Raw genomic sequence first — 140,503 nt, forward strand, 5'->3', positions numbered from 1 at the left:
AACTAATTAGAAAAAAATTAATATAATTTTTAAAATAATTATTATAAAGATAATAAAATCATTATATATATAATTTATGATTAGATTTTCTATATTATGAGTAATTTTCTAATTAATTCAATTAGTAAATAGTTAGAATATACTAATACGAGTTTAGTCAATATTATAATTGAATAAACAAATAGGCAATTAATTGATAAGAATGATTGACCTGTATTTAATTAACTATCATGTCCGGCTAACTAATCATATTTTTTTCGGTGCAGTTAGCTAATCATAATTTAAATGTACAAAACCCTTTTATTGTTATAAATTAAAATACTTGTTATAATATTCATTACATCATAACTTCAAATTGTTATTATAATAGCAATCATTAAACTAATTCATATAGTCTATAAAAAAAATTAATTCATGGAGAAATTATTTCTATACAATAAATTAATAAATTAATTATACAATTTATTATTTTATAATAAAGAGAGAGGGAGGTGTATGATTAGATAATTAATGGGATGAATGAAGATAAAAACATTAGTACGGTAGAAATTATAAAATATTCTAAAAGTTATATCAATAATATATCTCATTATGGATCGGTGGTTCAGTTCCAATAATTTTGGCTGCCGATATGTTTTTATAATTGTTTCGCAGAGAGAAACTAAAACGATAAAAAAATATAAAATTAGAGCATATAAAACGAAGTTAAAAAAGTACTTACAAAACAACGAACATAATCGAAATATCAAAAACTATAAATGTTTTGTTTTCTTGTTTATACTATCTACTCTTAGAGAAAAGGACAATCGCGACCAGATATTAAAAAGACATAGACGCCGATTGCGACCTTTTCAAACATATAAACTTACAAAAATGCCCTAAAGAAAGTTGAAAAATAACGAGTTTTTATTTAAGGTGGTAAGTTTTAACTTATTAAAAATTGACATTCTAAGGGGTGTATTGGATTAAGATTTCAAAGGATTTTAAAAGACTTTTTTATGATTAAAAAGTCTTGTGGTATTCAATCAAGACTTTTATAAAATATAAACAAATCTTGTGGTATTCAATTAAGACAATAAAATTTTTTTTTCCAGGACAACAAAATCTGTTGGTATTCAATTGAGATTTCTTATCACTTTTAAAATGTCTTTTGGTATTCAAAAGTAAATAGATTTTGATGGATTCTTTTGTGGAATGGATTTTGAGAAACTTTTTAGTTAGAAATACACATAAAATACTCCTCCAACAATCTCACCCAAACCCTTGAGACTTTTCATAATCTTCCAAAGACTTTTTCTTCTCCTGCCGAACAAGACACAAACCACTATCAGGTTCATTCTCTTACAACTTTTCAATCAATTTTATCTATTTTTTTAATGGCAATCGATAGTCAATATTGTTCATACTATATGTATATTACGCAAATCAAAAGAAAAGGGTGTTGTATATGCTTCAAGATTTCGTATTCATATTGTTTTCAACGTCCAGGCAATGAATATGCATCAAAAGAATGGCAATTGATATGCATCAAGATTTCATATTGTTTTTTTTTAGTACTGTATATGCAAATCAAAATAAAAAACTCTTTTTTTTTTTTCTGTTTCTTCAACTTGTTTTTTTACAACATCCATTATTATTATTATTATTTTCTTGTGTTATTATTAAAATGTTAATTATTAATGTGTTATTATTATTTTTTTGACAGCGTGTTATTATTATTATTATTGTGTTAATAATTAGGCGAACATGAAGTGAGAATCACTTTGTTATTATTTTTTTAGGCAATAATGACTTTGTTATTAAAAGGTTTAAAATTTCTATCGTTTTTATTTTCTTTATTCAAACATTATAATTTATTTATCATCTTTTTCATTCACTTTTGTAACTTCCGTTATTTTTTTGTTTAAAATGTATTAATCTTTCGAAATCTTAAAAATCCATAAAGTACTTTGAAATCTTAAAAATTTGTATTAGAAATCCATTAAAATCTTGGGTTAAGAATCCTGATTGTAAAAAGTCTTTTAAAAAAAATCTTTTAAAATCCCACAAAATCAATACAATCCCACATAATCTTTTAAAATCTTCAAGATTGTTTTTGTCAAAATATTCTCTCAAAATCCCAATCCAATTTCATGGTTATGATGCTGAAGTTAAAAATTGAATTATTTGATATTATTTGAGTTTGATTGTTAATAAAAATAATTTTTGGTTGTATTTTATTTATCTTTTCAGTAAACTTCCAACAAATCAGAATTCTTTTTTTTCAGTAAACTTCCAACAAATCAGAATTCTTTTTTTTTTATGAACGAAAATGTTAACAAAATAAAATCTTTTAGGTAAACATAAAAAATACGTGACATCATTTTTTTTATTAATGGGAAAGAAAAGGTATATGACATGATTAAACATATAAATAACATTGTTAGTTTCTCATATTAATTTTGCCAAACGGAAATGTTCTTAATTAAGAATGTGGTTTCTAACACACTTTTTATTATTTGTTAAAGTTTATTAAAATTTATAACTTTATCTTTAATATACTATTTTTTTTTTAAAATTAACTCACTATTTATAATTAAGTAAAATTTATTAAATAAAATATAATTTTATGATCTTATTTTTTATTTAATGAGTTTGGCTCATAATTTTATAATTTTTTTATAAATTTAATTATTAATAAAGTAATAACTCTATTTTCTCTCTATCTATTTTTTTTTATCACATTACATCATCAATCAAATATTACTTACCTCTCCTCTCTTCTTTTCTCTCTAAGATTGTTCAAGAAACATTTTTTTATTAAACTATCGATGTTGGTATAGTGAAGTTAAATATTTCTTTTTCTTTTGGATAAAATATATTTTTCACCTTCTAAATTTTTCAAAGTTCATTTTTAATTCCTTTAAAATTGAAGATAAATATTTATCTTTAGTTTCTCTAATTTTAAAATGTATGTTTTTCATTCTCTAAATTTCAAATACACAATTTTTTTTCCTAAAAGTAATTTAGAAACAAATGGAAAAAAGTATAATTTACTGAAATATTTTTCCTTAGTTTTTTTTTTTTTTGCGTTTTGTTTGATTTTTACCTTAAATATTTTTTTTTACTAGTTTTTTTAACCAATATCTTAAAGTTACTGTAACAATAGTTAGTAAGGTCCAAAATATAATTATGAACATGAAAAAAAAAATTCAAAATGGGAAATAACAAAAGGCCGGGATGACAAAAATGTAAATAGATGTGTATAAATGGGGAAAGAGGTAGGGAGGGGAATGGGGATGCGTAGCCATCGGTGGTGCGTAGAGGGAAAGCTATCAAAGCCTAAAAATAAGGTAAAGTGGATAAGAATTAGTTAGTATTAATTTAATTGTTTAATTAGTTAATTTATAACATATAGTATTTGCGGTAGCTGCGCCACGTGTCCTACCGAAAGATTTTGGTGATGGCTTTGAAGAAGTGTGCGTGATATGCCTATAGTTCAGTTGAGAGAGAGAAAGCATGAAAGTTTGTAGTTGGTTTTGGTTTTGGAGTTGGGTTTAGAATCTTCAATCTTGTTTGGGAGAGAGATGTACATAGCTTCCATGGGAAGGTCTTTCAAGGACTCCTTGAAACTGCTTGAAGCTGATATTCACCATGCCAATACCCTGTTAGTTTCTCTCTTCTTTCTTTCTTTCTTTCATCACTCCTTTCATTTCAGTTTTTTTTTTTCCATACCCGTTGTAGAAAAATCAGTTCTTTTGATCAAGTTTGTATTTTTGTTTTTAAGTGTTAGACTCAGACACCCTTTGTTTATTTCTTCTGGAAAAAATGGTTTTTGTTTTATTTTTTGTAATTGGATCATGATCATGAGTGAAGTTTTTTTTGGTCTAGGGAATGATTCTCTGGAGTTTAGCCTCTGATTTTTGCTTTCCTTCTCAGTCAACCGTCAATTTTTCTTCATAAATATGGTGCATTTAATTTTGCTGCAAATTCATGGTTCAAGTAATTTTCATTTTTTTTATTATCCCCACTTGTGGAAAATTTAGTACTTCTTCAGAAACCCGGACTCAACAAACGGTGAAAGGTTTTGGTGGAATTCTTCTTCTGGCTTCCACCTCATGTTTTGTTTGCTTACTAGTTACTACTAGTGACATTATACATATGTCTAACTTTTGGTTTTTAATTTTGTAAATGACTGTATTTTTCTGTTTCATCGTGTATCTTATGCCGAAAACTTTAAGAATTTGGACTTTCATGGATTCATTCGGTTATGATGAGAAGATTTTGTTATTGTTTTCATAATTTTATTTATTTGGATTGTTTTGTGTGTATAGGGACAATTTTTTCTCCTCTCATGATATGTGTGACATTGCCACTTGTTGGCAGGGGTTGAGTGGTCCCCTGAGTGATTTGGCTGACTGCAAATAGTGCATGATGATTTTTATACCAATTTGTTGCGTCCTGATCTCTGATATGCACATTATCTTTCTGAACTACATTGTCATGCTGCCTATTGTTTGTGTGTGTCTATTCTTTTTCTTTTTTGGTTTAGTATTTTGAAGTTTGTTGTGTTTATGACGAGCCTTTAGTGAAATTTTTCTAGAGAAGCTACAGATAACAGATTTGAGTTCTGAATGGTGTGCTTTGGAAGGTTGCCTTTTCTTCCTTGTCTCATGCTAATCTTCTTGCTTATATTTATCGCTTCATATTACAATTGGATGTTTAGGGCGTCAGATTTTCCAAGGGAATATGATGGTGCGTGCCTTCAGATGAGAATGTCATATAGTCCAGCAGCACACCTGTTTCTCTTTTTGGTGCAATGGACAGACTGCAATCTTGCCGGAGCCCTTGGACTGTTAAGAATCCTAATATACAAGGTAAGGTCTAAGGTGTTTTGGTTTTTGAATGTTCATATTAAACTGGGAAATTTGGTCAAAGTCACAAATGACAAATTTTCCTCATGCTGCAGGTGTATGCGGATGGGACAACTACCATGTCTACCCATGAAAGAAAAGCAAGTATCAGGGAATTCTATGGTATAACATCCTGTATTGTTTTAATCTAATAATTAGCACATTTGCTTGCATTTTAGTCTATATGAATTGCTGATGTAATGAATTTCTGCATTGATCAGCGGTCATATATCCCTCTTTATTGCAACTGCAAAAAGGTGTAACAGATACAGAGGATACAAAACAGAAGGCTGTATGCATGGAGAGGTATCGCAAGAGAGATGATGAGGAGCACAGACAACCTTCAGACATAGACATTGAAAGAGAAGAAGAATGTGGAATATGCATGGAGATGAATAGTAAGATTGTGTTGCCCGACTGCAACCATGTCATGTGCCTGAAATGTTATCACGAATGGTACGTTCTCTCACTGATGCTGACATTTCCTTATTTATTTATGACCATGAATTGTTCATGTTAAGAAGTATGAAGTTGTTGGGTTGTTTCTTCTACTTCTTGATTCTTTCTGTTTCTCTGGGAAAATGCTTTTTATTTGGTTCTTTTAATTTCATGGCTTGTAGTTAGAACTGAATAGCATAAACTGTAATCTGTTGAATCTGCTTGTGTTTTAATTTCAAAGAAGCAAGACAATTATCTAGCTACTTTAATGGCCTTTTGTTATCGTTTTGCATTGGTGGCATATTAAGCCTTTTCAATGTGTGGATTCAATACCATCAAGGATGGGACTGGGGCTTTGGGTTCTCCACCATTGAATGAAATTGAACAGAAAATAGGAGAAAGAATTCTCCTTCTCCCCCAAGGATTTGTCCTTTCACAACTCATTTCTCTATTAACAAACTAACTAACTACTATCCTATCTGTCTTAACTAACTCTCCCTTCCTTCTCTCCTAACTCCTAACATAAAAACTCTTCTTAACTTGGTGAGATGAAATAACTTTTTATCATGTACTGTCATGATATTGTAGTGATTAGAAAAGAAAACTGTGTTGCTATTTTGTTGATCTGATTATATTTATTAGAGATCTCAGCTGAACAGAGTGGAAAGAAACAATTTATAATATAATTTTTTACTTCTGAGAATTAGGCTTAAAGTAATTATGGATAAACTAACACACTGGTTTCTGTGAGCTTGTCAAGCATACACATTTCCCTTGGGGCTTATTTAAAGGTTAATGCTTATATTGGAATTTAATGGTTTAATTAGAATTGGATGAGAAGTATACTGTATAGATTTGATTATGAAGCCAACTATTGTTCTTTGGACTTTGATTATTAGTTTACATAATTATTGAAGTGGTTTGAAGTGAACTGTCTGTTTAGGATGACTAAGCATGCACTTCAATCTTCTATTTATTCCCTGCCCCATATCTCAGCATATGAAATTTTAGTTGTTACGTCATTATACCTACCAGTGCATGCTTGAGTGTTCTCTACTTGTTTAATTGAAAGCTTCATGTAATTTGCTATGTTTTGCAGGAGGACAAGATCACAATCATGCCCTTTTTGCCGTGACAATCTTAAGAGAGTAAACTCGGGTGATCTCTGGGTGTTCACTGACAATAGGGATGTAGTAGACATGGCAACAGTGACAAGGGAGAATCTTAGAAGGCTTTTCATGTACATAGATAAGTTGCCTTTGGTCATTCCAGACTTTCTCTTTGACACATATGACTCTCACCTAAGATGAGTGGTTGCAACAGACAGATTTTACTGTCTGGTGTGTGGTCTTGGAGGGGTGGTTCCTTTCTATTTAGTAACGTAAACTCCGAATGCAATTTGGTAAATTTAGTTTATATAGAGTTGTATTGTTGCTTCCCACGTCTTCCAGAAGTATCCAGCCCTGTGTTTACTGTGGGTTGGTGGTGAAGTTGAGATGGTAAATTGTATGTAGGTCATTTGTATATCCTGTACAGATTGAATTACTTATTAAGAAGAGTTTTGCATATTCTGTGCCTCTATTGTTAAAAAATGCGAATCTCTTGAGTTTAGAAATACCCTCTCTAAACTAATAGAAGAGTATTACATTATGGAATGCATTTGATGGGATATCAATTGCCAACTTCACGCCCGTACCAATGTGGAAAAAGATCATAACTGCATCTGTACGGTGATGTAATTATTCATTCACCCAGGGGCCCACATTAGTTTTGCAACTTTTGTTTTACAAGAAAATGAGATATATGTATAGGACTGTAGATGATCCAAATAAGGACTAACGTTGACATGGAACTGCCTAATGTGATTAATGTTACATGAAGTGCTTGCATGTTTTTATTTTAGAGAGAAGCATTTTTATATGACTATAAGTCTAAATTCAGTGCTCATTCGGTTGGATCAGTTTTTGCAAATTTCTTCAGCGTGCACGTAACTTTTTTTTTTTTACTTTATTCAACCCAAAACTTGAATTTACCTCACTGAAAAACTTATTTTCATAGTAGTTTCTCCGAGTAAGTCAGATAGTGTTTTTCTTTATCACTCCTAGTCTCAAGTAAGAATTTTTTTTCTTAAGAAAGACATTGAAATTAAAAGTCTTAATAATCATTGTATTAAGAAAAAAATTATTGACAATTATTCAGTACATTGAAATGTATTAAAATTAAAAATCATGGTGAGTTGTATTAATAATATTAATAAAAAAAGAGTTTCAGCAAACATAGATGTGATAAAATGATATCTGAAGTAAGCAAATGTATGTATTTTATTTTAGATGCGTTGTACATTTACGATTTAATTACCAAGGTATGTATAATTGTGACTTTTTTTTCTTCTTCTTTTTAGGTTCTATAGTTGAAAATTTTATTTTGATCTTTATAATTGTAATATTTTTTACTGGTTTAGTCTTCGTTGTTAGTCCATGATTTGAAATGGATGCAATTATTCTTCATCACCAAAGCTTCTACAGATGCAAACTGCCACCACAAATCACACCTCCAATGTTGTTTGTGAGTTGCTGAGAAAGATCCATTCTAGGTTTTTTTTTTAAAAAATTTTTTAAACTAAATGCAAGCTTTTCTCACCTTGAAAATGTCATCTTCGAAACAGGTGTGTCACTTCTACAATGATGAGCTACACAACGTTTATCTCAAATGGTAGACGATATTAAATGTGAGGACTAAAAGAATAAAAAAAATGATAATCATAAATATCAAATTGAGATGTTTTAAACTAGCAAGACAGAGAAACAAATGACAACTATATTGACCAAAGGCGTAATTAAATCAAAATATTTTATGATAAATGTAGCCGTTGTGGAAGGGTGATGAAGAGGGGCTTAAAAAAGATATATATCTGGCATAAATAAACTACTAAAAATAACAATATTTAAAAAAGGAAAGCATCTAATAGCCCACAAGATTACAAAAGGTTAATAAGAAAACAAAAAAACAGATTTGTTTAGTCCGCTAGATCCATCCAGGGTAGTCCTGTAAATTTCCAGCCTGTAATGTCGGGGCAAACAAATTGTGACCAAATAGATTGAGTGGGGCTGTAATTATGTCCTCTCTCTATTCTTAGGCACTTTCCAATCTCGTTCTCATTCCTCTGTATAAATAAAATACATTGTTCTTCCATCAAGTTTGTGATGTGAGAGAAGAAGAGATGGGTAGAGGAGAAGATCGAGAAGGGGTCGCAGTAGCCGGGGGCTTCTTCTGGTCCTACACAGACGAACCCCATGCCACACGACGTCGTCAGATCCTCTCCAAATACCCTCAAATCAAACAACTCTTTGGCCCCGACCACTCTGCTTTCTTCAAGGTTTCACCTTTCCCCCGTTTTCCTTTTAAATCACTCTCTTTTTTTCTTTTCTTTTCTGGGTTCCTTCCCATTTCTTCTATGTTGATGTTGCCTGTGGTTTTGGGTTTTTGGTTGTTGTCATTCTTATTCTGAAATATTCTCATTATCAAGTGTTTGCTTTATTTTTCCCAATTTCATCTTCTGCTTGTCTTTTTTATTCTTTGCATTGTCTGTGTGGCTGGCAATTTGCACACCTCTTTGTTATTTCACTTTTTTTTCTAGTGGATGCTAACTTTTCTTCAATTGGTTTGACAATGTGTGTATTTGAAACTGAGCCGCTGCTGAAGATGAATCTACATTGATGCAGTAATTACATGAATATATATACCCTTAGATCTCTTGAGAAAATTCAAGTTGCACAAATCTTTCAAGTTTCAAAAAAAAAAAAAAAAAGCAATGATGAAGTTGATATCTATGCAGTGTAAATTTAGACTGTCGATTAATCTGAAATCATGATAGGCTTAAGTGTATGACTTGTAAGATAGTTAATGTAAGAGTCAACAAACCTATCATATACAACCATTTATGATTGGATCACAATGTAAAAACCTTTTAAACTGCTAGTGCATAAACTATTTATTAAAAACTGGTTATGTGTTCGTTATTGTTTTATTATTAAGTGGTATTTCTTCAAAGATATGTACATTATATTAGATATTAGATTATGATATGCATTTGAAATGGATTTTAGTTGGATGGATAAGTTTCTACTACTCTGGGCAGGGTGTGTTAATTTAGTGTTTGAAATTTGTGTTGTTGCAGATTAGTGGAGTTGTTCTGCTTCAGCTTGGTACGGGTGCTTTACTTAATGATGCTGGCTGGCTGAAGATATTTTTAGTAGCATACTTTTTTGGTTCTTTTCTCAACCACAATCTCTTTTTGGCTATCCACGAGTTGAGTCACAACCTGGCCTTCTCAACCCCTGTCTACAACCGTTGGTTGGGGATTTTTGCTAACCTCCCTATAGGTGTGCCCATGTCTGTTACCTTCCAAAAGTATCACTTGGAGCACCACCGCTTCCAAGGTGTAGATGGCATTGATATGGATGTCCCTAGCCTCACTGAAGTCCGTCTTGTGAAAAATATTATTGCAAAAACCATTTGGGTCTTTTTACAGCTCTTTTTTTATGCACTTAGACCTCTCTTTCTTAAGCCAAAGCCTCCTGGCATTTGGGAATTCATCAACTTCTCTGTTCAGATAGCACTTGATGTGTCAATGGTTTACTTTTTTGGCTGGAAAGCCCTTGCCTATTTGATACTTTCCACTTTTGTTGGTGGTGGGATGCATCCAATGGCTGGTCACTTCATTTCCGAGCATTATGTGTTCAATCCTGACCAGGAGACTTATTCTTACTATGGACCTCTGAATTATCTCACTTGGCATGTGGGATACCATAATGAACACCATGATTTCCCAAGAATTCCTGGAAACAAGCTTCACAAGGTGAAGGAGATTGCTCCAGAGTTTTATGATAATTTAGCGTCCTACAGATCTTGGAGCCAGATCATTTACATGTACATTATGGATCGAACAGTTGGACCTTTTAGCCGAATGAAGAGAAAATCCAGTAAAGCCGAATAGATGTTCCCATACACATCATTCATCCCCACCTTTCCCTCTTGTGATGTCTCCTACTTTGACAATTTTTGTGCAAGTGAAGAATGGAATGTAGTTTTTGACCCAAATAGCAAGTCATTTGTTCATTAGCCAACATTTTGTATAAAATATATTGGTTTTGGGGCTTCCTCCTTCAATTCAAATGCATACATGTTCTCCCTCCCCCCTATCTCTCTCGGACACACATGCTAAAAAATGTTCATGGTTCATAAAATACCTACAAAATGCAACGGCTTGTTGAGTGGCTGAGCATGTTACTTAAGGAATGGGAGACTAAACGGAATATAATCATCACTATTTTAGTCTATATACTTGAGCGGTTGGGCCTATGAACTAGTCACATTAGGACAACGTTATAGCAATTTTGTAAGTGTTTCTTTTACGATTTAAGATTAATGAGCTAAGGTTTTTTGGGTCAACAGAGCTAAGTTGCAAGAAATAAATTGACTGCTATCCTTATCCATTTACAGATATAAAGATATTGAAGTTTGACTTAATAAAGTCCTTCATGCAATTAATTTTCATGTTGGATTCTTAGGCAAGTCCAGAAAGCCGAGTATTATTGGCAACCCAAGATAATATCAAAAACCAAATTGTAAACTCGTCATACAAACAAAAGAAATATACTACAAACTAGATTTGTAAACATAAGACGTAGACCTGTTATTCTGTCAAAAAAGCAACCTAAGATTTTGAGCAACGACCTTAGTCAAGCTGTTGTAGTTGCCATCATAGACACCAAAGCGCAGAGGAATTATTGTTCAATAATCTTTAGCTTCCAAAAACGATGATTGATGAAGTAGGTAAGATACTTAAACGAAATTATTTAGCTTGATAGAGGTTCAGTTCTATTTTGTAGATATATTTAAGTTATGTTATTCGACCCATTAATAAATAAGTTGCTGTGGTGTAGTGGTTATCACGTTAGTCTTACACACTAAAGGTCCCCAGTTCGATCCTGGGCAGCAACACTAATATTTATTACCCTTTTTTTTCTTACAATTTTGGAAAAAGAATTTTCAAGGTGAATAACCGTGATAATGTTTCTACACTGCTGTTGGGCAATTTTGCCAAATCACCGATAAAGTTTCTGTTGTTCATTACTGTAATTTATTTAGTGCCACATTTACTTGAGTCTTTAAGCTTCTGTAATTTCCGTATTCATTTTTTACATTTTACATAAACAATCAATCGCTCTCTTAGCATTTGTCTATATAAATCTACTTCTACATGAATCAATCTACATCTACTTCTATGAATTTGTCTTGCTTTTTACGTGATTTTAAATTAATACGCGATTCTTGAACGTTGTTCCAAACACTCCCTAATCGAAAGCATCCATATTTAATTCCTATCATCAATGAATTTTTATCAATAATTAATAACGTGATTAATGAAGCAGTTCAAAAAGAAAATAACGTGATTAATGAAAAGTTAATGTCATATGATACCACTCCCATAGCCTTAAGGTAATTTATCAGTCACTAGTAGTACTAATTTATAACGGCACCTTCCTCTCTCTTCCATCTCCGACTTCATGAAGGATGGGAACTAGAAAGTACCTAAATTTCATTTCATTGCTCATATTCCAATTTGTGGATCGATAAAATTTCATTAGATTAATTTAAATAATTAAATAGTTCTTACTAAAATATTTCTATATTTTGTTTTTTCAAACTTAATAACCTATCTAATCATTATGAAAAAAATTCAAACGTGTTTGCAACAATAGAAATTCTTAAACAAAAAGCCCTTGATTGAGGGGAAAATGCGGTAAACAAAATACGTTAAAACATTATATGAATAATGAGTAACAACGACTGTATACAAATCTATTCTTACAAGATTATCATAGCTTTTTTAATTTTTTTTTATTCCTCATTGAATTTATTTTTCACGTAATTTTTATCATGTTTATTTCTTTTTTTAATTTATCTCTGGATTAGTTAAAAAATGATTTCTTACACTTTTAAAGAGAAGTTAGTCGTACCAACGTTTTTGCTTACAGCAAAGTATGTACGGACTTCGTTTTGACAATAAATCTTTAGACTGTAGGGTGAGATGCAAAAGAAAGCACCTGAAACATGTGTGAGGCATACAATGGATCATTGCCATCCATTAACTTACTTTGTTTTTTGGTAACACAATGAAATATCCATTAATTTTCTATATATGCTGCTTTGTCTAGATTTGCAGGGGAAATATGAAAAAAGGAAATGAAAAGATTTTATTTTTTTTGTCACAATTATAATAAATATAAGTTTATTTTTAAATATATAAATTACTAACTTTATTTTAGATCCTTAATTTATCAATGAGATAACATCTACTCAGTTTTTTTTTTACAAAGGTGGATGAATTTGTTGAAAAACTATTAATAATATAAATCATATTCATTATTTTTTTTTAAAATATCCCTTAATAAGACAACTATACGAATAGTATCATTGAATATGACAAATACTTAAACCATTTAATTCTATATATATATATATATATATATATATATATATTAGAATGAAATATAAATTTTTAATATTATTAATTAAAATTAATCAATTGAATTTTTTTATTAGTATTAATAATTATGTATTTACATTTTATATATAAAGTCATGGGTAGTAAAAAAATATGAAAAATGTTAAGTGCTAACCAGTGTCAGGAACTCTATAAGGTACTCATTCCATTCTGTTTTATATAAGTTTTAATACACATATCAATAAATATAATTAATATTTTAAATTTCATAAAATATATTGTTACTAATTAATTATATTTTTTATTTATTATACAATAACAACTACTCTTGCTAAGAGTATTCCATTAAATAAAATATTTAATGACTTAATAGTTTTGTAAAATATAATTAATTTAGAATACTTTTTTTCTTCCAGAAATGTCTTATAAAAAGGCATGGAGGAAGTATATTGATTAAGAAATCAAAAGTGGTGTTTTTTTATCAGCAAAAAGAATAACAACACACTTTCTCATAATTTTCAATACAAAATATTTAATAAGAAAATTTAATTACTAATCTAATGAATGACATTGATTAGCAGGACCATCAAAATCAAATATAAGTTTAATTTTATTTTACAATCAATGCAGGGCATGCAGACTGCAGGAATTCTGGTCTCTATCAACAGTATGTGGGCAAAGGTCAAGTCCAAGTATTTAAGGTACGCATATAGATATTCACTAAGGAGATATTATTCCTTTATTAATGCTTATTTTTCTGGTAAATTTATTAACCGTTGTTTTATTCTGCCAATTTAATTATTGGATGTCTCCAATGTGAGAGTTTAATTCTGTTTTGGCTTTGTATATAAGAGAGAGTAACAGAATTTTAAAATTCTGTTATAAGTGCTAGCCTAAGAGTGAAGGGTTGTTATTTTGTTTTGCTTGTATAAAAGGGCAATCATACATCTTAATAAAGTGTTGTTTTTCATTCTATCATTTTCAGTCTCTAGTGCTATTCCTAGTAGGTGTGCAATTCTGTGCTTAGAAAACAGTGAGTGATACAAGAGTGAATGTGTGAGGGAGTGAATTGCATCTCTTGCAATTGAGTGAGGAACAGTGTGTGTTCCAACAATTGGTATCTAGAGCATTGGTTTCGATAGAAGGGACAAGAATCGCTAAAGAAAGGTTCTTGGAGGTGTTCTTGAAGGAGTTCTTTGATGGCGGCAGTATCTGGCTCAATTCCTGCAAATCTACCAGTTCTCACAGGAAAGAACTATGAAAATTGGAAGATTCAGATCAGGGTGGTGATGCGATTCCAAGGGGTTTGGGAGTTCGTAGAAGAAGGTTATATACCTGTGGGAGAGAGAGCAACAGAGGAACAAAAGGCTGCTGATAGAGAAAAAGAAAAGAAAGATTGCAAGACACTTTTCATTTTGCACCAAAGTGTAGATGCTGCTAACTTTGAAAAGATAGCAATGGCTCAAACCTCCAAAGAAGCATGGGACATTCTGCAGAAATCTCATGATGGAGCCACAAAAACCAAGAAGATCAAGCTGCAAACTCTGAGGAGACAATATGAACTACTACAAATGGAAAAGAATGAATCAGTTGCTGAGTACATCACAAAAGTGCAGACAGTGGTGAATTCAATGAAGGGCTATGGAGAAAAGATAATTGTGCAATCAGTTGTAGAGAAAGTGCTTAGAACCATGCCACCCAAGTTTGACCATATTGTGGTAGCCATCGAGGAATCCAAAAATCTTGAAGAGCTTAGCCTAGAGGAATTGCAGGGATCTTTGGAATCTCATGAACAGAGAATGAATGAAAGGATAAATGAGAAGAAAAGTGAACAAGCCTTGCAAGCACGGTCTAATCCAAAGAAGCATGGTGATAGATGGAAGAAAGACAAAACTGAAGGGAAGAGCAATAAATGGAGGGGAAATCAGAACAGTGATAAAGACCACAAGAAAGGAGGGGGATCCAATTCCCAAAACTCTTCAAATAGAAAGAAGTTTGACAAAAGAAGTATTCAATGCTTTAACTGTCAAAAGTTTGGGCATTTTGCTGATGAGTGTTACAGCAAACCCAATAACAAAAGAGAACCTAAAGGTGATGATGCAAAATTGGCTCAGGAAGAAGATGATGACACTGAACAAATACTGCTAATGGTAACTACTCAAATTGAAGGGGCAAGTGATAATTGTTGGTACCTAGACACAAGTTGCTCCACTCATATGACAGGAAGAAGAGAGTGGTTTCTCAACCTTGATCAATCTGTGAAGAGCCAAGTCAAATTTGCTGATGATAGAATCTTGACTGCTGAAGGAATTGGGAAGGTCCTTATCAAAACAAAGGATGGAGGTCAGTCTTGCATCACTGATGTACTATTTGTACCAGGTATGAAAAGTAATCTACTCAGCTTAGGTCAATTATTAGAAAAGGGCTTTATGACTAAGCTAAAACAAGATGTTGAGAGTGTTTGACAGAAATCACAAGCTCATTTTGAAGTCCCCTCTTTCAAAAAATAGAACATTCAAAATTGAGATTGATGTGATAGAACAAAAGTGTTTTACTACTACAGTAAACAGTGAAGAGTGGTTATGGCATTACAGATTTGGCCATTTAAATTTTAGAGATCTGATTAAGCTAAACTCAAGAGAAATGGTGCTGGGTTTGCCTCAGATCAAGCCTCCTAGTGAAGTATGTGATGATTGTTTACAGTGTAAGCAATCAAGAAGCACTTTCAAACAAAATGTACCAATCAGGGCAAAAGAGAAACTTGAGGTGATTTACTCTGATGTGTGTGGCCCTATGCAAACTGAATCTCTGGGTGGAAACAAATACTTCATATCCTTTATTGATGAATTGACTAGGAAAGTATGGGTTTACCTAATAAGAAGGAAGAGTGATGTCTTTGAAGTCTTTGAGAAGTTCAAAAATATGGCAGAAAAGCAAAGTGGCTCATTGATCAAGATATTGAGAACATATGGTGGTGGTGAATATGTTTCTACAGAATTTCAAGAATTTTGTGACCAAGAAGGCATAATTCATGAAGTGACTCCTCCCTATACACCTCAACATAATGGAGCTGCAGAAAGGAAAAATAGAACCATAATGAATATGGTAAGGAGCATGTTGAAAGGCAAGAGTCTGCCCAAGTACTTGTGGGGAGAGGCAGTGTCTACAACTGTCTTCATTTTGAATAGGAGCCCTTCAAAGAGATTGGAAGGAATAACACCTGAAGAAGCTTGGAGTGGTGCTAAACCAAATGTGAGCCATTTCAGAATCTTTGGATCACTTTGTTTTAGGCATATCCCAGATCAGTTAAGAAGGAAGCTAGATGATAAAGGTGAACAAATGATCTTACTCGGATATCACTCAACTGGAGGCTATAAGTTGTTTGATCCGAAGAGTAAGCATATAATAATCAGTAGGGATGTGGTATTTGATGAATCTAGAAGCTGGAACTGGGAGCAGAATACTGAAATGAAGGGACCTTCAATAATGATAAGGTCAGAAGAGGAAGAAACAAGTGAAGGGAATGGTAATACCACTCAAAGAGAAGTGAGACCCCAGAGAAATGCACCCAAACCAGCTAGATTTCAAGGTTTTGAGATGTTGTCTGATGCTGATGTAAGTGCAGATGGGAATCTTGTACATTTTGCTCTGTTTTCTGAAGCAGAACCAATAAAATTTGAAGATGCTATGACTGATCAAAGGTGGGTTGAAGCTATGACAGAAGAGCTTAAATCTATTGAGAAAAATCAAGTGTGGGAGCTGGTATCTCAACCAAAATCGAAGAAGCCCATTGATGTGAAGTGGATCTATAAGATTAAGACAAATCCAGAAGGCAAGGTGGTCAAGTATAAAGCTAGACTTGTGGCTAGAGGATTTTTACAGAAAGCTGGGATTGACTACAGAGAAGTGTTTGCACCAGTTGCTAGAATTGAGACTATTAGAACAGTAGTGGCAATTGCTAGCCTAAAGAATTGGACAATGCACCAACTAGATGTGAAGTGTGCTTTCTTAAATGGTCATCTTGATGAGGAGGTCTATGTGACTCAGCCACCTGGATTCTCTATAGCTGGCCAAGAGTCAAAGGTTCTCAGGTTGAGAAAAGCTCTTTATGGACTTAAGCAAGCCCCAAGAGCTTGGAACAAGAAAATTGACAGTTTTATGATGAAAATTGGCTTTGATAAGTGTAGCTGTGAGTTTGGAGTCTATGTAAGATCCAAATCAGTAGGTAATATCATTATTATATGCCTCTATGTGGATGATTTGTTGATCACTGGTGGTAATGAAAGTGAGATAGCAGAACTGAAAAGGGAATTGATGAGTGAGTTTGAAATGACTGATATGGGGTTCTATCCTATTTCCTTGGATTTGAATTCAAGAAGACTGAGAGAGGTATTTTGATGCACCAGAGCAAGTATGCAACAGAAATATTGAAGAGATTCAACATGGTTGAATGTAATTCAGCAGCAACACCAACAGAGGCAGGTCTTGTACTTGAAAAGGAGGGCAAGGAAGACAAAGTCGATGCAACTGAGTTCAAACAGATTGTTGGTTCTCTCAGGTACTTGTGTCATTCAAGACCTGATTTGGAATTTGCTGTTGGACTGGTAAGTAGATATATGAAAGGACCCAGAATTCCTCATCTCCTAGCTGCCAAGAGGATTCTAAGGTTCATAAAAGGGACCATCAATGTTGGAATTTTATTTCCAAATAAAGACAATAGCAACTCAGAGGAATTGATGGGATATACTGATGCAGATTGGGGAGGAGACAGAGATGACAGAAAGAGTACTACAAGTTACATATTCATGTATGGTGCAGCACCAATATCGTGGTGTTCTAAGAAGCAATCCATAGTGGCTCTATCAACATGTGAAGCTGAGTATGTTGCAGCTGCAATGAGTGCTTGTCAAGCTGTCTGGTTGGACACATTACTACAGGAATTAAAAATCAAAGAGAGTGATGGAGTGAAGCTTTTTGTGGATAATAAGTCAGCTATAAGCCTGTCAAAGAATCCAACCTCTCATGGTAGAAGCAAACACATAGAAACAAGGTTTCACTATCTTAGGGATCAAGTGAACAAAGAGAAATTGAAAGTGGAGTACTGCTGCACATTTGATCAACTTGCTGATATTTTAACCAAACCCCTCAAAGGGGAGAGGTTTAAAATGTTAAGGGACAGAATTGGCTTGATGGACTTAGGAGATCAGAATTAAGGGAGGGTGTGAGAGTTTAATTCTGTTTTGGCTTTGTATATAAGAGAGAGTAACAGAATTTTAAAATTCTGTTATAAGTGCTAGCCTAAGAGTGAAGGGTTGTTATTTTGTTTTGCTTGTATAAAAGGGCAATCATACATCTTAATAAAGTGTTGTTTTTCATTCTATCATTTTCAGTCTCTAGTGCTATTCCTAGTAGGTGTGCAATTCTGTGCTTGAGTGAGGAACAGTGTGTGTTCCAACATCCAAACGGTAGCAGTGAATGTGAAAAAAAAACTGAAAATTAAACTGCGTGCAAAAAAAAAATAAAATAAAAGAGAATGCTAATCAAGACAATGATTAAGATATAAATACAGAAAAAATAGTAGCATTTAACAATTTTAATATATTTTTATTATAATTTTTAATAAGATTTTTATGTATTAATTCATGGAATAACATTTTTGAAATACTATAGTTAATAATTATGAATTTAGAGATAAAAATAAGTCGAATTGTTGACATAAATCTATGATTGATTTATTTAAAGTCTTATCAGACTTTAAATAAGTTAAAAAACCTATTCATTAAATAAGTTAAGCTTGGACTTATAAAAAAAGCCTATTAAATTTGATAAATGGATCTATTTATTTATTTATATGCAATAAAAAATTAATCTTAATAAGATATTAATCATATATCATAAATAAAATAAATATATTTGAAAAAAAATGTTTAAGTAGACTAATAAGTTAAATAAAACTTAGAAAAAAGTGAAATCAAACATTAAAACAATGTCTTTGAATTTTTATGTTTATTGTATAAGATATATGTATCAATTATTTTTTTACTATGTTTTATGATTTATTTTAATGTTACTAACTAATTCTCTTATTTTTTTTAATTAACGAACATAACAAAAAAATATCAACAGTACATAAATTTAACTACAAAAGTACATACAAAATAACTACAAAATTGTACTCTAATTTTATCTAATTTTATTTCTTTTTATCTGTATATTTTTTCTTTAAAAAAAGAAACAAAATTATAAAATTTAATTTAATAAATAAGTAATTTTGAAACTAATTAAAAATTATATAATATAATATTTTTATTTTATAATATTTTAAATTAAAAAAAAATAAAAAAGAGAAAAAGTTAAAGTAGTATATATTAAAAATTAAATTACAAAAGAGTATAGATTAAGAAAAAATTAGGAAAAAGAAGGTGTATTTATAGAAAAAAACTCAAAAAAATATCATTAAAACATGATTGTTTTTTTATTATTAAAGTATTGATTTAACTCAGATAATTCATCATCTGCTAGCAAATCTGAAGTTGATATGATATACAGTACCTTTTTCTTGAGGAAGATATGATATACCATAGAAGTTAAAATCATGTATGTGAGTAACCCCTTAGTTTTCAGTGTCATCTAACAGAGAGGAGAAGAGAGTGCCTTGTAATAATCATAGCATAAATTCATAAAGAAGAGAGAGCATAATAGTGAGAGTGGGAGATGGATCAGCTGTTGTGGAGGGTGTTGCCTTTGCTAACAATCCTTGTCTCCTTTGGAGTGTTCTTCTACTTGCAGGATTCTTACACAGCACAGTTTTATGCTCTCATAAAGGTTCACTTTCTATTCACTTTGGTTCTTTCTCGTGCTTTTTGATTCATGATTATGCCTGCATCACCGGCAAAAGTTAAAAATCAGTAACCTTTTAGCTCAACTTTGATTTCAAAGTTGTGCTCAAGAATTTCTTGCTTTTTGCCACAATAGTCACTGGATTTTTTACTTGAAAAATTGGAATTTTTGTTATGACAATTTCAACTGCCATGGTCTGAGAATTGAAGAGTGTGTGTGGGTTTGGGGCGTTATGTAATGAGGGTTAAATATTGTTGACTTTTCGTGCTACAGTTACCACGGGATAAGTGCAGCCTTCTTCCCCATCGCCACTTCTGGATATCCAGCAAACGCATTGTGACCCCACAAGGGATCATTTCTGGTTCAGGTTTTACTTTTTTAACCCTTGATTATTATATTTTTGTTTTCCTCTATTCATTTTGTTCCGTGAGGTTGTGAAGGTTTTGGTGTAAAGTAAGGTCTTAGGAGTTAGGACTCACCAGGCTATCACAATGTACACAAGTTAATTGTTTTTATTTGTGGACCGTTAACAGTGGAGATAAATGATGGGAAAATAATATCTGTTGTCGAGGGACATGCTAACCAGGGGAAGCCTAAGCAAGAAGAAGTAATTGATTATGGAGATGCTGTTATCATGCCTGGCTTGATTGATGTGTAAGATGTGAAAATCATCTTTTTATTGTTTATTTTTGACACTGTTGTGTAGATGCATATTCTAAATACATCAATATTGAATAGTGTAATAATAGCTTTGGGTATGCAAGAATTTATTGGACTTTAGGCATGGTAGACTAGAAGAAGAGTTGATTATCAACTCCAGCTGGTTCATTTTATGTCTAAACGTGATTTTTGTGTTTCATCGTGCCTCTAATTATTTGAACTACTTACTTTGGTAGGCACGTACATCTTGATGAGCCAGGAAGAACTGAGTGGGAAGGATTTGATACTGGTACCAGAGCTGCTGCTGCTGGTATGCAGATGTTCTTCTATTAATCTATATATTTTCTTCATTAGTAGTACACCTTGGAACTTTATTGGATATTTCAAGGAAAATCCTGATAATTTTTCCCATGCTTCTTAAGTGCATCTAGATTTCAAGCTTAGATCAAAGAAAACAATAACTTGTTATGACATCAGATGATGCATAGTGGATAACTTCTATCATTTTTCTCTCTCTTTTATTGATAGCTTTCCTGTCTATGTCAACTGCTGTCAATATCATAACTTATTTAGTTTGGTTTATATGCACATTAAATAGATCTGTTCCAACACTTTCAACAGGTGGCGTAACCACAGTGGTTGACATGCCTCTGAACAATTATCCTACAACCGTGTCAAAGGAAAAACTAAAACTTAAGGTATTAGTGATTGATTCTGTATGTGCGTTTAAATAATATCCATTCTCTTGTGATGAATCTTTTCATTTCAAAGAGATATTAGGAGTTCCTTCTGACATCCATCATTTAAGTTTTTCCATGCAATTTTTGACATAATTTTTCACTTGTTTCCAGCTTGATGCTGCAGAGGATAAAATCTATGTTGATGTTGGTATGACCAACAAACTCTTCCTTAGCATACAATTAATTGAGTTACTGAGATATTTTTTGTAATCTTATACAGGATTTTGGGGAGGCCTAATCCCTGAAAATGCACTTAATACAAGTATTCTTGAGGGGCTCTTAAGTGCTGGTGTTCTTGGTATGAAGGTAAACATTTGAAAACTTTGCTTAGAGGTCAAGGACATATTAAGTGGGGTCAACTTCATGATTCAACTTTTTTAAAGAAGTTAATTATTACATTAGATTCTTCATCTAGCATTAATTTTATTTGCTTTAGTTTTGAGAATATATGTATATGGATACTGGACATTTCAAGGCTCTGTCTCTTGTTAGTATATATCTTTTAAGTGGTTTGACCCTATCTTCCTGAATTTCTGTGTTCATTTATCATCTCATCATCTTGGAATTAGACATGATTTCTTCAAAATATGTCTTGACTTGAGTTGTCTCTTCACAATGCAAGCCATCATATATCTGTAAGATAATATCTGTTGCCTTATGGTTTGACTCTTTTTTTTTCCCTTTGCATTTGTAGTCTTTTATGTGTCCTTCAGGAATAAATGACTTCCCTATGACTACTATTGACCATATCAAGGTACATTCCTTCCAAACTATGTGAAGTTATAGCTGAGAAGTTTTTTTTATCAGTTCATTGTACTTCTTTATATTTCTTTGCATACCCAATTCTGATTACATTACAACATGGCATGAGATTGTAGCTTTGCTTTATGTACTTTGGTTTGCTAGCATTACTTTTCACTCAAAAGATTTGCCAGGGTAATGTTTTACACTAAGGAGTAGCTTTCCTTTCTGGCCTTGTTCAATTGTTTTACAATTTGTCAGGCGGGATTGCCTGTGTTAGCAAAATATAAAAGGCCGATAGTTGTGCATGCTGAGGTTCAACAAGATTTTGAAAACCATTTGGAGCTTAATGAGGATAACCTTGATCCACGTGCTTACTTGACCTATCTCAATGCCAGGCCACCTTCATGGTAAGACATTTTAAGTCTAAAATTTCTGAATAAATAAACATGCCATTAAGCCATAAATTTATTCCAGATAAATAATTTGTTATGCTTGTTCCTTCTGGCTTGTCAAGACATAAAATTGGTTAGACTATTGCTTAAACATATCGTAAGTTTTTACAGATGAATTAACTCACCAAAGGCTTTGGTTCGAATTGGTAATTAGTTCTCTTCTTTGAGGCAAAGGTGTGGGGCTCCTAATTGAGTTGAAAGTTGATCCTCAATAAGGTGAAGGCTGTGAGTCTGTGACTGAGGGTGTTGAGAAGATGAAAGTACCCATGTTCTAGAGCATTGTACTTTTTGTATAATAAGAAGTGGTTAGGAAGACATGACTGTAAAGATGTTATTGAATATTTTAAGAGAACCTAGCAATATGAAATATCAGTCCAGTATGTTTATCTATGATTGCAATCTATTTGAAATCTTAGATGAGCACAATATCATGTATCTTAATTGGCAGAATGCTCATTAAATTTCCAGAAAAAATTATTGAAGCTCGTCTTTACTTTTCCAGGGAGGAGGCAGCCATTAAACAACTTGTAGGTGTTACGAAGGACACAAGAAAAGGTGGTCCTTTAGAAGGAGCTCATGTTCACATTGTTCACTTGTCTGATTCAAGTGCTTCCTTGGATCTGATTAAGGTGTTTTGTGCATTGAGTTGCCTGGTTAAAATTAAATATGGAATTCACCAATTGATATGAGTGCTAATGCTATAAATTTATACTGTTCAGGAAGCAAAAAGTCGTGGTGACAGCATAAGTGTTGAGACTTGTCCCCATTACTTAGCTTTCTCATCTGAAGAGATACCAAATGGAGATACTCGTTTTAAGTGTTCCCCGCCCATTCGTGATGCTTATAACAGAGAAAAATTATGGGGGGCTGTATTAGTACGCTTACTCTCCCAAATACTCATTTTAAGCGTTCCCTGCCCACTAGTGATGTCCCCATTATTGTCTTCAATTATTTATGAGCTCATCAGTTTTTACTTATTTTATTCTTCATTTCAGGAGGGACACATTGACCTATTAAGTTCTGATCATTCACCAACTGTTCCTGAACTCAAGCTTATGGAGGAAGGTGACTTCTTAAAGGCTTGGGGGGGCATATCTTCTTTGCAGGTTAGTGATTTTTCATGCAGTGAAATTAAACAATTTTTCTTACTGCAATAATATAAACCTATTTGAAATCAATTATCAATCTATAAGTTGATTGTTGAATGAATACTTCATCACGACCATATTGAGAATACAAATATCTGGTGAGTATATCCATTGTAGTTTTCTTATTTGTAATTATTGTTGTAGTTTTCGTTCTAGTGATTTAAAATATTGTTGGGATTCCACTAAATGACAATTAGGGAGCATTTGGAAGAGCTTATGGGAAGCTTGTTTGAGCTTATGAACACTTCCTTTTGGAAGACTTCTTGAAGTTCTTCTCAGCTCATTTCAATACCCTTCTGGGTGTAGCTTATCAAAATAAGCTCTTTTTAGCTTATTTGATTTAGTTTTATGATAAGTTTATGATATAAATAAACCTTCACGTGATAAGAGATTAATTTGTTTACCCAAATGCACCCTAAAACCATAGCTTTCAAAGGCAATTATATACCCAAATGCAGTCATCCTTAAGGACCATGATGATTGATTTATGCAATATTTTAATCAGAAAGCCATGAGCTAGTTTCCTTGTTTCAGACTTTCAGTTGAATTGGATATGTTTAATATTGCAACTGTGGATGCTATAATTAGTCTGAGGACTAACTGATGTTCTATTGGGAGTTTGTAGTTTAATCTTCCAGTGACGTGGTCATATGGTAAGAAATATGGACTAACTCTGGAACAATTGTCGTTATTGTGGAGCAAGAAACCTGCAACATTGGCGGGGTTAGAATCAAAGGTGTTTCCTTCTTTGCCTCTGACTTAGTATTGTATAATTAATAATTTAGGTATTATTCCCTTGATTCTGTATATACTATTAAAAAATATTGCAATCTGATTAGCATTATTCTTTTGAAGCAAGTAACTGAAAAATAAAAATAAAAGAAATATTATCTATATGATTTGGTTGCGTAAATGTTTTTTTTCCTTGAGAAGACTGTGATAAGACACTTGAATATCTAGTCGTCAGATTGTCAATGTGTATGCTTCTTAGAAAATAATTTCAGTCAAGTCTAACTAAATATCCATTTATGCTTTAGGGGGCCATTGCAGTTGGAAACCATGCAGATATTGTAGTTTGGCAACCAGAGCTGGAGTTTGACCTGGATGATGATTATCCTGTTTTCATCAAACATTCTGTATGTTTACCCTGTTATTAAACTCATTATGTCAATGACTTTCTTTGTTCTTAATTATAAGTTAAACTTAAAACCATTTCAAACTGTTATATGGTGGCTTCTTGCTAAAGTTTTCTTGTTTGACAAATTGCATGCAGTTGAGAAAAATAGATTCTAGAGGAACCAAATTGTTCCTCTCACTACTCCTATACAAAAAATAGAAAAAAAGTTCCTCTCATTCTAAACCATATCATTTATTTGTATTTATTTTGCCGATTCCTTTTCTCTTAGGAGAAACCATTAAAAAAATAAAAAATAAGATTTTTCCCCGTTTCATAAAGATCCATTGTTTTCCACTTTGCTAATAAATGCTGTTAGTATCACATAATTTTTCATGTTATGAAGAAAATATATTTGGCTGTTTTTTTGAATTCCATATGTAAAAGAATGACCTTTTTGTAATTTAGGAGCTCTCTGCTTACATGGGAAGAAGGTTATCTGGAAAAGTTTTGGAGACTTTTGTTAGAGGAAACCTTGTGTTTAAGGATGGGAAGCATGCTCCTGCACCGTGTGGTGTTCAAATACTAGCCAAATGAGTTAGTTAAATACTGGTGATCCCCATAACTTTCCAAGCTCATCTCAATTTCATTTGGTTCTCTATGAATTCATGATATGCTTATCATGAACCTTATTCATGTTGTAGACAGGTTTCTTTCAGATGCTAGTTACGTTGGGACCTAAATAAGAGATGGAAGTAGATGCTGGCATCGACCACTGACCTAGCATTCTCCTTCTCATAGACTAGTGCATTACCAAATGTATTATTATCGTTTGAATGTTTGGACAATGACATAATGTTGTTCTTTTCTTGAATGCGTATGTAGGTTACAATTGTACAAATTCTCAAGTCCCCCTCTTCGCATACCATTTCATGAAAAGAATATGCATGTTTCCTAACTAAGAAACATCATGTTGACATAATCCTGATCAATTTGTAAGGGAATATAAATAGAAGAAAAAAAAGAAACCGAAACCTCTCGTCCATTCGAATTCTTGCAAGTAGATTCTTCTTCTTTCCAGTACATGGGAGACAGAAAAACAGAAATAAAATTAAACTAGCCACCAGATTAGATAAAAGATGACAAGCAACATCAAACAATCTTATCGTGTTGTGTAGGTTTGGTTTTTATTTTTTATTTTTTTATGGCTGATATGAAATCAATTTTATTTTGAACCTTTTTGTTTCGAAATAGTGTTTCCTACTGAAACATATATTACTGAAAAATATTCATTTTGAAAGCAAAATATATCGCTAAAAATTTCATTGTAAATTCAATTTATAGATTATTTTGGACATGTAAAATAAATAATGTGATAGATTATTGTTGTAATTAATATTTTAAATATTTGTATAAAATTTGATAAGTATATATTTATTAAATGAATTAATTTTTCATACTTGACCTCTCATTTCATGACTCTGTCCCTGCACATGACAAGATAGTGCAGAAGAGAAAATAGCAAAGTTTAATTTATTGTAATAAATAGGAAAATATTTTATTCACACTCAATGTGTTATTCAATATTTAGAGAGAATATATATATATATAAGATTTATAATGTGATAAAAGGAAAAAAATAAAAAATGTTAATAAAATATTTAAAATAAAAAATAATTTGTATCATTACTCTAAAATATAAAATACGTAAAAAGAATTACTAGTTTATCAAATTTATTTACCAAATTATGAAAAAATTCAACAAAAGATAAACAAATCTACTATCTATCTTACGTCAAACAACAACATGTGAAGTAACTCTCGGTGTAGCAAAAAAAAACAAGACACGTAAGAGGATTTACTCGTCAAGTTCCAATTGAAATATTTGTTTTTGTACAAGTAGCTGTTGAATTGAAATATGCTACACACAAAGAAAAACACTGACCAAGGGCATCTCGAAAAGTTAAAGATCAATAATTCTTTTAAATATTCTAAATTAGAAGAAAAAAAAAAACTCAATCATGTACAGTGAAAAAATAGTAAGAAAAAAGAATAGATCATCCTTTTTCTTTTACTTTTGGAAGGGTGGTATTTACGAGCACTCCTCTGTGAAAATGAAACACGAAAGCCAGCCATGCATGTGGTCCACGTGCACCACATCGTACTGTTGCTGACATTGATTAAGAACGTGGAATTCACTGATAAAGAATGGAATGTATGTGGATTTCTTTTCTCTTTTATTATTCTTCACAAGGCTTTGTTCTTTTGTTTAGACCAATAGTATAAAGTGATAGGCTTAAAAAAATTATACATTTGATTTTAACTAAAATAAATTAATAAAATTTGATTATTTTTTATTTGAGTATTGATTCAACTTAGATAAAACATATCAAACTAACAGATCCCAAATTGATATGATGTCCCCTAATATCATGTAATCCTGTTTTTGATTTGATGTCATCTAACAGAGAATAAATTGTTTTAATTTTTGTATGAGTAATTTCATCTATCATCAAAATATTTTTGTAAATTTAACTATAAATAATATAATAAAAATGGTACCCTCACATATTTTGAGGATTTTGGTATGCAATTCTTTTAACCAATAGTTATTACATTATCATGTCATTATTTTGATATTTAGTAATAAATTTATTATATATTTCAATCTGTTTAATTGACATATTAGATTTGTTAAATGAAGGAACCTTTTAACATCACAACTCTAATCTGAATATACATTTGTGCCATTTCATTCGAAGTCTTCCACTAAGATTGGAATTTTTACAACAAATATACCAAATTGTCTTTTTTCTCTTTCTCTCCAAACCCCAAAATGTTGTCCTGACTGTGCAAACACCTGTAGGATCAAGGACGGATCTTAGTTATGACTAAGGGGGTTATGGCCTCCCAAACTTTGTACAAAAATATCATATGTATATATACAATTATTAGAAATATTTGTTTTTCAGTTTATACTATTAAGATTTTTTATAATGTTTCCAAATACTTTTTAATTTTTTTATTTCTCAATTATTAATAATTTTAAATAATTGAAAGAACATAAATAATTTTGCAAACAAAGTTATTTATTAATTAATTATAAATATATTATATTAGGTTTAATTATATTTTTGGTTCCTCAAATTAAGAGATTTGTTTTTTTAATCCTACACATGAAAATTTACATTTTTTAGTCCCTTAAATTCAAAAAGTTATCTTTTTAGTCTCTTTAATTAAAACAACATAATTTGTGATTTATTGAAAGTAAAAAACTGTTTAACATTATCATTACATATACATTAAATTCTTATATTTTTTTCATACCATAACTAATTTGAAAATTTCTTTGAATTACAGTAAATATTTTATACCAACTATCAAAATAATAATATGGAAATTTAACTCAATAACTATTGATTAAAAATCAACATTACCAAAACTCCAAAAATTTATGGAGTATCATAGAAATTCTCAAAATAAAATTTATCACATAATAATTTATACTATTTTTTAAATATGTAAAAAGAATTAATCAGAGTCTAAGGTGGCTGCCTTTAGGTCTTGTGGTTGCCACGGTCTTGATTTAGTTTAAAATCAATTCTTATTAAAAGGTTAAATCGTTTAATTTTGATTGTTTTTATACATATCAAATTAAATTATTTTCTTTTATTCATAGCTTATTTGAATAAATTTTAAAACTTGAAATTACTTTAGTTTTTTTTATTTGAATCTAATAGTTGAAAATTTAAAAAGAGAATGAATTAAAAAATATTGTATTAATTTTGAAATAATTTAACTTCTAATAAACATCAATTTGATATTAGTGATCTTTACTTTCTTTTCCTAAATTGAAGGTTAGCAAAGAAATACTAACAAAATATATTAATGTCGTGTTAGAAATATTAAACTATGTTAAAATTAATCTTTTTTTAATGCATGTAATATTTATAGAATAATTTTAATTTCTTCTATTTCATCTTCTACAAATCTACTTCTTTTAGGGTTAAGTACTGAACAGTTTTATATTTTCAAGACACTAACTTATTTTTCATTTAATACTGTCTTTATAAAATAGGAGCTGGAGGATTTATAGAAGATTAGAGTAGAATGATAATCTTCATCTCAACTTTTCCACGTAATTAATTAATTAATTAATCTGTTAGTTATTTTCTTCCATCTTCAAAGGCGAGAAATATTAATTTTCTTATTAATTTATAGTTTTTATTATTTGTTGACTAAAGAAACTATGAAGTAATTAAATATATTTTGATAAAAAATGATAATTTGAGGAGAGTTTTACAAAAAAAGAAGGAGAAAAAGAATTCTCAAAAGAATAGTCTATATTTTTGGTGGCCAAAGAATGGTCTATATAGGAATAAAGATAGTATCATTAGTAATTCTTGTAATTATTATCATTGCTAAGAAAAAAATTATTCTTTAAAAAATTTAATTTGAAATAAAGTATATTATAAAATAACAATTAAATGAATAATTATAAAATAAGACATTGAAATTATTTAATTACTAGACTTTAATCAACAAATTTATTGTTTAAAAACTATTAGAAGAATAAAATAAAATTAATGAGTTAATATTAGAATAGGATTCAAATATGAAATTTGTCACCTCAACCTTCCAACATTAATTCTTAGACACGCGTCTGGTCTTAAGCTAAGCTGACATCTGTAATATGCTTTAACAATGGTACCATAATGAAATTATAAAAGGAGAGAGAGCACAATTGTGGTGATGGTGAGAAATGGAGCATTTTGTTTGGAGGGTGTTGCCTTTGCTCACAATCCTCATTTCCTTAGTAGTATTCTTCTACTTGCAGGATTCTTACAGGGCCCATTTGCATCCTCTCGTAAAGGTCCACCATCTATTCACTTTCATTCTTTCTTTCTCATGATTATGTCAACAAAAGTTATAAACCAGTTTAAAATTTTAAAAACCTTTAGCTCAACTTTTGTTATGAAAATTTCAACTGCTATATATGGTCTGAGAACTGAAATTTTGTGCCACAGTTCCCGCGGAATAAGTGCAGCCTTCTTCCCCATCGTCATTTCTGGATAACCAGCAAACGCATTGTGACCCCACAAGGGATCATTTCTGGTTCAGGTTTTGCTTTTTAACCCTTGTTCATTATATTTTTGTTCGAGTAACTCTCTTTCATTTTGTCCCGTGAGGATGCAAAGCTTTTCGCGTAAAGTAAGGTTGTTGCATTTTTTCTTCTTCTTTCCAAATGTGTTTAGAAAAGGATTGCTTTTTTTTTTTTTTATGAAAGATACTTGTAATACAATAAAAAGAAAAGTGAGGTTGTGAGAAAAGAAACAAGATGAATATTTCTATTCTCTAAACTCTAAAGATCGTGCTAAATAAAGGATAGATAAAAAGTACTACCCCAGCGGAAGCGAGATGAAGGCACAGAGTTGGATTCTGATATCATGTTAGATTTCATTTTAAAATCAATTGGTATTAAGTAAAATTGTTCCATAGATATATAAGCTGCACTCCAAGAAATAAGGTAGCCGATACAAGACTTTTTCAACAGATGTTTGCTTAGTTACTTTACAATAGATTCTATAAATTAATAAGAAAAATTCATTTTTTTTCTCTTGTAAAGATTGAAAAAGAATACTAGCACATTTTAGTTAATTAAGTAGAAAATAATTAAATGAAAAGAGTTAGATGATAATTCCCAATAATTTTAAGGGTAATTTTGAAAAATAATACAAATTACTAACAAATTTAATATTATTAACTAAATTAATCAACTTCTTTAAAGAATCTGAATTAGTTAAAAAATATTATATCTAGAGACGGATGTAATAAAAATTTAATGTTTTCTCTTGATCATTTGTTGTTTCGAAGTTCATTAATAGAACCAATTGCACAAGTAAATACTTCACCACACTATCACTTTGTACATGTGTTAGTTAATTCTTTTATTTGTGGACCATTAACAGTGGAGATAAATGAAGGGAAAATAATATCTGTCATCGAGGGATATAGTAAGCAGGGGAAGTCTAAGCAAGAAAAAATAATTGATTATGGAGATGCTGTTGTCATGCCTGGCTTGATTGATGTGTAAGGCGTGAAAATAATCTTCTTACTGTTTATTGCTGCCATTGTTCTGTAGATGCATGTTCTAAATACATCAATATTGAAAAGTGTAACAATAATTTTGGGTATGCAAGAATTTACTATAAGAGAGCAAGAAGGAATAACACTTAATGAAGAAAATATAGTAATTTTTTTTCTAAGATGGTTTGGTCATGTGAGAAGAAGACCAATAGAAGCAGTGGTAAAGAGTTAATCCGAGGGAGAGCAGAAAACCAAGAAAAAAACTCCTAGTTAGAGACTATTAAGAAGAACTTGGGTCTAAATGGCCCATTTGAAGACTTGGCTTTTTGGCTGAACACATTGGCATTGTTTGATCCATGTAGCTTTCCTCACTTACTGTGATATAAAATATTAAAATTACAGTGGAAATGTGGTTCTAATGCATTTTTCTTCCTTGAGTTTTGTCTCATTAATCTTGGTAGCAGTCGTTACAAGAAACTCATTTTGAACAATTAAATTGTTGCATACATGAATTATAAAAGAAGCAGTCACACAACGAAAACAGTTTCATATCCTTTTTGTTTCTGTTAATTTTTAGTAGAAAAACAAATTGTATTTTGAGTAGGAATGCTAGACTAGAAGAGTTAATTATCAATACCTTAATAGTCTGTGGAATTCCATATGGTTCATTTTATATCTTAACATGATTTCCGTGAGTCGTCCTCCCTCTAATTATTTAAATTACTTACATTGACAGGCACGTACATCTTGATGAGCCAGGAAGAACTGCATGGGAAGGATTTGATACTGGTACCAGAGCTGCTTCTGCTGGTATGCAGATGTTCTTCCTCTATTGATCAACAATTTCGTTCATTAGTAGTATACCTTAGAAATATGATAGGATATTTCAGGGAAAATCTTAATATATTTTTCCCATGTTTAATATGATAGGATATTTCAGGGAAAATCTCAATATATTTTTCCTATGTTTCTTAAGTAAATCTAGATTTCAAGCTTAGAACAAAGAAAACAGTAACTTGTTATGACTTATCAGTCCTCATCTGATGTTACATTGTGGATAACTTCATAATTTGTCACTCTCTTCCTAATGATAGTTGTCCTGTCTATGTCAACTGTTGTTGATATGCATAACTTATTTAGTTTGATTTATATACATTAAATAGATCTGCTTCAACTTTCAACAGGTGGTGTAACAACAGTGGTTGACATGCCTCTAAACAATCACCCTACAACTGTGTCTAAGGAAACACTGAAACTTAAGGTATCAGTAATTGATCCTGCTTGTGCATTTAAATTTTTATGAAGTAATAAGTTTATCTATGTAATAAGTAATAGCTAATAAATAATATTCATCCTATTATGATGAATCTCTTTATTTCAAAGAGATAGAAGGAGTAGTTCCTTCTGATATATATCATTTAAAATTTTCCATGCAATTAAATGCTGATCATGTATGGATAATCTGTCTTTGATGGTGTTGAATTTGCTAGGTTACTTATGGTTAATTGTTAAATTGAATAATTTTTTCTTCCTGACTTAAGTTTCCACCTGTTTTCAGCTTGAAGCTGCAGAGAATAAAATCTATGTTGATGTTGGTATGACCAAAAAACTGTCTTAACATACAATTAATTGAGTTTCTGAGTATTTTTTTTATAATCCTATTCAGGATTTTGGGGAGGCCTAATCCCTGAAAATGCACATAATACAAGTATTCTTGAAGGTCTCCTAAGTGCCGGTGTTCTCGGTTTGAAGGTAACCATTTGAAATCTTATGCATTACTATTGCAACTTTGCTTAGTGGTCAAGGACATATTCAGTGGGGTCAATTTCATGATTCAACTTTTTTTAAAGTTAATTACATTAGATACTTTACCTAGCATTAATTTGATTTATTTACCTTAGTGCCGAGAATATATATGAATTCTAGACATTTCCAGGCGCTGGCTCTCCTTGGCATATATCTTTGAAGTAGTTTGGCACTATCTTGTTGGGGATTCCTGAATTTCTTTGTTCATTAATCGTCTTATCATCTTGGTATTATACATGATTTCTTCAAAACATATGTTATGACATGAGTTGTCTCTCCACACTCCACGGTGCAAGTCATCATATGTCTGTATGATAATATCTGTTGCCTTTTGATCTGACTCTTTTTTTTTTCCTTTTTGTGTTTGTAGTCTTTTATGTGTTCTTCGGGAATTAGTGACTTTCCTTTGACTACTATTCACCATATCAAGGTACATTCTTTCCAAACTATGTAAAGTTATAGCTGGGAATCTTTTTTAATCAGTTCATTGCACTTATTTATATTTCTTTGCATACCTAATTTCGCTTGCATATTAACATGGCATGGGATTGTTGCTTTGCTTGATATACTGTTATCTGCTCGCATTACTTTTCACTCATAAAAGATCTGCTGGGGTAATGTTTTACACTAAGGAGTAGCTTTCTTTTTGGCCTTGTTCAATTGTTTACAAATGTATTTGTCAGGAGGGATTGTCTGTGTTAGCAAAATATAGAAGGCCTTTACTTGTGCATTCTGAGATTCAACAACATTCTAAAAAACATTTGGAGCTTAATGATAAAGGTGGTCCGCGTGCTTACTTGACCTATCTCCACACTAGGCCACCTTCATGGTAAGATATTTAAGACTTTGTTTTCTGAATAAAAAGACATGCCATTAAGCCATAATTTGTATAAAAGGAAATAAACTTGACTCAATCTCAAGATGTTTTTGAATATTTTAAAAGACTAACAACAAGAAATATCCGTCCAGTATGTTTTTCTATAATGCAATCCATTGGAATCTTGGATGAGCACAATATCATGTATCTTTAATTGACATAATGCTCATGAAATTTCCAGAACAAATTATTAAAGCTCTCCTTTACTTTTCCAGGGAGGAAGCAGCCATTAAAGAACTTGTAGGTGTTACGAAGGACACAAGAAAAGGTGGTCCTTTAGAAGGAGCACATGTTCACATTGTCCACTTGTCTGATTCAAGTGCTTCCTTAGATCTGATTAAGGTATTGTGTGCATTGAGTTGCCTTGTTAAAATTAAATATGGAATTCACCAATTGATATGAGTGCTAATGCTATAAATTTATACTGTTCAGGAAGCAAAAAGTCGTGGTGACAGCATAAGTGTTGAGACTTGTCCCCATTACTTAGCTTTCTCATCTGAAGAGATACCAAATGGAGATACTCGTTTTAAGTGTTCCCCGCCCATTCGTGATGCTTATAACAGAGAAAAATTATGGGGGGCTGTATTAGTACGCTTTCTCTCCCAAATACTCATTTTAAGCGTTCCCTGCCCACTCGTGATGTCCCCATTATTGTCTTCAATTATTTATGAGCTCATCAGTTTTTACTTATTTTATTCTTCATTTCAGGAGGGACACATTGACCTATTAAGTTCTGATCATTCACCAACTGTGCCTCAACTCAAGCTTCTGGAGGAGGGTGACTTCTTGAAGGCTTGGGGTGGTGTAACATCTTTGCAGGTTAATGATTTTTTTTACATTGAAGTTAGATCATTTTTCTTATGGGAAGTTTATCCGAGCTTATGAAAATAGCTCATGACTTTCATAAGTTGTTTACAGCCCATGGTAATAAGTTTCTTGATGTAACTTATCAAAATAAGCTCTTTTTAACTTATTCCAATAAAATTTCATGATCAAAATTTATGGCATAAACCTTCATGTGATAAGAGCTGTTGAATAAGAGATTAAGTTGTTTACCTAAGTGCACCCAAAAACTGTGGCTTCTAAATTATATATAAAAAGATTTAAAGTTACAATTAGAGGGTGAGCATAAAGCATCCAGTCATCCTTAAGGACCATGATGATGAATTTAAGCAAGATTTTGATAAGCCATGTGCTAGTTTGCTTGTTTCAGTCTTTCAGTTGAATTTGATTTGTTTATATTGCCTCGTGAATGCTATAATTAGTGTAAAGACTGACTGAAGTTCTATTGGGAGACTTGTAGTTTGATCTTCCAGTGACGTGGTCTTATGGGAAGAAACATGGACTAACTCTAGAACAGTTGTCGTTATTGTGGAGCAAGAAACCTGCAACACTTGCGGGGTTAGAATCAAAAGTAACAATTGTAGTTTCCTTCTTTCCTCTCACTTAGTGTTGTATAATTAATAATTACAGTTTTATTCCCTTGAATCTGTATATACTCTAAAAAATTTTTTGCAATCTGTTTAACTAAAATAAATTGCAATAATTTAATTTTTTTTCATTTCCACTTCGAACAAAGTTAGCATTATTCTTTTGAAACAAGTAACTGAAAAATATAAAAAAAAAGAAAGAATTTGGTCTGGACCTGCCGACAAAGGAGTAAGGATTGAACCCAAGGGCCTTTTAGTCATGCTTTTTCAATCCTAATATAGTCAACCCTCATTGCCTCAGGTATGTCTAAAAGAAATGAACCTTATGCTTTTTACTTCATTGTTGCTACAAGATTATCTAAGATAGCAACTTAAGAGACGGTTCTTTTCTTGTGTTACTAAAATATTATATTTGCTGAACGAGTTCACTTTAGATTAAAACTTATAACTCTTATACTACGATTTGTTTTGTAATTTTTCTTTTTGAAAAAGCCACATGGTAAGCTACTTAAATATTTACTTATGAAATTGGCATGTCAAACGAATATGCTTAGGATATAATGTTTACTCAAGTCTGACTAAATTTTCATTTATGTTTTAGGGGGCCATTGCAGTTGGAAACCATGCAGATATTGTAGTTTGGAAACCAGAGGTGGAGTTTGACCTGAATGAAGATTATCCTGTTTTCCTTAAACATCCTGTACGTGTCTTATTTTTTCTTTATCCTGTTATTAAACTCATTCTGTCTATGACTTTCTTTGTTCTTAATAATAAGCTAATTCCTTTTCTTAGGAAAAACCACTAACAAAAATAAAACAGGATTTTTCACCCTTTCACTAAGATCTAGACCTAGTGTTTCCCACTTTACAGTACATGATGTTAGTATTATATATATGATTTTTCAAGTTATGATTAATGACGAAAATAAATTTGGCTGTTTTTGTGAATCCCATATATAAAACAATGACCTTTTTGGTATATAGAGCCTCTCTGCTTACATGGGAAGAAGGTTATCAGGAAAAGTTTTGGAGACTTTTGTTAGAGGAAACCTTGTGTTTAAGAAAGGAAAGCATGCTCATGCAGCCTGTGGTGTTCCAATTCTAGCCAAATGAATTAGTTAAATATTGGTGATCACCATAACTTTCCAAACTCATCTCAATTTCATTTGGTTCTCTAAGAGTTCATTATGCTTATCATGATCCTTATTCATGTTGTAGGCAGGTTTCTTTCAGATGCTAGTTTCTTTGGGGCACAATAAGAGATGGGAAGTAGCTGCCGGCATCGGCCATTGACCTAGCATTCTCCTTCTCATAGACTAGTGCATACCATGTATTATTGCAGTTTGGATGTTTGGATAGTGACACTAATGTCATACTTGAATGTATATGTAGATTATAATTTTACAAATTCTAAAGTTTCTTTCTTAACATATCATTGCATGAAATGAATATGTATGTTTCCTAGCTAAGAAACATGTTAACATAAACCCGGACAAATTGTAAGGCAATAAATAGAGAAATAGAAGAAACAGAAACCTTTCATCTATTTCTAATCTTGCAAGTAGATTTTTCTTCTTTTAGTGCATGGGGGCTTACTGGAAGATATATTCAATTTGAAAATTCCAAGTTCTAAGGTAAATTATCTGTAGGTTCTCCTAAGACAACCAAATTTGGGCTTGAAAACTCGGGTTTGTAATAAATTTACAAGTTGAGTGTGAAGCTGTTTCTACTGACAAACTAGACAACATGTTTACAATGAGAAATTTTTTTCATAATACACCTCTGATAGAGATATTAGTCAATAATCATAACTATAAAGATATTCTTTTAAGCCTTCCTTCACTAAATCATTTACTTGACAAATAATCCACTTGAGGTAGGTGCTTTAATTGCTTCCACCGAGTCCACTTTGAGTGGTTTAATTTTTTTTTATTTTTTATTAATATTTAATTTAACCAATATCAATGGAATACACTATTTCAAAATTATTCCTAAAGCCATTCTAATCATAACATCAAATTCATTTCGTTGATACATAAATGTACTCACCAATTCTAATATTTCATTAAATTCAATTTGTAATTGACTAATAAACACCTTGATTTATAAGTGGTGGACCGAAGTTTCTTGATGCCTCTCGAGAGTTGAATTTTGTTTTGGTGTAGTAGAGTCAATTGTTGGAACTAGAAGGTCCGTCAATAATGTCGTATCACGTCTATCCAATATATAGATTTTTAGCAATTGAATGTGGCCCAGTATCATTTTTACATGTTGCTAATTTGAATGCTTTTAAAACCCATCAAACAAGCAAAGTGTATCTTCCACAATTTTATCATCTCTTAATAGCAAGTACTCAACTCCTTTTAAAACCTATTAATATTTCTCATTTATCTATATATATCTTTGTTTTTATTATAACATAAATCTTATTACACAATATTGTCTATCAAACATTTTCCCATGGGATATATACAACTACATAGGTGGGCCCCAGTTTTGCCCTTGCAGGAATGGGAAGAAACACCTAGATCACTCTGTCTTTCAGTCATGTAAATACTCTTTTGCTATATAGTCCAAAGTTGCAAATGGATAAGCGTCGTTGGATTGGTGCGATATATATCACTCGCATAAATGTTTTTTGAATAGTCCAAACCTAAGTTACTTATGGATAGACGTAATTGGCTTGGTCCGTGCTTACGGATAAACACAAATGCACAATAGAGATTTCGGGTTATTGTTGGAGAAAATACATCTCAAATCTATATGATTGAAAATAATTAAAATAAATAAACAATAGTTAGTAAAAATTTAATAATACAAATAAAATAAATGTTCGGACTTCGGAGAGTAATGGGACTGTTTTCAAAGACTGCCATTGAAGTAGACAGACCAATATGACTTTTGGTACCACTTTGAATGCATGTAACTTGTATCTTGGTTACGTATTATTACACGTATCACCACGGAATCTGAAACCATCCTGTGAGGTTGCCACGTACATAATCTCCAATGCCACTATTTGTAAGTTTGTGAATTTTTTAATGGTTTCATCACAAATTAGTTGAACCCCAGTCCTATGGAAGTCTATAGCTAAACCAGCTTTGAGGATATCACAAGCTGAAGAACCATTGAATTTTAACTAACCAAACTAATAAGCAAAAATGTTGGCGGTGTTTGCAAAAGCCATTGGAAAACCACCGGAGGAACTGAGGCTTCCGGCAATGGGGTCCAATAATTCAAAGACCCCAGAAGAAATTGTACAGAAATTTCAATCTTTGTGGCCAGATTCTGCAGTTTACAACCTTCCACATGGGAATTTTATGGCTCTGTCTCATGAAGATGAAAGTCCAATACACCCCAGGTAGATATAAAGTTTATTTGAAATGGCTTTCTATAAAGAAAGAATCCAGTAGTACTATAAGTTCAAAATAGTTCTTAGCTTTGAATTCTCATCATGCATTTCATCCAAAACTACACTGGAAAACCGTATGTACTTGTAAATCAGTGAAGCAACTACATGAATTCAATTTTAAAAAAATTTCTGCCTTTTACTCGGGATTCAATTTTGTATTTGGGTTCAGATTAGATTATTAATAATCACGTTTAAATATCAGATAATGTGATTTTAAGTAAATATTCACATGTTTAGTCCAACTTTGAAGTATTGATTCTAGTCCAAAATCGATTTTTAGTTGAAGTAATTTAAGTAGCATTTGCATAGGATAAAAAAATTATACTATCCTGAATACAAACTTATTGGGGTTATGTAGTGGCGCAAGGCTCCCTTGTATTCACATTTGGAGGAACGATCTATCTAACAAGAGAATTTGTGTTTGATATCCTCTGTTATGCACAATTTTCTTGGGTCAGCAACAATCATGGACTACAAGCAGATTAGTTTTTGTCCTAGTGTGTTAGGGATGATCTCTGATCCAGGACAAAAAAATAATATTTAAACATAAATTATTTCACTTCAAAACTAATTTGTAAAATCAATTTAATCAATGTCATTTAAAATTATTTTTGTAAATATTCACCAAAACACTAATTTCTCATTGTTGTGAATGTATCTGCAGGTGTATTGTTGTTTTGGATGATATCTTCTGCATTTTTATGGGAGCTCTAGCAAACATAGCTGAGCTTAGACATCATTATGGGCTCCCAAGACAAGCAACAGAAGCCATGATTGTGATTGAAGCCTATAAGGCCCTAAGAGATCGCGCTCCCTACCCACCTGACCAAGTTGTTAAACATCTTGATGGAAAATTTGCATTCATCATCTTTGATGCCAAGACATATACTCTTTTTATAGCCAGGGTGAATTCTGATCACAAATGGGTTACCTTTTGTTCGTTCTTACTCTACTTGGATAGTTAGTTAGTGTTGGTTGACATAATTGCTTGCTGCATATGTTAGGATCGTGAAGGAAGTGTGAAATTTCAATGGGGAATGGCAAGAGATGGATCCTTAGTCTGTTCTGATGACCCTACAATCATCAGAGAGGGATGTGGACAAGCTTGTGCAGCTTTTCCTCCGGGTTAGTTTAGCTTTACTATCTTTCCATTCAGCTCTCAACTTTCTCAATTCCGATAAAAAATAACTAGTATTTGATTATTATGGTTACCATTTAACCTGAGAGCTGTTAAGCTGAAGTCTTAATTATTTAGGCCCTATTCAGATAAACTTTCAATAAATAGGTACTTAAGGTTAAGAAAACAAGAAGTTTAAATGAATCAAGTTAAAATTAGTGAATGTATAAGCTAGACTTTTATTTAGCTTCTTCAAAAGTTGGTTTTATCTTCTTATTTTTTTCTCCTATGAGTGCTTACTGAGAAGTTTATCCAAACAAAATCTTAACATTTTCTGAAACCTTGCTGCTCCCAATTAGGCAGAATGCTTTGTAATTTTCATTTACTTCTTCAATTGGAATGCAGGGTGCATTTTCATCAATGGAAGTGGGTTGACAAGCTTTGATCATCCACTGCACAAGGTTCAAGCTGTTGCGCATGAAGATGACAGTGGAAACATCTTGAGTGTATATTTTCAGGTGGATTTGTACACAAAGATTCCCAGCATTCCTCGCACTGGAAGTGCTGCTAATTGGGCTGATGCAGTTGCTGAAGTCAAGGGAGAATAATTGATCACTACTAAAAAAGTATGATCAAATTCAAACTTGGTGTAAAAATAACTAAAAATGTCCTAGTAATTCTGTTTGTAGATGCATGTCTAATGAAGGGAAGAAGTGAGCACTCCCCATTTCATCCCCAAGTAATAAGGTTCAGAGTTCAGTCACTGCAAAAACCTTGTACTTGAAGTTGTTTGGTAGAAATGTATGTTACTTCTATGTTAAAAAGGACTTTTTCAGCAGAATCATTCTTGTTGTAACTTCATAAGCAATACTCGTTTCTTTAATTTTTCTCCCTCTTTTCGTTTCCATAAATCTGAGTGTGAAACTATTTTTCAAGAAACCTGACAAACATAGAACTATTTCAACAACACATTGTTGCTGTATATTATTCAGCAATTATTGGCAGTGTGCACTAATATATACGTATTGTTATTACATATGATCAAGTCCAGAAACGTTTCAGCCTGTGCTGAATAGACTTGATTTGGCTATCATGCTAAGAACATTAACATGTTGGAACAATGGTTAAAAAAAAAATGTTGGAACAATTTAATAATCAGATCATAGGGGCTAAAGTCATAGCCATAGCCTATTCTAGTATTTCATTGTTTTGGTGTGCGTGGTGGCTACAAGGTTGAGGTTCAAAGTTAATGTATGTTACACCACAGAATCCACTTGGGGTAGGACAATTGAGAGGTGTACAAAGTAGAGGACCCATTCCACCATGTCCTAGACTGCCAGTGCCGCGTCCATGCATACCTCGATCAGGGTCTGTACCTGAAGGTGGAGGGAACATGCTGGCATCAGAGGAAAATGCCACACTTAGAAAAAGCAAATATATCAAGTATTTTGTGAGTCTTGATGTGCCCATTTTTAGGTACCCCATGCTTGTTGTGAGTCTCAAGTGTTTAAATATTAAAGGCTTGCTGCAATTAATTGCATGGTTTGAGGACTAGAAAGAGGGGTATGAAGTTTAATTTGTGGGATTTAAAAACCGGATCATGTGCATTTAACTAGCTGTCATGGTTCTTGTGTGACTAAAGAGAAAAACATATTATTTTCCTGTTGTCTACTGCTAAAAAAATTGTGTTAGTATATTATTTGTTTATTTTTTTTCCAGTACAGTTTACATATATTTGGCTTAAAAATGAAAGAATGTTAGTTTGAGTCTTATAATTTTTTTCATCATCTAAAATTTGAAATCCACTATTTTCCGTCCCTGTAAAATGAATAAATGATTGAATTTTGGTCTTCTTTTTTTTTAAAACATTTGTCTTTGATTTTATCTCTCTCTAAGATAAATAAGAAAATATAGTTTTCATCCTTAACATTGAGATTATTAATAATCATGATTTTTCGGTTCAGACTACCTAGATCTTGTGTTTTCTAGTGTCATTTCTAATTTCCATGGCATCATTGTTGTGCATTTAGAAATAGCACTTGTTGCCTATGCCTAATAAAATATTTATTGCAATCATCCAGAGCTTGAGGAAACTACTAGATCGATCAAATATGGCTTCAGGCAAAAGGACAGCTGTTCTTGGTGATTCAGCTGGTAGAGTAAGTATGAATACGGTTAGGATACAAGGAGAAGGAAGAGTCAGTTAATATAGTTAGACTACTAATGAGTTAATTAGTTAGTTAGAAGGGTTTATTAGATATAAATAGGGGAAGAAGGATAGGAGAGAGGGGATCTTATCATTTGTAGATTGAGCATTATTTCTTTGTTAAAGGAAAAATCCCTTGTGAAGGAGAAACACTTGGAGGAGAATTTTTTCTCCTATTTTTTGTTCTTTTCTTACTAGTCAATAAAATCTTTTATTTTCTTCTTCATTTCAATTCTTGGTTCCTAACAAATACCAAGATTATTTATTTATGTTTGAAGCTCAGCCCGGATTACTTGTGCTACTTTCTTTCAATTATGCTTGGTTGAAGATATTATAATTTGCAAATTTCGAAATTCCTTTGCAATGGGTGCAAGGATTGGTAAATTCACCTCGGGACAGATTTTACAGAAAGGAGAGGGTTACCTCCTGTAATCCTGTTGTGAAAGTTGTTTGCCACGTGCCAGCCTTCCTCTTGAATGATGTCTAATGATGATAGACATAAATTGTTTCTATAACCAAATCATTTGAAAGAAGTGCGGAATGTTTTGTAAAAAATAATTATAGGTTGTTTTATTCTTGCTCATGATTATTATCGAAGAATAAAAATAGCCTTTGGCTTCCTGTTCTGCTTTGTTGGTGATGGTTTTGTATTCGTAGTTTTTGACTTTCACCTTTTGTTCAGAAAATTGTATCTTTATGTCCTCATTAAAATTCTGATGGTCATCTAGATTCTGAGATTGCTGTTCAAGCTAACTATACTTTTACAGTTTACAGATATGAAACCAAAATCTGAAGCACCTTCAACTCAAAGAAAGTCTCAGGATTTAAATTTATACCAGAGGGTATATTTTACTTTTTTGTTTCTACATTTTGTTTTCTGTTAATATCTACTACTTTTTGCATCATCCTATTTACCTTTAAAGATCAGGGAGTTCTACTTTATATTTGTTTCAATTGAAGTTGTGCTCTACCGGCATAATCAACTCATTTTATGATGTTTTGGATTGTAATTTGTATTTTCTTTATAATATTGATGGAAACATAGCGTCAACTAAAGGAACAGAATTATATCAGCAACAGAAACAAAAACACGACCTTCAGAAAGAAGTATTGTCTACTTTGTTTAATTATCATGGGCATTCTGAGGAGCCTCCTGAAAGAATTGTGAAGGATTTGAATAAGAAATCACGATATGAGCATGTGGTTTTTGAACCTCCCAAAGATTTCCCAGAAGAAATCGAGTTTGGCATGGACTTCTCACGACCAGAAAATATAGATGGTACTTCATGTTATTCTGGAAAAATGGATTCCTATTTCTTTTTATCGTCATAAGTTCATTTATTTAGCTGCATGACTTTTGTAGAAGCAGATTTGTGTTATATTTTATTGATCACAAGTTATATCTAGTACGAAAGTATAGATATTTTCATTTTCTGAAAATGTATTTTATGATGCTGTTGCTGTAACTTGTATGTGCTTCCTAAGCTTGAGGATTATTGCCTTGCAGATAGTTGATTCATATGCTGCTCTGCTATTGGCCAAGTATTGAAATTCAGGAAGAATTGGTGATGCATTCCTAGATGCAAAATCAATTGACCATTGCTTTTTTCTTATTTCTTGTTACATAAAAATAATATATAGATAATTTTATGTTATCTTGTTTTGAAATTGAGTTTTAAGTTATATGATTGAGTTCTGTTTATGGCAGATCCAGAGGACGAGGAAGAATACAAGAACGTGCGTAGAGCTGTGAAGGAGTTCCGAGTGGCAATGAATGAATATTATAAAGCAGTATGTTGCATTCTTTGTTTGGGTTATATTTAGTTCTACATTTGATCGATCTAGTAGTTTCCTGTAGCTCTATTTGCGATCATATGTAAAGACTAATGGGTCTCTTGTTACCTAAGGCATGTTTTTCTCGTTTGCAGCCCCCCACATTTTTACTTAACTAGATGTTGCAACCGTATCTAATTGAAGAATGTCACCTCAGGATTAATCTTTTTTGAAGAAAAAAAGTTGCACAATTTAATGTTAGATTTTCTTACTTCATCATTTAAAATAGTTTAGTGATAAATTTAAAGTTAATCTAATTCAATTCAGAATACGAATACCCTCCCCTTGACTTCTCTCTCTCTCTCTTCAGAAAATGGCAAAACAAAGACCATAACAGAAACTAACAGCTAAAAGGTAAAAACAATTCTGCCCTCTCATTTCACCTCACTGTGTTACGTGTATACCCCCCTCTCATGCCTTCCCCTCTTTTTTTTTGGACACTTAAAAATATCAATTCTACTTCTTCCCCTATTTTTTTTATTATTTTAAAACAAAAGTGGAAGAAAGTATATTGAAATGGAAAGGAGGAATTCCAAAATTTAGTAATCCTTCTCCATTTACATTTACTATGACAAAAATGATTTTGGTGCATCTCTCTCTCTCTCTCTAAATTTTTAAAAGATAAATTATTTTTCACAATATAAGATTTTTTTAAAAAGATAATAAATAATTTTGGGTTAAGAATAAATAATAGAACAATTTTTTTAATTAATATAAAAATATTATTGCATATTGTTTTATCTCATCCAAATAAGTAAAGAGATATTATTTTAGTTTTTTATTTTTTATTTTATTCATTCAAAAAACACATTTTTTTTATTTTACTTTTTTTTGTTTTCTCTTTTAGTTTTATTCAAAACAAAGCTATCATGTTTTGACACTTAAATAACATGAAATAATTAATCCTGAACATTTGTAAGCCTTATGCTTGTACTGTGCAATTCGACTCTTTCAAATTTATTATCAATCTCTTTATATTATATATTGGATATGTGTAACATTATGTTTATTTATTTTTTAAAGTTTGATATTTATAATACTATTGGAAATTGGATATGTGTAGCAAAAGATGCACAATTTATTCCCTTGACTTAAAAAGATAATTTGAATGGGGCACAAATTGCTCATAAAATTCACGAATTATCTGTATTTTTTGAGTGTATCACTTTTTTAGTGATGAGAATTGGAGTTAGTGTAGTATAATCCAATGTTTAATTATAAATTTAAAGTTAATTTAGTTCAATTTAAATTAATGAAATATGAGTGGATTATTTTTTTTTCCTCTGAGAATAATAAATAACTATAAAAAAAATTTCAATAAAAAAATTGAATTCAATATATTTCATTTCATTCCATTCAGAGAATATCTCGTCCTTTTTTATTCTTTTTATCTAGTAGTTATTTTAAAAAAAAACAGTCATATAATTAAAAAAAAGAGAGATAACAAATAATTTTTAATTAATTAAAAATTTATTAACTCATAAATAAAATTAAGAAAATAAGATCATGAAAATAATAAGTCAATGTTGTTCAATGGGATATTGGTGGATACTTCTAGACAAACACAAGTCCAAAGGAATACATAAGAATTGTCCTAAGGTTCGCAAATTTACAACAGTTGATAGTTAGTTGATCACGAAAGCTCTAAGAAAAACAGGACTATAAAAAACTGTTTTTAGTTTTCAAATATTAAAATACTTGTTTGATTAGTTAATTTTTAAAAATTTGTTTCCCAATAATAATTTTTGGTTGTTTTCTATTTTCTAAATCCTCGGGCCCCTCCCTTAAAAACAGCCCAACATAGAATATTCCTTTTCAAATTAAAATGAAGTTGGGCAAACAAACTCTCAAAATTCAGCTGGACACGTAAAATAAAAAAGCAAAAACTGGACATATTAACCATGGGTATTCTTATCGTTAATATTTCTTAAGCCGGTGAAACAAGGTTTTAGGATGTCCTTGGTTGGTTCATCTTGTGTCCTTTATATAACTCAAACAGTGTAAGGTTCTCTTATATTCATATGAGTATAACTTATTTATTTATCAGAAAAATTTTCATAGATAAGTGACAATCACATATTACGAACGAACTTAATTTTTGACCCACTAAGTTGAAAACATCCGTGTTTTTTTTACCTTAGGAAAAAAAATCTTGTGCCCTTTATATATTATATCTTTTTTGCCGAAATAAAAAACCATGGGTAGGCCGAAATTGATACCATGTGTTGTATACTTGTACGTGTTGGTTTAAAATATGCCTCTAAAAAAAAAACAAACGGACACAATACTAGCAAGGGCTATATTAATTAAAAAAATTGAAGAGTTTAATTTTTTACAATAAATTAATTAAATATTATTTTATGTATAATTTTCACAATAATTATTATAAAAATCAATAATTTCATTATACAGGATAGTTTAAGATTAAATAATAAAATAGCAAAAATTTACAACATTATTATATTTAAACTAGATACAAAATTAAAAGTAAAAAACTTTATTAATCTTCAATACATTTATTAGCTGTGTCTAATTACTTATTGTAATATCCTAACAATTTTCAGTATATTAATCAATGTGTTGAATCACTTGGTTGGAATATTCTGGTTTAAATACACACATCAATTATATTTAAAGAATTATTCTAGGTTCTTCTCGATTTTAAAACAAAACTTGCGTTGCGGCGTTGAAACTTAACGTGGAAGAAATAGCGTCAGCCCTCTCTCACAAGACTTGGTTCAGCACAGTTAGGAAAATATATAAAGAAACGCGTTTTGTCGTCCCATTTTGAGCATAACTCTTTGTTTCCCACTTGACCCCTAAATTCGTGCCCATTCCCACAACTGCACATTCTTCTTTCTATATATTCCAAATCCCTTTTCCGATTTCCACCAAAATCTAAACCGAAATTCCCAATTACCCTTCCCAATTTTCACCAAAACCTAATACTCCCACACCAATCTTCGATCATGGACGCCGATTCACAACCTCAACAACTCGTACGTTCTATCCCTTTTCATCCTTATTATTCTATTTTCCATTTATTGGTTTGAATTTGATTGAATTTTCAGAATGAGACTATTCTATTTTCGATTTGTTGTTTATCTAGGGTTCGAATTTAATTCAATTTTCAGAATGAGAGCATTCTATTGTCCATGTGTTGTTTATCTAGGGATTCAATTTGATTGAAATTCCAGGACGAGAGTATTCTATTTGCGATGTGTTGTTTATTTATCTAGGGTTTGAATTTGATTGAATTTTCAGGAAGAGAGAACAGAGGAGCAAGAACTGAAGTACCTGGAATTCGTGCAATTCGCGACCATACAGGCTCTGATGCGCTGCGCCATCCTCTACTCATACGCCAAGGAGCGCGCGGGTCCTCTGAAGCCCGGTGTCGACACCGTGGAGGAGGCCGTGAAGACCGTCGTGGCTCCGGTCTACGATAGGTTCCACCTTGTCCCCGGCGAGGTCCTCAAATACGCGGATCGGAAGGTTGCCGAGTTAGACAGCCACGTTCCCTCCAACGTGAAGAAGGTCTCCTCCCAGGCCTGCTCCGTCGTCTCTGAAGTCCGCCGCGATGGCGTCTCCGCCTACGCCAAGACCGTTTACTCCAAGTACGAGCCTACGGCGGAGCAGTGCGCAGTGTCTGCATGGCGGAAGCTCAACCAGCTTCCGCTCTTCCCTCAGGTGGCCAATGTTGTGTTGCCCAAGGCTGCCTATTGCACCGAGAAGTACAACGAGGCGGTTGTTTCCTCTGCTGAGAAAGGTTACAGGGTTTCTGCTTATCTTCCTTTGGTGCCTACTGAGAAGATCGCCAAAGTCTTCGGTGGAAACTGATCTCGATCTATTGCGGTTTTGAATTTCTTATTGTTTTTACTTTCTTTACAAAGTGTTGTTGCTAGTTGCTACTGTTAGTGTGTGAGTTGGATTGGATATATGATGATGTGAATGTTCTGTTTTGTTAATTACTATATAATAATATAGAATAATGTTACTCAATGCCAAGAAAAAAAGATTAAACTCCCTGAAAATGGTAAGCGGTATGCAGTCAGCAATGTCATTTTAGTTGTTGAATTGAATTTTACTTAAAACTAAAGTAGTCTCTGAATGTTTGAATTGCCTTTGATGCACACATGGAGTGTCAGTTAGGCTTATGATAGTGGCATCTAAATTTGCGGAAAAGGGAGACTTGCAGAAGTTATCATTTGGAGCAAATATTATTGAAAAGTTCTGCAATCACTTGCATGGTTTGAGTACAAAAAGATTTACAAAGAATTGGGTTAAATTAATAGAGTAAACCCGTAATCTGTCCTCCACCACAACAGATGACAGGGTGGAAATGTTGAGTTCGTGTTAGCTTCCAAATCACCCCGCTGCATTCAGTAATAACCATACAGTGCTTGTAGTAAATATAGTACCAAAATATTTGATGCCCCACGGACATTGAAAGATGACTTCTTTAGCTTCATTTTAAGATCTGCACGTATTCCTCCCGTGAAGAAGAAATACGGCCATACCAGGTATACAAAATCAAAGTAACATAAAATTGAACCGCATTTGCATTAAATAGCTTGAGGTGAATAACATAACCCTGAATACTTCCAGAGGTATAGTAAAGTAATTATGTCACATTAATTCCAAAACAGACAAGTGTGATTCTTTATGTATTTACTTCCTCTGTTTTGGATTATAGAGGAATATTGTAGAAACAGAGCAGGTCACATTATTGTAGTTTTGATTGGTTAAAAACAATAACACAGGACATCAGGAAAAGAAAAATAGGTTGAATCTGGAACCAATAACCGCAAGCATTCTCTACCAGCAAATGAGAATCCTTTGCAACTATAAATTTAATTCATATCCCATTATTTTATTGAACTTCTATTCTTTCTGAAATCTGCTCAAGCCTCAAGTAACATGAATCCAATTTATTCAACTACGTATCAAGGAATACACGCATATATTGATGTGGTCAAAAGAATATCTCATCTACAACAACATAAGGTGACATCTAATTTGACAATCTCATAGAGCCAATTCAGACATCATACTCAGATAGTCGTGCTTAATGCCAAATAAAATATAAGTGACTCATTTAATCATTCCATATACCACATTGACAATAAAAACTCAGCTCTAACTTGAAGCATTGATTATTATGAAACTAAAAATGTTGTTGGCTTGTAGCCACTAAACAAAGCATCCATTGAAATATATAAATAAATAAAAGAACATTTTGTATTGGATGTTGTGAAGAAAAGCAGAGAAAGAGTTGAAAGTGATCTTGATTTGGCATGTCCCGCAGTTTTTACAGCAACCTACGAGGAGTCCAACTTGCTCTTGTTCTCTCACTCTGAACCTGCAAACATTTGACCCCCACCTCGTATTTCCATGAGCTTCTTTGAAATCCCGTGAAGGAGTATTATCCTCGGATTATACCAGAGCTGCCCCTTGCAAAAATTTGTTAAGAGAAGACAGATTTAATTTCTGGATGCATGTGCTGAGGATGTGAACGAGAAGATTTGGATACCACATCCCGTCAGAGCTTCATTTTTGGTGGGCATGGAATCATCTTTGTTCATACGTAAGGACTGAGGACCTTGAAGACCTGGATGACCAGGGAGAAAAGGTGAACAAACGTAACTTCTCCCAATGTTTTACTCTTTCAAATTGGTCCCTAACTGCATCACTTTAAGCATTCTTCTTGTTAATGATTTTCTTAGTTTCTTTGTTTTCATCGATGCCATCTTTTTCCATGCGGCCCAAAAGGTCGTCCACTTCTTTTCCACCTCGTATATAAGTCTTGATTAGGGTGTGATACATTTGTCTATTCACTGGGACGGCATTTCTTAATAAGCTGACCAAAACTTCTGCATCTTCAACACTGCCATTATCACCAATCCAACGCAATAGTTCTGCAATCACCTTTGCGTTTGGCTTCCATCCTTTATTTTCAACGTACAAAGAGAGGGCTGTTTTAAAGCACTTAAATGCTTTCTCCATCTCACCCTTGTGAATGTATCCACCTGCCACTATAGACCAACAGTTTGGGGTGGTGACCTTTTCCTTGTTTTGTAACTCTTCAAGCATGGCTAAGGCTTTCTCGTGCAAACCTTTTTGTGAATACCCAATGATTACAATACTTGGGATTCCAAAATCATAACAATTGTCAGAGGATTCCCATTCCTTGAGTATTTTCTCAGCTTCATCGAGCTCCCCAAGCTTTACAAGAGATTCTAACAAGGTCGTGAAATCCCTGTTTATGCACCTCTTGCAAGCATTTTTCTCCAGATCCCATATTCTCATGACCTCATTCTTCAGTCCAAGTTGGGCATAAAGAGAGATGAGATGATTGTAACCCTGGCCATCTTTGTTGTCCAGCCTTTCCTCAGATTTCCTTAGGGCACAAACCGCATCCCTTGTAAGTCCTGCTTTTATGTAAAAATTGGCCGCAATAGAATAAGTATTCCAGTCCATGACAATGTTTGGCTGAGTCTCCATCTCTTTCAATACTCTTTCCACTCCACCAAAATCAGACCTCACACCATAAGAATTTATACAGATCCTGTAGCTGAAGTTGTCTGGCAAGACTTGGTTTTGTTTCATCTCACGAAGCACATCCGGAACCTTCTCATGCTGTCCAATATTTGTATACAGACACATAATGTCATTATAAGTCAGAGGCGATGAAGCAAACCCCAAGTCCTTCATTTTCTGCAAATGGGACAGCGCCTTATCGGTTTGGCGCTGGCGAACATAGCAATTCAAGAGAGCACCGTAGGTCTTATTGGTTTTGTGTTGATCCTTCAAGGCATCAAAATAGGTTTCTGCAGAAGAGAATCCATGAACCTTGCCAATCAGATCCAAATGCACGGCATATTCCGTTGGAGAAAATATGCACACACCTTTGTTGTGCATCCACTCAGATATCTGCAGCAGCCATAAAAAGTAGAAGCATATAAACAAAGAGCCGTTCCAAACATGGTGCTTCACAATAAGTAAAACCAAACCAAACTTTTTTATTTGCAAATTAAATCATGCTTGAACTATGATAAAGCAGTTACATGCATAACTATTTTTTTCGTAGCTTAAATATGTTTTTAGTCAAGTTAACACTTTTTTCTAATTCTAGTCCCTCTAAATTTGTGATTTTCAAGTTTGATCCTGTAAGATATTTTGTTTATTTTTAGTCATGTAAGTTTGCATTTTTTTAAAAAAAAATTGGTCCCTATAAGTGCAAACTTATGAGACTATAAATAAAAAAAATTAGAATCTTAAAGAACTAAAAAAAAAAAACACAACCTTACCGGAACTAAAAGTAAACAAAAAAAACTTACGGAACCAAAATTAGAAAAATACCAACTTTTTTATTTGCAAATTAAATCATGCTTGAACAATAATAAAGCAGTTACATGTATAACTATTTTCTTCATAGCTTAAATATGTTTTTGGTCAAGTTAGCACTTTTTTCTAATTTTAGTCCCGGCAAATTTGTGGTTTTTCAAGTTTGGTCCCTGTAAGATATTTTGCTTATTTTTAATCTTGTAAGTTTGCATTTTTTTAATTTTGGCCCTACAAGTGCAAATTTTATAAATAAAAAAATTAGAATCTTAAAGAACTAAAATTTAAAAAACACAACCTTACCGGAACTAAAAGTATACGAAAAAACTTATGAAACCAAAATTAGAAAAACACCAACTTAAGGGAACTATTAAAAAAAAAAAGAACTTTCGGGACCAAATAGAGCCCTTTTTTATTAGAGCCCTTTCTCATTGACCCAAGTAAGTAGGGGTGTTCACGGGTATGGGTCATCCGTGAACCAGAATTGTTCCAAATCGATCTAAACAATTTGGGTTGAATCATTTATGAATTTGGATCGCACCGAACCGTACCAATCAATTTCAAATACATTGTTATTTGTTTTATCTTTTTGTTCATATTTATTTTTCTATCATGTTTATAATATTAATTGATGATATTTTGTTCATTTGTTTAAGCAAATTTGATTGCAATAAAGTTTATTACAAAAAATTAATTTGTAGGACATAATTATGATTCAAAGGATTATAGTAGATCTGGTTGAAGAATATTTTGTTTTAATTTATATTAGTCTATTGTTGATGGTATCAAATAAATTTTAATATTTTCAGACATTTGATAATATTGTATTAATTATATTGTATATTTGGATAAATTATTATATAAAATATTAATTCTAAGAAAAAATATCAAATTTAAATGGGTAACATGTTGGTCCAAACCAAATCAAATCATCCATGAGTTGGATCTAAAAAAAAATTGTGAAAACCAAATTGATTAAATTTGATTGGGTTGGGTCTTTAATTTTATCAAAATCGACCGGAATCGGCCTACGAACACCCCTAAATGCAAGTTATCCATCAATTAGGGTTCACAATTTTGAAATTAAAACATTTTTCTCAACTCCACAAGTTATGCTGATCACATTGTTGCATCTAAGTGAGTGGCATTTAATTGTAGTAAGTAAAAGTGACTGACCTGGAGGGATTGGGAGAACCTACTGCGTTTGCGAAGGTCACGAATGATGCGTTGAAGTTCTGCGACACGAAGCTTGTTCCCCTTGAACACCCAATCGTCGAGCACCGGTACCACACTAGTGTTGGGATTCCCGAGGGGGCTGATTTTCGAGTACAGGCTCGGTTTCTTCGACCTGCTCGTGTAGTATGATCTGCTCACCACTGCGATGATTCTGCGAATCATCTCTTCCTTCACTAGGGTTTGTTTACTTCTCTGTCTCTTCTGCTAACACTAACAGAAACGTAATATAAAAAGTTAGTTTGGTTGGAGACGACACAAACATAGTCATCGCCTCACTGCCACATGAACAGGTTACGGGCCTAGAGCTTTATTAATGGGCTTTTACTTTGGCCCAACAATTTGAATTAACTACTTTTTAATTCTTTGTTCTAAATAAAAATAGCTTAATTTGGATTAGCTTTAGTTGGAGACTAATATTTTTTCAATTTAAAAAAATGAGTAGTTTTTTTGAGTTAAATGGTAATACACTATCATTTTATCACAAATTAATTTTAATATAATATTTAAGATAATTTTATAAAAGTTAACAAATTTATCATATATAATCATTTATAATTAAATAAATGTATAAAATCAATATATATATATATTCTTACAGTATAATTTTCTATCTTTGGACTGTGACCAAGTCAATTAATTTCGAGTGTAATTCTTTACGATTAATTGGGATATTTTTTTACTATATGGTAACAAATTTATTCTTAGAGTACAATTAAAGATAGAAAGGCAGTGGAAAGTTTATATAGCTCCAAAAGTAGTTCGAGAATTCATTTGGGTTAAGGACACCAAATGTTTGTAAAAAGTAACCAAATTCTAATAAAAACTTGAGCTCCACAAGTTAAACAAAACAAAACCATGTCGTGGTCAAGGACGATAGCAATGATAATAGCCGGAGAATCACTCATGCAAGTGGTTGATGCCCCAGTTCCGCGTGATGACTGCAATAGTACTGGAACTGACAAAGAGAAGCAAGTCTTATATATAAAACTTATTCTGTATACACTTGACTAGAATGTTTTCTTTTATACTTTTTGCTGGGGGTGTTATGAATATTCATATGTTTTGCTTGAAGAAAGGAAAGCATAACAGCAACTAAACGGGAGGAGCAATATGCGGAAGAATATGTGTGTATGTACATAACGTTTAAATAAAGACCCTTGGAGTCCAATCTAGTTTAGCTTGGTTGAAGTTATAAGGTGGCAACAATATGTAAAACAAATACTAAGGATTGTTCATTGAGCTGTGAATGAAAGACAATTTAGTAGGACAATTCGCAAACAAATTTACTAGAACAGTTTTTTATTACCATGGGCTTAATATCAACACGGACTAAAAATTTAGTAGGACTTGATCAATACGACTAAGGTCAACGTAAGCTAAACTTAAAATTTCAACCTTTAATGTGTTTTTTTTTTTTTTTTTACAAACATGTGTTTGTTTTCATAGAAGCAAGATTAGAAATGTAAGACATTATAACCATGTTCGAATAAGTTTCTTCATAACAACTTATAATAAAAAAAATCTCTTATAAATTAAAAATAACTTATGGATCATTTTAAACCATATTATATTTAAGTTTTGGGTTGTACTGGATTATTTTTTTATTTATATATAGGAATTATTATTTTACTATTCTCAAAATTCATAGTTAGCACTTGGCACAGTCTTGTCCGAGCTGGCCATTTTACTATCTCTTTTGATTGTATCATTGTCTAATTAACAAAATACTTATAAGAACACCTCGAGAAAAGAGGAAAGAAGAAATGTTTGCGATGTTTAACCCTAAATACTTAGAAGAACACCTGGAGAAAAAAATTAAGAAAAAAGAGTGTGCGATGTTTGAAATTGAAAACCACAAAAATAAGAACTAATTGAGGTACATGAATTATTTGCCAGTAAATATTACAAAATGTTCGGAATATTTTGAACAGCTTACCCACTTTTTCAAAATTAGCTTTAGGAAAGTCCCTTTTTCAGGATAAGACCTTAATTATATCTTTTATGAATTTCTTGCATATATACAAGTGCATGTAAATTATTATAAAACAATAAGTAAAAAACTAGATGTTAGGGGAAAAAGTACAAAAAACGGTTCATCTTTCATTTGCTAAAACTAAAATTTGGCAAAAGCAGATATTTTATTTAAAATATATAATGACCAAGTGCAAAGAAAAAATTAAAACAACAGTAACATATTTGCAGAATTAGTAAGAAAAAAGAAACACACAATAATAAATTTTATCTTTAATTTTTAATAATTAATCTCACTTTGAATAAAAGAAATATTATATACAAGGACAACAATAAGATTTAAATCTAGAAGTTTGTATAAACTATCAAAGTCAATCTCTCTTGAAAGTTAATATAGATGAATTATAATAATTTTGCTAATTTTTCCTTCATTTATTTTTTCATGTAACACAACAAAACATCAAGCTCTGATAGAATGAGCCCATATCCAGAAGGTCATAATGGAGCCACATTTTTCTCCCTACATAGCAAGAGCGTAGAATAGTCACAGGATATGATGGTGATAATCAATTCCTTATATTTTACGCAAAATCCATATTCAAACATATTCCTTAATCACATAACAAATGGGGGCAGTGGACTCGACAGAGATATAATTTCAGATGTCATAACAGACAACAAAAGTATTGTAGGCCCTGCACCACCACCTCAAAAGCAACGCTGATTAGAAGAGTATCCATGGGTTAGCAAAAACAATGACTCTTCCAAAACATGAAATGCTAAAATGAAAGAGAAATTTAAGTGTTTAACATCTATTTTACATACATATATATATAAGCCACAATGACAATGTCATATAAAATCAAGGAACACATTATATTATCCATTATCCGTCATATTTGATTTTATCAAACTTAAATTTCAACGTATGAAGCAACTGATTTGTTCTCAAGAGAACAGAACAAAATCATATGAACCACTCACTACAGGCAATAATTGAACCCTGCCTACTTCCTAGTGCAAATTTAACTGAGCCAGATAATAACAAAAATGGTTCACCTTCTTTATATCATTTGTGCTTAACGCGTGACGAGTAACGGAGAAAGTATCGAAAAATATAATCGATTCCATAAAGTTCACTTGTACCACTAACTTTAATTGAGTTTTTTTTTTTCCTTTCACCTTGACAACATGGTTTGAAATATGCATGAGTATTATTAATTTATTATTAGTTACTGGTATTTCAATTTGCAGTTTCATATGGTAAAATTGAACATGTGGACATTATTTCTCTAAAGGTTGAAAATCTAATACTGCTTGCTTCTTAACATTAAAAGACACAAACCTTAAAATACCTATAAAGCACACCTAAGCTGCTCAATATCGCAAATCTGGGTCTAAGTGTTTTAACACTTAAAGAATTTGAATCCAATAATGTGCCGTTGAATACAAATTTATTTGTGTCAGTATTGCTTTAAAACACTAGGCAGATGTGATCCAGAATGGAACTGAAAGGGCAAGGACAAATAGAAACCTCTGGAGGATGCTTTTTGATCAGGACATAGAGGACAAGTAATGTCTGAGAAGTGAGAAATATATAACATTAGAAAACTGGGCACCAATGGCCACACAATCCAATAATCTGCTTCAATGTATAAAGAAACAAAAAAATGTTATATGTTTAAGGAAGGAGAAATTATATATCACTAACCATACCTATCAATATCATAACTCATAAAGGATAATGACACTCAACAGTGACTTACATGAATCTTCAAAATCTGTTAGAAATTATTAGCAGATCGCATTGGGATTTACATGATACTGCAAACAAGCCAGTGAAATACAATATTATGGTCACTGCTTCTTTGTCATTGCTAATGAACAAAACATAAAAAAAAAAAAATGTTCCAAGAGTTTAAAGCATATGTTTAGCTCAGACATGTAATCTCCCACCTGTCCTTACAAAATTTATTTCTTATAGTTAATTACTCAAAATTTCCAGTTAGTTCATATTTTTTTTTCATTTGTATGGCATGTATGTAAGACAGTACAACCAAAAATTGAGGTCTGACAGAATGAGTGCATCCAACAAAGTCATAAAGTATGAGTTATGACCTAGGAAATAAAAGTGCAGTGAGGCCATAATGGAGGAACATTTTTCTCTCAGAATTTCCTGCTAAACTAGTAGCATGGAAAAAGGCACAAAAAAAAAGAAGATTAAGCAATTCCCCAATTTTCACGCAAACCCCATATTCAAACTTATTCCCTCCTGCTCTCTCTTTCTCCCATTGCACAACATATGGGGGCTTCGGTATCTAAACTTCAGATTTTAGAAACATAACCGAAGACAAAGAGACAGCAAAAAGCAGGTGTAGGCCCTTCAACACCAGCTCAAAAGCAATACTGATCAGAAGAGTATCCATCATTTCCCTCCCCTTTCTCTCTCTTTGTTACCGCTTTATATTAACCTTAGCATTTTCATTCTTGTCTCCCTCTTGAGTCTTCATGGCTCCACCACTTTGTCTTTTGACCAAAACCCCTTTTCTCTGAGAATTCTATCCCAATATTGCTGCTGTTCACACTTCAGACTTTACCTCACAATTAGCTTCATAATGGTAGGCCTCCCACTCCCACATTAGTGGTAAGTTAGGATTCCACAACATGTCCATGTGTGCATGTCTCATGCACGTATATGAGCCTTGTTTGTTCTCTTGCACCTACATGTCTTTAAATGTCCTTGAAATGAAACATTCACCCTCCTAAGGATTTAACTTCAACCTTACTAATTACTGCACCTTCTTTTCCATTTTTCTAGCTAGCATGTTTCCTTTAAATAATTTGGTCTATATATACTCCTTTGCCAACCTTTCCAACTGTCCCCTCTAGCAGCTACTCCTTCTCTGCCTCCCTTTCTCTCTGTCAGACATAAAAGAAAAATTGAAATAATTGGCGTTTTGTGCAATTGGAAGTCTCATATTGCTATTCAAATGTTGAGAAAAAGTAAGAGAGTAAGCTTCAGTCCTGATGTCAATGAGAAACCAACCATGTTTCTCAAACATGGTGTATTAGGAAACAGGAAGAGGGTCATTGGAAGTTGGAGTTTCTCAAGATTACCCAAAGACCCTTTATTGTCGCCTGTAAGATTCCTACTACGGCTTGGAACAAAGGTAGCAAGTTCCATTAGAGTTGTTACTATGGGAAGGAGATCCTCTAGGAAGGTTTCTTCATCCACTTTGGTAAGGTCACATTCATTGTCAGACCCTAATGACTCATCATATCGTGCTAAGGCTGTAGAAGATTGCATTGAGTTCTTGCATTCATCATCCTCTAGGGAGAGACCCAGTTGAGTCTCTCTATACAAATCTTGGTCTGTAAAGTCTTTTCAAGGTTGCTACATGCAACATATGTGTCATGTATGTATATTCAAAAAGGATATGATATGCTTTCTTGATTTCAACCCTTTTGTTATCACTTTGGCGATGGAGTTTGAGTAGTGACATTAGCATAAAACGCTGGTTCAAATCATAGTTTGAATTGAAGACTGTTTTCTTTTCTGTCTATTGGAATATATTAATGCGAATTATGCAGTTTCCATTTGTTTCTTAACCATTATTATCAGAATCTGAATACTGTCCAATTGTCTCTTATTTTAAATTTTTTGTCCTTACACAAATAAATTTTACTTTCTTCCCAAAATAACAGGATGGGGTTCTCAATTTTAACTTGATTTGTCACCGAACATTCAAATTCGATTTATGCAACAATCAAATTCTTTTATGGCACCGCTGATCACCTTGATTGTGTAATTTTATACCTGTAGTAAATAAAAAAGGACAATTTTTTTATGCAAATAGACAAAGGACAAATTCAAGACCGAGGTAATTGATTGTTAAACTTTTTTTGCTGAATGAATTGATTGTTAAACTATCGATAATAAAATGTTTCGAAGCATTTCTATTTCCATTTATTTATTTGATAAAATATAAAAACAAACAATTGAAGCACGCATCTAAATGAAATGATTGTTGATGACGAATTACGATTATAATTATACCACTGACTATTTAGAATGGGTTTTGAGCTTTACATGAATTTAAACTACTCAGGATATCTATCCTATTTATTGTTGAGATGTTATATTCACACAATAAAATTATACAATTTATATTATACTTATTTTTTTCTTTATTTCTTCCCATGAGATTATTTCCCTTAACTTGCATTTCTCTTTTTCTCTCTTGAAAGTTGTATAAATAAAACTTCCCTTTATTAATTAATTACGCTAGACCCCACAGCTCAGAGACAGGAGCTTCCACTTTCTAGGCTTCTGTTCTATCCCACACTTGGAAAGCAACTGCCAACCATACGCTGAAAATCTGTGAACATCCTAATCTATCAACTTTCAACAATCCTTTGACCAGAGCACTAGAAATTCACCACAAACTGTCCCAGGAATCCATCCAATTACTATGTATTACAAGCCATATTAATCATTGTAGTTAAATATGAACTTAGATAACCAATTTGCAAATTACTACTAGCGGCAACATGTTAAATATCAACCCATAAATTGAAAATGTAATAAGTACATCAAGAGCATGCAAAGTTCGATTGCTCCCTTCCACAGGCATGGGTCAAGTGCAATGGTTCCGAACCACCCGTGAAAAAGACCACAAAAGAATTGACAACTATTGTTTCTGAATGACATCTTTATTTAACTTGTCTCTTTGCCTTGTTTGTGTTGAAATATACTAGTTTAAGCATGTCTAACATCATCAACATCATCCAGCGGAACAGTTATATGTATGGATGGTTACCTATAAAATAGTTGTATTCATTTCAAAAAATTGCGGTAACAAAAGACTCGCTAGGCATGCAATGATGGTACAAGAGAAAAAAGTGTTAAAGTTCACACGTACGCTAATAATTATCAAAACACAAATCATATCATTGTAACAAAAACTAAAATTCCAAACGACATGATGAATAAACAGTGCATAGCACCATCAAGAATCCAATGAGAGGTTTTCAAGTTCACGGAATCCTTGACTGGAAGCTTTTTTTAACTCCAAAGCTCTCTTGTAAGGTGGGGCAATAGGGGGCTGCACAGGATCCAAGCTCTGATATGTTCCCCCGGCAACTTTAGGTAGTGGATATGAGCGATCAGAATCATACCCACTGAGGTCACCACAAGCTAGAAATGGGATATACACCTTATTAGGGCCTTCCAGCCAACCACTACAACAATCTGTAACCCATATGCACTGATTACTTGAGACCAAAGCCATGAAAGTCAAGTACACATGATGATACAATGAAATCAGCAAAAAGATCTTTCTCAGGGTTATGATAACCAAGCATACAGTATTCAGAAATAACTTTATGAAGCTGAATATTCTAGTCTATAATTGCTTATAGATTTACTATAAGGATGTGCATATACCTGTATCATCTACCCCTGAGGGACTTCCAACCTTCTCAAGAAGGCGATGAAGATCTTTTGGATTGAATCCTTCAGGAGGGGAATAGTTTTCACAAACTGCAAATGCCTCTGCAAGGGCGAAACACATAGAATTAGCACAAATAGCACTACCCACCTAATCACCTTCCTAACATTTTAAACCATATCATTGGCATAGTCAGTGAGATCAAAACTAGTTTAGACAGCTGTAATTGCAAGGTGTTTGGAGGCAAAAGGGTTGCAGCTATATTTTAACAAGTGGTATATTCAAAGTTCATAACTTAATATAGATTTGCTAGAAAATAGATAAGCTTCTGTCAAATCTAACTAATGTAATGAATGCTAATTCCTAAGTAATGTCATGACTGCAAATTCCTAAGCAACGGTAAATCATCCTACATAAATCATAAAGAAACTATAATGAGAAAAAAAAGTATGCATATCGAAAAATAGCAAGAAAGTCGTGGGAAATTAAAATCCTTACCTATGCTGGAATTACGGCTGCTTTTTGGTTTTGCGAACGTCACTACAGGGAAAAATAATTTTAGCTGCAAACAAAAAGGCGACACAGTGTGTGATGATGGTTCTAGTATTACACGAAAAAAAATTCAAAAAAACTAAGTAATAAAAGAAGACCAGGGAACTTTCAGAGACAATGATTTTCCTTTACAACTTTCCAATTATTACATTGTGAGTATTTGGCAGAAAGGAGAACTGCTCAACAATTTCATAACTACAACTAAAATTTTAGATTCAGTCATGAGTAGGTTCAAAATCACAACCAGACAAAAGGCATACACATAGTGAGGGAATCAGTTCACAAAATTTATCTTTACTTATGTGAGTGTACTTTTATTTATCAAGAAAGTAACATCATGGTGTTCCTTTTCTTTCAAAGTACAATTATTTTGTAGCAGTTTAGACTCCAATTGGTTCATCATTTCCCTTTAGAATTTTGGTGTAACTCATTGTAGTAAGTTTTATCATTCCTTTTCCACAAAAAACTACACATTTTATGATGATCTAACTGCCTAAGTCAGAAATCTTTGTGGTATTTGGATTACTTTCATTGCTTTCTAAGGTTTGCAATGTTCATTCATTCTTAACAGTTCCCAGAGACGATCATTTATTGGTACTGTTCTGTAGATGTTGCAAAGCTAACTGAAAAGTGATCGGCTGCAAGACATGGAAGGCAAAACATACTTACATTAATGTTAAACTATGCACATGAGCAAGTCTTCATTTCCTAAAATCTTAATGATAAGGGGAAACTTCAAATACCTGACAATATAGAAGGCTTGTGTCCTTTCCTCTAAATATCTTTGCAATAAACTTCCCTCCTTCCTTAAGTACATGAGTAACAATTGTCAACCCCTGCAAGGAAGCCAGTTAGCATCAATCTGCAACAAAAATCCAACAAGATAGCCAAAAAAACCTCATGAAACTCTTCGTTAATCAAGGATTAACACATTCGATATAGATCATATACTGTGCACTAGTACGTGCTTAATAGAAATGAGAGTAGAAATGATCGAAAATAAGAAGCAAAAATCAATAAACCCATGTTTAGCAAGAGGGTAAAGAGGAACAAACAATAAAGGAGTGTGAACACTGATTTTACAACCTTCAATTTTTTTTACATACCCAATTTGCAATAATGATAATGTGAACATGTACAATCCAGATGGAAAAAAGACAAAATGTGCAAACAAGAAAAGGATAGAAACTAAATACTTACTGCAAGTAAGAGTTGGGATTGTACAAATTCATCCATGTCATGAAGGCCAGTAACTGCAAAAAAGGAAACTTGCTTTCTTGACTACAAACAAAATAAGAAGAGTTTTTCTACGAATGTTTTGCAATTGACATGGAAAAGAAGAGTTTTTCTACAAATGTATTACAATTGACATGGAATAACTAACGAGACAAATTGACATGAAATAAGAGTTTTTCTACAAACATGGAATAAGTAATTGTTGAGTACCATAGAAGTTGAGGCTTAACCAAAAATGTCACATCTTATGTTGCTTTTCATAAATAGTTTTCGCGTGAAATTGCATTTCTCTAAGCATAAATAGTGTATAAAGAGATTATGGAGCTAAACTGAGCATTTTCTTTACCATCAGGCGCACCATCACACACAACTAGGTCAGCCTTGCAACCATCAAAATGTCTAATGACCTGAACAAATCAAGCCAAAGAAGAGGGGTTCACAAACTTAATACAATAGTCATTGAGGATAATTTAATTGATGGGAAAACGAAGCCTCCAGCAAACAAGTTCTATATAATAATTCTTTCAAGTTTCAACAAATTGTAGACTCCAGCAGACAAGGATTATTTTATGAACATCAAGAGAGCATGTCGAATCCATACATACAAATTAGGTTGATTTTGTAATGCTGAACATATTATCACACCACGTACAGACCAAAAGTAACTAGCTAAAAAAATGAAAAAGTAGTGTACCAAATGAAAGCAAGCAACACATAGTTGAAATTCAAATAGAGTAGGGAACCAAAACTAAATCACTAATTTACATTATCTTTCCAATACCTTGCCTTCATTTACTTAAAATATTAAAAGTTAGAAGGAAAAAGTTGAAAAGGAAAACATGCAATTTCTTGATGAAATTTGAGGTGCAAAGTTTATACGAGAAAAACAGTCAGATGTATTTTCTATTTCTACCAAGACATGCAGCTTACTCAACACATCTTCCAAATAAAATAATCCATGAAAAAACTGAAGGTAATTCTGCTGTATATACCACTTCAGCTGTCCGAGCGTTAGTTATATCACCCTGCACCTGGATGACACCTTCAATTGGAGCCATTGGTTGCAAATCAATAGCTACAATAAGAGGAAGATTTTCATCCCTGCATACATGGCGCAGCAAGAAATTGATGATATTGATAGAGACAGAGAGATAATATAAGTGATTCAATAAGACACATTTTTTTAATAAAAGAAAGAATTTATTAAGACAAAGAGAAAATTATAACAAAGAGTTTGGAGGATAGAGGATCCTCCTGTATGTAAAAGGACAACACAAACAGAGAATAAATAAGAAGAAATAAATGAAGGACAGCTAGTCAATCCATCAACATATCTGTAAAAAAAACTCCCTTGAAAAGACCATATCTTTTAGACCAAAAACGAAGCCAAATGCCTAATCTTATCCCACACCAGCTGCTGCAATAAAACCTCCATAAAGATGAGTTCTATACTCCAACCAAGTGCCCCAAACCCCAAAGTGTAGCATGCATTGCACATTGCTACCAAAATTTTATTTCTTTACTTCAACTAAAACAATTTAAGATCATCATATAAAAGTGATCTGAAAACCTAGGCCACGCACTACATTCACCAAAAATGGCAAGCAATGAATTCAGATAGAAACAGCACTAAAGCAATGTAAGAACTGATGATAAACTAATTCTGAGTTTGCACTCACATAACACACATAAAGGCAGCAGCTTTGCTTCATTGATTTTTCTTTGTTGTTCGCATTTCATTTTAATATTAGAGGTTCCATAATCCTTCAAACAATTTGTAATTTTCTTCTCTTTGTCTTGGTGCACTTCTTATTTTATAATAACAGTAGTTATCAATTGGACACATTGACTCACAAAAAAGGAAATGTAAGTTTGATAGAGCTTAATTTTAATCCTACGGCACGGCATGGATATACAGGATGGGAACAAACATTAAGGAAATCCAAGGGTATAAAATTTTCAAAGAAAGTCAAACTTACTTTGCATCAGGTGCAAGCTTGGCTGGGAGATACAATTTACGACTCAAAACCTGCATATAAGAATCAAGTATTATACACTTAGCATTGGTGGCTATCAAACAAGACCAGTGAATACATGGTCTTGATTTTTTCTCCCTCCTGTGAATGCATGGTAATAACATATATTTTGTGTCATTATTCTAGCATTAATAACTTATGTCCATGTGCCCGATGGACCTTGGTTCCCATTCTTGACAGTGCTATTTTTTTTTAAGTAAGTCATGGATTGTTTTTTAAGTTTGAGAAGCTAAAGCATAAGAACAGTAGAGTAAAAATGAAACACTATGTTAAATGTCTGCTAGTTTAACAGTTCCTATGCCATGACAATGATAATTTCGTCACTTGTACCTGACTCCAGCTACCTGGGGCAGCACATAAATCTACAACACGCTTCACTCCTGAAAAAAAAAGAAATTAATCTCAAAGCTGAGAGCAGGGGTTATTTGCTGGCACTTTTTCTATATAAATATTCAGGACAGAGGATCTGCAATAAAATTACAGCAAACCCAAACAGTTAAAGACAGGCTTTCATGGGCAAGGCAGGCACCCACCATCAAAAAGGTTGAATTCCTCGTCTATCTGAAGGAGTTTAAACGCACTTCGAGCTCGCCAACCTTCTTCTTTTGCTTTCCGGTAATAGATATCCTGAAAACCAATTTAGCTAAGCATGAATGCAACCCCCCAAAAAGATGAAGAACACTCTGAAAGACAAATCAACCATACCCTCTTATCCCTTGAAGCTCTCCCCATCGCTCACTTGCTGTGCCACAAATTTCAGAAACGAACACCTGATACCAACAATTGATAAAACCAAATAAGAACAAACAAATGAAAATAAAAGCAAGAAGAAATTTAAGAAAAAACGAAAACGCAGTATTTTATCATTTTTTTTTAGCCATTCCTCAAACACCTGGTGCGCACACACACAAAACCCTCCTTTCACACCTACTCAGCTTAAAAGCCCCTAAATTTGTTAACCCCCAGATTAAATTACAACTTCCATAACCTATCAAAACTCCACCAAGTCATAGAATTTCACAATCCCAACATTGAAAAGAAAACCATGCACCTTATGACTTGAACAGTATCACCGCTGCTACCATACAATACAACACACTCACTAGCTACCTAGAGGTTATGTTATATACTACTATATAGTATATACTATATACCCCTCACCGAATTGGATAATTTTGTGACTGTAACCGGGTCAACCCGATTTCACAACCTATGAAGGTTCAGAATCTGAATCAAATAGCAATTCGTGCTCAACAACAACTAATCACAAACCCTAACCCCCAATTCTTGAACCCCTTACTGTCACAACTCACGAATTCACAAAATGCTTTCTTTGATCTTTACAACCAGATACTCTCACACCCTTTCTCCCACAACCACTACACCTTCACCCACGCCCTCAGGGCCTGCTACTCCCACCACTCGCGCTCCAAAGCGCTTGAAATCCACGCGCACCTCGTAAAATCGGGGCACTACCTTGACCTCTTCCTCCAGAACTCGCTCCTCCACTTTTACCTCGCCCACAACGACGTCGTCTCCGCCTCAAACCTCTTCCGATCCATTCCCTCCTCCGACGTCGTTTCATGGACCTCACTCGTTTCGGGCCTCGCCAAGTCCGGCTTCGAGGCCCAAGCCCTTCACCATTTTACCAACATGAACGCGAAGCCCAAAATCGTCAGGCCCAATGCAGCCACCCTCGTTGCCGCGTTGTGCGCGTGTTCCTCTCTCGGGGCTCTGAGACTCGGCAAGTCTGCTCACGCTTATGGACTGAGGATGTTAATCTTCGATGGGAATGTTATCTTTGATAACGCTGTGTTGGAGTTGTACGCCAAGTGTGGGGCGTTGAAGAATGCACAGAACCTGTTCGATAAAGTTTTTGCAAGAGACGTGGTTTCTTGGACCACGTTGTTGATGGGTTACGCGCGTGGTGGTTATTGCGAAGAGGCTTTTGCTGTGTTTAAACGAATGGTGCTTAATGCAGAAGCTGAGCCTAATGAAGCAACTGTTGTAACTGTGTTATCAGCCAGTGCCTCTATTGGAGCCTTGAGTTTGGGGCAGTGGGTGCATTCGTATATTGACTCAAGATATGACCTTGTGGTTGATGGAAATATTGGGAACGCGTTGCTTAACATGTATGTCAAGTGTGGAGACATGCAAATGGGGTTAAGGGTTTTTGATATGATAGTGCACAGGGATGCTATCTCGTGGGGCACTGTTATTTGTGGACTTGCCATGAACGGCTATGAGAAAAAAAACATTGGAGCTATTTTCACGCATGTTCGTTGAAGGGGTTGAGCCTGATGATGTTACGTTTATTGGGGTGTTATCTGCATGCAGCCATGCAGGTTTGGTGAATGAAGGGGTTATGTTTTTCAAAGCAATGAGGGATTTTTATGGCATTGTGCCGCAGATGAGGCATTATGGTTGCATGGTGGACATGTATGGACGTGCTGGTTTGCTTGAGGAGGCTGAGGCTTTCCTTAGAAGCATGCCTGTTGAAGCTGAAGGGTCCATTTGGGGGGCTCTTCTTCAGGCATGCAAAATTCATGGTAATGAGAAGATGTCTGAATGGATTATGGGACACCTCAAGGGGAAAAGTGTTGGTGTTGGTACTCTTGCTTTGCTGTCTAATATGTATGCGAGTTCTGAAAGATGGGATGATGCTAATAAGGTTCGGAAGAGTATGAGAGGCACTAGATTGAAGAAAGTAACGGGATGTAGCTGGGTTGAGCTTGAGATGTTCAACAACAGATTGGATTCAAATTTATGTGCTGCCTAGTGGGGATAAGGGAGGATCAGTGAAGTTTTGACACGGATACTAGTGGGGATAAGGGAGGATCAGTGATGCTAACAAGGTTGAAATTGACCACCGTTCTCAGACTCCCAGTGTTTCTATGTTGATATGTAGAATCAATGTGATTTATTCCATTCTTGTACTGCCCTATTAAGTCAAGGCAATCCAATGACGAAAGTATAATGTATATTCAATATGTAGACTTCGGATTTCAGAAGTAGAAAAACGATATTCAGTGAGTTTTGGCCTTTTTTGTACTTTATGGAACTAGTGCAATGAACATGATTATTTTCTGCATTTCAAATTTTTATACCCTTTGCATCTTGTTAATGTAAAGTATATATTTTAATATGCGTGTTACAGCTCTCTATTACAAAAACCAGGGACAGGGAGTGCAAATTTTTGTTCTGTGACACTTAATTGCACATGAATTAACCAGACTATTGTCATCTCATCAAATTCCATTAGGATATGAATGGGATGCCTCATGCCTGCAATGCTAGTGATATGTTAGAAAGGCTGAAATATCTGTGTCATGCACAGTGGTGATGAAAGTCCCGATGATAAACCGGAATTGTGAAAGTCAGCTGAGTTGAAAGAAAAATTTAAGTAGACTCTTCTTTCTGTGAGCAAGCTGAATAGTATAGGCCGAGAGGCACTTTTTTTCCTTCAAAGCTTTATATACATACATAGAATGATAACAGGCTTACTAAATATTTCAATAAATTTATTCTTATGTAATATCTTTCTTGTAATTGCAATACCTTGGCCAAGTTATTGCTGAGATTATAAGGGCTGGCTTCTGGTGTATTTTTTTAGTAGAATTAGTAAGGAAAAAATCATGACAACTCAAAATTGTCTCCGTGCTGTCTTTCCAAAACGACGTCGTTTTGAAAGTTTGTTTTCAAAATGACATCGTTTTGAATCAAAATTATGTCATTTTGGAGAGACAGCACGGGGACAATACCAAAAAGGACAACAGAGAAGCCAGGTTTATCAATCCCTGAATAGTAGCTACATTTAGGTGCTTGGAGAATTGTGGAAACTGAAACATCTTAAAGTTTGTATTGTCGTATTGATTAACTTTCTACCTATTTTTTCTCCAGAGGAAGAAGCTGTCACTTTAAGCAAAAGGTATAGCAGGCCAAGCCAAAAAAAAATCCAAATTTAATTTGAGCCTCTAAATTGAAGTCCAATTCTTGTAAAAGTCTATTTTTTTAGGGTTTTTAGTAGGTTTTTTTACATTAGACCTTGATTGGATTAGACTAAAAATGTTCATGATTAATTCGAACTTAAAATTTAAATTCAAGTCTTATATTTAGGTTGAAGCTAACCTAGTTAGTCTGACTCACTTGTCATCTCTACTCATCTTTTTTATTTGGGCTTGAACTTGATAGACAAAATAAAAAAATCCTATATTAAAACAAGAATTGAAAATAATGTTTTTTTATATAAGAATTAAAAATAGTACTGTATTGAGTTAAAACAAATAGAGTGAATAGATATTTCCTATTCGCTTTTGTCCTGAATTGGAGTCGGAAATAGCTTGATAGATTACTAGAGTAAACTTTTATGATTTTGTTAAAGTTATGTTTGGATGAAAGTTGAAAAAATACTTTTAAATTTTTTAATGCATATTCCTGAATTCTAAAATATTAAATAGAAAATGAAAAAAATATATGTTTTGAAAGTAAAAACATTTTTTAAGATCTCTCAAGAAAATATGTTTGGACAAAATTATCTCTCCAAATATTTACACAATATATTTAGAATTTAAATTCAATATCTTGATCAAGCTGAAATAATCTCATATTAATTAATTTATGTACTTGGTAGAAATGCAATGCTACATTTTAGGAAAAGAAAGAAGAAATGTTCCCTTCCTTGGATATCATTCATTCCTTGTTCATGAATGATCTTAAACTCTAAATTAGTATTTGACATGATGGAGTGTTACAACTTAAAAGTTGTTTAATTACATCAAAAGTCATCCTGAGAAAAATGATTAAGTAGGATACTTTGTAGTACTACTACCTAGACTAGAGGGATCGCCCCTTGTGCAGCACGATGGCGCATGGCATTCAGCTTCCTGTCCTTTTCTTTTTGTTCATTTGCAATACGTTTTTCTGCGTCTTCTCATTTCTAATATAGTTGCATGCACTGATATTCAATACTAGTTGCATATAGTCCTTTTAGTACGGAGGGTCTGAGCCTCTGAGGTACCCGATTATTAGGATAAGGTTAGGACTACAGCTACATGCCAAGTAATAGTCATAATAAGAATGGAATACAATAGAATAAGATAGGATAAGGTCTGAGCCTCTGAGGTACCCAATTATTAAAGTGACACGTCATATGAATTATCTTATCTTACATTCTTTATTCTTTTTTTCTCTTTTTATTTTTTTATTGAGTATTCTAGGAATACGAATGTCTCTGGTTGTAAAATAAATTCGTGGAGCGCATGGGTTTATAAATCAAATACTATTTTAGACATAAAAATTATGTAGATTAATAATCTGCATGCTTCACATATCTCTATATCAGCTTAAGGTCAATTATGGTAAATAGGATATTAAATTTATTTTCTGACGTTGCATTCAATCACTTTTTTACATGATTTTTTTTATCATCACAATACTTATTACGTTTTTTTTGTTTCTCTTTTTATTTCTATGTCGTTCTTCTCTATACCTCCTACACCCAAAAATGCAATACACAATGACAGCTATCCTTTATTTCTTCGTTATATTCAGTTTTTTACATGTATTGCATTTTTGTGTATTATAAACTTTATCGGCAGAGTGGATGGAGATGATAGCGTAGAATAATAAAATAAAATAAAACAAACGGTAAAAGCACAACTAATAAGACACAACCTAACTTTGGTTAATTGTGAATTGTAAGATTTTAAAGAATAGTTTAAATCAAATTCATTGAATCATAGTTTATCAGTGTCAATGTTCCAGTTCGGCAGACAAATTTGATAAAGTACTCTCCGCTGCGGTTTTTTCTTTTCTTTTTAATTCCTGTTATTGTGTAAATAAATTAGAAATGGCATGCCACGATGGAAAAAATTGATACCAAAAAGACAAAGGTTCTATTTAATTCATACGTTTATAAAAAAATTTATAAATAAAACAATTCATTTATGTTTAAAATTAATTTTAAATTAAAGATAAAATAAACTTTTTTAAAATATAAACAGAGGTATATATTAAAAAATAAGGTGAAAAAAAACTTAAAATATACTAGCAATCATTACTTAATTGTATAGTAAAGAGTAATTGGGGCATGGGTATTCATAAATATTTTTTTATAATACTAACATACTTTTTGGGGTCAATGCTTGCTGGCAGATGTTTAAGTGAATCGGAATAAAAAATAATTTGTGGACATCGTATATCTGGTAGACACTTAGGGTTTGATTGGACAAACTTTTTTTTTATAATTACTTATGGTAAAAAAAAAGTAAGAAACAAAATGAAAAAAATTATAAGCTAACACTAATTTATGAGTTAAAAATCACTTCTAAATAAGATAATATAAGAGAGTTTTTAATATAAGAGATTTTTTATAAATAAGTTTATTAAAAAAAATTCTTTTTTTTTCTTCTCATACGTACTTCTAGATTAATAGACGCTTAATTAGTGAAAGAAACAGAAAAATATAGATATAACCGATGATATAAAAAAGTTAGATAAAACAAATGAGCATTAATAAAATATTAATATGTGATTTCTCACTTAAAATTGATCATTATGAGTGTTACAAGGTGTCCTAATGAACAACTCAGAGACATGAGAGGTCATTATCATACTTTCCGCAAACACCTGTCGCTCACAAATGCCAAAAAAAAACAATTCAACGGGCACCAGTACTAAGATGGTTGGTGAGAGGGGACATTACAGTAGTTGAAGAAACAAATCAGATCTTATCCATTCCAATATTAAAAAAAAGATGAATTATATATACCCATAGCTTTCCCCCTCCCCCAAAACTAATGCAAGTCTTTTTAGTTTATCAATCTCAGACTTTATTGGTGGAAACAAAAGACATATATTAGAAGGAAAAAGTTGAATGAAACACCAAACTACTATACAACACTTAGAATTAAAAATAATAATATATATATATATATAATAAAATTTATGATGCTATAAGAAAAATAGAAAAAAAATATTAATAAAATTATTTAAAATAATGAAGTGTTTTTTTAAGTAAAATAATAGAGTGTTTGACTTATATGTCATTACTTTATTTTAGAATACGTAACTATGTGACAATAATACAATAATTACAAATATCGGTGGACCTACATTGTATCCACGGGATACATTTGTAACTCCTTATTTTCACAAGTAATTTTTTTTTTTTACAAAAGTTTATAAGTAAAATTTTATATCTTTATATTTTTTTATATTTATATATTTGAACCCTTGATTTTAATTTTTATAATTTATTATCACTAACTCAGTCGTTGGCTACAAAAGTGTAAACATACAAGTAGGGTTATTCAAAAAACTGAACTGGTGCCGAACTAACTGCTAAAAAAATTGAACTGCTCTCCAAAACCGAACTGAATTGTAACCTATGATCCAATGCATGTAAATGATAATAAAGAAACACATAACAATTTGCTACTGAAGTGTGAATGCAAAGCTGTGAACATGCAATGCATGTGTGTTAGTTGTGAGACTTATAGATAACGAAGGAATAAGTCATTATCACGAACTTGCAGGAAATATGCAGAGAAGCTTTTACTACTTGCCAATAGATCAAGTGTAAACCCACTAGGATAAGCCTAATAGTGACAAATTTGAATAGTTTATAAATTCAAATTTTAAATCTCATTATTGTCTTGTTCTTATATACACACACAAAAAAAAAAAAGTGTAATAATGCGAATAGAAGTGTAGATGCAGTATAGACTCACAAGCTCTTTAGCCTGTGATAATTTACTCAATGATCTATCAAGTTTTTAAAAGTTGCATCCATGCTTCTTTACAAAGTATACAACAGAGAATGAGAGAAAATAATCTCAAGTGCTCACTTAGAAGACAACAAGACAAAGAAGGAAGCAGCAAAAGAGAAAAATAGAAATTCTGTTCAAAGATTTGTGTGCCTGCATCTCTTGCCTTCTCAATCTAGGGGTGGCACTTCCCATCAGCTGATAAGAATTGGGGTATGCATACAAATTTTCTGGGTTGCCAAACACTCTGGCATAAACCATCTCCCCAAACATCCCAGTCACAGGGTGGTGGTGGGATCCAAGATTGAGCATTTGTGAAGTGGCATCATCCTCTTCTTGGTATGGATGAGAGCTGAAGTAGTGACCCTGATAAGGATTACGATATGGAAGGTGCTGACCCCTTTGAGATGATGCTGCCAAAAGGGCTTGAACACATGAAGCAGATGGTCTTGGTGGTATAAAAACATCACAAGAAGATGTTTTGCCTTCAGCTGTGGCGGCATGGCCACGGCCATAGAGTGGGACCATTGTGCTATTGGATATATCTGCCTTGCAAACGGGGCATTGTGGATGCTCATCAGGTGCAAGAGAATCACTTTGGACATGGAGCCACTTGTAGATGCATGGCCAGCAGTAGAGGTGGCCACATAGGGTCACCACCGGCTCATGTGCAAAGTCTAGGCAGATGTTGCAATCAAAACAACCATTGGAGTTTTCTGTCTCAGTCACAGCATTTGGGATGGTTTTCAAATCCCGGGAAATGTAGTGCTGAAATGCCATGAATTGATGAAAATCAAGGAACTCCTTTTCACAATTTTGGTCACCAGTGGTTCTTTAGACCTGGAAATACCAAGAAAAACCAACTTATTACACAGAAAAGGTGGGGAATTAACTTGATAAATGAAATCAAGTAGAATCGAAACCAACAATGGGATATGAAAGTATAAGTCAAGTTGATATCCAGCAAAAAAAATGTCAATAGAGTAGAAGACTATCCATATTGGAAACAACAATTAATGAGATACATGTAATTCAATTTGGCTATTAATAGGTAGGAAATCCACTCACCCAAGCAAGGACTTGTCATCAGACCAAATACACCTCTTGTTCACAAGCAAACTATGCTTATTAAGTACAATCATTAATGTAAGCAAAACTGCTTACGTTTCCAAATTCAAAATCTTTCTCAAGCTAAACATAAAAATTCTAAAGCAACAAGCCAGCAAACTCAAATGCATCATCCTGAGATCAGACAAACATTACCCATCTTTTCTACCAAATGTGTAAACAAAGATGCCCAAATTTCAAGAGACAGAACCTTTACGGTTCCTATGGTCCACAGTAAGCAAACAGCATATCAAAACTATCCAATTATGCATATAAGGATACAAGCTATATAACAAAGACAACCAACAAATCACAACACCTATGCAGGTCCAGAGAAGTTAGAAAGTTACCCTTTAAGGAGATCAATCAAGGTATGCAGTGAAAATCCAAAGGCTAAATTATAAATTTCATCATATAAAGATGCAAATAGTAGTTCCAGGATTGAATTCTAGAAAACCAGGATTCACTATACACACAAAGGCTAAGTGTTGGATGTCTATAACCCAGAAACAGGAAGCCCCCACTTGCTTTTCTGCTTATTTCCAACCCCGAATGATAATATTGATAACAAAAAGCTTCATAAGGAGAAAAAAAATAAAATTGGCCACCACTTAGCTCACTGGAAAGATGTCCCAGACACTTCCATAGAGTAAGTAAACATATCTCAACAATGATAGAGTTTAAGATCAATGTTCGAAAGTCAGCAAAAACACAAGATCTACCCAATACAAATTAAATCAAACGAGAACATCCACAGAACCTCATTAATTTACAAGGAAGAAATTGCAAAGCGAAGAAAAAACAAGAACTCGATTATGGTCATGATGGTAAATAAATAAACACCATGGATGTGGAAGTTCTCCTGGCACAGATTATGAAATCCAAGAGACCAAAGGGGATAACAAGAAGGAAATTGCATACCCAGATGAAAAAAGAGAACAGCTTTGGCTCTGTGAGAAGTTTCAACGAGGATGAAGACAGAGTATGAGTGTGTGTGCCGGTTAGGATGCAATAGTGGTATATATAGAGAAACGTTAAAATGCGTAAATTACTCCAAGGTATAGAACTTGAAGATATTTGTTTTCTTCAAAAAGTACGTTTAGTGGGAAGCAACACATATATTATTATAAAGTCCTGAAGTCACGTTAATAAAAACTTATGATAAAAATTATCAACACATATCAACGTACACCTGGAAACGCGGTGAATTGGGTTAAAGACTGAAAATAATAACTTTTGTAATCAAAACAGAAAAAAAAATATAAAGAATATGAGGTGGAAATGACATGATAAACAGTCTAAGAGGCATATAAACCTACATCTTAAGAAAACGATAATAGTTAAACAAAGAAAATACTAATAAATGTTGCAATCAAAAGTAAAAATAAACAATAAAATAAAGAAAATGGCATGGAAATGAATTGGCGAGAAGAGTCATGTTAACGAAAATTCATAACTAAGTTATCGACACGTAAATATCTATCTTAACGCGGGGAATCGGGGTGAATAAAAAAGTTAGAGAGAAAATAATAAATACTGTAATGAAAACTGGAGATAGAAAAAAAATGACGTAGAAATGAGATGGCAAAAAATTCATGAGTTACCTTAATGCAAATTATAATAAATTTATCAACACAGATAAATGCCCGAGAAAAATAATAAATATAATAAATGTTGTAATGAAAACAAAAGAAAAAGACAGAAAGAACAAAAAAATGTCTTTGACCGACGAGTAAGAGATACTCTTCGTGAGCAGCAAAATAAAAAATAACTTGTGGTTGAAGGTCATCTTAATCCTACTCTCTTTGTCAAGTAATTTTAGGAATAATATATTTAATTGATTTTTAAGATTATAAGTATAAATTAATTTAATCTTTAACGGGCTAGTTTGTTTAAAATTTTAAGAAATAATTTAAAAATAAACGTTTTTTTAAATATTTTTTAATAAACAGATATGATTTGTTTATTAAAATAAACAAAAAAATATTTTTAAGAAAAATAGCTTAGATAAGCACATTAAGAAAACATAAAAGTGTTTATTTTATTAAAATAAGTATTTTTTCAATAAATAAATTTAAACAAACTGATCCAATATTATAAAAAGTAAATTTAATTTTTATTTAAAACACAAGTGTCTTTCTCTATAAACAATTTGAAAAATACTAATTTTGTTTTCATAAATTTTTTATATTAATTTAGTCTAACATATTTTTATGGGTCTTTAGTGATAATTTCATTAAACAATAATATGATGTGATTAACAAATTTCCATGTTTAATTTGATTTTAAATGAATTAAATTAATCAATATATGATAGTTAAAATTCCTCAAATTACAATTTTTTGTCACTTTCTTGACAATTTCTTACACTTTCAACGAGATTAGGAGGAGATAAAACAAAAGTAAGTTTTGATGTTTTTCATGTATACTTGAGAAGTTAGAGAGTAAAAAAGTAATTAAGTCCTTTAAAACTAACAAAAATATAATTTATATTTATAAGAATGTAATTAATACGAAAATTTTTATGGAGATAATATTAATATTTTTCAATTTTTTCAGGGACCCCAACACATATTTTATGTTATATATATAAAACCAAACCAATTGTAAAATCCATTTAACCCGTTTTTTTCTTCTTGAGAAGAAGACAAATTATCTGCTTAGCTTTTATAAGAAGCTTTATTTTTTGATTTTTTTCATTAAAAAATAATTTGCAATTTAAGAATTTTTAAATTAGGATAAATTAAATTTCATTCAGTTGAAGTTTAAGAGTTTGAACTTTTGAACAAATAAAGAAGTCATTACTTATTCCAATACATTGAACTAATTGCACATTAAAAAAACATGATATGTAAATAAGTAGAACACAGTAACCTCTCATCATCTAACATATTCCGCGGATTATGAAAATATATTTAGCATGACAAAAATGGCAAAGCAATAAAGATATGGAAATGAATTATCCTGCCAAAGAAAAGATATGGAAATAATTACGATGTGTGGTTCACTGAATAAAAGCAAGTGACCTGAATCTTGAAAAAATGTATTTTGTTACCTTTTGTATTTAGGGGAGGGGCCACAGCGAAAACTTTTTCTTTTTAAGGTCAAAAGACTCGAAACCCTTTTTCTTTTGTTTTAAACTATGATAAAATGCGTTCCTCATTTGCACCTAGCTACTATTAACTAATGACGAATTTGATTTAAAATCTGTCAGATTTACATGAAGGACAAGAAGTGAACTCACACGAAATTAGAAATAGTGGAAGCTTTGTTATATTCATTCACTGACAGGGCTTATATACATAGTGGGCAAGTATATCAGCTGCTATACATGAAAGTAACCTGTGACAGAATTAACCAGCTGATTGATGGAAGAGAAATGACATCTATATTAGGCTCCCTTCTTTTTGTCTGTTGTAGATTTGACCTCTTTAGTAAACATTCTTGGAGCTATGTGTTGGTTTTTTGTTCACTTTATTGAGTAAAATTTTAAATGAAAAGATTTGTTTTGTCTCATTTAATTAAATAAAGAGGGATTAGATTAGAGGGATATTTATTTATGATGGAAAAATAATTATAAAACATTGAAAAAAAAGAGAGGAAAAATGATGATAACTTTTTTATATCCATAAAATATTTTTTCAGATTCCAATTACAGATTTATTTACCGGTGGATTGAGATGATTTTTGGACACTGTGTTATATATATATATATATATATATATATATATATATGTGATATTTCAAATTATTCAGTCGGATTGTCAAAACGATATCCGGAAAAAGATAAGTATTTTGCATGCTCTGTTATACATTTTGGGGTTTCATCTTCTTGTTTATATTGTAAATATTGATGTTTTATTTTGATTTGACTGTTTGTAACACTATTTCAGTATATTTATTGGAGATTATCTTATACCTTTATTGATTATAGTAAAATTATTTATTTGATTTGGATGATCCGTAATTTTTACTCTTATATTAAGAGGTTTTCCTGATTAAACAAATTATATTTCTTGTGTTTTTAATTTCTAATTTGAACTTTATATTTTATTGACTCTTCACACCGTTTTTAAAATTTTAAAAAAAATTATTTATGCGGCTTATTATTCTATTATTAAGTTTGTTAGTGTGTCTGACATGTTTCCCATAAGAATCGCCATAACCATTTTAGAAGGCAGCTTGCAATCATAAGGAATGTAAACCTAATCAAAAGCATAAGAATTTAGCACAAGGACCCTTAGACTAAGACTAAATAACCAGAAAAGAAAAACGATCATTCATTCACATGAACAATGTCAGTTTTGTTCTTGCAACCCCAGCACTCGAAAGTTTTATTCTTGAGATTTGCAATAGCTACCAAGCCACAAACGCTCACACACATGGACCCTGCATACATCACTTTGATCAACCAGTCTTTCCTTTAGGAGGTGAGCAGTTCCATGAGCTACCATGCAATCTCGTTCCATCTCTCCAAATCGGAGACCTCCATTTCGTGATCGTCCCTCAGTAGGTTGCCTCGTGAGGATCTGCACAGGACCCCGTCCACGAGAATGGATCTTGTCATCAACCATATGCTTCATTCTTTGGTAATATGTAGGGCCAAGGAAAATCATTGCGTGGAGACGTCTCCCGGTATGACCATTGTACATAGTCTCAAAACCACTCATTTGGTACCCGCATTTGTGTAGAGCTTTGCTGATATTATCAATCTGGATTACAGTGCTAAAGAATATTAAACTTGCACAATGTATATTCAACCAAATGTGTCTAGAGATAAACCTACAAACAAGAAAAATGGATGAAAAAATGCTACTTACAGTAGTAACATCTGTAAAGGGAGTTCCATCTCCTTCTATTCCCGTGTGGGCTGCCACCTTCCCCATGATACATTATTCAATAAGCTGACCAATTGTCATTCGAGAAGGAATAGCATTCGGATTGATAATAATATCAGGGGTGATGCCTTCCACAGTCCAGGGCATGTCTTCTTCTGTATAAGTCATACCAACTATCCCCTTCTGACCATGTCTACTACTGAATTTGTCACCAATCTGTGGTAGTTGAACACATCTCACTCTTACTTTCACCAATCTCAATCCTTCAGCATTTGTTGTCAGCAGAATATACAAACAAATAGGCAATATTGTTATAATCCATCAATGAAAGAAGTAATTCTAGGAATTCTGGTTTTTAGTATACATTAATACGCTCTTACTTCACATACAAACATTTGTTTTTGTCAAGTAACTCCTTAATAATTAAAATTTAGAACCTCTCATTCACTATGCGTTCATAACATATATATATAGGCTCAAACTAAACATACAACACATTAAAGTAAAATATATTGATATACTTACTCGATCAACAATTCCGGTTTCACTATGACGTAAGCTTATGCTGTGATCACGCCTTGTGTAACGTAATACTTGACCTTGGGATATAGGGGTAGTCTTTCCAATGATAACATCGTCACCGGACACTCTTGTGCCCTATTTCATAATAATAAATTATTTCAGTTCTTGTAAAATTTAATGGGGGCAGGCAACAAAGTATAAATTCAGACATGCTTACTGGTGGCACAAGACCATCATCATCCAGCTTATCATAAGAACCATCTTTCATGTCATGCAAAATAGAACTCAGTAATAAACCACAAACAAGAAACCATTTTTTTTTCGGAATTGAAAATCCAAATCAGGAATAGTCATTCGCCACCAGAGCCAAAATTCTCACCATGGTGTTAGCTCTATCTGGACGACCAAAACTTTCCTTGACCAGGGTTCCCATCTTCTTCTCTTCGTCTCTATAAAAGTTAAGAATGCGGCATATCATAAAAAACACAAACACGGCAATCAAAAAGAGGAAGTGTTTAATTATGCGAAGCACACACACCTATATGAACCACGGTCTATTGACGATTGGTTCATGATGACAGAATCTTCTTGATTATAACCAGAATAACAGGCAATGGCCACAATGGCATTCTAATACACAAAGGGTAAATATATTAGAATGTTTTAATCATCAACATAATGATAAAAATGATAGTGATAAAGGAAGCAAGAATTTACAATTCCAGCAGAGAGTTGACGGAAATGAAGATACTCCATGGCTCTTGTGCTGATCAGTGGCTTTTGTGGATAACATAAAACATAGGCAAGGTATCCTAAGTAATGGAGAAAACCATCAAGTAAATTGCTGTATCATTCAAGTGTAATACAGACAGAAGAACAGGCACACATAATTGCAATAACAAGCAAACAATACCATTCGAAGCTGGTAGTTGGTAGCATATATTTCCATTGCTTGCTTTCTCATTGCAGACTGTTACGTATTACGTGGGGACTGATTGCACCAGCCAAAGGTTAGTGAGATGGTTAATGTGTATTAATCAGAACGAGTACACGAAAAAAAGAAAAAACAACCATATTTACCTGATTGTGATCAGGAAATGGTATATTGGAAGCACATACACCCAAAATCAGCGACGGGTGGATTTCACAATGAGTGTAAGTATCAGAAAATGCTTCTTCTGGATTGATCCTAGCTTGTACAAGATCCTGTAACAATTAGTCAATAATAAATTTTTTTGTTGCTTTATAGCCTCTTAATTTGCATTGAGGAACATATATTTTTCATATCTAGAATTATAGTACTAAGTACTAACTACTAACACTAATTGTCATGGAAATCATCGTAGTCTCTTCTTCCGTGTCAATATATTCTATAAGGCCCTTGGACATCAGAGCATGCCATCCACCCTCTTCAGGGTATTCCTGTAGAAATTGAATAATGAGTTAAGCAATTGCTAAAACAATATCAGCTCCTAAGATACGCAAAAGTTACTACTGGCTCACTTGTTTTAAAGCATTAATATCCTTCTTCTTTTTGAGAAGCCTTTGCTTATCCACGATGAAAAAGGACGATTGGAGCGACCATAAAGACCGTGTACGACATTTTGGGGCTTAAAGGCGAAAATATTAAAGAGTCTTTTTTTTACAAGAATTTTAAAGAGACTTAATATATTATATAAAATATCAATTTTTATATTAATCTTCTAGTTTTTTTAACTGCAAAATCATTTATCAGAGTTTTATAATCTAGCAATTCTAACACTTCACTTTCAATAAATAAAATAGCTAACTCATTCAATCTATCTTGTAACATTGTTGATTTTAGATATGATTTAAACAATTTTAATTTTGAAAAACTTCTTTCAACAGTAGCAACTGATGGGATTGTCAATAAAATTCTATATGCAATGTAAACATTTAGAAAAGAATCTAAAATTTTAATATAACTCAATACTTCTATTGGTATGTTAATTTCTTCTCTTAACACTTCTCTTAGTACTTTCAATTTTGAAAATAAATCAAGATCATCAATATCAGAGTATTTATTAAACCTTAAAAACTTTTCAAGATTAATACAATATTTTTTCAATTCATCCTCATCTAAAGCTTTAATTTTTTTGGAATCAAATAAAAAACCAAAAATAGTCTCATATTGTAAAAATTGTTCAAATTGTGTCTCAATATAATTAATTGATTGATCTAATATGTATAAAAAACACTCAACGAAAAGATTCTTCAGGTGAATGTGTGATCTCATTACTAATATTTTCATCAAAATGAGATTTTTTATGAATTTTACATTTTTCAAGAAAAGATTCTTTAGATGAAAAAAGTAAAGAATGGAATTTGGAAGGTGAGATACGTTGGTAAGGGAATTGGGATGGGTTAAACAAAAGTTAATAGGGATTTATTTTTTTGGGATAAATAAAATACTTTAAATAACATTAATTATGATATTGGTTAATTTTTAAAATGATGATATTAATTGACTAATTTTTAGAAAAAAGAGAGATTCTAAATTATTTTATTTTGATCAGTTAAAATTTGTTAATAGTTAATAATAAAAAAAAATTTAGGAACCTAAAAAAATTTTTTTTTTTAGCCTTATACTTATGCCTAATTTACCTTGAACTGGACACGGCCCTCCATAATCTGTACATATGCGCAACTCTTTAAGACGGATATCTCTGACAATCCCAACTTCAGTATTAACATGAACCTGTTCCACATATCATTGCAAAACATCTAAGCACTTTTAATCAATGAAATCCAAAAAGATAATAAAAAAAATAATAAATAATGGCTATTCAGATGACTCAGTTAAGAGGTTATCAACAAAGCAACTATTTGAAAAATGGACCAATACTATGGCCTCTAGTAGAAAAATATAATGAGTACTCTTATACACACGTATGGGTTTTCATATAAGCAGCCACATCAGGCTGTGTTGGGATTAAATTGTTGGGCCCAGAAGAGTAAAAATGGAAAATAATGCTTCTGGTTTTTGGTTCACAGATCTTCATATCAACACCCAATATTATTTATCTTATCTGTCAAATGATTCATCTATGCATGAATTATCTCCAACTTGAAATATCTCACCCAAAAAAACTATATATTCCTCTTACAATAAGGGGTGCAAGCATGCAAGGTAACCATTGCAACATCAGCTTTCAATGATTGATTGATGATGTGTGTTATTACTATATCAAGGGGGGGAGGGATGGGAATCATTAGTGAAATGATACTTAACCGACGTCTCAGCTCTCTCAATGTTGTCACCAATTTATCAGGGTCACGATGGATACCCATCCAGCAACCATTCACAAAAACTTTTGTGGCTTGGGGAATAACTGCAGGAGAAATTTCCTATGTGGAAGGAAAATAAACAAATTTAAATACAGAAATCATAGAGACAAACAAATTAACTTTGTGCAGGATAGCCATTAACCTCGAAATTCTCAATGCCCAATTTTCCCAAAATACTCCAGAATAGGATTTTCAGCTGAACCAACTGTTATGCAGACCATTAATGCCAGATTCTTCATTAGTCCACAGGCCTATATAATAGCCCAATCACACTCATAAATACCAGAGAAAGATGAGTTCCTCATAACAAGTAATACAGGATTATGCTTGGAAAGCAAAATTCACACTTGTCCTTCAGGTGTTTCTGCTGGACATATCATTCTCCATTGTGAATTATGCAGTTGTCTTGGTTTGGCCAACTTCTCTGGAATAAAAAGAGGAAGGAAGAAAATAGTAAAAATTACAACTTAGACGAACAAGCAATATTGCAATAGTGCATAATTTGTGAGTGAATCTAAAGAAATAACTGAGAGCACATTACCATGTTGCATATTTGCATTAATGATATTAATTTATGCAAGCAATGCACAAGTGGGGAGGGGAAGATTGAAGGCTGGGTCGTGCTTGGATAGCGAAGAAACTTTACCTTCACTTCCTATTGGGGAATTCAGTCTTCGCAAGTGAGATAAAGTGGATGCATAAGTTAAACGATTTAGTACCTGAAGCAGAAGATAAAAAAAAGATCAGACTTATTTCTTCTATAGAAGACAGCAGAACTCTTACTTGAATCATAATGCAATAAATTATATTCAAACCTGTGAAACTCCAGCTTGAGTCCCTGCCGCATTCGGTTGCCCCCAATTAACAGTAGCAAGTGAGTATTTAACTATAAAGCACCGACACCGACACGGACACCGAACACGACACAGATACGGACTCGTGGACACCTGTAATGTCCAAAATATAGAACGTAGTACGGGTGTCGGACATTGACACGGACGCGTAACGGACACTGGACACGGCAAGGGACTGAAGTGTCCGTACTTCATAGGTATTTAAGTCCACTTGTGATGGTGGTTACTTTGATAGCAAATTGCATATTGACATCTTTCCCATTATCACCCTGGCTGTAAGCAAGTAATATACAAAATCAGCATAACCCACCTGCTGATTTTGAATAACAAATGCTTCTTCCAGGGAAGGACGAAGCAACTCCACCATTTGAGTATCCGAGAAGTCATAGCTTATATGTTCAAGTATGTGTTTGTCAGGAACAATCCCCAACGCTCGAAATACAATAACGATGGGAATTTCAGTTCGAATGTAAGGAAGAGTGGCGCATATATATTGCCCCGATGAACCCTGAAGGAGTGAAAACCCATAAAAAAATCAGACACTGCATAAAACAAATAGCAGCGAAAAACAACTTGCCCAGAAATGCCACATTGCAGAATTAGCATTACCCCTCTGGAACTAGTCCGAGAGAGCATGCGCACAAACATAGTACTGGGCGATCAGTTCTGGGACTCGGCCGTGGACCCAACTTCAGTCACCTAGGCTTACTTGCTAGATTGGTTCTTCTTGAACACATAGACATGATTAGTGCTCTTCCTCTCCTGTCCTGTGCAATCAGAACCTTCTCACTCCCATTAATAATGAAATACCCTCCTTGATCAAACGGACACTCTCGAATCTTATTGAAACCGCTCTCCGAATTCTTTGACGACGACAAATAACTAGACCCAAGCATTATAGGAACCTAAGAAAAACAAGAATCTTGAGCATTCAATAATGAAATTAAACCTAACTAACACATCAAAAGCTTTTATGTTACAGACCGACCTTGCCAATGAAAATTTTGGGGAGATCTTTAGTCTCAGTGAACACTTCACCATCGTGGCCCTTCTTGATGACTGCCTTGTAGACATTAACATTCCCTAACCTAGCAGGCATGGGATACATCCTGGCAGTTTTGCCGTCAGACTCCGTCATCATTGGCTCACTCAAGTAAATCTTGCCGAATCTGAATTTGTAAGCAGCCTGCAATTGAATTAATCCATCGTCATTGTTAACCTAACTAACAGACGGTGCAGAGTAGAAGTTGAAATGAAGTAGGTACCTCAACGGGATCGGATTTGTGAGCGGGATTGTGCTGATTCTTGGGTCGAATTTCAATGTACGCAGAATCGTCGACGATTTCTTGCATGATGGTCTGGATGATGAAGTGGTGGAAGGAATCAAGTTGTTGACAAACGAAGCCTTTCTCTTCGAAGTAAGCAGATATAACGGTCCACACATGTTCTTGTGTGATCTACCGGTCGTCTTCCAAATCCATGTTTCTTCAGTTCTCTCTCACACTTGACATTGGTTAGTTAGTTAATTAGCTTTTGAATTTCTGTTGCACTGTGCGTGTTGCCGCCGGAACATAACGATTTTATTTTATACCTGCCAATTTCTGGCGAGTCGGTTAGACGCGAGAAATTCTTTCAAATCCATGCTTCTTTAGTCTTTACTATTTTCTCCACTACACATTTTTTTTTTCCAATAATAGGAGAGAAGCATTGATAAATGATGCCGAAAACAATTCTCGTGACTACTTTGTTTGGAAACTTTATACTTTTTTTTATATATTTTGTTTTCTTTCAATGAATTTTTCTAATTTCTCTTATTTCATTGTAACTATTTGGTTTGTTTAAAAATATTTCCCCTACTTTGTTTTTTCTTCTTAATTTTTATTCGGCGAGTTGGGAAGATAATAAGGTGAGAGCTAAAGAAGTATTTGTAGTTTGTTCAAATAGGCCTACTTCACCAATAAATTGTTAGTCCGAGTAATCTTGAATTTAATCTCTTTAAGTAAGGTCTCAGATTCGATTCTTTAAATGAAAAAATGTAATTAAAAAGAGAAATTTCATTAAAAGTGACCAATTAGATTAGTTATTAGCAAAATTAGTAAATACTCTACACCAATATCATGGTGATAAAAAAAGGCTAGCTCATTTAAAAAATCCAAGGCCTAGCATGTTATAAGTCATATGCTTTTTTAAGTATGTGGTTGTTTTTTTAGGTCTAATATAATCTTTTTGAAAGTCTAATTTGACATATTAGTTTGTTTAAAGGCATATTTGATATTAAATTTTTCAGACATACATACTTGACCTATCTCTAGATAGGATAACTACCTAATAAGCTAATGAGAAAAAAATATAAAGTATAAAATTTAAAATAATTATTACTTAAGATGAGACAAAACGGAAAATGTAGGTTGGATTTTATGTTTGACAAGTAATTTGTTTATATGACATAGACCTATTTTTAAGGTCTAATTTAAGGACTAATTTGACATTAGGTGGTACGATATGACATAATTATTACACTTTTATTATAATTTTTAATTATATAAAAATAAAAATATATCTTATGCAATTCATCTTCTCCGAATGGGCCATAACTTTGATGGGCCGAGTCCAAATATAGTGTAGTAGCATTCTTTTGTGGCTGTTGCTTCCAACACTCTTTCCATAATGTTTTCTTGACCTTTCGGATTGGTGATTTGGGAAGCAAAAAAAGGAAGTGCATTCCATAATGTAATTTAACATTTTGGATTGGCCATTCTGAAAGACAACAAGGGAGTGCAGGAAGCAACTGGGAAGTGCATGAAACAATAGCCTTCTTTTGGAGTGTGGTCTTGGGACACTCTTAGGAGTCCTATGTTTGGGCCTGTAGAAGGAAGAGATGAAGGAAAGACGATGTAGCATCATGAGCATGAAACAGGAACCACAACCACAAGCTGAGGCTGTGTGTGTCAGTTGATGGAAAATGGGGACTTGTGGGATTGTCTTGTTGACCACAGCTTCCCCTAAGCCATGGCCACTTCGGAGTTCGTCACCACGCGCTCTTCCCGTTCCCCGCATTCGCTGCTGCTCTGTTTCAGAGCTTTCCCCAGGTCTATTATTGTCTTTTCTTCTGCCCACTTTACTAATTAAAGTTAATTTTCTGGTGCCTTCTTGCAGATAAGCTTCCAACTAGTATTGATTTTTCTGTAACTGGTGGGGCATATGATTTCTCAAAAGCAACAACATCACTAACAAATGAGTTCATCTCTTCACCAAAGAAAGTAACTCTTTTAAGGCATGGTCTTAGCACTTGGAATTCAGAAAGTAGGATTCAGGTTTGCATTCTACTTTCAAGTTACTAGCTTTATTATCGGGTTTGGGGAAATGGCTTGGTTTGCAAATGCATGGATAATTTTTCTCTCCTTTATTTTCTCATTCTGAAATGCCTTGTTGGTCATTTGAACTGTACCGAGTGCTGTTAAAAAATTTGAGTACCCTTGTTTTTTAGGACTGAACTCACTGAAGTTTTGGTTTGTTATTTAGATGTTTCACATTCAACATCATTTACTGCATATGCCATCCACCGTCATTAAATTGATCATATGTGTTCAGGGAAGCTCAGATTTGTCTGTATTAACTGAAGTTGGGGAAGAGCAAGCAAAAAGGTGCAAGAAAGCCTTGGAAAATATATACTTTGACCAGTGTTTTGCAAGTCCAATATCTCGTGCCAAGGTTAGGGGCTAGTGAAATTTTATTTCTCATGCTTGCTAATACTGATATCATCATTTTATTAAAATGTTTGGGGGTGTTTGATGTAGCAAACTGCTGAAATTATATGGCAAGGAAGGGAAAAGCCATTGGTTTATCTTGATTCCCTTAAAGAGATATCTCTCTATCACCTTGAAGGCATGAAAAATGGTGAGACTGCCTCTGCTCGACTCGAAAATTCTGAACAAGTATCTTTTTACGTGTTTGTGGCTTTACTTTTTGCCTGTTTACACACTTTCTTACTTTTGAGGAGTCAAATCCTTATCGTACATTGCATTTGCCACTTCAATGTTGACGGTTGAGATGCTTCAATTGATTATTATCTTATCATTATTTACAGCTAACTTTTGTACTTTTTGATAGGAAAATTAATTTCACTTGCCAAAGTTAATGCTACTGAGTGTTGATAACATGTTTTCATTTTATATCACTGTTCTATCTGTATCATTCCCACCATTCTTTATAATTAAAGTATTAAACTAAATCAATATGTTCCTAATTTGGAGGCAGCGGATGCTAAGCAAATATATCCCAAAGAGTATACAATCTGGAGAGAAGATCCAGCCAATTTTATCATGAATGGTAGATATCCTGTACGAGATCTCTGGAAAGCTGCAAAAGATTGTTGGAAGGAAATGCTGTTGTCACCTGTAAGATTTCTTTGTAATTGATACTTAGTTTCGCAAGTGATGATTTGAAAGTTTTCTTCCAGCAAGATTTATCTTAATATTCAGGGAGAAAGCTTTCTGGTTGTGACTCACAAATCTATACTGAGGGCATTAACTTGCACTGCTTTAGGCCTAGGCCCAGAGAGGTAAGAATCGTTGGTTATGCAATTAAATATTTAAACTGATATTGGGCCCACTTAGTGAAAAATGTACTTTGATTTTATTTGAGTTTAAACCTGCACTATTAGTGTAAAAGTTTGTACATTTCCAATCAATAAGAAATAATGATTTGTACGACTTTAAAGGTAAACAACAATTTTATCATATTTAACATTTGTGATTGAATAACATTGTAAACATCTATAGTGTGAGTGTATGAATTATTTATTCATTTTAGTTTTACTGGCTATTCCTCTAGTTAAAAGAAATGCCAAGCATTTAGCTTTGATATATACTTCCATATCTTTTTTAGGCTGGATAGGTTGATAGTATTGACAATTTTATTATGTTATTGTTGTTTATTGTAATACATTTTGCAAGTCAAAAGATAAACTTATCAGGTGTTGTTTCCACTCCTACATCTAATGTGTGGATTTCAACAGCCCTCTTTCCTTTTTGTTGATTATTGGCTCAGTTAATAGTCTGGAATGGATTACAGAAGTTAATGGTTGATTGAATGGCTGAAACTTATCACTTCTTTTTGACTACTTTAAATTTGAATAGCTTGCTTGAAATGTCAACACGACCTCTTGCCGCCATATCTAGCAATTGATATTTTGGCATTGATCATAATATTCAGGTTTCGATCTATTGATATCAACAACGGTGGGATATGTGTATTCAACTTCAATGTCAGAGGAGAAGCAATGCTTGACGCTTTAAATACGACGGCTCATATGTACAGTGATCATGTCTATCCTGGCTAGTGCAAACTTACATTGAGGAAGACAACAATTGTCATTCTTTATCGTTGATTGAAGTAACCACGGAACAACACCAGTGAATATTGGATGTAGAATTTTTCTTTTTGATTATATGAACTTCCGAATCTTTGGCAAGTGGGCAGATCCAACTATGAAGCAGGTTCGTAATATAGCAGGGGCATTTGACATAGCCTTCCTCCTTTGATATAGATACAGAAAAATTAAAGTACTACTATAATTTATGCAAATTAATTACGGGATTTCCAACACTTGGTGTACTGAGTTTATTCAATCTCGTCAATGTTGTTTGATGCCGCCGCGTCTTGCAAATCTAGCAAACTCATCATTCTTTTAATGATAAATATATTGTTTAATGTTGTATAATTTATTTTAAATGAAGATTTTTTTTTGGATTGCAAATGTTAGTGGTTAGTTCTCCCCCTTTCGCTCTCTCTTCATCATTAAATTAATCTTATATCTCTATTTTACATCATTAGATTAATGAGTAACGTATCAAATTAGTCTTTCACTTTTGGAAGCGCTGTCAATTTGGTCCCTAAAATTTAAAAAATATCAAAATGATCATCGACTTTATATTCCGTTTGTTACGTTAGTTCCTGTCGTCAGTAGTCTCTTAACACCGTTAGTAGATGTGTGATGTGACATGTTAAGTGCCACCTGGATGACACGTGGTAAGCGTAATTGGGAAATAAGCAATGTCACGTCATAGAGACTAATTTGACATAATTTTAAATTTTATATTGGAAAATGAAAAGTCAACTTTTGTATATAGTGTCAAGTTGATCCCTAATAGTTTTCAGTCTAATTGAAAACGTGATGAATTCTTTCACCATTTTCTTCTTCTTATGGTTGAATGATAGCGTTTCTGTGCTAGGTCCACGTCGATCATCGCTCTCCCAATGGTGGTGGTTGTCATTTTTCGTCACCCTTCACTGTTCATTGACGCAATCGGTGCTTTTGTGTGTTCCACGTCGATCATCGTCACCCTCCAGTGTTGATTGACACAATCGATGCTTTCCAGTAGAGGTAAGGGTTTTGTTTTTCATTGCATTTGGTCTTGCTATTCGAATGGTAGCTCTTCTAGACTTCTATGACAATAGCAAAGATGGTTTAACATGACATTCCCCCTTGTGTTTGAATCAGCAGACATGGTAGACCACAAAATAATAGAAGAAGAACTACAAAGATGGAGAAAGATATAAGAGAAGAATAAAACTTGGATGAGAGTATGAGTAGGAGGAAAAATGAAATGAAAGCGTGAATGTTAAATAGCCGTTAGGGTTTTAACATTTTTGAGAAAAAGATGATCACCTAAATTATGTCATTTTAGTCTTTTTAATGTTAATTTAGTCCCTCTTTACGTGGTAAGTAGAAGAAACTGTTGTGTAAGTTACATGTGTGCGTCGAGGTGACACTTAACGTGGCATATCACACATTTACTATCCGTGTTAAGAGACTACTAACGACAGGGACTAACGTGACAAACAGAATATAAAATCGAGAATCAATTTAATATTTTTTAATTCTCAGGAACCAAATTGACAGCACCTCCAAAAGTGAGGGACTAATTTGGTACTTTACTCTTAGATTAATCTTATATCTCTATTTTACATGAAGATTTATGTAATCTACTTATATAAATATCTTGTCTAGGGATCAAAATAAGTCTGCAGGCAATGTTTGTGTGCAGGTAATAATGATAGAATGTCTACTACAATTTATTTGACGAGGTATCAGAATAAACCGGGGTGGTGGCGTTAGTATTGCCGTGTGGGTAAGGTAAGAAGAACACAGCCGTTTTAGATTTAATTAATGTGGGGAATGTTATACTATGTTGCGTAATGTTTGGCATGTAATTCAATTCATGGTTGCGGCTATTCAATAAATGTAATTTTTTCCGTTAAATTAGAGCATGCGGGCCAACTCAAAATAATGTTTGTTGCTGTCTTATTTGCATTTTGCGCACTGCTACAAGCATGTGCATGGGACAAAGCCCTAGGCATGAAACACGATGGTGCGTGCTGATTTGCTCACTCATCAGCCAGACCGATAATCAGATTTCACGGAACAATATTCGGAGGGAGGAGCTTTACCTTGTTCTGCTCGGGCCTTACATGGCATAAGAACTTGAGTTTATTTAATAGTATACGTGACCAAAGTCTGTTTAAGAATCGCTCGTATGATATGCCATGCAAAACGATTTTTTTACCTTTTTATTTGGACACAGATACTTCTAAGGATATCTTATACTACTATTACATATTTTTTGTTGCCTAATATACGAACACGATCAGTTGTGATAGGTCCTCAACTCAACTAAAGAAACAAGAAAATTTCATAAAAATAAAAAACAAGATTCCTAATTAGAAAGATGAAGAATGTTTTTCTATTCCATCTCCACAAAGGAAATTACTTAAAAGGTATGAGATGCCTTTCGAGTCTGATTAATAAAATCAAACTTGAAATAATGATTATCTTAAAGCAAGTAAAAGTGGTAGCATATCCTAGATAAATTGTCTTCAACTAGGATTTTTTTTTTTTAGTTTAGTTTGGTATGATTTTCATTTAAAATAAAATTTAAATCAAACTAAATAAATATTTTATAATTTGGTTTGGTTTAATTTGTGTTTTTACTAAAATATTATTTCATTAAGATTTATATAATTTCTTTTCAATTTTTAAATTAAATTACATTAAAAATCTACTAATAACAATATAACTTATTAATATGCTAAACCTTTAGTAATAAAATCTAACAAATTTTCATCAATCTTAAATCAAACATATATTTAAAAAGTCATCTAAAAAAAGTGATATACATTGTATACATAACACTAAAATTCAAGTGGTATACACATAAAACAGATAATATTAACGTAATATAAGTGTTAATATAGGTATTGCGATTCGTTTCAATCTCAAAAACACAAAAGAAAAATTGAACCAAACCAATCAGTTTGAGAAAAAAATCATCCAAACAAATCCAAAAAGAAACTATTTGGTTTGATTTTCGATTTTTTTATTTTTATTTTAGATCGGTTTAAATTTAAACAACCCTATCATCAATCACAGATCAATTGGTGTAAGTTTTTAGCTTAATTAAAGAGTCTCAAATTAGAGTCCTACGTAATAGTTATTAGTTATGTTAAGTAATTGGAGAAAGAGTTTTGTTGTCCCATAATAATCCTATTCAACTTGAATATGATTGTTTCCAATAAAACATATATGTAGTTAAAATAAAAAATCTCAGACCACATGAATTAATCATTGTAAAATTTTTAGCCTAATTAGAGGTCAAGATTTGAATTCGAGATACATAATTATGTTAAATACACAAATAAATTTTGTTATCATCCCTTAGTAATTTTATCCGACTTAACTAAAATTGTATTCAATAAAACAAAAGTATGGTCTAGAAAAAATCTTAGATAAGGTAAACTTTTTCACGGACGCAAAACAAGCCATTTGGCCTTAACCAACAGAGTTGATATAGTCCACGTGCTGCACGTGCCGGTGTACAGCAACATAGATGAATAAGTATACAATTTTATACATCATCTTAATTATATTATTATATTCCAATCCAAGCAGAGATTCTCTCAGCCCATGTCTGCTGTGGCATACATTCCAGATAAAAAAAATTCAAAATCAAACACATCAAATCCCCACGTACCCCAGCGTCACACAGATCAGAGCCGTCGCTTTTCATCATCACAAACGGACCCTACCCCGTGCGGTCCCACAAAACCCACGCGCGTCGTCGTTTCATGCTAATTAACTGCTTGTTAGTAGCATATAATTCTCCAAATTGAACCGTTTCTTCATCCACTTAAATGAAAGTAGTGGCGGGTCCCACACTTAAACCCCTAATCAAAACCACTATCATTGGAGCGTGCTTTAAACCCTAAGTCCTCAGCGCGTAGAGCCAAAACAGTGGAAATCAAAAGTTTAAGTTCTTTTTCCTGTACTTTTGCATCTCCTCCTCTTCACTCCCTGACTGAACCAAAACACTTCTTCGCAGTTCCTCCTTCCACCATAGCAGAATAAAAAGTGTGAAACTAACTCACAACGAGAAATTCGAGAGAAAATGAAAAAAACGTTACTAACTCAATGCCTTCAAAAACGGTTTGGATAGCAACTAACCGTTTAACACTAAACGTCGTCGTTTCCGTTACCATGAACTTAACACAGCGTCCCGTCGCCCAGCGCGGCGGCGCCAGCAACTTGCCGCGGCCGCCTCCTCCGCCGCTGAACTCCGTCTTCAACATCATCCCGGTGCACGACCTCCTCACGGACCACCCGTCGCTCCGGTACCCGGAGGTGCGAGCCGCCGCCGCGGCCCTCCGCACCGTCGGCGACCTCCCGAAGCACCAGTTCATGCGGTGGGAACCGGAGATGGACCTTCTGGACTGGCTCCGGTTACTGTTCGGTTTCCAACTCGACAACGCGCGGAACCAGAGGGAGCACCTGGTTCTCCACCTCGCGAACTCGCAGATGCGCCTCGAGCCGCCGCCGGCGATCGTCGACGCGCTCGACGCCGGTGTTCTGCGGCGGTTCCGGCGGAAGCTCCTCCACAACTACACCGCGTGGTGTTCGTTCCTCGGCCTGAAGTCGAACGTACTTCTCTCGCGCCGCCGCGACCCGACGGATCTCCGCCGCGAGTTGCTTTATGTTTCGCTGTACCTTCTGGTTTGGGGAGAGGCCGGTAACCTTCGTTTCACTCCCGAGTGTCTTTGTTATATTTATCATTTCATGGCGAAGGAGCTTAATCATGTTATAGATGAGCACATTGATCCTGATACTGGTCGTCCTTATATGCCTACGGTTTCTGGTGAATTAGGGTTTTTGAAGTCTGTGATTATGCCTATTTATAATACTATTAAGGTTGAGGTTGATAGTAGCAGAAATGGAAAGGCTCCGCACTCTGCGTGGAGGAATTATGATGACATTAACGAGTATTTTTGGAGTAGGAGGTGTTTGAAGAGACTCGGGTGGCCTTTGAATTTTGAGTGTAATTTTTTCGGGACTACGCCGAAGGAGAAGCGGGTAGGGAAGACGGGGTTTGTGGAGCAGAGGTCGTTTTGGAATGTTTATAAGAGTTTTGATAGGCTTTGGGTGATGCTGATTTTGTTCTTTCAGGCTGCGGTTATTGTTGCTTGGGAGGGTACCACTTATCCGTGGCAGGCGTTGGAGAGAAGGGATGTGCAGGTCAAGATGTTGACTGTGTTTATCACTTGGAGTGCTCTGAGGTTGCTTCAATCGGTGCTTGATGCTGGGACTCAGTATAGCTTGGTTACGAGAGAGACCACGTGGCTTGGAGTGAGGATGACGTTGAAGAGCATGGTTGCCATAACGTGGACTGTTTTGTTTTCGGTCTTTTATGGAATGATTTGGATTGAGAAGGGTTCTAGGCCAATCTGGTCTGATGCGGCCAATCAGAGGATTTATACATTTCTTAAAGTTGTCCTTTTCTTTCTTATCCCGGAGTTGTTGGCATTGGTGCTGTTCGTGGTGCCATGGTTGCGGAATGTCATTGAGGAATCGGACTGGAGAATAGTATACATGTTGATGTGGTGGTTTCATAACCGGATTTTTGTGGGCCGGGGTGTGAGACAAGCACTTGTAGATAATGTAAAGTATACTGTTTTCTGGGTAGCAGTATTAGCTTCAAAGTTTTCATTCAGTTACTTTGTTCAGATCAAGCCTCTAGTTGCTCCAACAAAGGCTCTTTTGAATCTTAAGAGCATTCCTTCTAAATGGCACGAATTTTTCAGCAACACCAACAGGGTAGCAGTTGTCTTGCTATGGTTACCTGTTGTGCTGGTATACTTCATGGATTTGCAGATATGGTATTCAATTTTCTCTGCCTTTTATGGCGCGGCAATTGGTCTTTTCTCGCATTTGGGTGAAATTAGGAATGTAACACAACTCAGACTTAGATTTCAGTTCTTTGCCAGTGCAATGCAGTTCAATCTGATGCCAGAGGAGAAGCTGCTTAGTCAGCAAGCTACACTGTTAAAGAAGCTTCGTGATGCCATCCACAGGTTGAAACTGCGATACGGACTTGGTCAGCCCTTCAATAAGATTGAATCAAGCCAAGTGGATGCTACCAGGTTTGCCTTAATATGGAATGAGATTATGATAACTTTCAGGGAGGAAGATATCATCAGCGATCGAGAACTTGAGCTCTTGAAGCTGCCGCCAAATTGCTGGAATATTAGGGTTATTCGATGGCCGTGTTCCCTTCTCTGTAATGAGCTACTTCTTGCTGTCAGTCAGGCAAAAGAGCTGGAAAATGAGTCTGACCGGTCACTTTGGTTGAAAATATGCAAGAATGAGTATCGCCGGTGTGCGGTCTTTGAAGCTTATGATAGTGTTAAATATCTGTTTCCCAAGGTTCTTAAAGCTGAAAAAGAAGAGCATTTCATTATGATTAATATATTCAAGGTCATAGACAGCTACATTCAGATGGGGAAGTTAACAGAGGCATTCAAGATGTCTCGGCTACCACAGATACATGCCAAGGTGAGTGAATTTGTTCAGCTTTTGATACAACCAGAGAGAGACATGAATAAGGCTGTAAATTTGTTGCAAGCTTTGTATGAACTGTTTGTTCGAGAGTTCCCAAAGGCGAAGAAGACCATCATCCAGCTACGTGAGGAAGGTCTGGCACGACGAAGTTCAACAGCTGATGAAGGACTTATCTTTGAGAATGCTGTGAAATTTCCTGATGCTGGAGATGCAATCTTTACTGAGCAGCTCAGACGATTGCATACAATTCTTACTTCAAGAGACTCGATGCATAACGTTCCATTGAATCTTGAGGCACGACGACGAATTGCTTTCTTTACCAATTCTTTGTTTATGAACATTCCCCGTGCCCCCTATGTTGAAAAAATGATGGCTTTCAGTGTTTTGACCCCATATTATGATGAGGAAGTATTGTATAGCAAAGAGGCTCTCCGAAAGGAGAATGAGGATGGTATTACTACTTTGTTTTATCTGCAGAAGATTTATGAAGATGAATGGAAAAATTTTATGGAAAGGATGCATAGAGAAGGGTTGAAAGATGAGGAGGCTATCTGGACAGAAAAGGCCCGGGATCTCCGCCTTTGGGTATCTCATAGAGGACAAACATTGTCTCGCACGGTTAGGGGGATGATGTATTATTATAGGGCCCTTAAGATGCTTGCGTTCCTTGATTCAGCATCTGAGATGGATGTAAGACAGGGATCAGAACATGGTTCAACAAACCAAAACAGCAGCTTAAATGGCTTACCCTCAAATGGGCCTTCATCTTTACAGACAAATCTCAGGCCGACAGGTAGCAGTGTGTCCATGTTATTCAAGGGACATGAATATGGGAGTGCACTGATGAAGTTCTCATATGTGGTGGCATGTCAAATGTATGGGCGCCACAAGGCAGACAAGAATCCCCGTGCTGACGAGATATTGTATTTGATGCAACACAATGAGGCCCTTCGAGTGGCGTATGTTGATGAGGTTTCTTTAGGGAGGGAGGGGACTGAATATTACTCCGTTCTTGTGAAGTATGATCAGCAGTTGCAGAGTGAGGTTGAGATTTATCGAATCCGGTTGCCTGGTCCTTTAAAGCTTGGAGAAGGGAAACCAGAAAATCAGAATCATGCCATAATCTTTACACGGGGTGATGCAGTTCAGACCATTGATATGAATCAAGACAATTATTTTGAGGAGGCTCTCAAAATGCGGAATCTGTTGGAGGAGTTCAATATGTCCTACGGTATTAAGAAACCAACCATTTTGGGGGTCCGAGAAAATATCTTCACGGGATCTGTTTCCTCACTTGCATGGTTCATGTCAGCTCAAGAGACAAGTTTTGTGACACTGGGTCAGCGAGTTCTGGCAAACCCTTTGAAAGTACGAATGCACTATGGTCATCCGGACGTGTTTGACAGATTCTGGTTCTTGGGTCGGGGTGGAGTCAGCAAGGCCTCTAGAGTGATTAATATCAGTGAAGATATTTTTGCTGGTTTCAATTGTACTCTGCGAGGTGGCAATGTGACACATCATGAATATATACAGGTAGGCAAAGGAAGAGATGTTGGTTTGAATCAGATATCCATGTTTGAGGCCAAGATTGCTAGTGGCAATGGTGAGCAGGTCCTGAGCAGAGATGTGTACCGGCTTGGCCATAGATTAGACTTCTTTCGCATGCTTTCAGTGTTCTACACAACCATAGGATTTTACTTTAACTCCATGGTTATTGTACTGATGGTTTATGCCTTCCTTTGGGGCCGCCTTTATATGGCTCTCAGTGGTATTGAACATGGTATAAAACATGCAGCCATGAATAATGCTACCAACAATAAAGCCCTTGGTGCAGTCCTAAATCAGCAGTTTGCAATCCAAGTTGGTATCTTCACTGCTCTCCCAATGGTTGTCGAAAACTCTCTTGAGCACGGGTTCCTTCCAGCTGTTTGGGACTTCTTGACAATGCAGTTGCAGCTTGCATCACTATTTTATACATTCTCTTTGGGAACTCGCACACATTTCTTTGGTCGTACTATACTTCACGGTGGTGCTAAGTATCGAGCAACTGGTCGAGGTTTCGTGGTGGCGCACAAGAGTTTTGCTGAGAACTATCGACTATATGCTCGAAGCCATTTTGTGAAGGGTATTGAACTTGGGGTTATTTTAATTGTGTATGCTGCTCATAGTCCCTTGGCTAGGGATACTTTTCTGTACATAGTTATGACAATCTCAAGTTGGTTTCTTGTAGTTTCATGGATAATGTCTCCTTTTGTCTTCAATCCATCTGGCTTTGATTGGTTGAAGACTGTATATGATTTTGAAGATTTTATAAATTGGATATGGTATCCTGGTGGGCCCTTCAAAAAGGCAGAATATAGCTGGGAAACATGGTGGTACGAGGAGCAAGACCATTTAAGAACAACTGGTATATGGGGAAAGCTGTTGGAAATCATTTTAAATCTTAGATTCTTCTTCTTTCAGTATGGCATTGTTTATCAGCTGGGTATTACAGGTGAAAATAATAGTATAGCCGTTTACTTGCTGTCTTGGATAGTCATGGTTGTGCTTGTTGGCATTTATATCATCATAGCATATGCCCAGGATAAATATGCTACAAAGGAGCACTTATATTATCGATTAGTTCAGCTTCTTGTGATTGTAGTCACAGTTCTTGTACTTTTCCTCCTACTGGAGTTTGCTCATTTAAAATTTCTTGATCTTCTATCAAGCTTCTTGGCATTCGTTCCAACAGGATGGGGAATGATTTCAATAGCCCAGGTGCTTAGGCCTTTTCTGCAGACAACTAAAGTGTGGGAGACTGTTGTTTCCTTGGCCCGTCTATATGATTTGCTGTTTGGGGTTATTGTTATGGCTCCAATGGCAATGCTATCATGGTTACCTGGATTTCAATCAATGCAAACTAGGATTCTCTTTAACGAAGCTTTCAGCAGGGGTCTCCAGATATCTCGAATAGTTAGTGGCAAGAAGTCTGTTTAAGATGGTAATTGGAGGTAACTTTTACATCATGTTCTTTATAATATTGTATAGTCCATTAATTGAATATGAAAACATCATGATATTTGTCGTTGCTAAGTAAGTAAACTACAATTTACCATGGTGTATACTGTATAGAGATTAGGAAGTTGCTCCTTGAAACAGTTTGCTATTGAGTTTACCCATGCATTCGTAAGATAATATGCATGTGCAGGTCTCACCTTAAACCAAAGGGCTGCTACTAATGCCTAGTTACTGAGAGATGCGTTTCTGTATTTTCCCAAGTAGTAGTATCAACTTGATAGTGGACCAGTACAAGTTACCAGTTTCTAACACAAGGTTGATGACAACTAATGGCAAGTCAAAGCTTGTTAAGTTGCCATGGCAAATGGATGCCTACAGATAAATCCATGTATGTACATATCAAAAGCAAAACAATTGTTTCTTTACTCAATTTCCACACAATTTTCGTTAAAGCAGCAATCCTTGTAACTCTTTAAATGTTGATGAATCACGTGTTTATTGTTTTAACAAGGTTAATGTTTTATTCAGGGTGTGAAAAAATAGTCCATTTTGGGGTCATCCAAATTCTCACTTTGCTAATTGCTATATAGTATTTTTTTTTTTTTATAAAAAAATTCTAGCATGCTGCAAATATTTGTGAACGAAGGATAAAATAATGCACGTACCTTATACAGCACCTAAAGCTATGTCTCTGGAGATTAATCATATATTTGTTCTTAATAGTTTTTTTTTTTTTTTATTTCTAATTCAAATTTTGGTATTTTTTTTCTTCAGGTTTTTCAATGTGAATCCCTAAAAGGTTTAGCCTTGTTTCAGTGTCACTGGTGGCTCAATGTGTGACATTCCCATTGACATTATCTATCAAGGAAGGAGTCTCTGATTGCTGCCCTGTAATTTTCCTGCTACACAGGTTGTGAATCTCTGTAGTTTAGTATTGGAGGATTATCAGATGTTTTTGCCTGTCTGTAATTGACAATTGACTTGCTGTACATTCTGTTCATATGTAGTGCAACCTACTCTAACCAAACATGACATCGCCACTGAATCAACGATATTTTAGGCTTGATATTGTTTGTCATCATGCACCTTTTGTCGAATAGCTGCCATGGCCATGAATCCTGCACGCATGAATACTATAAAAATCTTGCCTTGTTGTTTATTGTTAATTTGAATTTTACAAATTGGAAAATCACCTAAATCACTGAGTAGAACACTTGTTACTCTTTTTCTTCAATTAATTCAAGTTACTGGAAAGATTTGCCTTTTAAGTAAAAATTCATTTTCACAAAAAAATCAGTTAACATTCATTTAGTAATGATTAACTTTTCATTATTATAAGTGGAACTGAGTTTGAATTTATTACGTAGGCCTGGGGTTCAAGTTAGATTTAGATTAGTTATTGGCAGAGGTTGATATTTCACATTAATGGTGACCCCAAAAAAGTAACAGAATTTAATAAAAATTCAGTGACAGTGTGTAAAAAAACTTGTATATTGTTTTTTAATTATAAACTGTAATGTATAATAAGCGTTAATTTTTGTAGTAATTACTTTAAAAATTACATTCAAGATAATTTTAATTGATTGATAATATAAAATCTATATAGTGGCATTAAAACAAAAAGGTAATTTTAATTATGCATTTGTTTAGCTCCCAAGAGATTCACCAATTTCTGGTGATTGTCTACTAGTTTTACATAGAATTTTTTCCTTGATTATTTTAATTTTCGGTAAAAGTCAGCCTTAAAAAAATTTATTTTTTCAGGATGATGAGTCGGCTCATTTCTGTTCAATAGAAGAAAGCTCTGCACAATTAACACAAGACATACAATACAGTCCATGGTGATTCTCTCGTCATAGTAATAATAAAATACCTGAGAATATTTAGCTAGGTAGAGTTGTTTTTATATATATAAATTAGTTAGGTAGAATTAATTTGTAAGATAAAGAACAATTATAATTATTAATTAAAAATATGATAGTTGAGATTTTAACTAAACTAGATTCTAACTAGGTGTGGAAGCATCATGAAATTTAGTGTTAGCTATGGTAACTGTCAAAGTAACAACACTGCTCTTTTTCTCCTTTTCATCAATAGTAGTAGAACTTTACTTTGGGATTAACCAAGCTATCAAGCAATTTTCTATTGTCTCATGAGATATGATGTTTGTGGAGAAAAAACCTTTTGGTCAAAACTTATGTATTCTAAACAGAAATAATAAAAAAAGTTCTCATCTGCTCAGCATGTGTTTTTCTCTCAAAAAATTCCGCAAGAAAAAGATGATCTTTAGGTGTCTCTGAAAGGAGGTTGCACACGGTCTTTTATATAGGCAAAATCCTCCTCTACTGCTATATCCTGCAGTATATACCTTCTATTGCAATTTATGCCTTCAAAAACTAAATAAAAAATGTCCGGGGATAAAAATCATTTTACAAAATGCAGTCAATGCATCATAAATCGTCATTGCCAATAACCGGTACTTTCTCATAAGCAGTACTTTCTCTGAACCTCTTTGGAAGAATGCACCGACTGCCAAATCTCTGCTGAAAGTATACAAGGAGAGCAAACAAAATACCACCACTAGGGATTATGATGTCCCAGGCTGTGGAATAAAAATCCATTCTATGATTTGCATATATATATGATAAATCAAGGTACCATGCAGAACTGTGCGCTCTATAAAGATCATATGCATGGGGCAGTATACGAACAATGGTTGTCCCAACATAAAAGGAAGATGCTAGAGCTTTCGCTTCTGAGTTTAATATTATGTTAAGCAGAATCTGAGGGAGCAGAAAACCATCCAGGAGCAAACCAGCATAAGATTTAAAGTCTTCCCAGAGGGAAGGAGGTCGGTAAAAATGTTCACGAGGAAGACTAAACTTGTGGCGTGAAAGCCGAAATGGTCTAAATCTTTTTTGATGAGAAGTCTTCGATATGTGCACCAACCAAGCAGTCAATCCACCACCAATGTACAATGGTAGAGTGATATAAAGAGCTTTTTTTTCAGAATCCCACAGACCGGGATGGCTTCCCTCACCCTGTCTTGAGGACCAGGTCAATTGTACAAGGCGCAACTCTAGAAGAAAGGCTACCATTGTCACCATCCTCACAACTACCTCATTCACTTCAAGCCAACCTCCACTCCCAAGAAAAGTATTCTGCACACTATGGTTTGCCATGAATAAAGCTTCGAAGTTCAATATCAAGGGAATCATGTGACCTAGAGTAATAACTGCAAGCATCACAACAGAAATGTAAGGAAGGACATCCGGGTGCTTTTTCACATGGAGAAGTTGCAATCCTACAAACACACAGGCCAGTGTGTTTGACACCAATACCATAATTAACTCAAAATCCATTCTCCAAATGGAAGCATCAGCTTGGTTTCTGTAAATGGAATATGAAGACAACTGAAGCGGATCAAAATAATAAGGGTCTGACTTTTGTCGTGTGCTTTCTATAGTTCCTGTAAGAGATTCACCTCCTTTTGCATTCAATGGAGGAAACTGGACATTAACCATGATTTCACAGTCCAGAGTCTCATTCTTTATCAGTATTTTGTCTGTTGATCTCAAATGCTGACATCCTATCATACACAAAACACCAGTATTCCTATTGTAAATTCCTTCAGCCCCAATTTTGACTTTGGTTGATGAGACTCCTCTGCCAAACTTGAAATCAGGAGGGGGATTAAGGCTTATCGTATAGCTGACATTCAACAAATTGCTGTACTTATCTGATTGAGTAGCATGTGCTTTTGGCTTTCCCGTTGTCAACACAAATGGAGCCCCATACGACTGTCCACTATAAATTTGATCACAGACAGATAGTGGTGATGAGTAACCTTGAGCCACTTGCCCTCTGCTGTTTGTCACTAACATGCTAAATGCCATATCAGAAGAATATCCATCCGGATATGTATTTCCCTTCCCTTTAGCATTCATCTTTTCCGCACAAGATTTTCTCACCCTCTCAGTATCAGCATACTTGTATAGGAAACCTTGGAGGCTTTTTGATACCCTAGACGAACCCTGAAATCCAACTTTACTGAAGTACCCGGATTCACCAACCACTTTGTCACTCCAAATCTGCCCCAAAACCGTACTCCTGTTCCTCAAAGATAAAACTGCAGGAAACCTTAAACTGAGCCTAGTCTTGCAATCTCCAACATAAGGATTAACCAAAGATTCCGTGAAGTTCAAGATCCGGCATGCAACTGCACATAGTCGATTCTCCTTCTCATCCCACATCCCCTCAGAAACCAACGTCGTATTCGGATGAAATGGAAACACAGCATCCTGGTAGCCGGAATCAGGGAAACCCACCAGCATCTGAACCTTCTGCCTCTCCACACATCGAGTGGCGTGAAAAAGCATAAAATTAGGCAATTCTCCATTACCACCAACAGGATTGCAACTACCATTACCACAGTGACTCCCATATTCCAATTCAAACCTATCCGTGTGTCCAAGAAAAGTAGTGCAGGCACCTTGGCTAAAGTTTCCAAGGGACAAACCCTCCCCATCAGATCCACCTCCACAACCATTATCCTTTTCATTCCCAGCCATTGTAAACTTGTAATTCGAACTCTGAGACAAAGCCAATATCGAAATAGGTTCAAAATATTGCAAATTATTCTTGTCATCAAAGCTTTCTAGTGTTCCGCTTATCAAACAATCCAAAAGGCTCAAATCTCTAGGGTAACGAAGCTTAAGAACAACATTAGCATTTCGCATCTTAACATGAGATGATCCTATTCCGAACATACAAAGGTTACCAGAAGATTGCGACCAAAATCCACTCAGAGAAACGCGCATCCACTGCAAAACTCCCCAATGCGACACTCTCCGGCCCGGATAAACCTGCCGGAGCGACCTTCCCGGCGCCGGCGTCGCTCCTCTTCGCTGCTGAAGAAGCATTCGCCCGCGTAATTCGAACACGCCGTCACTCGCGCTTCGGCGAACGGAGGTCACGCGAAACGACGCGTGATTCTTCGTGGTGACGGATCGGTTAAAGAAGTGGTCACCGCCGGCGAAGTAGCCGGATTGGAACCGGAGTTCGTCGGCGATGCCGGGGACGGTTCCTTCGTCGGAACGGGACGCCGGTGCAGGGACATGGTGGTTGCAGAGGCGAGCGTAGGTCGATTCGAAAGCCAAATCTGAAGGATTAAGTGATACAGAGGAGTAGAAAAGGAAGAAGAAAAGGAAGAAGATGAAGAGAGGATTTGATGATGGAGTTCCCATTGCTGAATCTGCGTCACATTCGGATGGTTAATTCGATTTCTAGGGTTTTTGAATTTCAAAATTGGGATTTACGTGTAAAGGAAGAATGTGAATTGGAACTTGGAAGTAGAAAGGACAGAGCACCTCCCAACGCGGAGACAGCCACGTTATAACTTTTATTTTTTATTTTTCTTTTTAATAAAATTGACTTGAATTCTACTTATTTCAAATATGATTATTTTTCATAAAAAAAATACATTGGTCAAGATCTGAGAGATATTTGAGAGAGAAAAAAGTGTGGCGAATTATTTGAAGGAGAAATGACAATGACACTCTTTTAAACACATTTTTATTATAATTGAAATTTATTAAAATCATAAAACTGTGAATTTTACTTATTTAATGAACTCTACTTGTGGTTTTGTAGCTTTTACTTTTTAATAAATTTTAATCAAAATAATGGAGACTGTGTTGCACTTTTTTTAACCAAGCAAAAGATTGTTACGATAACTTGTTTACTTCTTAATCCCTATGCTCCAAGTTTCTCATAACTGGTTCTCATGCTACATATAATATGGAGTATGGATGGGTGAGATTTGGTGTCAAACTTTAATTTGACACCTGGTGAGATTTGAAAGAAATATTTTCATTCTTTGAAAGGGATCCTATGATTAATATATCCTATGCTGAATATAATCTGTCTATTTAAATTAGTAATCTGTGTATCCATTGTATATAATTAGATTTTCCTAATTATAGGAATTAGAATTATTGTGTTATTTATGGCTGTAAATATCTCTGATACTATAGATGATATCACTATCAATGAAAATCAGAAAAACAGAAATTCTGAACAAAGCCACAGAAATAGCTATAGTCAAGTGATCAGTGATACCTTCACCAAACTCCCTAACCCCTTTAGCAAAGTCATAGCACATTAAAAATCAACATCAAACGTTAAAGGACAGTTCAAGCGAACTACTCCAATCATTGAGCTTCTTATTTTACATTCTCACATCTTCAAGCCATTACATATGATACATAGACATACCACAGGGTATTTTTATTATCAATACATCTTCAGCACTTCTTTTATTTTGGGAGGGGGTGGTGGTTTACAAGAGATATTGGTATTTTTATCAAGCACATTTAATATTATACAAGATAAGTGAAAACAAATTAATATTACACATAAGGTTTGAATATCCTTGACAGGAAGCTGGATGGTTTATTCACAACAAGGTAGAACAGACAGTTACTTATGCATCTCAGCAAACTGGCTGCAATCAATTCCCTTGTCAGAAAATGCCTCTACTAGCTTTGGGAAGAGCTTAGAAAGCATTATTTTAAATCCAGTAGAAGTTCCTTTCTGGTTTTCATGCTCAGTTTTTCCGTCACCAAAAGCACATCCAATAGGAGCTCCTTCAAGATATGCCTTACAAGCCAGAAGTATATGTTTGGAGCGCTGTCTAAAGTGCTCTTCCACCAATGCCTCAAAATGCTGCAATCACTTTTAGTCACAGTTCCATTTATATAACTATATTCAAAGATTAATACGGCACCATTTTCTTTACAACTATAGGTATTTAGTCATTGTCATAATAATAGAGGCAATCCAAAGTAGAGAAGTGGCCATTTTACCTTGGGAGGCTTTCTATTAAGATACAAAATGGATTTGCAGGTGACAAGGGAAGCATTCTCATTGTAACTCACTGAGTTTCTCTCCCCTTCAGCTCTACCAATTTGTTGATCATATCCAGCCTCATTGAAATAAGGCTTCTCATTAAGGACAAGGGCCTGCAGAGAAAGAAGAACTTGAAGAACTGTGGAAGCTCCAGGGTTCCACACTTCGGCGTCTGTACCAGTCCCCGTGTTTAGGAGACTCAGACAGACTTTCCCTGACTCGTACAAATTTGGATTTAATCGTAGCCCGCCAGAATTATAATGCACCATCTGCATGTGGTTACAAATGTCAAATGACAGGATGAGAGCTTGTTCAGAAACAAAAATGCAGCTTTCGCTGTAAGGATGTTGAATGCTAAGTGGAGGGAGTTAACATGCATGTAAATGAAAAGAATTATAAAAGCGCCGCAAAACAACATTCCAAAGCTTACAGGGGGTTCACTGGGATACTCTGGAGGGAAACATATATCAAAGAAAAACAAGCCATCATGATAAGGTGTCCCTGATGCACCGACAATGGCTGCTCTCATGAGATCCATTCTTTCTTCAAAAACACGGACATAAATAGTTTCTGTTTGTGCAAATAAAGATTGTATGTCAATTTTGCAGAAAGGCATGATGGAAATTTACAGTATACGTAAAGAGATGTCCCTTTTTCATTTTTGACAAGTAAATACTGCTCATTTTCAGATCAGTTGAAGGTTAAATCTTAATGACCAACAAAGCTAACAAAGTTACATACTACATTTAGTTAAACTTATGGATTCCAACTTTTAAAAGATGGAATTCTGACAATTTTTTGTTCATCTTTATAGCTACCACCAATTTAATTCCCATGTTGCAGTAATCTACTCAATCTAAGGGTCCTGGTCTTCCTAAAATTGAAACTTGTCTCTAATATAATCTTCAGTGTTTTCCTTCCAGGTTATTAAAGCAGTATCAATCCCAGCCCATATATTGACAGGGACCTGCAACTGCTGCAATGCATACATAATTTTGTAGCTTGATTTTAGCCATTGTATAACAATATATGCTCCAAAGCATATAAAATAATATGGACCAAAATAAACAAGATGAAGTGTGCACCAGGAAGATTTTTCTCCAGGATGCTCCATTCTTGTTGTAACTTCTTCACCCAACCCTTTTTAAGCTATAAAAAGGAACAAAAATAGGAAAAAAGTTAGCTCCAATGCTTCCAATGTATGTATAATCTCACTGTTAGTGATGTTGTGCCAATTTCTGACCTGAGATGATGTCAATCCTTTCCCCTCATGAAAAAAGTGGTGGTCTGAGCAATTATCAATTACATCAAACTGCTTCAACTGATCTGAACTGTTTTTGTTGTCTAAAGAAACTGGAAAATCATTCCTCTCATGAGTCCTAATAACTTCACAATAAGGAGTTATGTCTTCAGAAGACTTCATCTTGCTCACTGGATGTGATTCAGATTCAGATTCAGGATCACAAGTGTCCAAATCTTTCTTATCAAGGCAGCCAGATTCACTGCCCTCTTCAAATGCAGGGACTGGGGAGAATTTTCCGGAAAGTGATGTTACACCAAGTGTTTTGAATATGCTGGCCTTAATACTGGAGAAAAGTTCAAAGGCAGCTTGAGGAAGGGAAGAGGAACTACTTTCTCCTGGAGGCTTTTCACAATTATCTCTATAGCCATCACAATCTAACAAGTCCTGATCATCAAAGTGATATTCAGCTTATGATTAGACAATCAGTGATAAACTCAACAATTATAATCTCATTGAAAAACACTATTTTATGATGACAACCAATCCATATTTTTGAAGAAGAGTTTAAAAGTTCTATTTTATTTTCTCTTGCTAATAACTACCTGTCTTTTCACTATAATTTCCAAGATGAGTCCTCTGTATCTCAATGTCCCAAGAAATAATCCTCATAATTAGATTACTATACAAGCATACACATTATACACATATGGATGTACATAGATACATGACACACAGAGAAGTTATTGCCCTCACCTTTCCCTTCTTGTCAGATGGTTGACTTCCAATCATCTCTGGAGTCAACTCCTCAACATTTGCTTCATAAGGAACAGGGGTTGCAGTTGAATCTTCGTGCTTATCAATTTGAAAAATTTCATAAGGTGCAACCTGTAGGGGCACAAATAAACTTGTAATGACCTCCTAAGATGTAGGGCAACAAAGTTGTGTATAAATTACAGTAGAACCTAAGAAAGAGTTGTTCTTAAGTGACTAATATTGTTGCAGTCAAAGTTCAACAGGTTATCAAATAAGTATGATGTATTCCAAGTTTAGTGTTCATAACTCGTAGTTATTTACCAATTATTACTAAATCTAGACTTTGACAAATAAAGGAAAGAATTTTCTTTTGTATCCCAAAAGAATGGAAAGGATCATTTTTAACCATCCTTAAGTACACACAACAGCTGCTACAAACAAACCCTCTTTTCGGCTAAGATTTTATACCTCACAGACAGCACAGACACACAGTTCCAGGTACAAGGAAGATGGAGATGGAGGAGAGGAAGGGATCACTAAACTGATAGGATCTATCATTATATATAAAACTGTTCATCTAGAAAATGCAGATATGGGAAGAGTTGATCTCATATAAGTTCTACATCATACATAGGCATTAGCATCATTAACTAAAATATATTGAGTCCAAAAAAAATTATGTCATGCCTTGGTTGTTAAACCAGTAGCCCATTTCACCTCCACGTCACCATCTTCAAAACCAATAACATTGCCAATACAGGAGAGGTAACTGTTATCTACAGACTTATTCGGATAACTGATTTGGTCCCAGTTTATCAGAGGAACTTCCACATTCAAGTCAGTCACTGACTTTGCATTATCTCTATCAGCTTCGTAACCAAGTTTTTGAGCCACCTTGAACACAATATCACCAAAACGACAGGAGTAATCTGGGTGCTCGATAAGTTCATAGGCACTCACAGTCTCAATCATTGTGTCTCCAGCTAAATTATCTGTCTCAGATGTGGGAACAGTTCTCCAGTGCACCTTCACAGTATGCTCTTTTGCATCCATGGAAAGAACAACACCCCATCTTTGTTTGCTAGGCTTAAGAGGATCATCGGAAGCACCTTTTTCCAGCACAAACTGCTGGGGCCAAAATTCATGAGTGTTTATGACATTCACTGGGACTAAGTTGTGTGGATCCAATCCCAAAGTATGTTCACCATTTTGCCAAACAACATCAACTTTGGTCTTTATCTTCTCAATTAGAAATAATTCCCCAACGTTAAGATTTCTTCTCTTATATCCTCTAGCCATACCATGCTCATTATAAGCATCACAAGTAGATGCATCTTGAATCATCTGTTCCTTTTGGTCCACAACTGGGAGCATGCACCAGTCACCAAGTTGCCAGTTTGTATGTGAAAAACAGGACAACAAGGTCAAGTTTTTGGAATCTTGCCAGCATGGAGGAACACTCACATTAAAATTGGAGCCCAAAAGAACAGAGGCAAGCCAATTAACATAAACCAAACCTGCTTCCACTGCACAAACAGTTCCTTCATCATGATTGTCTTTCCAAGTGCCACACAGCCATCTAGCTGGTTTGGAAGCTGTGGAGGTATTAACCTTTACTCTCTGCCCAGGATAGTATGGACACTGCAAATCTTCAAGAAAATTATGAGTCAGTGGTAACAGCTTATCTTTTTCCAAGGTAATGACCTCACATTTAGTTCCATCATCAAACAATATAGTCACTCTGTCTACTACCCTCTGAACCAGGCCAATCCATGGTCCCTTAATTACACAATTACCTTCTGAAATGGAGCGAATCTTCATAAGTTTCTTGGAGTTCACATTTTTTAATTTCTTTCCTTGAACATTTTCCAAGTCCACCAACACATCAACATTTATGACCCTCCCCATCTGTCCAGACGGGTCTGAGGAGGCGCATACCACATCCCCACGGACAAATGCCCTCTCAAATGAGAGAAAATCATCAATCCTCCCAATGCTTTTCTCTAAACTTGATAATATGCTCCGAGCTTGTCCACCATATCGAAAATCAATATCCTCTTGATCCTCACAGCTGCTGCTGTCACTGGAAGTCTCCCAATCCAAATCAGTCATGTGAGCATCCATCAACAAGATGCCTGTCATAATGTGTTCATGGTACCATCAATAAAATAATTCCAAGAAAATAACTAACTTCATAACACATCAAGCAAAGAATAGAGTTGTTAGTCAATATCAACCAGAATTCTGACCAGACTGAGAAATAAGATGGAATCAACATTAATCTCTTCTTTTTTTATTGGAAATGGAATCAACATTAATCAGCAATCAGTAAAAAGATGTAGATTTTATTTTAAACACTCAATTTTACTTTTGAATGATCTATGAGTGAAAAAATTGTTAGTAATCTCATTTCGTTATTGAGGAAAACCTAGAGTAACTGCAATCAGTTTAGACAACAAAATTTTAACATATCATGAAGGAACATTAACAATAAATTGGGGTTTAAGAGGATCCTTACCTTCTCAAGCAAATAGAAGCATTGAAATCCAGGGGGTATTGTGGTCCACAACAGATGCGTGGATATTAACTTCAAAGGATATTCGTGTACAATGCAAAATGTGTCTGATTGATAGTGATGTTTGTCACAGATAGTAAGCCAGTTTCTTAACAATATATCTTGACCACTGAAACTGGAAAGTTAACGGCAAAGGATATTTGCCTGATAGGATAACAGACAGGAGTCTATCAAAGACTCCAAAATGCCAAAGGAGATTTGCCCAGTTTGAGCTGGAATTTCCACAGAAAGAACCACTTGTGAAAGCTTCCCAAAACTAGTATCAAGAAACTACAACTATCTCTATCAGATACTTTTTTTTGTGATTTTCTGGAAGAAAAACCTTGGAAGTAGGAGGAAGCTCACCAAGATAATCAAACAATGCCAAAGTAGATTTGCCCAAGTGGAAAGTGAGGAATAACCTCAGAATGGTAATATTTATTTTTATGGAAGATGGTAGAAAATTATTTTCACATATTTTTACTGCCAGAAATCCAACCAAAGGAAATAAAGTATCATTTGCCAAAGGAGAGTTGCCCAAATACAGTTAAAGTGTTATTAAACCTTCAAACATAAATGAATTCCAGATAGTTAATAAATTTGCCTCGTCCAAGATTGGAACATAACAGCTATACTGCCAAAGGAGATTTGCCCACGATGAAGCTGAACACAACAGGTCTGGTCTGGTCTATGAGGAATGCTTTTCAACAGAAAAAACCAATCAACACTTACTCTCTGCTCCTTGATTACAACAAGGGGCAGTTATTAGATCACCCGTCTGAAAGAACTTCGAGTTTGAAACTCACTTGCCATTGCCAGAAGTCAAAAGAGCATCTATTACACGATCATTTCTTTTGAACCTGCAACAATTAGACTAGTCAATACTTTCTTCAACCACTTCAATATAAAAAAAAAAATGGAAACATCCAAATAATTAGATAGCAATAAGATGACAACATTTTGACTTATATCATCCTAATTCACGAGGCAAGAAAAAAATGAGACTTCAGACTTGGATTAAATTAATGAACTCTAAAGGGATCATTGCGTTTAGACTAAAAATAAGACTAGAAAAATGATAACCAATAATTTTCTGAACATTCGTTCCATACATATAAAGATGCTGCTGAAGCACAAAATCTATTCTAGCATCCAACATAAAAGTCAAAAGGCAAGGCGGCCATTGCACGAAACCCATAGATTTTCTGCATATCAAATCTCATTCAATTTTATTTTTGAGAAAGGTTCAATTCCCACAGTCTTTAGTTGGTCTTTGGAAGAGACATGGAGAGAAATAAAGGCTATCAAACTTATCCACAGAATAGAATGATATTTACCATCCACGGTCCACCAAACAATTAATAATTTCGGTAATCAAATAAACCTCAACTTTATTGCTTTTCTTTGTTGGAAAAACAATATGAAACATTCCTTCAGAATATGAAAGACAACAATATTGAATCCAACACAATCAAATACAAAAAAATTCAACATTAGAATGAGTAAATCCATCATAACCCCCAATAAATAAGTAAATCCACCCCAAGAGTAACAAGAAGAAGAAAAAAAGGTGAGTTTGGAGAGGCAAGGGACTGTACCATTTGCACCACAGAGAAGGTTGAACCCATATGAGCTATCACAGTTATAGAAGACACAAGACCAAGAAACTACATGACTATAAACTCCAAAATGAAGAAACACAATCCTGAACATAACAAAGTTGAAAGAAGGTGACTCCCAAAAGTTGGTTTCAGTTTCAAAAGGAAAGGAGGGTGATGTTCAGATAGGTCTAGTTCCGCGCCCAGTCCCTCCACCACCAAATTTTGGAACCATTTTTCAGGGACAACATATGCACACACACACACACACTTTCTCTTGTGAAATGCTAAAGAATTCATTCAGAGGATGTGGGAACTAGTTTAGACTTAGGTGGTACTTGTTGCATTTTTGTTTTAACCAATAGAGGGTGCATATTAATTGATTGAACCATAGGCCAAAAAAAGAATATACCCAACAGTGTCAGACACAGATAATGTTGTAGTACAATATAAGCTACACTTTGACATGTATGATTGGGGTAATTGAAAAATATTATTCTTTCTAGAATAAAGTAAAGTTAAAATTTCGACGGACTCGGAATGAATTGATTTAAACCCGAACAGTTTATTTGTTTTTATTTATAGTTCACCAAAAAATTAGAAAAACAAAATCATCATTTTCCCTATATTCTTACCAAATAAAATATAAAACAAAGATTCCGTTTTCTTATATTCTCTACTCTCGTTATTAATATTGAGGGCAGATATGTCATTACAGTAATACTGAAACCACCAAATGTTTTTTTCCTTAGAAAACAAAGGAACCCAAATGGTAGACCCTTTTGTTCCTTCTGTCCCTCTTCGTCTTTTTCCCAATAATGCTTCATAATTAAGCCCATTTGCTAAACTGGGAAAGTATTTGGTGCCACTATGTCGCGATGAAATATGCTTTAAGTAATGTTACATAGTATATTGATTGATTCAGTTAGGATATTGACTTTTCTAAAACGACGGGAGTCCTCTAAATTACAATAATAATCATTAATTAAAAAATTATCATTTAAAAATTATAATTAACTTTAAATTTAATTTACATGTATTTAATTTTATCAGAATTTTTAGTTATTCATTTTAATCAATAATTACAAGTATATTTTACTCTCTCAAGCGCATCTCCTTAATTTAAAGGAGTCAAATTTCAAGGATAAAGTTTGAGAATTTTATATTTGACTTGATCTAATCATGATAAAATTAAAAATATTTAATAGACAATATTCAGTTACTTTTCAATTCTTAATTTTATTTATTAAAATATAATTTTTTAGACAAGAAAATGAGAAATCTATTCTTTTTTCAATTTTTTCCCTAATTTATGTTTTTAAATATTGAACTCAATAACTTGGATTCGACCCAATTCAATTATTATCATATTGGATCGGGTCGCCTTTTTCAAAGTAAACATGAATTTTTACCTATTTGAGTTTTTTTTTTTCCCTTCCTTCTTCTTATGTAGTACTAACAGTAGTAAGTATATGATTTGATTAAAAATTACATGAGATTAATATTAAATTATTAAATATAAATAAAAATACGTGTTTAATTAATTTTAATAAATGTACCAAAAAAATTAATTTTAATATTTTACATTATAAGGTATACGTGATATAAAAAATAATTTTCAAACTCGTGAATAAATTGACGTGGTGTTAATTTGTTCTGATTATCAAACAGCCGTAAACTCTTCGCCTTATTGGTGGCTTACGAAAACTCCTTAAAAGGTAGCTCAATGCTTTTAGTTAAATTGATTTTCCACTGCACAATACACAAACACTACTGGCAATATTATTTTTTTTTGAAAAAAAAAACTATTAGAACAAATCTTAAGATACATGTAATACAATGTTTGTGACGATAGAACTTTTTTAAAAAACTTTTTAGTAATAATATGAAAAAAATTATTTTATTTTATATTATTTACTATGAATAATTCAGAAACAGAAAATACAACGCAAATAATATAATGTTTTATAATTTTTAAAGAAAATAAAAACATTTTCTTAAACTAAAAGCGTCTTTACCTTTTAGACAAATTAATTTTTTGTTCTTTATTTTTTAAAGTGTTTCAGTTTGTTAGAATTAATTGATGATATATTGATTTAGGTAGTAATTGGAAGGGAAAAATGGATCAATATTTTGAGCAAATCACAACAAACTACACTCATTTTTCCAGAGGTTAACGCTTATCATACTTGCATCACTTTTCTAAAATCGCATTTTTTTACACCTCCTAAACAGTCATTGTTACTAACGGTCTTAATTATTTTTTAAATGCCCAAATGATCCCTGCCCAAATGAAATGCACCCCTCCAGTTTACTCCACTCGAAAAACACAACGGACCCAATCTTATTTGTGAAATACTTCAGGATTTGCAATTTCGAACAAACACAAGCTAGGGTTTGCGAAATCTTGTTCCCAAACTATTTGCAAAATCAAATAGATTGACGACTTTGCTCTCAAGCTTTGATCGTGCGACACGTGTATATAGTTCAATACCACGTTTTTGTTGATGTTGTTGGCCGATTGATATATATATATATATATATATATATATATATATATATATATATATATATATATATATATATATATATTTTTATCAAATCTCTGTTCCTCGATCATAGCTTTGATCGAATCTTTGTTGCTTCTTCCTAATTCGAGTTGTTGTTGTTGCTTTGGTTCGAGCAGTGGACATTGGTTTGAGGTTGTGATCCATAGACTTCGTTAATTTAAGGCTCCACCATGTAATGAATTCACCAGGAAAAAAAAATATTAAAAGCCTAACCCAGCATCTCACTACGCACACACGACACTAATACAAACCCACACCAAAGTTTATTGAATCAACCCCAAACCCACACAACATACAACACAAGAAGATGAAAATTGTAGAAGCAAAAGAAAATAGCAAAAAAGTGAAAGAAGAGAAAAGGAAAAAAAAAAACATACATGTCAAAAAATCATCATCAACCACCTCAAAGGCAATTTCTAAACTTTGCAGATAGTGGTCATATCCTCTTTTCACCTTCCTTTGCTCGTGTGTCTCGTGCTCTCTCTCTCTCTCTATATCTCTCTCTCTTGTTCACTCTTTTCTCCCTACTCATCAATCTGCCACTGTGGGACGTTGTGACAACGGCGCCACTAGATCCTCACTTATTTTTCCCTTTTCTCGTTCTCTTTCTAACTTGCACCGGCAATGTGGTGGTTGTGATAGCAACGCCGCTGTAGGCTCCCCTTCCACCCTTTCCATCTTGTCCTCTCCCTTTCACTCTCTCGATTCATCCATGGCCAGAACGGCCGATCCGGCAGCGCAACTACCTCATACCCAATTTCTCCAAGAGATGGCTGAGTAAGAACACAATGGCCTAAATCAATTACAGTTAGGGTTTACAAGGAAAAAAGATAAGGATATTTTATGAAAAATAAATTATTTAGAGGCAGGTGAAAGTCACATGCCTAGTTCTTGTTAATTTTTCTGATAGTGTTAATAAATCAGAAGGTTGCGATGTAATGGATAGTAAAAAATAAGGGAGGCATGCATACGATAAAACAAGGAATGAGATTGAACCTAATAAATAATAAATACAAGGATGTAAATGTAATTTAGTCTTATATTTTTATTGAGACCAGATAATGTTTCCTAAGGTATTTATATCTTAGTATTTTATAGGTCCGTTTATTTAAGTTTTTTCTTAAAAAAAGTGATTTTAAAATTGTTTAAAAGTTATTTAATTTTCTTTTTAGATACTTTAAAAAAAAAGAACCTAATTTTAAAAGCATTTTTATTTATTTATTTTGAAAGTTAGTTAAAACACTAATTCCCACGTCATCAAATGCTACCTAATTAGTCTAAAATATCCATTTAAGACCATGAGGGTATGTAATGTTAATGCCATTGATCAACTCTTCACATAGTGATGCAATCAATCATAGGATTAATTTCTAGTTAGAGCCTTTAAAACAAAGGTTATCTCAAGTAGTTTTTCTCTTAGATATCCTAGAGAACATAAGTTACTTTTCCATGGCAAATAGAGAGATGGATATTTTGGTTCTTCAAAATTGAGTGGGATTGTTTTGCAAATATAAAAGCATGTACGTACGTAGTATTAGCAAAATTCAAAGAACAAATTCCTCAAAATATATATATATATATATATATATATATATATATATATATATATATATATATATATATATATATATATATATATATATATATTCAAAGAACAAAAGGGACAACGATTCTTTAGGAATGTTCGTAGAAACAAAAGTCTTTGTATCTTTTTCTTTTCCTAGTAGTAGACTGTACACGCTACATATATCGATAATTTCTTTTCTTATCACGAAATGAGAAGAGGTAATCAGTTTGGTTCTATAGATGCCTGAACTGAAACCAAAAGATAAGAAGCATTTTCTTCTCCAATTGTTAGTGTTGAAAGAATGTGACTTGGCCTAACCGCACCAAGACACTATCTAGATGCAAAGCTAAAATAGACCACTAACTGAAAATGCCCAATTCCTTGCGACTCTTCTCACTTTCCTATAAGGCCATATATATGCAGTTTTAAACCTTACTCTTTTCTTTATTTTGGTTGGGTGGATTTCACTCATTTCAGATTGACGGATCTTTTTTGCACTTTGTAGTTTGTTGTACATGTGCCCTTGATTTGATTCCAAATTCCTATATCATTCTTGATTTAGTTATTATGGTGTTTCTTATGTGAGACAAAGTAAGAAATGAGCCAAATGTCGAGAGAGTACCGACATCCAATGGATTTTGGATTGTGATTCAGTGCTTTGTGTAAGGAGGTTGACCTTCAGTTGAAAGTTTTTTCATATATGCTTTTAGGGTATAATTATTGAGTTTGGGTTATTAAGCTAACATCTTGGTTTAATTTGCCTTACTAGACCCTAAGTCTCCATAAAGGGGTCTAGTACACAAGGCATATGAAACCAAAGCTTTTAACTTCTTGACTCAATCTAATCCTACACCTATTCTTTTACCAATAAGAAGTGCACCATGAAGTATCATCCTCACAAGGGGAGAATACTATTGCTACTTAGTCAAACCACATAGGTCACAAGTTTCTTTCAGACGCCTGGACTAGGAAGCAACACAAAATGCTTGTGTCACCAGAGTCCCAGTTAGAGGTTTTAAGTGTATGTATGAAGTTTCTGATTTTTAGTTTGTCTACATTTTATTAAGATGGGGGCATCAAACATCTTTAATAGCAACTTTATTCTGCTACACAATTTTTGCAGATGCTCGTACGGATATAATTGCTCTTCAATTTTTCTAAACTGTCTGACATTAAATTATTTGCATGGTAGATTCCTTGCATTTAAACAATTAGCTAGGCAAATCTACACCAATTGATAGTGCTTATTATTAATAGAGAAATTTTGTTCTACATGAGGCCTTGGAGAAGGACACCAGTTCCAATATTCAGAGACTATTCCTCCTTGTACAACATTGTTTTCGTGGCATGCAATATAGTTTTCAGAAGGTTTATATCAGTTTTTGGTCTCTTATTATTTTTTTTTTTATTCTTATAAGTTTATTTTTTAATTTTAGTTTATTTAAAATTTTGATGTTTTAAGTTGACGTTTTTTTAATTTTGATTTTTGTAAGTTTTTTTTATTTTTAGTCTTTATACAAGGGTAAGCATGAAAGCATTATATTCGTAGACACTTTTTAGCATATGCAAGGGTAAGGCTGCGTACAACATCCCTCCCCCATACCTTCGCATACCGAAGAGCGTCCGGGCAATGCGTACGAAGTTTTTTAGTCTTTATACATTTATGTTTTTTCAATTTTAGTTCATTTCAAATTTTAATTTTTTTTATTTATAGTCTCTATAATTTTGTATTTATAAGATTAAAATTTAAAAAAACACAAATTTATAGTAACTAACAATAAATAAAATATCTTATAAGAACCAAAATTAAAAAAAAAAAACACTTACACCAACTAAAATTAAAACAATAAATTTACAAAAAAAAAATAAAAATTTAAGTTACAATACCACAAAAATATATTTAAGGCTTTTCTGAATATGATGCCAATTTTCAAGGAATCCGGTGAAAGCTTCATGTTGGTATAGACTTTACAACAGAATTGGCCATCTGTGCACCATGATAATTAAATATTTTCTGGAATATATGGGTGTGTGCGTGCCAGTTTTGTCTCTTGTGTTTGTGCGGGTTTGTCATATGACAATCGAGAGATATTAACCGATGAAGGTGGATAGGGAAATATTGTAGCTACTTCCCAATATTGAACCACTAAATTGCATATCACTGGTAGGATTTTTTGACATTATAGTGTTTTTCATAAAGGTTTTAAAATAAGTTCACAACAACATTAATGCTTGTGGGGGAAAACATCACCTAAAAAGTGTCTACGAACATAATGCTTTCATGCTCATCCTGAATCTGTTCAACACCACAGCCACCCCAAATCCCATTTTGATGTCATCCTTCCATGCTAACTTTCTAATGTTGCTACTAATTAATAACACAATAAGAGACCAGACTTCCAAGATTTTGAGAACTTTTCCAACACCAAAAAGGTCAGTCATGGCCCACAAAACATGTTTCATATCTAGCACGGTAAATAAATGGTTCAGAACAAAAGGCATCTAGATCAACTGCTGCAAAAGTGCCAAGTTTGGCTGTTTATTGTCTATAACTAAAAGGGGAAATTTTCATTAAGAGGATTTTAGCACTGAGGAAGATATATAATTATTGAGAGTTAAGAGGGAGGGCGAGATGCATTTCTACATGGAAATCATAACTACAGAATATAGATTCTTCAATTAGTTTATTAAATTAAATGCATGTCAAAATTCTATTTCCCCCACCCCCACCTTAAAACTACTTATTGTTTTGAAGCTTCTTTAGAATCTATTTATTCTTCTCCTTAATATATTAAGCCGTGTTTGAGAGCATAAAATATTTTTAAACTTTCATTTAGTAGATCGATGTTTGAAGCAGTGTGATAAGGTGACTACCTTTGCATTACGGAAGGGTAAAAAGATTATAAAATTTGGGGTAACCTTTGCATTTAAAGGGGAAATGGAAAACTTCGTTTAAGAGTAAGATTTGTTCTCTAGCTGTTTCACTGTTTGTTTACTTGATCAGCCTTTTGTCAATTATATTTATTTCCCCCCTTAAACCTACGAGTAAGTGCATCCACACCCTGACTTGCAATTTTGGAAGGAAATAATATTGAAAGGTAGGTTTATAATTGGTCCTCCACTATTAATAAAATAATCATTCCAATGAATTATAGAACCACTAGCTTGATAGTGCTCAAACGCATGAAGTAGGTTTCATAGACAACGTGGACTTTTAAACAAGCATTAATAGCTTAAAAAAATAAACTATATTTTTTGTCAATTTTAAATTTAAAAATATTCAAAATTCATCCATACAAAACTATTAGTATAATTTTCATTCTCACAAAATTAAAATATATTATTTTTTTTACTCGAAACAAGATTCAAACTCTAAATTCCACAACAAGTTTTTACATTATTTTTTTCACTCAACAAGATTCAAACTCCAAACTTTTATATATATATAAACCGACGTGAAAAGTTATAAAGTAGATTTATATTTAATCCAACCTACGTTTAGATAAAAAATAATATATTTTAATTTTGAGAGAATGAAAGTATATTAAAATTTTTATTAAGAATAAATTTTGAAAATTTTTATATTTATAAAAATGAAAAATATATTTTTTTTAAAAATCCCTATTTTCCTTGCATTTTTTTGGGTTTGACATTTTCTAGCGTTTGGGAAAAAAGCTAAGAATTTAATTGAAAAATATAAGTCAGAATTTTAATAATCCAATTATAAATTATTATATAATTAAAAAAATTGTTGATTTTCATAATAATCATGACTGTAAAAAAAACATATTTAGGAGATACAATTTCTAATTAATTATTTTGAAACAATATAGTTTCTAATTAATTAAAAATACAAATATTTATATCATATCACATATTAATTACATTTATTACTTCTCTCATATTATTTATTTATTTTCTTTGAGCGTAGATGGATTGAGATCAACTGTTTCACCGTTGTCTCATTTCCTGTTCCACTAATAAAACTTGGATACATCATTTAAAAATTGACCTTTCCTATTTCCTATATTACCCTTGACAGACTCATAACATTGTTTCCCACACAGGAGGTACGTCGTGTCGAGGCTGGAGATGACAAAGCACACTACAGGCAACTCCTCTCAATCAACAAGAACCCCATTAAAGTGCGCTAAGAGAAAGGGGTAGATGCATGTGGTCGTTGTGGTGCTTCAATGGCGTCATATATGCGGTTTCGACGAGGTTAAAGAACAGGTCATACAATGAGCATTAGCCGCAAATCATTCAAGGGTAATATAGGAATTTAAAGGTCAATATGTACAGGTGAATTTTCAAATAATGTGTCAAAATTTATTCGTGGGGGCAGAATGATTAAACAAGTGATCTCAATCCGAGTGCAGACAACCCGATGAGAGTATCCACCAAACATTTGTTGAAAATAATAATGAGGATGGACACCCATATGATAATTCACACTTAAAAGAGATAAAAATTGAGAAGTGAGAAAAAAAAAATATAATTATAACAGACTAATATAATATGATAGGAGATGAAAAAGTTATAAAAATAATAAAGGTTAATATTTGTAATGGAGAGATTTTCACATGTCAATGACTCATCACCTTCGATCTATAACAAAATAATAGTCACATGTAACAGCAATAATATATAGTTAATCAGATAACTTCAAACTTTTATACACACACATACTAAAGTGCTATATGTTTTATATTATATGGCGGTAAGATGGAGAGCGGTGGGGAGTAGCTTTTGAACAAAAAATCGTTATCATAATCATAATTTAAGCCAAGTGGGAGCTGCGGAAGTGCTTTTTACAGTATGCCAAAGTCCTTGTATATAGTCAGATCACATAGAGCCACTTTAATTTGTTTATTTAAATGGAGATATCCTTCATTCCTCTTGGATCTCGTAATATGACCTTGATCTTGCATGCATTGCAACGATCCACATAAGACACGGAAAGGTTACCGTGAGTTGGAGCATGAGAAAAATTTGATAAACAACATAAGTTGTTTTGTTATAAAATTCTTAGATTAAATCCATAGCTAATTTTGGACAACGGTTCAGCTGTTTTAATCAAATAGTAGAAAGTGATCCTAAAAAAATTAGTATAAAGTCATTCTATCATTCCTCTTCAAGCATAATTAACATGCATGCATATCAATACAAATGAATGTTAAAAAACATATATTATAAAGAGTATGTTAGAAAATGTGATCTAATCGCTCCTCTTTTAGCTTGACATGTATGCATATATATCAAGAGGGATATTATGAGATGTCAGCAGTGGATATATAGATGGGCCGAATACTACGTTTTCCAAAGGAAATTGGGGAAATGTAAAGCTCAATCATCGTCTCTAATGTCGCATTTCGTTATTGTATTAATTAAGTTTGAATATTACTTTAGACGGATAATATTCGATCTCTAATTTGAAAAAAAAAAGGGATGGCCATCAAGGAAACCACAAATTCATTAACAGCCTCTGTATATAAAGAGCTTTTATTGCACAAACAATCCAGGATGTTTTTACTTTTTAGTTTTCTGTAGTTGTTTTCTTCTCTCACCCGAAGCATTCACACGTTTGTCAGCATCTGCAATAATAAATCATAATTTACAACATAATAATGAAACGTCTAAACTATATCATATCGACCTTAAAACTGGACATTTGAAGCTAGCTAGTTCGATCTATAATTTTGTTGGAGGAGAATTCTTGCGCGCAAAGCTAAAGATTTGGTTTTGTATACGAAGATTAGTAATCACGTCCATGCTTAACACTACAACAAAACCTAGCTTTCACAAATATTGATCAAGTTAGTAAAAAAAAAATAATTAATACTATATATATTGAAAAGTCAAAATAATATTTATTTTTTTTCTTCATGACGCTTGTATTCTGCAACCGAGTGAGCATTAGTGATTTTTATAATATCTGGTATAATTTTTTTTAATCATAATCATAATTAATCAGCAACTATTATTTAACTAGTTGATTAAAAATTAACAACATATGACGAGTTTTTTTTGTAACCAAACCATGACTATTACAAAAAAATTGGTTATATATCTAAAACCGGTTATGTAACTAATTATAGATCTTAAGTTAATAACTAAACATGACACAATAATTGATGCATAAACCGGTGGTATATCCTAAACCGGTTGTATAACCAATTATGGATATACAACTAATTATATAACCGATTTTTCCTAACTGATTATATATAATAGATAAGTAACTTGTTAAAATAATTTTACCACCTAAAAATTCTTTTCTCTATATAAATATATATATATATATATATATATATATATATATTATTTATAATTATTGGGTGACGTCTAATGAAGGGAAGGATTAGTTAAATTTCGGAGAAAGAAATTTAGTTTCTTAAAAAATACTTTGGACAAAAGAAAGATGGTGTTTGTAGTTTAGAAAAAAAGAAAGCATTAACTACAGTGTATTACCAGAAGTTGAGGTCCACATGTAAGATTTTGTTTGTATCATATGTTAGTGTTAATTAAAGTACATACTTGATTTAGCTTATATTGAAAAAAATTCCAAAATTTGAAAAAATAAAGAAAATATTTAATTTTAAAGTAAATTGACTATCAGACAAACACTAATTTGGTAGCCATTATTCAATAGCCAATGAAAAATTATGAATTCATTTAGCGGAGGTATTTACATGTGCAGGTGAATAAATGGCTCTCGCTCAAGCCAAAATTCTAATTAACTTTCACGTGGTGCTGAAAATTCAAGCAAACATTATTATATAGTCCCATGGCATGTTTCCTTTCTCTCACGTGTTCAGGGAGTGCATGCATTTGCGTTAAGGAAGGGTTGTCAATTTATGAACCAATTAGGGATCGTTACTTGGTATTTGTTGGGTTAGAGGATATATAGGAAATTAACTTTGTAAGGGTGGATACATACCCCTTGCATTGAACCCATATCCTCTTTCTTTAATTAATGAGTATATTCTCTTTTTTGCTGATAAAAATAAAATAAAATGAACCCGAGGATCGTCTACTATGTATATGAATCCCTCCCGTGTTTTGTAAGCAGCTTTTGATGGCTGATAGTTCCGTTTCTTAAGCAGCTTTTATTTTTGAAGCTCTAAATTTGAACTCATTAAACTTAATTTTCATTATACTAATTTTCATGTTTTTATTTAATTCCAATCAATTTAAAATCTTGAATAACCTAAATTCAAATTTTCATAATTTTATAAAAATAAAGTGATGTATTTTTTTTATAAGTTGGCAGTTTTATTTTATTAAATTAAAACTAAATATTTTTTAATACTGAACTATCTTGTAACGTTCTTACTTCTTAAAGATAAAAGGATCAGACAAATCGTAAAAAGAGATCTTGTTTAATCTCTTTGAAGATGATAAAAATATATATATACTCATGCATAAGAGTAGAGAAGACGTCAATCAAACAATTCAATTTTGAAGATGTTGATTATTTGCGAGAGATGAGAGACTCATGTTTTTAGCCTTTTGTGATTGAGATTTGAGAACGATCCAAAGTATTTCCAAAATATTTCCTCTTTCCATGGTGATTTTTCCTTTGTGATTGACTTGTACAATTTGTCTTTTTTTTATTTCATAATTCAATTTTGTATTATTTTTGGACACTTTTGTACATAGAAAATCTCCCACCCATCGTTTACGGCATTCAGTTGGCAGTTTGTGGATTTCTCTCTCTCTCTCTCTCTCTCTCTCTCTCTCTCTCTCTCTCTCTCTATATATATATATATATATATATATATATATATGTGGTTCTTAATATATATTACCAGATCGTCAAAACTCAAGCGCACGCAATTCTTCTATTCTAACTGTTGTGTAATATATAGTAAAGGAACACATACAGGAGAAAACATATATAATACAGATTTCAGAATGGCTATGGTAAAAAAAATTATGGGACAATGTATGGTGGAAGCATTTTGTTCTGATGTTTCAAGATATTCTTCACAACCTAATTACCGTTTCTGCATTAAGAGGCAGAAAACAGTTTCCTTGCTCCCCACTTTCTCGGAGCTGAAGACGATGTTGCAACTACCTGCCCCTTATTCACAACCATCCTTTATCAAATTAGATGAGTCTTCCAAGAGAGACCTTGCCTTGAATCCGATCGATGAGTATGACCATAACGGGAACTGTAACTATCAAGATCAATAGTGAGATTACTGATCATGAGGAGATGGTGGCCATGATGCTTCAACACTTAAGATACTTTCAACAATGACGAATAATTGTCATGCAGCTAGTTAGCACAGAAATTGACCCAAGTAAGCACTATTAGTTAATTTGTGTGCACTTTCTTATGTTTTTAAATATTTATTAGTATATGACTTATTTGAGTGCCCTATGAAATTGTAGGAACCATGGAGCCAAAACTGAGCAACCCAGTTGCATTGAACTGGTTGAAACACTTTAATGTGGGGGATGAGAGGTCCACATACAAAGTAGAGTTTGAGATAGATTCAGATTTGGGGTTCTCGGGAGCTATTACTGTGACAAACAAATACGACAAAGAGATCTTTTTGGAAGGCTTTTCCATTGAAGGTGCATGTTGTGGATATTGCCTGCAATTCTTGGATTCAACCCTGAAGGTTCATCCAGAGGAGAGAATTTTCTTCAGTAACAAGGTAATATTTTATTACATGAAAAATTATTGCATGGTCTGATGAAACTAGTTCATGTTAATATTTTCAACTAATTTCTATGTTTCACTTAATCAAGACAGGCGGTGAAACATAAAGCAAAAATCCAGAGAAACTTTTTTTCTTTAAAAAAAAGTGATATGCTTTTTTTTATTAAAAAAAAAAAAAAAACTAACAAATAAACCTAAAGTTCAAATTTGAATTGTTTTATCTTTAAGCCGGCCTTTATGCAACACGCACCATCTTGTATTTGACCCGACTAGGTACTTTGAAATCTATTGCCATCGAGCTGAGTCTTCCAGAATCCAAACAGGTCCTTACCCCTCCATTGGATGCCACCTCTCATTGGTTGTAGCAAATTGCCAAAGCACATGTTTGCTTCAATGACGCTGGTGTTCACCAACTTGTCCATCATTGGTACGCAATTCAACAAACAACCCTTTAACTATTAATTATCCAATTCATTATAGTTACCTAACATGGAATTTGATGTTTGTTAAACAGGTTGAGAATCCACGCTTGCATGGAGCCATTCATCATAGCTGCTCATCGCCATCTAAGTGTTATGCACCCGGTTTTCAAACTCCTAAAGCCTCATTTGAAACACACATTGCAAATAAATGCATTGGCTCTCATATCAACGAAGGAGGCATCATTGAGTCTGATTTTTCTGCCGGCAAACACAGCACTGAAATAATCTCAGCTGCTTACAAAGATTGGTGGCGTTTTGACATGGAAGCCCTTCTTGCTGATCTCATCAGAAGGTTCGTCTACTTGGACACATACATGAATCATGTCATTCTTGTAGTGGAGATACAGCAACTCACTATCACACGAGAAGAATTATTTGTACATTTTTCTCTCTTAAAATAACTTACAATTATAAACTTAGGATCTCATTATCTTGTTCCAATCATTATGCAGGGGACTAGCAGAACCAGACCCAACACAACCCTATGGACTAAGACTACTCATTGAAGACTACCCTTATGCAAATGATGGACTTCTTTGTATGGTTTGCTTTGGAGAACTTGGTTAGGACTTACGTGAACTACTATTACCGTGATGGGAACATGGTTCGGTCAGACAGTGAGCTTCAAGCATGGTATAGTGAGGTCATCAATGTGGGCCATGCTGATCATGCAAATGCGAGTTGGTGGCCCACACTCTCCACTCCCAATGATCACACTCATATGGGTTGCTTCGGTTCAGCATTCAGCGGTGAATTTTGGGCAATAACCTCTTGGTGGGTATGTCCCAATGCGTTCCCCACACATGAAGAAGTTGTTGCCCAAAGAGGAGGATTCAGAATACAAAGATTTTTTGGAGGACCCAGAAGGATACTTGTTGTCTTGCTTGCCAAATTTGTTGGAAACCACCAAGTTTCTAGCTGTAGTTAACATACTTTCTCAGCATTGGCCGGATGAAGAGTACATAGGGCAGAGGAAGGACCTGTCAGATTGGACTGGTGACACAGAAATCATACAGGCATTTTATGAGTTTTCCATGGATATAAAGATAATAGAAAAGGAGATTGACAAGAGAAATAAAGACCCAACACGTAGAAATAGATGTGGTGCTGGAATTCCACCATATGAGTCGCTAATAGCCTCCTCTGGTCCTGGAGTTACAGGTAGAGGGGTGCCGAATAGCATAAGTATATAGAAGTCATGTAAGTTGTAAAATTTGTTGTATAAAATTTATCTATTAATAGCATTATCCATAGACAAAATGAAGTTGCAAAAGTATGTACTTTTGTAGCAGAGATAATGGAATAAACAAAGGCTGAATACTATTTTGAGTAATATTTTTCCATTAATTGAGCATTTACACAGTTTGTGGCACCTCTAAACATGGAACCAAATGTGATGTCTAAATTCTACTGTGAAAGAATGCTAGCAATATTGTATGATGCTCTTTCTTATACAATACAATTTGTTAAAATTATTTATAAATCCATTAAATTGAAAGTTAGATCCATTGAATAAGAAGTGAGACCCATCTCATTTAACAAGTATCACACAAAATTCAATCAATAATCATGATTATTAGACTGTATTACTGACATTTCTCATTCTATAAGTTGCTCATAGCCAGTTTGGTCCTGGTGTTACTTACAGAGGCCGGGGTGCCTGATAATAGATGTTTAATGGGAACAGAAATGACCATTGAGAAAAAAAAAAACTATGCCCTTCTGAGGATATACCAAAGTACAGTAGTAGTCCCTTTCGACTGAGGTTTACAACAACATCTCTTTTTTAATCAATACCCACCTAAAATGACATCTTGAATTCTAGAATGACAGCCATATTCACTTACAACTCTTCAAAACTAAATATGCTCATTAATAAAATTCCCATTAGATCTATTAAAAGAGGGGGGGAAATGTTATATATGATACAATGAGAAACTTCAACTTATATAATAGTACTAAAAAGATTTCATTTCGATTGCAAAATGACACTTATGCATCACATTAGAAATCATTGGCTAATCCTAACTAAATATAGATGGAACGCCACAAGTATAATAGAAAAATGAGGGGAGAAGTGAGAAACAAATGCACCGTCCACATGTGATAGCATTAACAATGTTGAAGTATGTGAAATATGGATTCTGCCATATACATTGTCTTCCAGCAACCAAGCATGTCAAAATTAACATCCTACATGGGAACACAGGGTGGAAAACACAAATTATGTGCTAGTAACACGGATTGTATGATCTTACCTAAAGTACAAATTTACATTCAAACATATATATGCATATAAAATAACATGTGAAAAATAACCTTTAAATCACTACAAACATTTTATTAACCTTTGTTTGAAAATGCATGGAGATCCCACCTAAAATACAAATTTACATCCAAACACACACACACACACACTGTGTGTGTGTATATAAAATAACAGATGTGAAAAATAACCTTTAAATCACTACCAAGTACCAACATGGTCATACAGTTAACCTAGTTTGAAAAACGCATAAGGTGGTCACCTACAATTCTCAAGTCACAATCACAAATTAAGCTAAAGTTACAAATTAACAACTCCGAATATAAAAGATAGTTTTTGACGGCACATAAAACTAAAATGCTAAAAGAAAGCAGCGCAACTCTATATATATAGCAAATCTTTCAAGGCATTATCAGTATCACCATAATCATCATATTCAGATGATCTTCATCTCCATCTCTGTGCCCAAATCCAAGTTGTTTATATTTAAATATTTGATGTTAAAATGAACATCCATCATAATCAACAATCTAACCATCAACAGATGAAAGATCCAGGTTATACTCAATAGCTTTTCTAGCATATGACAGCAATGTTAAATAAACCCACTTGATGATATCTTCAAATTTGCACAGCAGCAAAACAGAGGAATATAAATGTCAAAGTAGAGAGCAAATAACAGAGAAGTGGAAGTGGAGAGCAAAACCAGAACAGCAAGACAGAATATGAAAAATTGATACCACGAACTTGAATTCAAGAACAAAGAATAAGAGAGGCACTCCTTGCAACAAAGTTTTGGGGTTTTGGGCTTTGAAAGACAACAAAGAAAAGAGCTTGACAGACTTTTTTTTTTATCAGCAAGAGCTTGACAGACTGAAAGACAAGAAATTGAAAGGATTCAGGTTGAGAGAGTTGGAATGAGTGAGAGGACAATAACACTCATATTAGGTCAAAAACAACTCACTTGGGGTTGTGTGTCGTAATCGAAGGTCACCTAATTAATCAATTGGTGCCACAGTTGCCTAACTCATGAAAGATCACTGTTTCCAGAGATTTTACAAGATTACCCAGAGATCCCCATATAATCCCTCCAGAATATAATGTTCAGCGTGAACAGGATTACAAAGGGAGCATGAAAATCATACAGAATCATCCCATCTCATGAGTAACCATGCAGGCTGACAACCTAGCAATAAGACTATGAACTTAAGTATAAGTATAAAGGAACATGGTGGCAATTATCAGAGACACAAATCTATGCAATAACAGTATAAGTATATCAGGATCACTCTACTCTATTCTGTCTTAGGATTTGGTTTGGATATTAAATTATAAAGGGTGTACTAAAATGGAAGTAAAAGAATGGAGAAACCTAATAGCAGCTTACAATCACCACACATTGATTATCCTTTGGCAAAAAAACAAATTTAAGGCATCATGTCAAGTGCCGCATGTTTTCTACTTTAACTATGTTGATTGCTACAAATGCACCATGGACCAACTGATGTAGAACGTTTCTAGCATTTTCAAAATTGTATTTTGATAATTTGAACTCTAGGTTCAGTCTTTTAGTTAGATGGAAGCAAGTTTTAACTAAAAATACACAAGAAACAATTTAGTTCACTTATCCTCAAACAAGTAATACTCCTTTTTATTTCATTTCATCCACAAAGAACAGAAATCTCTATGTATTGGCAGGGCATAAGCTTAGTTTCATCAGCGGTGCCAGTTAAAACACTTCATCGATCAGTTGCCTCCAAATGAAGTTTCTCAACATACATACTCAAATGGCTTCGTTCAGATCTACACATCAACTGCACTTTACAAATGGCAGCATCAGCTAAGTCCACAGAGTTTGTAAATTCTAAGCATTGATATGAAAAGAGGATTCTCAGAATTAAATGAAAACAATACACTGATTTGAAAGATGCACCATTAGTTTCTGTGATCCCAAACTCTTTAATGTTAACAAACAAATAAAACATCCTGCTGTTGTTAACCGCAACCCACAAACACAACAACTCAAGTAACATGCACACTTTCGGATCATTTTCCCAGTTTATAACAATCCTCAAACTTGACACACTGACTACAACACTCAATGTCACTCTGCTAAACTTCAGCTCAAAACTAGTGAGAAAACTACCTCAAAGTTTGATTTTGGAAGATTAATGTATCAACGAACTGTAGTTAAAAACGTACGCATAATCTGGTAACAATAATGACCATTTTCTGTAATTGAAGCAGGGGAAGGCAAAATTCACAACTTTATAACGTATCTCTAAACACAGGTGAGATCCGATTTTTACAAGGTAAATCCAAAGCTGGAAACATAAATTAAATAAAAGAAGAAGAAGAAGAAGAAGAAGAAAGAGGGAAGCTAATCATACTTCTCCCTCCAAGAGTAAACAAGGAAGAAAACCCACGAAAGGGCCAAGAGAAAATCGCCAACAGTCTGGCGGAGCCAATCCAAGGCGAGATCCTCGACCTTGCGTTCGAAGTAGACCCTCCACATGGCCATGAAGAGGTGGAGAAGCGTGCAACCCTTGGCGAAGAAGACCTGAAAGTCACGATCTTTAACAAACGACACCATGAAGAGGAGGAAGCCAATGGCGACGAGGAGCAAGCCGGAGAAGGAATCGGAGGTCTTGATGAGAAGCTGGTCGTGCGGCGTGGATCCCAAGAGCTTGGTGGCGGCCTGCACACCGTGGCCGAAGGTGTAGACCTCCTTCATGTAGAACATCATCAGGGCCCCACATGTCATTGCTATCACCGAGTGCAGGATGCAGATCACCATAAATGCCGACGATGCCATTCTCCTTCTCATTTCATCTCTAAAACCCTAATAACCCCATCATCTTGCCTTCTGCTTTCTGGATACACAAAACAAAAACCACCCCATCCTAAAATAATCTTGTTTCTAATTAAAACTATTAAATTATTAAGATTCCATAACTATGACGTAAGTGAGGGCCATGCTAAGATAAGGATCCCGTGGGACCCCCCCTCTCTTACTCCTTTGTCAAGCCAGGATACACTCGTGCCACGTTTCTTTCAATTGGAAGGCCACATGAAGTAAATCAAAATAGAATTATAAATTAGTATATCAAAAAATACTCATTTTTAAGATAGATTTCATATTACTTCTTTAATATGATGTATAAATATCACATTCATCCTATAATTTCACTCAAACTTTAAGATTTTTCTAAACTTTTATTATTTTCTTTCTTTTTGGCTAGTTGTCAATTTTCTTTCTTCCATCACACAATTATTTCTCTCTTAATTGAAGGCAATACAAACATTTATGTAAAACACTTCATAATTTTCTTTGAACATATTGCTCAAACCCAAGAGAGTCATTTGAGGTAGCTGGAAAAAAAATTAAACAAAAATATTTAACAAGAATAGATGATTAAAAAATACTCAATGTATAAGGTTGGTTGGGATCAGACACTAAGCTCAATGAGACTCAAAATACATTTTTATTTTATTTCCTTAATTAGGTAGTAGCTAATGACACGTTTACTAAAATGGATTTCAATGTCAGGTTCAATAGAGGAACCAAGGGGGAAACAATGGTACATTGAGAAACTTTTTCTTATTAAAGAGTAAGAGTGGGTCGTGAATATATTTTTCAGGGAGTACAATTGAGAGCGACTACACTTTAACCTATAGCAATGGAACAACAGAGTGGGTTGCCACATTTGAGGAATTTGGTCGCAAGTGACAACCCTGATGTCATGATAATTATGGAGGATTTTTTACTCTATATACAACAAAAAATAATAACGATGAACGAATTGCACAGAGTAAAAAGAATGATTTGTGTAGGTGGAATGCCAAAACCGAAATGATCAATCATATAATCACACAAACAAAACTGTATAATTTGCTTCCATGTTTATATCCCTGCCTCCGGCCACAACTTTGCGGTGGCGCCTAGAACCTGGTCTTCGATCTCTTCCGCGCCTTCCAGGACCTCTCCTAACAACCTTTTCCGGCAAAGTTTCAACAGGAGGTGGAGGACTGAGAGCAACATCCACTGGAGCAGCCAGGCGCTCCAATATATCCCTATGGTATTTCTGTATGCAACCAAAAAATATTTAGTGTGCATGACCATGAAATCACAAAATGTCATATATAGTAACTTTGTTGGTTATTACAATAATTATCTTAAAAGTCATATTATCCAATTTCTGTTGATAGGTAGTATAAAATATTTTTACACTAATAGCACCTAGAATTTAAAGTATTTCAAATTTTCGTAAAGAAATTAGTGAATACAATATATGTTGAGTAAAGAGTCGATACATTGACTTAATAAGAAGATTTTATATTATTACCTAGAATTTAAAGCATTTCAAATTTTGGTGAAGAAATTAGTGAATACAATATATCTTGAGTAAAGAGTCGATACATTGACTTAATAAGAAGATTTTATGTTATTTGTCACGTGTAATAAATTTCTTGACTTTTATAATAATTACTTTAAAGGTCATACTATAATTTTTTGATTGGTTGACAATGTAAAAATGTAAAAAAAAGATCTATCGACATATGATGTTACAAATCAGTTATATTGTATTGTATGAAGCTAGAAATTAAACAAGAAGCCTCTGGTGTGAGATCATTTTACACAAACGAAATAAAATATTTACCTGAACTACAAAGTTGCGTCTTTCACAATCCAAGAACATGAGAAAATGAAAATCCACCCTGGACAAAAGTTTATCCCTGACAGTTGAGAAACTAATCTGGTCCCTAGAAGTGAATCGGTCAACTTCATTGAACCAAAGACATGTAAAAAGATTGCTGATGGGAACATGCTCTCGTACTATTACACACCCTTCAGGAACATCTGCAAGTTAGCCATCAAGGTTGAGAAAAGAACCAGAACCAGTTGCATCTCATCTAACAAGGAAACGCAAAGTTTAGCTTACCACTAATAAGAGGAAGTTTGGCCTCTGTATATGGAGTCAGTCCCTCATTCTTGTAAAAGTCGATCTGAAAGTCAATAGAGGCATTACCATACTTTCCAGCAGCTTTATTTGCTTCGGCCTCAACAAATACATCAAAGCGTCTATAATGTTTAGATATTGCAAAAGTTGCATTCTTCCTCCACAAAAACCTAAATAAGGATGAGAGCAATTAATGTGCCGAAACATGTATTCTATCAAGAAAATCCAACATAAACCTAGTACAAAGTCGGCATAGGTATGATTATGTGTCGCTTAATAAATTATATTCAGGGATATACCCCAAAAGGCATATATGAAAATACAATAAAAACTCAACCTTGATTTTCGTGCAAGATACATTATATATGGTCTATAGCCACCCAACCAAGATGGAAAACAAGACTTGGCATAGAACAGGAGGAAGAGAAGGATCTAAAGAGGAAATGGTAAAACCAACATATAGAGCAGTGGACAGAAGAAGCTGCTAATTATAAAATTTTAGTTTCCAAATAATAGTTTTATACACTAAAGTAGGCAATTGCCAAGATTCTAGTACTTCAAACCAGAAACAATGAAGCTATAATCCTATAAAAAAATGTCCTAGTGGTAAGCTCTACAAGGTGACAACTGAAAACTCTATTTATGCTAGCTCCTGATGAGTACTAATGTTGATGAAATAGCAATTTGAAGAAATGCCTATGTTGCATGGAGACAATTTATTATCCTAATTCATAATAAGAGCAAGCGGAGATGAAGATCTCTGATCTAATCTTATACACGGAACTGTTTTGATTTACACAGCATGTCTTGGGCATGTACTCTGTGTGAGCATAGCTTTGTTAGCCCAGATGGGAATTTCTAGATTGAGCAATCTAAATGGTATTTTAGGAGCTGGAAGTTAAGGAAGACAGTAAATGACTCAGACGTGGTTTATTAGGAGCTCAATAGAGCTACTGTTCCTTTATGGAGGATAAATTTGAACCAGGACCAGAATAGGGTTTATTAAGTTTCAGATTTAAGTTATTCTCACTTTTCATTGCTATGCCCTTTAAAGACTAACTACTCGTATTTAATCCACTGAAATAGGTAATAGAGGCAGTTCCACATCTTGAGTTTTAGCAACCATATTAAATGCAACAAACTCTATTGTAAGACTAGTTATAAGTTTTCTTCATTAGAACTCATACTGACATTCACCACAACATCTCAATTAAAGACAAATATAGACGCCTTTGGTAGTTTAGAAAGAATAAGATGCCATCTTGTGTGGGAAGAAAATCACATAGTCGGACTTCCAGAATTTTCAATGCCATGTTATGACAGAAAGAACCTGAAAGATAAGTTAAGGGCAACAACTACACGGGACAATATCATGCAATTGTGACACTGAATAAAAAATTCACAAATAACCGTTCTTGGTAAAACCAAGAAACATACTACTGGCATATATCAAGCCTCACAACTCCTAGTGCATCTGTAGTTGTAAGCAGTACCATTAAGGTGGAAATAAAATCATTGAGTCAATTCTGCACAGACAGTATACTGTATCTATCGCAACAAGAATTAGAAAGGTGAATCCATATCAGACGATGTGCAGATGTAGGACTGAAATGCTACTTTCACGGGTAAAATGAATCAGTATATAGTATTAAAGAGCAATACTGAGATATACCTTTCAAGGATTTGATATGGATCAACAACAAGCTCAAGCTTTCCATCAAGCCATATAGAATAGCGGGCATTTGGAACCATTCTATGCAACAGAAGCTTAGGAATCTGCAGAAAAGGTAACTTACGTTACAATTACATTAAAGTACTACTTTATGAGCAAGAAAATACAACAGTTTCTGAATGAGATATTTTTGTTATTTTCAATTCAAACCAAAAGGCAAAATTATATTTGAATGAAAAGAAAAGCAATAATCAGATCATAAAGAAAAACATAATTATTTGAAGCTTCAGCAACAAATATGAGTATACGACTAACAACCAACATGCTAATTTCTTGATGGTGCTTGCTGACATATAACTCTCACCTTCCCTGTGCGTCTTGCATCTGTATAAGGAAGATTATGAGCAACAATAATTCTCCACAATCCAATCTTCTTGCTGGTTCCCAGCCTGCCAGAACTCCTCAAATATTTCTCTGTTTCTTCATCTACAAACATAAGGAAGCATACTGTCTCCTTTGAATAATCACTTATATTTGTTGGCTCATTTATCTCGTCAAAATTTCCTGAACAACAGATATAATTCATCAGCAACATGCCAAATTAAACATCTAAATGAAAGCAAAAACCACAAATACAAACCAAATATGGCTGATGCAACAACTACACCATGACACTGCTCCATTTCAAGGAGATCATCTTCATCCATGTCAAATCCTGTGTTGCGGCCAGGTTTAGTTCCTCTAACAAATCTGAATGATGTACACATGCATCATTGTAGATGCAGAATGGACAGATGTAAGTAAAAGGATAGGAGAAATACCGTTATTACTGAAACAAACAAATTATAACCACAAACAACCTTCTTCAGTACTCATAGATATACAGAAGGGAAACATCCAACAAATCACGAAACATACCCACAGTGCACACTCATTGACTCCCGTATATCAAAAGATTCATTTCTCTGCCTCAAAGTAGGAAATCCACCAAAGTCCGAACCACCAAATTCACCATCCCTGATAAGAGTTTCTTCATAGATAAATGTTAAGTTCTTAAGTACTGGAGAAGGTGACGGAAACTTTGGCACAAGTGCAATGGCTTCATCCATGGGAAGGTAACATACCGGGCATGCTGAAACACAAACAAGCCAAAATGTTCAGGATCATACCACTAACACTAAGTAACCTAAAATATTCATATGCCTTCTATATCCTCATAAATTATCCTAGCTCAAGAAACATCCTCATAAAATTACCTAACAAAAGATATTTGCAGAAACAATATAGTAAAACAAGATCTTACGCCGTGGCCCAGTTCGCTTTTTATCTGCTGGTGGAGGAGGAAGTGTGAAACTATTACAGGGATGACCAGAAGGAAGAGTGTAACCCAGAAAATAGCTCGGGGGAGGAGGAGGTAGTACTGAAATTGTAGTGAAGCCCATGATATTAGCTCTAGCGATCAAAGATGGAGAATCACCTATAGACATATTGCCATTAACACTAGTGTTATGCACACTGTTTCCCTCCTGTGAATCTTCACCTGAAAGCAAACCATATCACTAAAATTAAAGCTGAAATCATGAGAATCACAAAACATGCTTTCTTCATCCACCTTCAGCAAGACACATGGCATGCATTCCTATAACCAATCAATCAAATTCAAACCAATGTTTGATATTCCCCATGCAACATGATAAAGTAACAGAATCCACCACACAAGCCAGCAACACAATTACATTAATAATTGAAACAAAATAGTTAGATATCAAATGAAGTAGAAAAAGTGTGAGAAATTGAGGAACCTTTTCCAACGTACAAAACCCAGATGAAAACAGCAGCGGAGATGGTAAAGAGAAAGAGCATTCCGACCTTCTTTCTGCCAGTAAACTTGAAGATCCAATGGAAGAACCTGTCTTTCTCCTTCAGCGTCTTGGGGGGTTTGCGTGCTGATTGAATAAGCGACACACCATTGTTCTGTAGCTGCAGCTGCTGCTTCTCCAAAGACCCATAACTCCCAGAACGAATACCCAATGACCCACCACTCATCTTATTATTTCTAAGCTCTCACGCCCCTTTCATTGCCCTCTCATCAAAACGTCCCTCATTTCAATAAAATTGCACTTCAGCAATGCCAATCCCACTTCCAACTCACCAAACCAATTCTCGAACTTTTCTATCAGTGAGTGTTTGAACAGCAACGAAAAACGAAGTAGCAGGAGCAGGGCGAAATCAAATCGAACTCGTGCATTTAGAAAAGCCAACAGAAACTCAATTGTGCGGCACTGAAACGAAAACTGGGTCCCTAGAAAAAAAAAAAACCCTTTCTTCGAAACAGGGGATGAATCTAAGTTTTTTTTTTATTCCTCTAATTCACCCGGTAGGGTTTTTAGCAGAGACAATCTGCGTTTTCTGAAATCTGAGACTTGGAAGAAATCTGGGATAAAAAATTTCAAGTGATATTTATACGTAAATTTTTAATATTTATTGCCGCTGGTTCTGAAAAGTGACGATCCCGTAGTAGAAACATTAATGGAATATTTACAGGTGGGGAAAATATGTTTAAAAGTGTGGAAATTTGTTATGGTCTGTTTTAGGTAAATAACCAATTTTGTGGTACTTTACACTTGGCGTCTATTTAGTTCATGTAATATGAAAATAATCAATTTAGTGTAGTTTAAATATCAGTTCAATATGAGGTGCATGAATTTCAAACTAAATCTAATGGTCCACAAATTCAATTTTGCAAAAGAAAGAATTTGAAAGCTTTTGTAAACTTCATTTTGCTCCAAACTCAGTTTGCAACTAAAAAAATAAAGATGTACTTAGTTCTCAATCTTTGTAAATGTATCGATAGTTTTATATGTTTTTATTAATTTTTGTCAACGTGACACGTAAAAAATAACATGACAAATCTACATTGTGAAAATAAAAGTCACATGTTAAGTTTGATATATACAAACCAAATTGTCAATCTTTTATTAAAGCACCAAAAAAAATAATCATTTATTAATCCTCTTCCTTTTTACCTTTTGTGAGAGGGGCTAAGTTATGAGTGTTACCTTTATTCTTCTCCTTCTCATCTTTGCTTCATTGGTGGTCGTGACAATGTGACGACCCATGGTGGCGTTTGATTTGTGACCTTCATTTTTGTTTGATTTCTCCTTTTGCATTGGAGATTGACCGGATGAATGTTTGGAGTATCCATTACTTGTGTAAGGATTGTAGTGGATATAGTCAATTTTGAAAGGTATTTATGTGATATCAAGAAAAGGTTTTGAGAATGATTTAACTTCGTTTGATAATGAAAATGATGTGTTAGCTATGTATATTGAACAAAAATTACACTTTAATGGTACATGCTGCAAAATAAAATATTATTAGGAAATTAGGAAGAAGAGAGTTCTTCTCAAAATAGTCTTATCTTTTGTAAATTTTTAAATCAAAATAATAAAAATAATGACATTTTAGTTCAAAACAATGTTGATTTGCCACACCATTAAAGAAGTGTCATGTTGACACTCAAAGTTAAAGGAAACGAAAGAGACTTGATGATAAACTAAATTATGGATGCATTTACGTATTTGTAGAATAAATTAATTATATCCATAATATAGGAATGAAATTGTCGATTAATGTAAAGTGTATGGACAAAATTAATCAATTATCCGAATTTTCTTAATAGATGGGACAAATTTATTCGTGTTAATCCCAAATATTTATAGGTTCAAATTTGTGAATTTAAACTGAACCCAGTTAATACTCAATAAATATTTAAGACAAAAATTGATTCAACTTGACTTGTAGATACAACATATTAATCATAATATTATATATAACTAAATTCTAGATTTAAATAGGTACTGTTAAATAATATATAATATATATTTTAAGATAAATGATGTTAATAAATATAATCTTATGTTAGATAAAAATATTATTTGTTAAGTTAAGAAATAGAACTATTAATACATAATTATTTAAAAATAAACTGTTTTAAAATAATATACCAGATGGATTAGGGCGACTCAAAATATAATTAAACATGTCTTCAAAATACATCAAAATTATTTTGTAAACTTGAATTTGTTATAAGTCCTCTCTAATTAGATTGAGTTGGTGGAATGAGACATGCCATGAACACCAGACTAATTAATCTTAAAATTAATTTGATATGCATACAAAATAATCAAAACTACCATACTAATTATTTTTTTTATAAGAATCAAAATAATTAATTTAACTGAATGTTTGATCTTATTAGTGTATTTTTATCAAAAAAATTTCTTTTATAGATTGTACTATTTTTATGAAATTTAATTTCTATATTTATTTCAATATCATATTTTTTTAGTTCAAAGCATATACAAAATAATTTTTCTTGTAACTTAATGATGATAACAACAATTTGGGGTATGTCGTGAGTTGAGGAACAAGAACGCGGGGGTGGGCTGTAAAGGGAGGGGTAGGATAGGAATATCAATAAAAAAACAAAGGTTAAATTGTAATTGTCCTCTTTTATAATGTTTAATATACCAATTTGGTTCTCTTATATTTTTTCCTGTAATTTTAGTTTATTTTTTATTTTTTCATACATTTATTACTTTTTTTATATTTTAATTAATTATTTTTTTAAGATATTTTAATTCAATTGAATTAAAATAAAAGAAAGGGAGTATAAGTATATTTTTTTTTATCAAAAAAGAACATTTTTATGTAAGAGTTGAATTTGTTGACACATGTTCCAAAACAAGCTTATGAGCAACAATCCCTTGCTTTTACTTAAAAGTTGGTTTGAAGGCTGGGAATAGAAAAACAAACATGTTGTAAATAAGTTAGACTTAGATATATCAAAGTCTAATCTAATTTAACTTATTTTCATTTTTAGTAATGGTAATTAATGATGCTAATAATAATAATAACGACAATAATTACTTATATTAACGAATAATTGTAATAATTGTCATGCAAATAAAAGTAATAATAAGACCTAACAATAGTCCTAATTCTAGTTGGATATTATTTGATGATGATAATGATGAATGGTGATAATTAATATGTAGATCTTTTAAATTGACGAAAATATTGAGAATTTGAATTGTAATTAAAAACTAAAATTTAATGACTTTTTAAGTTGAGCTAAAATAATTTTATGACCAAGTTAAAAAATAATTAAACTTCACATTAAAAACTAACACTTATAATCACATCCACTTCAAAGAAACTCTTATATTTAGATATTTATTTTCATTTTGTTATGCCGTCCGGAGCAAAATTAGTTTTCTTTCAAACTTAATTGTTAGCAACTTAGCAAGCATGTAAAATTATTTCAGCTGTATTTTCCAAACATAATCAAGATTTGTATACAAAGTGATTGTCCCATATTTTTAACCCGTTATTTGCTGGTTTCCAACTTAAGTGTGCTACTTTTAGAATTATAGAGAGTAATTTTCTCATTTAGTAAAACTTATCGTCAGTATTGTTGCTTCTTTTTGCAGAATAGTTTCGTTGTCTTCCGATCCCTTTCTTCAAAACCTCACTCATTAACAGCCTACGCACAATGAGAAAATACAACAAATTGCTGACACAATTGACACCCGAATTTCTTCCACTAACTTCATCTGAAAATAACATTTTTACAGAAACCAACCCTTATGTGTACAAAAACTAAATGATAAAATCAATCCTAGGCAAGTTAGTCATTGATTAAATTTGATTTTACTTAATAACAACTTACAGAGTTCATGGGAAGGGCGTTGCACATCATCGTCATTTGTTAGGACTAATGTAAGCATTTTAACACTGATTGTGTGAATCAACTAGTTTATAATTTTTGCAACTTCATCAGTATTCTTGAGTTGGATATGAATTTTGAATATGTAACTCTACTAAATATTTGAAGAAAGAATTTTATTACCTACAATATCATACTAGATTCAAGTAGAATTGCCTTCATTAAGAAATAGTACATGTAGTATAAAAACAATACAACCAGTTGTTCGTATGAAAGAGAGTTTCAAAAACATTAAATGGTGATTAAGAAAATACAGTATATGAGAGTTAATTACAGATATTTTTTATGATAGGGAGTAATAAATGAAATAAAGAAGAAAATGTCAAATAAAGGTTGAACAATACAAACAAGAGAGTAAATATTTACATTATCAACCAATTATAATTCATAATGTATGTGACTTTTAAAATAGTTAAAATAAGAGTAAAACTTTTAAAAGATGTAACATCTTATTATTACTACGCTGAACATGTAAAAAAAATACACCATCAGCATATGTCAATCAAATCCCATAAATAAAGCACAAAAGTAAAAGAAAATGCATTAAATTGATGATGGAATTACATACTCAAATTTCATATAGACAATAGTTATGATGGAAGATGTTATGGAAATTAAATTTTGAGTAAGAAACTAATTATTTAATCAAAATGAGAAAAAAAAATTAAATGTGATTTTGTTTCCTTAATCATGAAGGTAATAACGAGTAACGTTTTATTTGTACAAGTATTGAAAAATATCCTTTTTAATATAATATTAGATTACTACTTAAATCATATTTAAATAAAAAAGGTCAATTCTTTTAATAATAATACATCTAGTTAAAACATTCATGATGTCAAAACTTTTTTTTTGAAAAAAATATTTGGTCTGCACAATTTTTTTTAATTAAAAGTAAAACATCTAAAATTCAGTTTGAAGATGAGTCCAATCCAATGTGTCAACTTCCTTTTTACCGCACAATACTTATCATGTACCAAAAGAATACTTTAATAATCCGTTTTCCAAACTTTAAATTCTGATTTTCTTATCAGACAGTGACACTTTGATAATCAGTTATAAATTTATTTAACAGGGTTTTTCATTTGTGGAAGAGAGTCCCCACAACCATCGATTCCAATATGAATTTCTCAATTCATTGGATTTATTTTCAGAATCATGCATCTCTTGAAGTAGTTGCTTTAATTTCCAAGTTTCGTCTGCTTTTGTAATATACAAGCAAGTTCATACCATGCCACTCTTGCAATTCCACAACCACGAGTATATATATAGGACACCATATCTTACGTTTTGTATATGAATAAAATAGAAGTTTGCTAATATCTGAATTTCATATCTATCTTATTAATTACGCATCTCCAATCTATTTTATTTTTGCATTTTCTCTTTATCCAGGATTTTCCAACACGATTACGTGAACTAATTACTAATTACGTACTACATCCTCAGCAAGTACTTAAATGCTCAAACTTTGCTCTTTATTGTAAGAGGACCACTTTTATTTTTGTTTCTTTTTTGCTTCGTAGAGGACCACTTATATACTCAGCTTATGCTAATGTTTTAATTTATTTTGATCTTATAAAAAAATGAATAATGAAAATTGAACCATAGAAAATAAACAGATTAGCAAAGCAACCAGTGCTGCAATCACAGGGATACATTACTACTTACAAAGGTGTCTCTGAAACTTTTTCTCAGAACTTAATTGGGTCTTATTAATGTGCTTGCATACACATATTAAGAATGTTATTATACTAATTTATCTAGAGTATAATGACTATATCAGTGTGAAAATTAACTTTTACTTTATCGATCAATCATTAAACATTATTAATATGTTTATAAGATTACTATTATAAAAATTAACAAATTTATTTGTAATCTTGCAAAACTTAACCTAATAAATATACGCTCTTGAAGCAAACAGGCAGCCATGAATTACTTAAGTGATATTTTTACGCTACGGAAAAAAAAAAGTAAAATGGATTGTCATATCTTTTTCTTGCGCAGTTATGTTTCCCTTATCCAGGATATGTATAAGGTAATCTTTTAATCCTCCTGTTGTACTTATTGCAAATGATAATTTAATATTTTAAAAAGTATATTCTAAACAGTTATTAATGAAGGACCACAATGATTTACTGGCTACTTATACAAATCTTACTACCTATTTATCTTTGGTAAGTTTTACATGTACGGCAGAATCCTATTCTCGAAGAGATAATTAAACACTATTCAGTTAATAACAATCAATACTAAATAATAGTAACATTCTTTGTTTTCCAAAAGTAAGAACATTAAACTGTCTTGTCTAATAGCAATAAAAATAAAAATGAAGAATCTTATTAAGTACAATGATTAACATTTTTTATATGCATGCTTAGTCTTTGTCATAACAAACTTCCACTATTAATTGAGTCACTAATATGAACGTCTGAGTTTCTTTTATAAGTCAACAAGTACTTGGCCTCATTCCCTTTCAAGACGTGAAACTCTTGAAAGCATGATAGATAATAAGAGAAAGACGCCACCCATTTTCTAAAGCAACAGCTAAGCAGAGTAACCTCTTTCTTGCTCCAGAACCAAATTATACAAGTTCCAACTATGATTTATGTTATGTCTAATCATAACCCAATTTCTACATTAAGTGATTATGAAAACTAACCACCGGCTAAGCAATGCGATATTCGTATTTTCTAATTGTTTTGTGTGCAAGACAAATTTTGAAACAGAAATAACCACGTACACTCTCTAGTATTTATATATTTGAATTAATACGGTAAATCACACCTTTCGTTAATCATATTCTGGGATAAATGTATTAAATTTGTGGATGATACAATAAGACGAATGATCATTGTTCTTAAAATATTAATTAAGAAACTAAAAAAAAATTATTAGAATGTGATAAATTCCACTAGTCATAATTTTTTTATGTATTCCTATAATTTTTATAATAAATATTTTTTATTTTAATTCTTTAATCAATACCTTAAAGGTAGTAATTAGCCATATGCCTATAACAATAGCTATAAATATTTAATATGAGC

The 140,503-nt window shown here is 33.4% G+C and overlaps 17 protein-coding genes, 3 long non-coding RNA genes, 2 other non-coding genes and 1 pseudogene across 38 annotated transcripts; 13 read left to right on the forward strand and 10 right to left on the reverse strand.

Moving 5' to 3' along the window:
- The first annotated feature begins 3,347 nt into the window (after positions 1-3,347).
- On the forward strand, positions 3,348-6,922 carry LOC114385772 (E3 ubiquitin-protein ligase AIRP2-like). Its single transcript, XM_028345836.1, has 5 exons — positions 3,348-3,646; positions 4,706-4,856; positions 4,949-5,015; positions 5,114-5,348; positions 6,430-6,922. Exons 1-5 carry the CDS (start codon positions 3,567-3,569, stop codon positions 6,638-6,640), a joined length of 744 nt encoding a protein of 247 aa, XP_028201637.1. The 5' UTR covers positions 3,348-3,566; the 3' UTR covers positions 6,641-6,922.
- Positions 6,923-8,150: 1,228 nt separating this feature from the next.
- Positions 8,151-11,279, reverse strand: LOC114385701. The gene is made up of 2 exons (XR_003660998.1): positions 11,023-11,279; positions 8,151-9,038 (listed from the first exon to the last, which is right to left on the reverse strand). It is a non-coding gene; the product is annotated as an uncharacterized LOC114385701 (long non-coding RNA).
- Positions 8,528-10,505, forward strand: LOC114385700 (sphingolipid delta(4)-desaturase DES1-like). The gene is made up of 2 exons (XM_028345738.1): positions 8,528-8,706; positions 9,508-10,505. The coding sequence occupies exons 1-2, from the start codon at positions 8,551-8,553 to the stop codon at positions 10,324-10,326; spliced, it is 975 nt and encodes a 324-aa protein (XP_028201539.1). The 5' UTR covers positions 8,528-8,550; the 3' UTR covers positions 10,327-10,505.
- On the forward strand, positions 11,261-11,333 carry TRNAV-UAC. Its single transcript has one exon. It is a non-coding gene; the product is annotated as a tRNA-Val (tRNA).
- Positions 11,334-19,368: 8,035 nt separating this feature from the next.
- On the forward strand, positions 19,369-36,167 carry LOC114385697 (allantoinase-like). Of its 3 annotated transcripts, none has more exons than XM_028345734.1 (16): positions 19,369-19,665; positions 19,954-20,047; positions 20,214-20,334; positions 20,577-20,650; positions 20,962-21,038; positions 21,192-21,228; positions 21,301-21,386; positions 21,775-21,834; positions 22,083-22,231; positions 22,779-22,905; positions 22,996-23,151; positions 23,272-23,382; positions 24,050-24,160; positions 24,462-24,560; positions 25,007-25,150; positions 35,960-36,167. In XM_028345734.1, exons 1-15 carry the CDS (start codon positions 19,555-19,557, stop codon positions 25,133-25,135), a joined length of 1,542 nt encoding a protein of 513 aa, XP_028201535.1. In that variant the 5' UTR covers positions 19,369-19,554; the 3' UTR covers positions 25,136-25,150; positions 35,960-36,167. The 3 variants fall into 3 exon arrangements, with proteins under 3 accessions (XP_028201535.1, XP_028201533.1, XP_028201534.1); XM_028345732.1 differs by lacking the exon at positions 35,960-36,167 and adding an exon at positions 25,243-25,572; XM_028345733.1 differs by lacking the exon at positions 35,960-36,167 and adding an exon at positions 25,247-25,572.
- LOC114385698 (allantoinase-like) lies at positions 29,254-36,165 on the forward strand. Of its 3 annotated transcripts, none has more exons than XM_028345735.1 (16): positions 29,254-29,411; positions 29,566-29,659; positions 30,508-30,628; positions 31,362-31,435; positions 31,810-31,886; positions 32,184-32,220; positions 32,292-32,377; positions 32,802-32,861; positions 33,115-33,260; positions 33,524-33,650; positions 33,741-33,896; positions 34,017-34,127; positions 34,612-34,722; positions 35,340-35,438; positions 35,722-35,865; positions 35,956-36,165. In XM_028345735.1, the coding sequence occupies exons 1-15, from the start codon at positions 29,301-29,303 to the stop codon at positions 35,848-35,850; spliced, it is 1,539 nt and encodes a 512-aa protein (XP_028201536.1). In that variant the 5' UTR covers positions 29,254-29,300; the 3' UTR covers positions 35,851-35,865; positions 35,956-36,165. The 3 variants fall into 3 exon arrangements, with proteins under 3 accessions (XP_028201536.1, XP_028201537.1, XP_028201538.1); XM_028345736.1 differs by having other exon boundaries at positions 35,960-36,165; XM_028345737.1 differs by lacking the exon at positions 34,612-34,722.
- Positions 36,168-37,661: 1,494 nt separating the features above from the next.
- On the forward strand, positions 37,662-40,149 carry LOC114387093 (stem-specific protein TSJT1-like). The gene is made up of 4 exons (XM_028347218.1): positions 37,662-38,098; positions 38,814-39,054; positions 39,154-39,274; positions 39,672-40,149. The coding sequence occupies exons 1-4, from the start codon at positions 37,899-37,901 to the stop codon at positions 39,872-39,874; spliced, it is 765 nt and encodes a 254-aa protein (XP_028203019.1). The 5' UTR covers positions 37,662-37,898; the 3' UTR covers positions 39,875-40,149.
- A 1,903-nt stretch (positions 40,150-42,052) lies between these two features.
- Positions 42,053-43,501, forward strand: LOC114386552. Its single transcript, XR_003661109.1, has 2 exons — positions 42,053-42,751; positions 42,980-43,501. It is a non-coding gene; the product is annotated as an uncharacterized LOC114386552 (long non-coding RNA).
- Positions 43,502-45,998: 2,497 nt separating this feature from the next.
- Positions 45,999-47,336, forward strand: LOC114387155 (stress-related protein-like). Its single transcript, XM_028347286.1, has 2 exons — positions 45,999-46,304; positions 46,570-47,336. Exons 1-2 carry the CDS (start codon positions 46,275-46,277, stop codon positions 47,140-47,142), a joined length of 603 nt encoding a protein of 200 aa, XP_028203087.1. The 5' UTR covers positions 45,999-46,274; the 3' UTR covers positions 47,143-47,336.
- Positions 47,337-48,248: 912 nt separating this feature from the next.
- Positions 48,249-52,118, reverse strand: LOC114387154 (pentatricopeptide repeat-containing protein At4g21705, mitochondrial). Its single transcript, XM_028347285.1, has 2 exons — positions 51,823-52,118; positions 48,249-50,235 (listed from the first exon to the last, which is right to left on the reverse strand). The coding sequence occupies exons 1-2, from the start codon at positions 52,042-52,044 to the stop codon at positions 48,997-48,999; spliced, it is 1,461 nt and encodes a 486-aa protein (XP_028203086.1). The 5' UTR covers positions 52,045-52,118; the 3' UTR covers positions 48,249-48,996.
- A 6,542-nt stretch (positions 52,119-58,660) lies between these two features.
- Positions 58,661-64,710, reverse strand: LOC114388358 (putative tRNA (cytidine(32)/guanosine(34)-2'-O)-methyltransferase). 6 transcript variants are annotated; one of them, XM_028348791.1, is made up of 12 exons: positions 64,604-64,710; positions 63,833-63,897; positions 63,661-63,754; positions 63,458-63,507; positions 63,071-63,120; positions 62,084-62,192; positions 61,438-61,498; positions 61,056-61,108; positions 60,599-60,691; positions 59,802-59,865; positions 59,300-59,407; positions 58,661-59,104 (listed from the first exon to the last, which is right to left on the reverse strand). In XM_028348791.1, exons 2-12 carry the CDS (start codon positions 63,857-63,859, stop codon positions 58,863-58,865), a joined length of 951 nt encoding a protein of 316 aa, XP_028204592.1. In that variant the 5' UTR covers positions 63,860-63,897; positions 64,604-64,710; the 3' UTR covers positions 58,661-58,862. The 6 variants fall into 6 exon arrangements, with proteins under 6 accessions (XP_028204592.1, XP_028204591.1, XP_028204590.1 ...); XM_028348790.1 differs by having other exon boundaries at positions 64,583-64,675; XM_028348789.1 differs by lacking the exon at positions 64,604-64,710 and adding an exon at positions 64,441-64,572.
- On the forward strand, positions 64,310-66,231 carry LOC114388357 (annotated as a pseudogene).
- Positions 66,232-70,839: 4,608 nt separating this feature from the next.
- LOC114388739 (E3 ubiquitin-protein ligase RMA1H1-like) lies at positions 70,840-73,048 on the reverse strand. 2 transcript variants are annotated; one of them, XM_028349391.1, is made up of 3 exons: positions 72,922-73,044; positions 71,962-72,012; positions 70,840-71,733 (listed from the first exon to the last, which is right to left on the reverse strand). In XM_028349391.1, exon 3 carries the CDS (start codon positions 71,671-71,673, stop codon positions 70,975-70,977), a length of 699 nt encoding a protein of 232 aa, XP_028205192.1. In that variant the 5' UTR covers positions 71,674-71,733; positions 71,962-72,012; positions 72,922-73,044; the 3' UTR covers positions 70,840-70,974. The 2 variants fall into 2 exon arrangements, with proteins under 2 accessions (XP_028205192.1, XP_028205191.1); XM_028349390.1 differs by lacking the exon at positions 71,962-72,012 and having other exon boundaries at positions 72,922-73,048.
- Positions 73,049-76,334: 3,286 nt separating this feature from the next.
- LOC114388093 (DNA-directed RNA polymerase II subunit RPB2-like) lies at positions 76,335-76,886 on the reverse strand. Its single transcript, XM_028348427.1, has 2 exons — positions 76,821-76,886; positions 76,335-76,712 (listed from the first exon to the last, which is right to left on the reverse strand). The coding sequence occupies exons 1-2, from the start codon at positions 76,884-76,886 to the stop codon at positions 76,335-76,337; spliced, it is 444 nt and encodes a 147-aa protein (XP_028204228.1).
- A 6-nt stretch (positions 76,887-76,892) lies between these two features.
- On the reverse strand, positions 76,893-77,628 carry LOC114388094 (DNA-directed RNA polymerase II subunit 2-like). The gene is made up of 3 exons (XM_028348428.1): positions 77,578-77,628; positions 77,364-77,495; positions 76,893-77,054 (listed from the first exon to the last, which is right to left on the reverse strand). The coding sequence occupies exons 1-3, from the start codon at positions 77,626-77,628 to the stop codon at positions 76,893-76,895; spliced, it is 345 nt and encodes a 114-aa protein (XP_028204229.1).
- Positions 77,629-84,300: 6,672 nt separating this feature from the next.
- On the forward strand, positions 84,301-87,260 carry LOC114386528 (probable 2-carboxy-D-arabinitol-1-phosphatase). Its single transcript, XM_028346544.1, has 7 exons — positions 84,301-84,612; positions 84,680-84,837; positions 85,115-85,234; positions 85,321-85,420; positions 85,781-85,920; positions 86,005-86,084; positions 86,738-87,260. Exons 1-7 carry the CDS (start codon positions 84,486-84,488, stop codon positions 86,862-86,864), a joined length of 852 nt encoding a protein of 283 aa, XP_028202345.1. The 5' UTR covers positions 84,301-84,485; the 3' UTR covers positions 86,865-87,260.
- Positions 87,261-90,790: 3,530 nt separating this feature from the next.
- Positions 90,791-98,340, forward strand: LOC114388321 (callose synthase 11-like). Of its 3 annotated transcripts, XR_003661480.1 has the most exons (4): positions 90,791-96,406; positions 96,604-96,801; positions 97,188-97,323; positions 98,178-98,340. XR_003661480.1 is itself a non-coding variant. In XM_028348739.1 (2 exons), the coding sequence occupies exon 1, from the start codon at positions 90,993-90,995 to the stop codon at positions 96,390-96,392; it is 5,400 nt and encodes a 1,799-aa protein (XP_028204540.1). In that variant the 5' UTR covers positions 90,791-90,992; the 3' UTR covers positions 96,393-96,406; positions 97,188-97,572. The 3 variants fall into 3 exon arrangements, 1 of the variants encoding a protein (XP_028204540.1); XR_003661479.1 differs by lacking the exon at positions 98,178-98,340 and having other exon boundaries at positions 97,188-97,572; XM_028348739.1 differs by lacking the exons at positions 96,604-96,801; positions 98,178-98,340 and having other exon boundaries at positions 97,188-97,572.
- On the forward strand, positions 94,030-94,108 carry LOC114388795. The gene has a single exon (XR_003661588.1). It is a non-coding gene; the product is annotated as a small nucleolar RNA J33 (small nucleolar RNA).
- Positions 98,341-98,595: 255 nt separating the features above from the next.
- LOC114388322 lies at positions 98,596-101,796 on the reverse strand. Its single transcript, XM_028348740.1, has one exon. The coding sequence runs from the start codon at positions 101,657-101,659 to the stop codon at positions 98,864-98,866; it is 2,796 nt and encodes a 931-aa protein (XP_028204541.1). The 5' UTR covers positions 101,660-101,796; the 3' UTR covers positions 98,596-98,863.
- A 786-nt stretch (positions 101,797-102,582) lies between these two features.
- LOC114387601 (probable ubiquitin-conjugating enzyme E2 24) lies at positions 102,583-109,831 on the reverse strand. 3 transcript variants are annotated; one of them, XM_028347804.1, is made up of 10 exons: positions 109,471-109,830; positions 107,837-108,732; positions 107,115-107,453; positions 106,006-106,967; positions 105,319-105,450; positions 104,566-105,009; positions 104,408-104,471; positions 103,753-103,892; positions 103,280-103,591; positions 102,583-103,139 (listed from the first exon to the last, which is right to left on the reverse strand). In XM_028347804.1, exons 3-10 carry the CDS (start codon positions 107,440-107,442, stop codon positions 102,894-102,896), a joined length of 2,628 nt encoding a protein of 875 aa, XP_028203605.1. In that variant the 5' UTR covers positions 107,443-107,453; positions 107,837-108,732; positions 109,471-109,830; the 3' UTR covers positions 102,583-102,893. The 3 variants fall into 3 exon arrangements, with proteins under 3 accessions (XP_028203605.1, XP_028203604.1, XP_028203606.1); XM_028347803.1 differs by having other exon boundaries at positions 106,006-107,453; XM_028347805.1 differs by having other exon boundaries at positions 102,997-103,148; positions 106,006-107,453; positions 109,471-109,831.
- An 11,599-nt stretch (positions 109,832-121,430) lies between these two features.
- On the forward strand, positions 121,431-124,096 carry LOC114387922. Its single transcript, XR_003661432.1, has 5 exons — positions 121,431-121,916; positions 122,008-122,276; positions 122,555-122,708; positions 122,796-123,055; positions 123,216-124,096. It is a non-coding gene; the product is annotated as an uncharacterized LOC114387922 (long non-coding RNA).
- A 676-nt stretch (positions 124,097-124,772) lies between these two features.
- Positions 124,773-127,956, reverse strand: LOC114387921. 3 transcript variants are annotated; one of them, XM_028348188.1, is made up of 2 exons: positions 127,420-127,956; positions 124,773-124,956 (listed from the first exon to the last, which is right to left on the reverse strand). In XM_028348188.1, the coding sequence occupies exons 1-2, from the start codon at positions 127,854-127,856 to the stop codon at positions 124,788-124,790; spliced, it is 606 nt and encodes a 201-aa protein (XP_028203989.1). In that variant the 5' UTR covers positions 127,857-127,956; the 3' UTR covers positions 124,773-124,787. The 3 variants fall into 3 exon arrangements, with proteins under 3 accessions (XP_028203989.1, XP_028203991.1, XP_028203990.1); XM_028348190.1 differs by lacking the exon at positions 124,773-124,956 and adding an exon at positions 126,537-126,843; XM_028348189.1 differs by lacking the exon at positions 124,773-124,956 and adding an exon at positions 126,537-126,848.
- A 659-nt stretch (positions 127,957-128,615) lies between these two features.
- LOC114387920 lies at positions 128,616-134,109 on the reverse strand. The gene is made up of 9 exons (XM_028348185.1): positions 133,465-134,109; positions 132,966-133,202; positions 132,581-132,794; positions 132,303-132,412; positions 132,027-132,226; positions 131,663-131,766; positions 129,973-130,160; positions 129,691-129,890; positions 128,616-129,114 (listed from the first exon to the last, which is right to left on the reverse strand). Exons 1-9 carry the CDS (start codon positions 133,706-133,708, stop codon positions 128,899-128,901), a joined length of 1,713 nt encoding a protein of 570 aa, XP_028203986.1. The 5' UTR covers positions 133,709-134,109; the 3' UTR covers positions 128,616-128,898.
- Between the last annotated feature and the right edge of the window lie 6,394 nt (positions 134,110-140,503).

Source organism: Glycine soja, chromosome 15, assembly GCF_004193775.1.
Source record: "Glycine soja cultivar W05 chromosome 15, ASM419377v2, whole genome shotgun sequence".
Taxonomy (NCBI): domain Eukaryota; kingdom Viridiplantae; phylum Streptophyta; class Magnoliopsida; order Fabales; family Fabaceae; genus Glycine; species Glycine soja.

Bases quoted from the DNA above. Each gene is read 5' to 3' on its own strand.
- LOC114385698 (XM_028345735.1), top strand. From the start codon at position 29,301: ATGGAGCATTTTGTTTGGAGGGTGTTGCCTTTGCTCACAATCCTCATT. The intron at 29,660-30,507 runs GTTTTGCTTTTT...GACCATTAACAG, and splicing joins AGGGATCATTTCTGGTTCAG to TGGAGATAAATGAAGGGAAA. The intron at 33,651-33,740 runs GTATTGTGTGCA...TATACTGTTCAG, and splicing joins CTTCCTTAGATCTGATTAAG to GAAGCAAAAAGTCGTGGTGA.
- LOC114388093 (XM_028348427.1), bottom strand. From the start codon at position 76,886: ATGGGGAAGGTGGCAGCCCACACGGGAATAGAAGGAGATGGAACTCCC. The intron at 76,713-76,820 runs GTAAGTAGCATT...ACTGTAATCCAG, and splicing joins CCTTTACAGATGTTACTACT to ATTGATAATATCAGCAAAGC.
- LOC114387093 (XM_028347218.1), top strand. From the start codon at position 37,899: ATGTTGGCGGTGTTTGCAAAAGCCATTGGAAAACCACCGGAGGAACTG. The intron at 39,055-39,153 runs GTGAATTCTGAT...TGCATATGTTAG, and splicing joins ATACTCTTTTTATAGCCAGG to GATCGTGAAGGAAGTGTGAA. The intron at 39,275-39,671 runs GTTAGTTTAGCT...ATTGGAATGCAG, and splicing joins TTGTGCAGCTTTTCCTCCGG to GGTGCATTTTCATCAATGGA.
- LOC114387921 (XM_028348188.1), bottom strand. From the start codon at position 127,856: ATGAGAAGGAGAATGGCATCGTCGGCATTTATGGTGATCTGCATCCTG. The intron at 124,957-127,419 runs GTATGATTAGCT...GTTCCCATGTAG, and splicing joins GTTTACTCTTGGAGGGAGAA to GATGTTAATTTTGACATGCT.
- LOC114385697 (XM_028345734.1), top strand. From the start codon at position 19,555: ATGGATCAGCTGTTGTGGAGGGTGTTGCCTTTGCTAACAATCCTTGTC. The intron at 21,835-22,082 runs GTACATTCCTTC...ACAATTTGTCAG, and splicing joins CTACTATTGACCATATCAAG to GCGGGATTGCCTGTGTTAGC. The intron at 23,383-24,049 runs GTTAGTGATTTT...GGGAGTTTGTAG, and splicing joins GGGGCATATCTTCTTTGCAG to TTTAATCTTCCAGTGACGTG.
- LOC114387155 (XM_028347286.1), top strand. From the start codon at position 46,275: ATGGACGCCGATTCACAACCTCAACAACTC. The intron at 46,305-46,569 runs GTACGTTCTATC...TTGAATTTTCAG, and splicing joins ATTCACAACCTCAACAACTC to GAAGAGAGAACAGAGGAGCA.
- LOC114388094 (XM_028348428.1), bottom strand. From the start codon at position 77,628: ATGAAAGATGGTTCTTATGATAAGCTGGATGATGATGGTCTTGTGCCA. The intron at 77,496-77,577 runs GTAAGCATGTCT...ATTATGAAATAG, and splicing joins ATGATGGTCTTGTGCCACCA to GGCACAAGAGTGTCCGGTGA. The intron at 77,055-77,363 runs GTAAGTATATCA...CAACTACCACAG, and splicing joins AAACCGGAATTGTTGATCGA to ATTGGTGACAAATTCAGTAG.
- LOC114387154 (XM_028347285.1), bottom strand. From the start codon at position 52,044: ATGATTCGCAGAATCATCGCAGTGGTGAGCAGATCATACTACACGAGC. The intron at 50,236-51,822 runs GTCAGTCACTTT...TGGCTGCTGCAG, and splicing joins GGTTCTCCCAATCCCTCCAG to ATATCTGAGTGGATGCACAA.
- LOC114386528 (XM_028346544.1), top strand. From the start codon at position 84,486: ATGGGGACTTGTGGGATTGTCTTGTTGACCACAGCTTCCCCTAAGCCA. The intron at 84,613-84,679 runs GTCTATTATTGT...GCCTTCTTGCAG, and splicing joins TGTTTCAGAGCTTTCCCCAG to ATAAGCTTCCAACTAGTATT. The intron at 85,921-86,004 runs GTAAGATTTCTT...CTTAATATTCAG, and splicing joins AGGAAATGCTGTTGTCACCT to GGAGAAAGCTTTCTGGTTGT.
- LOC114388739 (XM_028349390.1), bottom strand. From the start codon at position 71,673: ATGGCATTTCAGCACTACATTTCCCGGGATTTGAAAACCATCCCAAAT.
- LOC114388322 (XM_028348740.1), bottom strand. From the start codon at position 101,659: ATGGGAACTCCATCATCAAATCCTCTCTTCATCTTCTTCCTTTTCTTC.
- LOC114385700 (XM_028345738.1), top strand. From the start codon at position 8,551: ATGGGTAGAGGAGAAGATCGAGAAGGGGTCGCAGTAGCCGGGGGCTTC. The intron at 8,707-9,507 runs GTTTCACCTTTC...GTGTTGTTGCAG, and splicing joins ACCACTCTGCTTTCTTCAAG to ATTAGTGGAGTTGTTCTGCT.
- LOC114387601 (XM_028347803.1), bottom strand. From the start codon at position 107,442: ATGGATGCTCACATGACTGATTTGGATTGGGAGACTTCCAGTGACAGC. The intron at 103,893-104,407 runs GTGCACACTTCA...TTGCACAAACAG, and splicing joins CCTGGAGAAAAATCTTCCTG to AAACTATTTATGTCCGTGTT. The intron at 103,140-103,279 runs GTAAAATGGCCA...AAGTGATTGCAG, and splicing joins TTAATAGAAAGCCTCCCAAG to CATTTTGAGGCATTGGTGGA.
- LOC114387920 (XM_028348185.1), bottom strand. From the start codon at position 133,708: ATGAGTGGTGGGTCATTGGGTATTCGTTCTGGGAGTTATGGGTCTTTG. The intron at 129,891-129,972 runs GTAAGCTAAACT...GCTAACTTGCAG, and splicing joins CAAACTTCCTCTTATTAGTG to ATGTTCCTGAAGGGTGTGTA. The intron at 129,115-129,690 runs GTAAATATTTTA...GGTTGCATACAG, and splicing joins GACGCAACTTTGTAGTTCAG to AAATACCATAGGGATATATT.
- LOC114388358 (XM_028348791.1), bottom strand. From the start codon at position 63,859: ATGGGGAGAGCTTCAAGGGATAAGAGG. The intron at 63,508-63,660 runs GTGGGTGCCTGC...TTTTTTTTTCAG, and splicing joins GGAATTCAACCTTTTTGATG to GAGTGAAGCGTGTTGTAGAT. The intron at 63,121-63,457 runs GTACAAGTGACG...TCTTATATGCAG, and splicing joins CCCCAGGTAGCTGGAGTCAG to GTTTTGAGTCGTAAATTGTA.
- LOC114388321 (XM_028348739.1), top strand. From the start codon at position 90,993: ATGCCTTCAAAAACGGTTTGGATAGCAACTAACCGTTTAACACTAAAC.
- LOC114385772 (XM_028345836.1), top strand. From the start codon at position 3,567: ATGTACATAGCTTCCATGGGAAGGTCTTTCAAGGACTCCTTGAAACTG. The intron at 5,016-5,113 runs GTATAACATCCT...TGCATTGATCAG, and splicing joins AAGTATCAGGGAATTCTATG to CGGTCATATATCCCTCTTTA. The intron at 5,349-6,429 runs GTACGTTCTCTC...TATGTTTTGCAG, and splicing joins CTGAAATGTTATCACGAATG to GAGGACAAGATCACAATCAT.